This window comes from Pipistrellus kuhlii, unplaced genomic scaffold, assembly GCF_014108245.1.
Source record: "Pipistrellus kuhlii isolate mPipKuh1 unplaced genomic scaffold, mPipKuh1.p scaffold_m20_p_9, whole genome shotgun sequence".
NCBI lineage: Eukaryota > Metazoa > Chordata > Mammalia > Chiroptera > Vespertilionidae > Pipistrellus > Pipistrellus kuhlii.
Window position 1 is genome coordinate 12,358,376 of NW_023425595.1, and position 124,688 is coordinate 12,483,063.

At 41.5% G+C, this 124,688-nt stretch overlaps 6 protein-coding genes, 5 non-coding genes and 3 pseudogenes across 11 annotated transcripts; 8 read left to right on the forward strand and 6 right to left on the reverse strand.

Annotated features, from left to right (window-relative positions):
- Positions 1-14,360: 14,360 nt before the first annotated feature.
- LOC118713547 (olfactory receptor 1440-like) lies at positions 14,361-15,305 on the reverse strand. Its single transcript, XM_036428240.1, has one exon. The coding sequence runs from the start codon at positions 15,303-15,305 to the stop codon at positions 14,361-14,363; it is 945 nt and encodes a 314-aa protein (XP_036284133.1).
- Positions 15,306-24,764: 9,459 nt separating this feature from the next.
- Positions 24,765-25,718, reverse strand: LOC118713143 (annotated as a pseudogene).
- Positions 25,719-39,241: 13,523 nt separating this feature from the next.
- Positions 39,242-40,284, forward strand: LOC118713425 (olfactory receptor 5A1). The gene has a single exon (XM_036427929.1). It carries the CDS (start codon positions 39,252-39,254, stop codon positions 40,212-40,214), a length of 963 nt encoding a protein of 320 aa, XP_036283822.1. The 5' UTR covers positions 39,242-39,251; the 3' UTR covers positions 40,215-40,284.
- A 9,303-nt stretch (positions 40,285-49,587) lies between these two features.
- Positions 49,588-50,532, forward strand: LOC118713154 (olfactory receptor 4D6). The gene has a single exon (XM_036427546.1). It carries the CDS (start codon positions 49,588-49,590, stop codon positions 50,530-50,532), a length of 945 nt encoding a protein of 314 aa, XP_036283439.1.
- A 1,600-nt stretch (positions 50,533-52,132) lies between these two features.
- Positions 52,133-53,715, forward strand: LOC118713144 (annotated as a pseudogene).
- Positions 53,716-59,211: 5,496 nt separating this feature from the next.
- LOC118712694 (olfactory receptor 4D6-like) lies at positions 59,212-60,241 on the forward strand. The gene has a single exon (XM_036426678.1). The coding sequence runs from the start codon at positions 59,227-59,229 to the stop codon at positions 60,169-60,171; it is 945 nt and encodes a 314-aa protein (XP_036282571.1). The 5' UTR covers positions 59,212-59,226; the 3' UTR covers positions 60,172-60,241.
- Positions 60,242-61,907: 1,666 nt separating this feature from the next.
- Positions 61,908-62,607, forward strand: LOC118713145 (annotated as a pseudogene).
- A 4,000-nt stretch (positions 62,608-66,607) lies between these two features.
- Positions 66,608-67,549, forward strand: LOC118713146 (olfactory receptor 4D11). The gene has a single exon (XM_036427527.1). The coding sequence runs from the start codon at positions 66,608-66,610 to the stop codon at positions 67,547-67,549; it is 942 nt and encodes a 313-aa protein (XP_036283420.1).
- Positions 67,550-73,959: 6,410 nt separating this feature from the next.
- TRNAV-UAC lies at positions 73,960-74,032 on the reverse strand. Its single transcript has one exon. It is a non-coding gene; the product is annotated as a tRNA-Val (tRNA).
- Positions 74,033-74,316: 284 nt separating this feature from the next.
- Positions 74,317-74,403, forward strand: TRNAR-UCU. The gene is given in 2 exon segments: positions 74,317-74,353; positions 74,368-74,403. It is a non-coding gene; the product is annotated as a tRNA-Arg (tRNA).
- A 3,224-nt stretch (positions 74,404-77,627) lies between these two features.
- TRNAK-UUU lies at positions 77,628-77,700 on the forward strand. Its single transcript has one exon. It is a non-coding gene; the product is annotated as a tRNA-Lys (tRNA).
- A 413-nt stretch (positions 77,701-78,113) lies between these two features.
- TRNAF-GAA lies at positions 78,114-78,186 on the reverse strand. Its single transcript has one exon. It is a non-coding gene; the product is annotated as a tRNA-Phe (tRNA).
- Positions 78,187-79,717: 1,531 nt separating this feature from the next.
- TRNAF-GAA lies at positions 79,718-79,790 on the reverse strand. Its single transcript has one exon. It is a non-coding gene; the product is annotated as a tRNA-Phe (tRNA).
- A 4,774-nt stretch (positions 79,791-84,564) lies between these two features.
- LOC118712693 (oxysterol binding protein) lies at positions 84,565-119,434 on the reverse strand. Its single transcript, XM_036426677.2, has 14 exons — positions 118,593-119,434; positions 113,668-113,876; positions 111,455-111,705; positions 106,037-106,235; positions 105,693-105,795; positions 105,328-105,382; positions 104,991-105,122; positions 99,753-99,998; positions 99,396-99,516; positions 91,916-92,019; positions 90,038-90,133; positions 87,855-88,036; positions 86,882-87,102; positions 84,565-86,787 (listed from the first exon to the last, which is right to left on the reverse strand). Exons 1-14 carry the CDS (start codon positions 118,964-118,966, stop codon positions 86,645-86,647), a joined length of 2,436 nt encoding a protein of 811 aa, XP_036282570.1. The 5' UTR covers positions 118,967-119,434; the 3' UTR covers positions 84,565-86,644.
- Positions 119,435-124,688: the final 5,254 nt, after the last annotated feature.

The following is a 124,688-nucleotide window of genomic DNA, read 5'->3' on the forward strand; positions in this document are numbered from 1 at the left end:
ACTTGAACTAAATAAACCCCCTTTTTTTCAGTTACTCCAAGCATTGCAGTTGACTTGTGGAGACACTTCAATTTATCCTAGGTACTCTTTCTTCTAAAGAAAATAAATATGTCAATACATTAAGTGCCCAAAGAGGCAAAGCTGTGGTTTTTGTCATCATAGTTTGTTCTGTTTGGGGTTACTGTGTTCTTTGTTTTTAAGCAGTAGTGTGAAGCAGTTAGAGGTGTGAAAAAGCTGACATCCCCTTTAAAGATTAAAGAAAAGTGAAGAAGAAAAACAAAACAAAAAACCTCAACACTGTGAAATGCTAATGCTCATTTTGCACGAACATTATCCATGATAGAACACTTTGCACCATATATTTATAGAGCTAAATGAAGATGATATAGAAAGTAATAAAACATTACTATTAAGTTCAAGATGATCCTTACAATGCATGGGACAGACAGGAACAGATTGTTTACAGCAGCAGAATAGGGCACCTGGAACCCTGGACATAGCAGGTGGAGACCTCAGAGAGAAGACGTGTTGGAGGAGGATTCCAACGATGAGTAAGGCATTACTAGGAAGAAAATTTGGTGTAGGAGGGGTGGGGCAGGGTTGGTTCAGAGAGCTTTACAGCAAAGATGTAAGAAGCTCAGGAGAGTACAGTGTTTGTGGAGCCTTAAATATGTCAGCATGGCAGGAGCACAGGGTAAACAGTGTTAAGAGAAGAAAATAGAAGTCTAGTTTTAAGAGACAGTGGGAGGTGGAGAAATTGTGAAAGTAAAGATGGCATGGACATTTGTTTAATTGTTTAACATATATATAATATACATACTAGTTATGTATATTTAATTGTCATCTTGTATATTTAATTGCATATGTGTGTGCATGTTTACATTTAAATAGAGGCCCGGTGCACAATATTCGTGCACTGGAGGTACACAATATTCGTGCATTCCTCAGCCCAACCTGCACCCTAAGCTGGCAGTCAGACATCCTTAGTGCTGCCCCTGACGTGGGAGAGGTTCCCACCATCTCCATTGCACTCGCCATGAGCCCAGCTTCTGACTGAGTGGTACTCCCCCTATGGGAACGCACTGACCACCAGGGGCAGTTTCTGCATTGAGTGTCTGCCACCTGGTGGTCAGTGCACAACATAGTGACCAGTCATTCTGTTGTTGGGTCAATTTGCATATTAGCCTTTTATTATATAGGATTTCCACCTTCTCTCTACTTCTAGACTTTGTCTCCCCTTTACCATGCCTTACTCTTTTGGTAATACTTATTACCTTCTACCATAGCATATAATTGATTGGTTTGCTGGGTTTTTTAAAAAATATGTTTTTATTGCCAGGACTGGTTTGGCTCAATGGATAGAGCGTCGACTTGGGGACTGAAGGGTCCCAGGTTCGATTCCGGTCAGGGGCATGTATCTTGGTTGCAGGCATATACTCAGTAGGGGTGTGCAATAGGCGGCTGATTGATGACTCTCTCTCATCGATGTTTCTAACTATCTCTCTCCCTTCCTCTCTGTACAAAATCAATAAAAAAATATATTAATAAATAAATAAATAAATAAATAAATAAATAAATAAAATATATTTTTATTGATTTCAGAGAGAAAGGAAGACAGAGGCAGAAACATCAATGATGAGAGAGAATCATTGATGGGCTGCCTCCTGCATGCCCCCTACTGGGGATGGAACCTGCAACCGAGGTATGTGTCCTTGACCAGAATTGAATCTGGGATCCTTCAGTCTGCAGGCTGACACTCTATCTATTGAGCCAAACTGGCTAGGGCTGGTTTGTTGATTATTGATCTTTCTGATTTGTCTCCCTCCACTAGAATGTAAGCTTAATGAAAACCAGGTTTTTTATAGAAACAGAGGCATTGATAAATGGAACAGACTGACAGCTGTCAGAGGGAGAAAGTTTGGGGGACTGGATGAAAAGAGGTGAAGGAATTAGCCAAAAATATATAGACATAACGCAGATGACAGCGTGGTGATAGCCAGAGGAAAAAGGTGTATGAACAGAAAGAGGCTTTGCTGGATGGTGGGTGCACAATGCAGTTTGCAGATGGTGTTTTATTGAGTTATACACTTTAAACCTGCATGGTTTTGTGAACCAATGTCACCCCAATAAACTCAATTTAAAAAAAAAAAAAAAAAAAAAAAAAAAAAAAAAAAAGACTTTAAGGAATTTTTGTCTCTTTTGTTAATTTTTTAATGTTTTTTTCTTCTCTTTATTCAATTATGTTCTTCTTGTAGAGAAAGTCATGCTTCCCACCATTAACAATTGCTTTTTTACATTGAATAAAAAACAGCATGTCAAATAAATTAACATTAGCTATGACTAAGTTATATTTGAAAAACCTGCTCTGATGGTCATGTTTCATGTGAATTGAAAACCATTAATCTCCTTTGTTTATTAAAGTATCCCAACCTGGCACATAATAGGTGCTCAATGAACATATGTTGAATGTCATGTTAGAGAGTTTGACCTTTCTCCTATGGACAAGAGTGAAAACATGAAAGTTGTTTCTGTTTGTGTTTTTTATTTTACTTGCATTTTTGTAAACAGGAAAGTGGGTATCAACTATGAGTTTAACCATATAACGGAGAGCAATATGGAACTGTAGAAGCTGTGTGAAAGATAGACAGGAGTGCAAGAGACTGGACAGGAAGATTAGAAAGCTGCTTCCAAAGCCAGAAAGAAAGGCTTTGATGATTTGAATTGAGACAGGTCGATTTAAAAGCAAACACTACCCTGAGATGTAACAGCACTAGTCATTCAGAAGAGAAACTATGGTATCCGTGGCCAGACAATTACCCCATGCCCTCCCCGTATTTCTCACATTTAAAGTTATCATCAAAGGTATATTTTAGCAAGATCTATAATAATTCTTTTTTCTTTCAACTCCAAGAGTCTATTGTATCTAGTCTATTGCATTTTAAGGATGTGATAAAAACTGATTGCCTTTTTTAAAATATGATTATTGATAACTTGGTTATTTTTATCTAAATTACCTAGAAATATAGAAGTAGAAATATAGAGTATATGGCATACATTAAATTCATAAGAAAAATTTATTTCTGATAAATCATAGAGTTTATATATAGATATAGAGTATATAAGAATTACATAGAAAGAAATAGAGTATATGAATTCAATATGTGCTTGTGTTAATTTGCATAGTCTGAGACCCCTGCCACTTATTTTTACAGCGTTTGAGGTTATGCAGCATTTTCACATCCATTATCTTATTTGCGGTCATCCAAAGCAGGGCTTTGATGTCAGGGAGAGCTAGTCTCTAATCGTACATTGCTACTCACTAGCTGTGTGGCCTTGGTCAAGCTGACACATCACTCTTCAATTTTTTTTTTATTTCCCTCAACTGTAAAAACAGGCAATAGCCTGGTTGGTGTGGGTCAGTGGTTGATTATTGACCTATGAACCAAGAGGTCATGATTAAATTTCCAGTCAGGACACATGCCCGGGTTGCAGGCTTGATTCCCAGTGTGGAATCAATTATTCTGTCTCATCATTGTTGTTTCTCTCTCTCTCTCTCTCTCTCTCTCTCTCTCTCTCTCTCTCTCTCTCTCTCTCTCTCTCTCTCTCTCTCTCTCTATATATATATATATATATATATATATATAATATAGACACTGTAAATTTGCCCTAATTCTAAGATCACTGGACCTGTCCTATTTTAAATATTGCATGGATGTCCAGAAAATTCTTGGAATATACCTAAAATAATAAAATAATAGGATACCAGAGTTAGAAACCAGTTAATCTATACTTTCCTTTTTATGGTAGACAATGATACTAAAGATAAGAGAGAGAACAGATGTCTGTATAGTTGCTGGGACAAGAGGTGTAATTATGGCATTTATTCCATTCTCCAGGAGTAGCTCTTTCTGCTTTACCTTATTTACAACCTGGGGTCTCAGGAAACTAAATGATTTTTTAAATTGCATACATACTCTCACATGCACACATTCATGTGTCTATAATAGCATTAAAAGCACAAACTTGAAAGTTTTTAAAATTCTGATTTAATTCCTGTTCCTTCTATTTTTTTGCTCTGTGTCCTTGGGGGGAAAAATTTTGCATTTCTGAATCTTAATCTTCTCATCTCCTGTCTATACAATATATCAGCTTAGGTATTCTAGTCCACAATTCTTCTTTCTTTCCATTTGTAAATAGAAGATCATTTTTTAAAACAAGATCTTTTGCAGAATTCTAGAATATCAAGTCAAATCCAGATCCTCAGGTCAAAATCTAGCAGTAGGGAGAGAGGATATCAGCAGCTTGCCTGCTTCATCTTTCTCTCCTCCAAGGGTCTTTCTAACTCATCCATTCTATGATTCTAGAATTCACCAGTAACCATTCATAAGGAAGGGCAAAGAGAAGACTCACCTACAACACCTTAAACTCTGAGTTTCAGTCAGATGGTTAATCCCAGAATCTTGGATCAAAATGCAATCTCTGGAGCACTGGTCTTGGCCAAAGAAATACATAAAATTTGGATGTAGTGTCTAAATTGGCCACCAAGAAAAGGAGCTTATGGAGCTTTAAAAGAAGGCCAGTTCTCTCCTTGGTACCAATGGGCTTCTAGGTTATGGGGTGTGACATATTCCAGGAAGCACAGACTGGCAGGTTGGCTTAATGCCTGGACTCAGTGGTAGAAAGGATGCCAGTTTTGGCTGGGTGGAGTTGATTTCGACTGACCCTGCTTCCACTATATTCTTAGTCCTTGGTCTGGTTCCAATAAGATATCCCTAGAGACAGTAAAAGCCAAGAGTGGCTTTTGGCCTCAAACTATGTAACCATTTCATCAACAGTTACTTTTGTAAAGCACTGAATGCTTTACACAGAATCTCTTCAGTGTAAGAATATCTTTTGGATGAGTTGGAAGTAGGATTAAATAGGTAAAAGAGGGAAGGAGAGAGAAGGGAGGAGAAGGGAAGGGAAAAGGGAAAGGAGGGAGAGATTCTAGGAAAGCCATAGAACAGTCAAAAGATAGAATTAATTTTCTGGAAAGGAGTAAATTCTCCGTCACTGGAAGTAAGTTCAAGAGAGTACACTTGACAGTGATGATCTTACTTACTAGTATATGAGGAACTTTAAAAAAAAAAAAGCAAACTCATAGAAACTGAGAATAGATTGGTAGATGCCAGATGCCTTTAGGTGGAGGGTTGGGGAAATGGAGGAAGAGAATCAAAATTTGGAGTTATAAGATAAATAAGTCCTGTAATGTAATGTACAACATGCTGTCTATAGTTAATGATAATGTATTGTATTTTTTAAGGTTTCTAAGAGAGTAGAACTTAAAAATTCTCATCACAAGATAAGAATGTAACTGTGTGAGGTGTTGGATATTAGCTAGTCCTCCTGTGAGGATCATTTCACAGTATATACATATATCAAATTATTATGTCGCTGAAACTGGTTTGGCTCAGTGGCTAGAGCGTCAGCCTGTGGACTGAAAGGTCCCAGGTTCGATTCCGTCAAGGGCATGTACCTTGGTTGTTGGCACATCCCCAGTAGGGGATGTGCAAGAGGCAGCTGGTCGATGATTCTCTCTCATTGATGTTTCTAATTCTCTATCCCTCTCTCTTCCTCTCTGTAAAAAATCAAGAAAAAAAATTTTTTTTTAATTTATTATGTCATGCACCTTAAACTAATACAATGTTATATGCCATTTATAGCTCAATAAAACTGGGAAAAAATAAAACTAAATACACTATAAAAATAAATAAATAAATAAAAGAGTCTGCCAAAACCTGTTTGGCTCAGTGGATAGAGTGTCAGCCTGTGGACTGAAGGGTCCCGGGTTCGATTCAGGTCAAAGGGCATGTACCTTGGTTGCAAGCATATTCCCAGTAGGGGGTGTGCAAGAGGCAGCTGATCGATGACTCTCTCTCATCAATGTTTCTAACTCTCTATCTTCCTCTCTGTAAAAAAATCAATAAAATATATTTTTTTAAAAGAGAGAGTCTGAATTAGCTCACCTTACAGGTTCCTTAAAATTCTAAGATTCAATGGTTCTGTGAAATAAAGACAAAAAGAAAAGAAGCCAGACAGATACTACATTTTTGGTAGTGTGGATTGGGCCTTAATAAACATTATTTCATAATATTTCTCCCGAAAGAAAGCATCCCTAAACACATTTTCAGATTAAAAAATGGAATTTTGGAGATGTGTTTGTCAAAGGCCATACAGAAAGACTGTAGCAAAAATGGAATTTGTATTCAGGTCTTCAAGAAATCAAAGTCCCCTACACCCCACTGCCCCAATGAGGACATAAAAGAATGGATAACAATGGGGGCAGGGGCACGGGGATATCACTTGATAGACCTCATTTTTCAAAAGTACGATGTGCAGGGAGTTTAAAAGAAAATAACCATTTGCTGTTTGACTAGGGCCAGATTTCCCTAGCGTACATGATTTGTTTATGATTTATCAAATATTCAACTTGAAAAGACTTGAATTCTATTTGTGTGTCTTGGGAAGGGACATTCGAGGAGCAGGAGGAAGTAGGCATTGTACAAACCCACAGGACTCTGTGGCTTCTTTCAAAGATTTGAGAAAGATGGTGGTCACATCCTGTTGATGTTGGCAGCTCTTCAATTTGTATCCAGATGAGAAAAATCTGCAGTTTCTCTTATCCACTCCCACATCCCACCCGCTTCTCTTCTACCAGAGCCATAGCCTCCTACTGTGACACTAAACATTATATTCCTTCCCCGAATCCCCAGCTCTTGGCCTTACACCTACATCTTGAGTCTCTCTAAGGCTGACACTGGAGAAAGGGATCACCATGGCTAATGCAGTCATTTGTATGTAATTAATCTTTGCTAGATTGAAGAAATAACAGAAACAAACCACTTGTTTCTTACTCCTTATTGTAGGGTGAAGAATGTAAAGATAGGATGAGAAAGATTGTGATGTTTGTTTATTTTTATGGTTTTTTTTTTAATTATGTTTTTTATTGATTTCAGAGAGGAAGAAAGAGATAGGGAAAGATTGAAACATCAATGATGAGAATCATGGATCAGCTACCTCCTATACGCCCCCTACTGGGGATTGAGCCTGCATCCCAGGTATGTGCCCTGATCAAGAATCAAACCTTGACCTCCTGGTTCATAGGTCAATGCTCAAACACTGAGCCCACCCACCTGGCGAGATTGTGATGTGTTTTTAATTCCTGCTCCTCTCCTTCCCTCTCTCCCTTCCTCCCTTCTCCCCAAGGCAAATTTTCAGAAAGGACTCTCTTTTTCTTTCATATTTATAGAACATAAATATCATCCGAAGAATCAATGAGGCCTCTTGACATCTCCACCCCAACTTCTTTTTGTCAGGTAGTTTTAACCCCATTGTTCATGATCTTCCAAAAACTTCTAATTGATCTTTTTGCCTTCAGACTCTCTCCAGTTCAACCCTTCCTGTGCAGAGGGACCACCCTAAAGCACAGATCCGTTCTTGTTGTTCCTGGCTTGAGAATATTTGTTAGTTTGCTATTGTTCATTCATAATCTGATGACATTCAAACTCTTATCCTAGTCCTCAAAGCCCTCACCACCAGTAATGCTTGGAGAACATGGCATGGAAATCAAAGAGGGGCGGGGGGGAAACCACATGAATAAAAAGACCATTCAATGTGGCAAGAAGGAAGGAAAGTGTAACCTTCCCAGCACAGTTTCAATAGCCTGTTAATCCCAGATGGGGTATGTGGAGTGGTGCTCAGGGGGGACCGAAGAAAGCAAGATGCCAGTTTAGCAGTGAAAGAAGAGAAGGAAATGGAAACATGGGTACAGCATCTGGCAATGCCAGGGGAAAGAATTCTCAAGACTGGGAAACTGAAGCAGGTTTGGAGACTGAAGGTCATGGAGAGGGGTGCTCTGAAACAGAAGTTCTCAGGCATGCCTGCTCACCAGTCAATGGCAGAGCCAGAGTCCACTACAGTCACCAGAGTCCAAGGCAGGCTGCATGAGAACACAGAGGGAAGTGGTAATGGGAAAGGCAAAGAGCCCAGAATCAGGAAGAGAGGAGTTTAACACCAGAGGGAGTGGCACCAAGGACAACGTTATAGGACTTCATACTTTTGCTTAAAGCTGGTCTTTGCAAAGAGTTGTTTTTAGCTCATTGAAAAATAACATAAAAGTTTATTTATTTTCCTTGATCCAGGATAAATGAAGATGTTCTCTGAAATTCATTCTCAGTCTTAGAATCCTATATAATAAAAGGGTAATATGCAAACTTACCCTAACAGCAGATCGACCAGAACAACCACTGGACCAGTCACTATAAGGTGCACTGACCACCTCTTGGTTCCTTTCCCAGCCAGCAGGCTCCTATTGCCTGATGGCCACCCACAGCAGGGGCGGGGTCAACAAGTGGGCAGGAACAGATGACCTACCTCTCATCTCAGTCCCTTCCCCCAGCAGTCAGGCACTGATCACCCGATGGCAAACTGTGGGGGGATGAATGGGGAGGGGCTAGCTTCAGGCAACTGGAGAAGATGGCCTTGATTGCAGGCCAGGCTAGGAATCGTACCTATGCACAAATTTCATTTGCCAGGCCTCTAGTATATTTATAAACCAGCATGATAAAAACTAGGAAATAGTTGCCCTACCACATGTGTTGAGCAGATGTGGCCCTCCACACAGTGTCTATTGTTTATTCTTTTTTACTGTTTATTATTTAAAGAGATTCTGATCCTTCAGTCCTGTTTAGAACCTCTTCTAGAAAGCCTCATTGCTGTCCTGCTGAGAGAGCCCTCTCCTAGCCTCTCCCACAGAAGCCTTTCTGAGACTAAGAACACTGACAAGCCTGGAGCCACTGGGAATCACACATCTAATTAACTCCTGTGCATTGCAACACTGAGTTGTCTCTTAAAATAGACCTGTAAAGGATCAAGAACTGATGTAACTTGGAAAATGTGCAACTGCCCTGAACTTGCTTGATCTTAAAAGTAGCATTTTGTCAGCAGGACTCAATTTCAAGAAGAGGCAGCTGTGGTTGGAGGCAGGAAGTTAAGTTGATAAATATTCGCTGGCAAAGGCTATCCAGCTGGTTCCCAGATGGTAGAAAAGATCTTGTCTAGGAGAGGCCATAAAAAGCCAGATGTATAGTGGACACATCCTTCTATGTGGATGTTGATAGTGTGGGGAGGGAAGAGAGGAAGAAAGGAGAAGATAGCTATGGGTTATCCAGTGTCTGTTTATTTTACTGAATCGTTAATTCTTCTTGAAAAAATTTGATTAGTCTTGAAATTCTCTTTCATATTGTATGTGGTACATAGAAAGATGGGGGGAGCCAAAAGGTTTCCTCTGTGAACTACTCATATATATCTTTTATTAAGGTCTCAAGACAACATGCTTTTCAGGTTGGTCACCAATGGGTTTGGGCAATCAGCTTAAGAGAAACCACACATGGCCAGGAGTAGACCAGATTTTGAGCTCTTGAAATCTTTCTGGATGGACCTCGTCTCACTGTGATTATTTCATTCTTCTCTATGCTTCTCAAGTAAACATTTATTTAGTCTTGTATGTTTAAAGGCAACCAGAAAGATAAGTCAGATGATTTCAAAGTGAATGCCCTTCCAAATTTTCTAGCTGCACATAGTCTTGACCTCTATACTTCCACTGACTTCACACTCTGTGCCATCTCAGTTAGATGATTTGGCAGCCCCATCCCAGACCTCACCATAATTGGAAAATGCTTGATTTTAAAATCTTAAATTCTAAAATGTACCTTTATTGAAACATCCTGTTTTTTGGTGGGGTGCTGTTGTTGTTATTGTTGTTGTTGTTGTTGTTGTTGCTGCTGTGCGATTCACCACATCTATTCTTGATGACTTCCTGATCCTCAGGCCCTCCCAAGTTCATGAGTCCATCACCCTGGTTCCAAGTGTTTCCTACCTCCACCCCTCACTATTTTCTTCTTTTTCCAATAAAATTCCCAGACTTAGATTGGTGATGAGATCTGCTATTTAAATGTGGTCTCCAACCCCACAAAGTCATCTACTTCTTGAGCCTCATGATGATTCCCTATGATAGTTCTCACAGCCACCTCAAGATAACCTTTCTTGACACCATCATCTGGATATGATTTCTCCCTCTTCTGAACTCTCATAGCTTGTATTTATTATGACTTCATGGCTTCCATTGCTTTCTGGAAGTTGTCTGTCTAATTGTACTATTTCTCTTTGAAGTCTTTTAAGATGTTAATTTCTTGTTCATCTTTGTATCCAGTGCCTGACATCAAATAGAAGCTCAGTGACTATTTCTAAATCAAATAGGACACTCTTCTGCAAAGAAATTTTAAAAAATAAGAATAGCTTAATTGGATAGCAATTGCAAAAGTTCAGAAATGGATATTTTTATAGAGAAGCAAATTAAAATGTGCAATGAAAGTATTAGCTTCCTGTTGGTGCATAACAAATTAGCTCAAATTTAACAACATAAAGCAATAGACATACAGTGTATTATCTCATTTCTGTAGATTGGAAGTCTGAACACACATAACTGGGTTCTCTGCTTACTGTCTTCCTCCTAAACAGTGTAAGAAAGGATATTTGGGGGAGCCAACGGGTTTATGGCCCTTTTACAGATGAGAAGTAATAAGTTAAAGTTATTTGGAAAGAACTTGTTGCATAGTTCAAAGACGAATTTTCTTATTGCAAGGATTTTCTTATCTTTATCCAAAGATAAAAGGGATTGACAAAGAAGTTTCGAACCCTCCACTTGAAGTGATCTGTTAAAGAGAAGAATTCCTATCCCCTGGGCACAAAGTAAAGCTGGGTGTATTCAGCCTCTCTCAGATATGCCTGCCAAATATTTGAAGTGATAGTCCCAGCTGAAGTGGCAATTATTTAGGGAAAAGGAGTATCCTGTGTGGAGCACTATGGGAGAGATGTTAACATTGCCTCTTCTTGAATGGCACATTTGTTTGCCTTGACCCACATCTGCGGCCTGTTTGCTAGATCCCCTCAGCAAATGTGAGCTGAGGTCCTACTCTCTCATCTACCAGATGAGAGGCTTATAGCCAAGCTGTCATGACCCAATATTTGTGGTTATAAACTGAAAAGAGTTACACACACTGAAGTCAGTATCATCACTATCACTAGCCAGATCCATCTGCTGTCCGCCTTGTCTGTATTAACTTCTTAGTTATTATAGGCTTGTGATGGATCCTCCTCTACTGGTTAATAAAAGTCTATCAGAATTTCACATTTTGGTGTCTCATCATTTAAAAATGTACATATAAGATTGGACTAAAGTTGTACACCTATGGATAAGGACAATGATGGGGGGAGGTAAGGGCAAAGGGTGGGGTGGGAACCAGGTGGAATGGAGCTATGGGGGAAGGGGGGGAAGGAGAAACAATTGTAATAATCTGAGCAATAAAGATTTGTTAAATTTTAAATAAATAAATACAGACATATAGCCTATATAACTGGTGTGGCTCAGTGGTTGAGCACCGACCTATGAACCAGGGGGTCAGGGTTCGATTCCTAATCAGGGCACATGCCCAGGTTGCAGGTTCAATCCCCAGTGCAGGGCATGCAGGAGACAACCAATCAATGATTCTCTCCTATCATTGATGTTTCTCTCTTTTTCTCTCTCCCTTCCTCTCTGAAATCAATAAAAAAAATATATTAAACTAAATAAATAATATACATATATAAAACATTGTTCCAGCCCTAGCCAGTTTGGCTCAGAGGATAGAGCATTGGCCTGCAAACTGAAAGGTCCAAGGTTCAATTCCAGTTAAGGGCATGTGCCCAGGTTTGGGCTTCATCCCCAGTGGAGGATTTTTAGAAGGCAGCTGATCCAAATACATGATTCTCTCTCATTGTGGATGTTTCTGTCTCTTTCTCCCTCTTCCTTTTTCTCCAAAATCAATAAAAATATATTTTTTAAAAAACACACAAATGTATTATTTAAAAAAAACACACACACACACAAAAAAACAAACAACGTTATTCCATTTTACTTGCCACTTCATGTTAATTGGGTAATTTGATCATGTAATATAGTTCTGGCATTCCATATATAACTCTAATCAATACAAGTCAAGCCATACTGCAAATGCATAAAGAGAAATGGCTATTAAGAGAAATGTATGATGAATCTCTACATTTCTACTTCTGACCAAAAGGGGCTGCTGTCCTCTTCTCCTCCTGAACTCTGCACTTGGCACAGTCCTGTCCCAAGAATATCTACTTGTTCATTAAGTGTCCTGTTGGTGAGTGGTCTATTTGGACCATGCCACAGCACAAGGGATGAGGGAATTGCAAGAATCCTGGCAATATTGGTCAGTTCTAGCAGAACCTAAGGTCCGAGACTGTGCAGGGCTATGGAGTCAAACAAGGATGCAAGTTGACTAGGTTTGTTAGTTTAAGTGTATCTTTTTGTTGTTGATTTGGGGAAGGGAAGTTTGTTTTGTATATGATTACTTCACTCAGGAACAGAGATGGGTTAGTGTTTTACTTGATTTTTTTTATTTTCTAAGTAACTTTAAACTCCATGGCTCACTTCCTTTTTCTCTTTCATTATCAAATCATTAAGGAACATCCACAATAGACATGGTGCTTTGCCGTGAATGTCACCCTTGATCCCATACACCTGCCCAGCCTCTTTCCTTTTTTCCTTAAACAGTTTTATTGAGGTATATGCCACATATTATAAAACTTGCCCTTTCAGAGCATATGATCCAGTAACTTTTAGCATATTCAGAATTTTCCAATCATTTCCACAACCTAATTTTGGAATAGTTTCATCAAAAGAAGTTTCATACCTATTAGCAGTCACTCCCATTCCTCTCCATTCCCTCATCCCTAGGTAACCACTAATCTACTTTCTGTCTCTATAGATCTGCCTATTTGAAGGTTTAATTAAAATGGAATCATACAATAGGTGGTCCTTTGTGCCTGCCTCTTTCACTTAAGTTAACCTTCTTGAAGCTGCTCTTTCATAGGTGTAGCCATCCATCAATCCCCTCCCCTGTGTGTGTCTCAGTTTAAAAAACTAAGGAACCTTTCCAAAGTTCACTTTTATTTTCACTTTTAGACATCTACTTTCATTCACTGAAATAAAATATTAGGGCACTTATGCAAAATGGGATACACGTGTATATATAACATTATCTTCCACATTTAGAATATAAAATAATTGAGGTGTATAGCGATAAACAGTACAAACCATCAGCAATCAGTGCTGGTTAGGAGCTTTTAACGTATTCTCAGAATCCTATAAGCTACTAAACCCCATTCTCTTCTGCTACACAACAAAGAAAATACAACTTCTTCGAACTCCTTATATCAGAGCCTTTCCATTCTCATTCATGGTACTCAGTTTTGTTAGCAGCTGAGAAACCCAGAAAATATTCTATAATAGAATTAATAGATGCAGACCATTTTCCCCTAAGACAATACCACATAAAGTACTCTTGTGTCTTTGAAAAGATGACTAATGCAAAAATGTTAATCACATGTAGGTACAGAAGGGGAAACACACGGCTTTGTCCAAAGGTCTAATTACTGAGTCTCTATCATGACTAATTAATCTCTGATTCTTTGTCATTCATCATAAACTTCTACACAAGGATATGTGCCTTCCAGTGCCAGTTCCTAATTCCCTTTTCTAGTTACATAGTGAAGATAGAAGAACAAAGGTGACACTATAGCAATAGCAGATAAGGAATTGTCTATGGGTCCCTAATGAGCCATTTGGTCAACCAAATATTAAACCTGACAAACTGTAAGCATTCCTATTACAACAAATTTCTTTTTGTGTGAAGTTGAAAAATCTTTGATCTGGTATGGTTACTTTGCTTTGAACAAATTCACAAGTGAAGAAATTAATCCATAAATTCCAGCAATAAAAAATAGGTTAAATAGGAGAACTATAATAATAATTTAGGCAATTCTTTTTTTAAAAGATCTCTCTCTACCTATAAGGAGGCTGGTTGGTCTACTGGTAGCCTTAATCAGTACTGACATTTTACTTGCCACTTCATATTAATTGATGAGTACTGACATTTTACTTGCCGTGAATGATCATAGCCATGTAATATAGTTTGGGCAATACTTAAGGTAGCATATGTTAGGTAGGGATACACTATTGAGGGTTATGGAGCACACCAACTCTACTAACAGAAAAATACTTGTAGATTGCTTGGCCTATTGATGTATTAGGTCATAACTGATGAAGGATGGCATATTGCGCTTCCAGATACTATGCGTGTGGGTTTCCATTAGAAGAGTGAGGAAACTGTAACTCAGCCCTCAATTGGAAGAGTTGTAGGTCAATGTTTTAGTTAACATTTTTCTGCACTGTACACCTGAAATAAATTTCATCACTAGTTACACCAGGAGAAGATTCTCTTCTTCCTTCTGTTTAGGGCATCTTTGATTTCCTGGTTCCTCATGCTATAGATCAATGGATTTAGCATGGGGATTACAACAGTGTATAATACTGATGCCAACTTGTTTTGGCTCAGAGAATCATCAGAATTAGGATACAGATAAACAAAGATACCTGAGCCAAAGAAGAGGGTCACGGCAGTCAGGTGAGAAGCACAGGTATTGAAGGCTTTGGCCCTGCCTTCAGCTGAAGTGATCTTCAGAATGGTGGTAATGATATAACCATAGGATATCATAATAATGAGGGCCGATGAGAACCCAAAGATTATTGTGATCACAGACAGCAAGACTTGAAAAAAAAGTGTGTCAGAGCAGGATAGGATTAGCAGTTGGGGCAAGTCACAAAAGAAATGGTTGATGATGTTTGGCCCACAGAAATGCAACTGAAGTAAGGCACACAGTTGGATGAATGAGCCAAAGAACCCAGTTACACAAGATGCTGCCACCATCTGCACACAGAGGGTGGGGGACATGATGGCTGTGTAAAGCAGAGGGTTACAAATGGCAGCATACCTGTCATAAGCCATGGCTGTCAAGAGACAGCATTCAGTCAGACCCAGGCCAGAGAAGAAGAAGTATTGCATAGTGCACCCCATAAAGGATATGAATTTGTGCTCCTTGAAGAAGTCTGAAAGCATCTTGGGGGCAGTAGTAGAAACATAGCAGATGTCCAACAAGGACAGGTAACTGAGGAAAAAGTACATAGGTGTGCGCAAATTGGAGTCAGTCCTGATGAGAGTGATGAGGCCCACATTCCAGGACACTGTCATCAGGTAAATCCCTAGGAATACTGAAAAGAGGACAATGGTGAGCTTTGGAAATTCAGAGAATCCCAAGAGAATGAACTTCATAATCATTGTACTGTTCCTTCTCCCAGTCATTGCATTGATGATCCTAGAATCTGTAAGTAGAGAAAATAATAAATCTCTAAGTCAGTTGTTCAATTTCTATTCAAATAAACTACCTTCTACTCACACTGAACATAGAGTCAAGAGAAATATTAAGCCATTTTAGATGACATAACCCTGGTTAACTTTGCCTCTAAATAGCGATAATGGTTTTAGGAGTCAATTTTTCCACATATAAAAAAGGATAATTACACTTTTTATTATTAACCCACCACGCTCTTTAAACAAACATACACACACACACACAAACACACACACACAAAAGTATATTGACATTTTAAAAAAAACATTTAAAAAGGTGCTTTGGAAATTTTAGGATAATTAGTAATGGGGTTATAACTCCTATGGAAAGCTTAGTGACTAAGAGCATGACCTTAGATGTCATATGGCTGGTTTTGGGTTGTGGCTCTGCTATCTGTGAGCTTTTTTACTCTGAACAGATTATCTATGATCTTTCTGCCTGTTATTTTATCTGTAAAATAGGATGACAATAGCAATATGACCTATCTCAGAAGGCTCTTTGAGGTTAAATTAGTTCCATTATGTACAGTGCCTGCCATCCATATTGTGTTACATGAAATGATGTCAGTAAGGAATAGCTTTCTTTTTTAAATATATTTTTACTGTTGTTAGTATTACAGATATCTTCCATTCCCTCCATTTCCCCCCCTCCTAGAAATAGCTTTTTAATACAATTTTGAAGCACTCCTTTGGTCTGTGAAAAACTTAAAGTTTAAATATTAAAGGGTTGGTCTTAGAGATAACATTATCAGACTGTTGTTGGTTTACTGTTATAAACCAATAACAAAGTTATAATTAAGAAACATTATAATTGAAAACCAATTATATAACCAATTATATACTCATATGCTATTAAGAAGTTAAGTAATAAATTATAATAAAAATTATAAGACATTTGTAACTTAAATATATTGAGACATACTATTTATCAGATTTTGTGGATTTTTAATTGAAATATATTTGACATATACACATTATATAAGTTTAAAATGTACAATGTATTGATTTGATACATTTATATATAACAGTATGATTACCATCATAGCCTTAGCTAACACCTTATCATATCACATAATTATTATTTCTTTTTTTTGGTGAGAACACAACAAATCTTGGAGATTTAAATAAAAATGTATGTAGAGAGATACAATTGTCTTAACTGCATATAAAAGATTAAAGAAAACAAATAATTTGATCATTATACTTAGAGAGGGAAGACCAAAAAATTTTAAAATTAAGTGTAATTTCAAAATAATACAAGAAAATTAAAGTTGATTTTTGATAGATCTAATGACTCCAAGCCAAAACAAAAAATTTAAAACAATGAAAACAGGGATATAGTGCTAGATCCTGAAGATATTATAAAGGAAATACGAGAATATTTTAAGAAAAATTATATCAATAAATTTTAAAACTTAAATAAAATGTAAAAAATATAACTTGCCAAAACTGACTCAATAAGAATAGAAATTTTGAATATTCTATAAACACTAAAAAATTTGAATCAGTAGTAAAAGTCTTCCATTGAAGAAAAGTTGAGGCCAAAATGGTACTAAGAATTAAAAGAAAATAATAATCCTAATCATACAAAAAATTTTCTCTATGTGCCGAGACTGGTTTGGCTCAATGGAGAGAGCTTCAGCTTGGGGACTGAAGGGTCCCAGGTTGCGGGTTCGATTCTGGTCAAGGGCGTGTACGATGGTTGCGGGCATATCCCCAGTAGGGGGTGTGCAAGAGGCAGCTGATCGATGATTCTCTCTCATCGATGTTTCTAACTCTCTTTCTCTCTCCTTTCCTCTCTGTACAAAATAAATAAAAAATATGTTTTTTTAAAAAATTTCTCTATGTGCTTCATTTCTTCATCTGTAAGGGAAGAATGTTCATCACTTCATAAGGTTTTTGTGAAGACCTATTTTAGGATGGTATGTAAAGTATATAAGAGACTGCTGGTCACATAGTAAGCTATCAAAATGAGAATTACTATATTAATAATGAATAATAATGATTATATCACAAAGGTATTTTGCTAAATAAAAATATTTTATGGGGGGGAAATAGATTATTTGGTGGTTAAAATGTGGTGACCTTATCAGCAAATCTCCATGCCCTCCAATCCTCACTCCACCTCCTTACTAATGCCTGAAATCCCATGTTAGATGCTTTTCTTTTGGTTCAAACACCAGAGTTTTTGTTAAAATTCAAATAATCCCATTGGATAAAGGATAGGAAACATGGTTACTGTGAGAAAATGAAAAGTTAAAATGATCATCGAACCTGAATACATGAGCTCTCTAGTTTGAGGGCATAGAAGAACAGGATTGCAAGAGTGAAAGATAAGCCAAATTGAAGAAGTAAAGTTGTTTCTGTTTTACTCACCCAGGTATTCTTATAGATATTTCAACAGGTGTCTTGTAGAAATTTGGGAGGTGCTGCCCCCACAGCTGCCTTCTGCTAGACCTGAATGTTGACTGCACTCTAAATATCTAAGTGTGCACAGAGTTCTTCCAGGAATGAGAGACTTTATACATCATATGAGCATTCAGGATGAAGACATTTACTTCACCTAGGCTCTGGGCTTTTGGCCATGGTTCCTACTGGCCATTGCTGTGAGTGAGGTACTTCCAAATAAGGATTCTCTTAAATGTCTCCTTGGAGTCCAATGTGGAAAGAGAAGAGGCAATTAACAGAAAGAACCATTTTCAGTAAATTACTCTCTAGAGTGATGGATGGAGAAAATAAGAAATGCTCCCAGTTGATTCAATTTCTTCACACTTTCATGTGCCCTCATGACCTAATTGAAGCAAGTCCTGATTTTCCTTTATAGACTTTCAGTAGTATGACATCTGGAAGGAACTCCCAACACAGGCTGATCATACAATTCATTATCCAAGCTCAACAACTTTTTGGTCACAAAAAGGAGAGTTATTAACAACCATGTCAGGACAATAAGCAGAATTGTCCCAAGCAAACCAGGTTGTATAGTCATCCAAAATTTAATGTCGTTATCAGAATAATCATTCATTCTGGTTTTGATGATTATGTGCTCAGGCTCTGGACAGACCTATCTGGGTTGAATTCTAACTTAATTAGTTATAAGTTCGTTGACCTTGATCTTTTTTACTTAATCTCACTGTGCCTTGGTTATTTAGTAAAATGAAGGTGATAATAGCACCACTACCTAAAAGGGTTATGGTGAACTTAGATAAAATAATATCTGCCCAGTGCTTGCAGCACTTAATGCATGTTATAAATTTGTTATTACTAATAGTACCATTTTACTATTCATACTAGAGACTGGTGCACAAAATTCATGCACTTAGGGGGTCCCTCAGCCCAGCCTGCACCCTCTCCCAGTCCATGTGCCCTCAGGGAATGTCCGACTGATGGCTTAGGCCATCAGTCAGACATCCTTAGCACTGCTGCAGTGGCGGGACAGGCTCCCACCACTGCTGCTGCACTCACCAGCTGTGAGCCTGCTCTGACTGAGTGATGCTCCCCTGTGGGAGCACACTAACCAAAGCATTGAGCATCTGCCCCCTAGTGGTCAGTTCACATGATAGAAAACAGTCAGTCTGCCATTTGATTGATTTGTATATTACCCTTCTATTAATAGGATTTTTACCAAACTGGGATCATATTAGTATCTTCACCAATTGGGACTGAATCTTTGAGAGATTCCTAGCAGTCTCTTAATAATGTCTTATAGTTCTTCTTGGCTTGGGAACATGTGGACTAAATAAATTATATTTCCTCACATCCAATATACAATGCTTACAGGTTAACAGCAATAAACACACATCTTTAGAAAGTGAAAGTGTCCCAGACACATTTTATGAGATCAATATTACCCTGACACCAAAGAAAGAAAGGAAACTATAACCCTGACCGGTTTGGCTCAGTGGATAGAGCGTCAGCCTATAGACTCAAGGGTCCCATGTTCGATTCCAGTCAAGGGCATGTACCTTGGTTGTGGGCACATCCCCAGTCGGAGGTGTGCAAGAGGCAGCTGATCAATGTTTCCCTCCCATCGATGTTTCTAACTCTCTATCCCTCTCCCTTCCTCTCTGTAAAAGAAAATCAATAAAATATATATTTTAAAAAAGAAAGGAAACTACAAGCAATAAAACTATAGCTCAATATACCTCATGAATATAGATGCAAAAATTCTCAGCAAAATATAAGCAAATCAAATTCAACAATGCATTAAAAGTATTACACACCATTATCAACTGGGATTTATTCCTAGGATGCAAAAAGGGTTCAACAGCCTGGCCTGGGTGGCTCAGTGGTTGAATATTGACCTATGAACCAGGAAGTCATGGTTTGATTCCAAGTCAAATCACATGCCCAGATTTTGGGCTTGATTCTCAGTATAGGGCATGCAAGTGGCAGCCAATCAATGATTCTCTCTCATCATTGATATTTATATTTCCTTCTCCCTTCCTCTCTGAAATCAATAAAAATATTTTCAAATGGTTTAACATACACAAATAAATAAATGTGACAACTCATTAATAAATTACAGATAAAAATCATATGATCATCTCAATAGAGTAGAAAACCATTTGACAAAACACAACCTTCCTTCATGATAAAAACTGTCAGAAACTTGTGTATAAAAGAAACAAATCTCAACATAATAAAGGCAATATATGACAAACCCACTACTGACATCAAATTCAATGGGAAAAAACATAGACTGTTTCCTGCAAAATCAGAAACAAGATAAGAATAACCACTATCACCACACTTATTCAACACTAGAGGCCCAGTGTACAAAATTTGTACACAGGAGTCCCTCAGCCCAACCTGCACCCTCTTACAATCCAGGAGCTCTCAGAAGATGTCCTACTGATGGCTTAGGCTCATTCCCCATGGTTCTCTGCTCTCTGCAGGGCCTGGAGGTTTCTCTGCAGCCATGGAGATGAAGTCTCCATGCCCTGCTCTCTGCCTGCCTCTGCCATGTGCCATGCAAAGGAAGCCCCAATGCCCTGCAGTGTGCTCTGTCTGCCAGGCCTGGGGGCTTCGCCAACACTGACACACTAAGGAATCCCCAATGCCCTGTTGTCCTGGCTCTGCCTGTGGGCCTGGGGGTGTTCCTTCCCCCACCTTGCTAAAGAAGCCCCCAAGCCCTGCTGTCTGGGCTCTGTCTGCTGAACCTGGGAACTTCCTGGGGACTTCCACTGCCACACTAAGAAAGCTCCCAAGCCCTGCTGTCTGGGCTCTGTCTGCCATGTCTGGGGACTTCCCTCCCCACCACTGTAGCACTAAGAAAGCTCCCAAGCCCTGCTGTCCAGGCTCTGTCTGCCATGTCTGGGGACTTCCCCACCACTGCCACACTAAAAAAGCCCCCAAGCTCTGCTGTCCAGCTCTGTTTGATGGGCCTGGGTGTGCTCCCGTTGCTGCTGCACTAAGGAAGCTCCCATTCCCTATTGTCTGGGCTCTGTTTGCCAGGCCTAAGGCTTCCCCAGCCATCACCCTGTGAATGAAGCCTCCAAGCCCTGCTGTCTGGGTTCTGTTTTCTGGGCTTGGGGCTTCCCCGCTGCTGCCGCACTAAGAAAGCCACCATGTCCTGCTGTCCAGGCTCTGTCTGTCATGTCTGGAGGTGGACCAAGCATCACTGCTTGGTCCCCCTGAATCCCGGCATGGCTGATAGGCCCAGACACTGCAGCAGTGGTGAAACGGGGAGGCTGGATCCATCTCCTCCTGAGGTAGATCCAGCCTTGCTGCTCCTGTGGACAGGCCAGACAATTCCAGCAGCAGAGCTGAGGGGACTAGTGCTGCTATCTTGTGGCTATGGGGGCCGCCATTTTGTCATGGAGTGATGATTAATTTGCATATTACCCTATTATTAGATAGGATAGAACTAGAGCAATTAGGCAAGATAAGGAAATAAAAGGCATTCAAATTGGAGGTAAAAGAAGTTAAATTATGTATTTGCATGTGATGATTTTATATATATAAAATATCCTAAAAACTCCACCAAAGCTGTTAGAATTTGAAAGTAAATTTGGTAAAATTGCAAAATATAAAATCAACATAGAGAAATCAGTTGTGTTTCCAAACATTAACAACAAATACAATATATAAAGATATAAAGGAAACTATCCTATTCACAAGGTACCCATTGGTCTAAATGTTCTTCAGGGGAAATTTTGAATAACTGTGTTTTATTTTCCCCATTTTTTTTTCTTTAAAATAATATTTTAATGGCATTTATCATCAGTATCTCTAGCTAATTGTTCTCAACAGCAGCCCATGGAGACAGTTCCTAGAAGACAGCAGTTCTCAGAACCTCACCCATCCACAGCAGACCCAGAATGTTAATTTCTAATTACCATCAGCAGTTCCTATTTTCACCTCCCTGAGCTTATCTAAACCCATCAAGAGGTACATCTGCAAAAAATTATGGAACTATCCTGCACTAATATCTAACAAAGTTTGAATACTTCATGGCCCCCTGGGGACAAGCATCCCATACATTTTCACACATTTGCAATGCGTCAAAGAACACACCTATACCTGGATGGGGTGGTGAAGCAAACATCCTTTATTCATATTACAGTATCCTTGGCATGTATTAACCCAAATATTCTCTCTAAGAGGTTTAACAATTCCTCTTTTCTCTATCCTGTACTTATGGAAATTCATGGACAATTTAGCAAAAGCTTCAACTACTTTTTTAATTAAACAGAGTAATTCATGTGACTCATTAAAAAAATTGAAATCCCTAAAATATTGATTAAAAATCCAATGAGCTGAAACTGGTTTGACTCAGTGGATAGAGCATCAGCCTGTGAACTGAAAGGTCCCAAGTTCGATTCTGGTCAAGGGCACATACATTGGTTGTAGGTACATCCCCAGTGGGAGGTGTGCAGAAGATAGCTGATGTTTCTAGGTCTCTATCCCTCTCCCTTCCTCTCTATAAAAAATCAATAAAATATATATTTTTAAATAAAGTATTTAAAAATCCAATGAATTTCCAGTATCCTATCTAATAAAAGAGTAATATGCAAATTAACCATACCTCCACTACCCTCACAAGCCATGCCCGCCAAACAGGAGTGAGTATGCAAATTAACCCAACCAAGATGGCTGCAGCCACGGAGAGAGCAGGAGGCTTAGGTTTCCCCAGCAATGGAGAAAGCCAAGCTTTCCACCTGCCCTGCCCTGCCTTGGCCTCCGCTTAAGGCTACAAGCTTCAATTATAGAAGATAAATAAATCCCAACAAAAATGGTGGCAGCTATGGAGCTGGAGAGAGCAAGAGGCTTGAGTTGCCCCTGGCAATGAAGGAAGCCAAGTTTCCGCAGCCCTGGCCTGCCTTGGCCTCCGCTCAAGGCTACAGAGTTTTAATCATAGAAGATAAATAAGTCCTAGATACGAGGGCCTCCTCTTGGGTCTCTGGGGGGCATGGCCAGCCTGCAAACCACCACAGACCCCTCAACCAAGTTGCCCCATACCCCAAAGGAACCTCCACCCTGATCCAGGACACCTTCAGGGCAAACCAGGAGGCCCCCCACCCACATACCAGGCCTCTATCCTATTTAATCCTATTTAATAAAAGAATAATATGTAAAATGACCATCACTCCAACACAAGATGGCTGCCCCCATGTGGTCAAAGATGTGACTGCCCCAATGTGGACACAAGATGGCCACCACAAGATGGCCAGCAGGGGAGGGCAGTTGGGAGGAATCAGGCCTGCAAGGGAAGGCAGTTATGGGTGACCAGGCCTGCAGGGAAGGGCAGTTAAAGGAAAACAGGCTGGCAAGGGAGCAGTTAGGCATCAATCAAGCTTGCAGGGGAGTGGTTAGGGGGTGATCAGGCTGGCAGGCAGAAGCAGTTAGGGGCAATCAGGAAGGTAAGCAAGTGAGCAGTTGGGAGCCAACAGTCCTGGATTGTGAGAGGGATGTCCAACTGCCCATTTAGGCCTGTTCTGGGGCCTAAACAGGCAGTCAGACATCCCTCAAGGGTTCCCAGATTGGAGAGGGTGTAGGCTGGGCTGAGGAGAACCCCCATGCCCGTGCACGAATTTAGTGCACCAGGCTTCTAGTTATATTATGATAAATATAATAAAACCTACTTTATATCAGTTTGTTCAAGTCTGGACAATCTGTCAAATCTTGTTACACATATTGTTCCTCTTTTTAACCAGACCACTATGACCACAACCTTCATTTCCTCCTCAGATAGCAATAACTGGCCAGAGACAGGAACCCTACCTATACCACTATCTATTTCCTCTCATAACCATTGAGGTTTCTTGAAAAATATCAGCATTAAAATAACTCTAACCATTCTACTCCATCCATCATATCACTCCATACAACCACAAATCTTTAGGATATAAACCATTGAACACAATCTATAGAAAAGAATGTATGGCAGTTTTCCTTATTTGTTCTTAGTCTTTCCAATATTGAATATTCAGTTACTCTATTGTTACAATGAGTTCTCACACAAGTCTCCTCACATCAAACTGAACAAATGATTAAAGTGTCAGAAATAACTTGACAGTGTAATCCCACTGGCTATAAAACCAAGGATAAATTTCAAGATTTAATGGGGGAGAGAAAAAGAAGTTTGAGTCCCACACATCAGAAATTGCTATTGGCTGTGACATGGATTTTGAATATCCTCCCCCATTAGAAATTGGCACTGGACATTAGATGCAAGAAATTATATCTTTGGGCTCAAGTAAATGGAACTGAAGGAACCACATACTTCATTCCATTCCTCTTTATGATTCAAATCACCTCCTCCTTCTTAGACTATAGCTGGTTGAGACTAAGATGTGACCAAAAAAATATATTGGATTATTAGCACTAAAAGATGCTGTAGAGAAATGTTAACTGTCTCAGCCAGGTTTTTCCAGGAGGCACAACTGGAAAAACCAATTGTATAGATTTGTTTCTGTACAAAAATATATCCCCTCTTTCTATTCATTTCCATTATGATCAAAAACAGAACAACTGTTGGTCCCACCATGTCTGGACTATGCTGCATCAGAATATTTGGAAGACAAGATTTCTACATCCCTGGGGGCCTCTGCTGGGTATCTCTCCTTTAAGGTCAGAGGCCTCACATGGAACAGAGATTAATCTCAGAGTCAAAAAGAAGCAACAAGTATCTAAACCTTGATGTTTCACATATATTTGCAGGTAGATTAATAAGTGATGAGGTAACTGCTCATGTAGGGAGAAAGTAATGAATCCCAAGGACTTAACAATACTGTGTTTGTGTAGCCTCAAGTCAGCTGTGGTTCCATTTGGGCATTGTTATCTGTGCCAAATTAAGCCTTCTTTGTTCAAAGCTGGTATGAATTTCATTATACTTTATTAATGTGTATATTATTGTGGATTAAGGTTATCCTGATGAGATAACTCTCAAAAATCTCAAGATTGTTGATCTCAGTAATATCCTCTCTTCTTTTGCAACCTCTTCAAGGAATCTTTGATTTCCTTGTTCCTCATATGTAAATCAAGGGATTCAGTATGGGAATCACCACAGTGTAGAAGACCAATGCAAATCTGTTGAGCCTGGAGGAAACACCAGAGCTGGAACTCAAGTAGACAAACACACCTGAGGTATAAAAAAGGGTGATTGCCATCAAGTGAAAGGCACAGGTGGTGAAAGCCTTGGACCTGCCTTCATCTAAAGTGATCTTCATGATGGAGAAGATAATATAGACATAGGGTGTCGTGATAACTAGGGCATTTATTTTTCCAAAGATCAGTGTCAATATAGCCATCATGAGTTGTACAAAGCAAGTGTCAGTGCAGGACAGGACTACCAATTGAAATAGGTCACAGAAGAGGTGGTGGATAACATTAGGCCCAGAAGTGGAGCTGAAGTATGGCACACAATTAGGATATAGAAACAGAAAGTCCAGCCACATAGAACCCCAGCTGGCATCATTAAGCAGCACAATCCAAATATAGAGAGTAGGCAACATGATTGATGAATATAGAAGTGGGTTACAAATGGCAGCATATCAGTCATAAGCCATGTGCTGTCATGAAAAAAGACTCACTCAACTTCCATGGTTGAAAAGACAAAGTACTAAACAGCACAGCCCGCAAAGATTATTGTTTGCTGCTCCTAGGAGAAGTTGCACAGTATCTTGGGGGCTGTGGAAGTCACATAGCAGATATCTATGAAGACATATTACTTGGGAAGAAGTATATGGGCGTTTGGATGTGGGGGTTGATTCTTATTAGGATGATGAGACTCAGGCTCCAAGTCAGAGTTATGATGTACATCAACATGAATACAACATACAGCCAGGCTATGATTCTGGGAAAATCTGAGAATCCCAGAAGAATGAAATGGGTGATCTCTGTAATATTTCTTCCACATCTCATTGGCTTGTTGTTCCCAAAACCTGAAAGAGACAAGAGAATGCATTGCTGACTCAGGTGAAGTGATAACATTACAGTTCTCAAAGGTGCTATTTTTTTTCTTCCTCCAACAAGCACTGGAAACAAGGGGAAAAGTGTCACTGTCCTGGAGGGAAGATTCTCTACCTCCTGCTCACTCGTGATCTGGGAGGGAGAACTATCCAACCCTTGGCTCATTGCACCCCTACTTCCAATTTCCAGAATCTGTCAGTGAAAGTCTGGTAATTTTCTTTCTTTATGTGAGTGTATTGAAACTGTGCCTTTAATCAAAACAACCTAGGGGTTCTTACCTTTCTAAAGTGAGAGCTTGGATACTGAATGAGATACCTGTCAACCCCATGAGGATGAATTGTGCCTCTTCATTCAGTAGATCATAATCTGCATATTCTTAATATAATACACCACCTATCTGCCCCCAACACAGTATTCCCACACAAGGAAGCTAATTCACAGCCCCACCTATTGCTGAGTGTGTCCCCTGGCTCATCCAACCAGGAAGCCTGGCCAGAGCACCCACATAGCTCAGCAGCACTTGAGCCAAAGGCCCACCAGTGACTTTGGCATTCTACAGAGCTGACCGTTGGTCCTGTCTGTCCAGGGAGCTTGGTGCACAGTTTTGCCTGGTTTGGGACCCCAACAATGAGCCCTGCCAGCCTTGAAGGCTGTTTTCCCACCTTGCATAGGCAGGGAAGCTAACATATAGCCCTGTATACTGCAAAATGCTGCCCCAAACCCTGCTCAAGCAAGAAACCTGGCTGAAGTCATGGTTATCATGGAATTTTTGTCCCTGCTAATTTCATGCCTACTTTGCCATGTCCCCTTTGGAAGCATTAAAATGTTTTGCAATACATTTTATGTGTACCTGAGGGGAAGGGATATTTCAGCCTTTAGATGGTGGCCACTGCAAAGCTGGCATCAACAGATGTCCAAGAGATCAACTTGCCTCAGAAAACTCCACTGTACACAAAGAACTATGTGAAACTAGGGAAGCTGGTGTTAATCTCAGAGCATTTTTTTTTTTTTTTTGCCACATTGCTTTTCTCAACCAGTTCAGATTCTATCATTTCTAATTAAACCTTGTTTTCAGTTGCCTGTTATTTATCAAGGACTCCTCAGTGTTCTTCTTTTGTTTTGGGTGAAGTTTATCATGGCTCTCTTCTGTCAGCTTGTACTCATACCATTCTTTTTTCTTTTTTTAAAAAAGAAATATATTTTTATTGATTTCAGAGAGGAAGGGAGAGGGAGAGAGAGATAAAAACATCAATGATGAGAGAGAATCATTGATCGGCTGCCTCCTGCACACCCCCTACTGGGGATCGAGCCTGAACCCTTGACCCTAATTAAACCCAGGATCCTTCAGTCCATAGGCTGACGCTCTATCCACCAAGTCAAACCAGCTAGTACCCTCACCCCGCTAGTATCTGTGTTCATTAGTTGTGCTTATATGCATGCCTTCATGTCCTTTGGTTGATCTCTCTCCCTCCCCTCCACCCTCCTCTGCCTTCCCTCTGAGGTTTGCGGTCTGATCAATGTTTCTCTGTCTCTGGATCTGTTTTTGTTCATCAGTTTATGTTGTTCACTATATTCCACAAATGAGATCACGTGATATTTATCTTTCTCTGACTGACTTATTTAGCTTAGTATAATGTTCTCCAGGTCCATCCATGCTGTTGCAAATGGTAGAAGTTCCTTCCTTTTTATAGCAGCATAGTATTCCATTGCGTAGGTGTACCACAGTTTTTTAACCCACTCATCTGCTGATGGGCACTTATGTTGTTTGTTTACTTTTAGATGGGACTACTTAGTTTGAAGGATTAAAAGAGTGGGAGATGGAGGATGAGAGGAGAAAATAATTGTATGAAAAATGTAGAGAGACAAGGAGGAAAACAGGAAGAATAGAGCAAAGTATGTATGAAACTCTGAAAAAGTAAATACTATATTCAATCTCCCCAAACACACGTTAAGAAGAAACTTTTCCACCTCTCTGTACCCCATGTTGATATCTTCTTTTTCCAAATATACAAGAAGAGAAGCAATTTTTGTTTTGTAACCTGCCACTAAAGGACATTAAGCCTTTGGTCCTCTTAGTCTGTCTTTTCTTTCTCTAGACACTACATGGAAAGGACATGTTGACTTTGAAATCCATCTGATATCATGGCTCTATTTCAGAAGACCTTTGTTTTGAGACAAGAGATGAAACCTCTGTTCTTCCATAAGCTCTCCCTGGGTCCCAATTGCCTGTTTATTTCGAGAGTGTGGTTGTACCAAAATGTGTGTTTTGTCTGTCTTCCAACTACAGTAGATGGTGCCCATCATCTAGTCTACCAACACTAAAGAGAGATGCTGCCACACCCAGTTTATAACTGTTCCAAGCCATGTTTGTAAGAGCCTGCGATGGCAATGTTTTTACTTGTGGGAAAGATAGAGCTCTCTCATCTCTGCCAGACCCATTACCTGTATTGCACACAGGCTAGCATTAGAAGGGGAGAGGGAAGCATGGGAAGAGTGAGTATGAAATAAAAGCACAAAGGTCACAAACAGATATACAAACTGGTTTATTTTCCCCAGCTGTTTAGATGTTCAAGGAAGGTAGTAGTAAATCAAGTTGATAGGAGAATGGGGGGATACATGGTATATCTCTTTATATGCAAAACGGTCAGGCTCTTCCTGCTCAACTGTAGTTCAGAAAAATTTAAATCAGGTACCTAGACATAGGAACTCGAAACACAGGTGTTTCCTCATTTGTGTGAATGATAACAGAATAGGATAGTTCGAGGTTTGTCTTGGAGTAAGACTAGAAACATGAGATTATAATCTTCAGAAAAAAGTTTTAAATCTCATCAGAGCCCACTTAATGTACCAGTCACTAATTCATGAGTATGTAAATGAGTGAGTGTTTGTTTGTGTGTGTGTGTGTGTGTGTGTGTGTGTGTGTGTTGTGTGTAATCATATGTACCTATCCCAAAATTAGGGGAATGTGGGTGGTACTGACACTGTCGTAATTAGCTAATTATTAATAATAGGAAAAGAGCAAAGGAACGGCCAGATATTATAGGCATGTCATTTGGGCAGCTCCATCAGAAAGCTGCAACTTTACACTTCTCAGGGACCCACCAGCCTATTCCCTGCAAAACACTGGGAGAAGGGAACTGAACAAGGTAAGATCGATGTGTGCCCAGTAAAGCCAAGGAGACACAGGGAAGGCACTTGTCTATCAATCACAATTGGGGTCAGAGATGGTTGACCAGATGGTCAGCACCATTGCAAGTGCAAGAAAATTTGGGGATATATAACCTCCTAAACAAAGAAGTTCTCTCTCTTTTTGCTCTTGGCACACTGAGCTTGTGACTCTTGTGACTCTTGGCTTCCTTGCATTCACCCATGTGGTCCACAATGGACTGAGGGACTACAGCTAGCCTGATGCTGTGTTGGACCCTGCTTCAATACGGAATGGAAACTCTGGGTACTGGCTCTGGTTTTACCTCTGCCAAAACCCCAGCTACATTTCTTCTATGACTGGGCAAAGGCAAATGGGAATTTGGAAACCCAGGGTTGTGATTCCACAGACATAAAAATCACTCGTTCTTCCGTGCGAGTCTCAGAAAATTCCTTTTCTCAGGATATTGCAAGAAACCCACCCGATGAGCAACCAATAGAGATGGAGCCCGCTTCCCTCTGCTAACAGTACATATGGACAAGAACAAAATTTTTATGCACTCTAAAAATTAAACTACAAAATCAGAGCATAATAGAAAAATGAAATGTGTAACAGGCACTTTGGAGACAAACTATTTTTAAACCGAAAGAAGGAAAATCTGTCAATTCATCAATCTGCAAATAATACAGTGATCAGAGAGGAAAATCTTCACTTAAAAGACAATGAATGCCTGGGGAGAAAAAAAATGGTAGTGCCTGGCCTAGGCCCTCAAGTTGTATGAACCATGTGGCTGGCCACATCAGGCTCTGACACATATTATCTACTTTGCTTTGATTCCTTTCTCTCCAAATAGACTTTCAATTGTAATTTCTTTTCCATGTGGTTTCCTTAACAAGTCAGAGACTTGTGCCACGGGCATAAGTACAAGCTTGGCAGCTTTGTTCTTCACTGAAAACTAAAAATGGCATCCTGGCTTATGAAACTATTATTCTAAGCTTGGTAAACTTCAGCCATCTGGAAAAGGTTTTCAGAGGCTGCAAAGATGAGAACCACACCCTGGGTTGTGGTAATTTGACTAAAGTGAATTCATCTCTAGCTAGCTAGCCCCATCTGGAGACAGCTGTACCCTGTCCTGCTTCAAATAACTATAAAATACCCTATTCTTCTAGTGCCAAAAATATTCTGTTTAAATGCATATCTGTTTCTATACCTCATAATAAATGCACTTATTTGGGCGGTTTTATGTAAACACCAGATCATGTTTGCCTCATAACCAATTCCCATATTGTGTATTAGATTTAATTATTATTAATGAGTGTTACTTTCTCCTTGATAGTTGGGCACATTGCAAAAATATATTATATCTTCTTTTATTCCATTTATTTATTTTCATTAAATGTATTGGGGTGACATTAGTTATATAAGTTCCAAGTATAGATTGCTATAATACATGATCTGTATATTACATTGTGTGCCAAGCCTAAGGAATGCTTCCTATATGCAGAGGAAGTACAATAGCACAGGTGAGAGGTACAGGCATGTTTTTTACTAAGACTATTATGTCTCAATTTGAATAGACATTCCAAAACTCCTTAAATTGTCTCTTGCTAGTACATTTATCTGGATTTCTCTTTCTTTATATAAAATCTATAATGATAAAAATATAATATACTAACTAGACCAAATGACCTTCCAAATAAAGCCACAGTGGCAGGGACCAAGGCAGGGACCACAGCAAGGGCTGAGCCCCTTGCACGAATTCCAGCTAATAAGCTCTAGCTGGTTTGACTTAGTGGATAGAGCATCAGCCTGCGGAATGAAGGGTCCCAGGTTTGATTCTGATCAAGGGCACATGCTTGAATTTCAGCTTGATCCCCAGTGGGGGGTCTGCAAGAGGCAGCCAATCAATGACTCACTCTCAACGTTGATGTTTCTATCTCTCCCTCTTCCTTCTTCTCTGAAATCAATAAGAATATTTTTTAAATTGACTAATAATATTGACTAAAAATATGAGCTAACATATATTAAGCACTACTATATACCAGACAATAAGCTTTATAAGCCCTTTTCATGTATATTCTCACTTAATAGTTTGAATTCTATTAGCAGATTATTAGCCTCATTTTACAGGTGAGGAAAATGGAACTTGTAAGTAACATGCATAAGGCCACATGCCTGCAAAATAACAGCAATGAGATTAATAATCGTAGGTCTGATGACTTAAGAACACAACGAATTCTTAACCAGTCTTCATTTTAATCTGCACACCCACTTTCCATTGGATCAAAGCCATTACAAAGATCACATTTTCTACCAAACTAAGGAAATGTCTCCTTTTCCTTGGCTCAGATGGTGATATGTCATTATGCAAAAATTAATAATAATAATCACCTCTTGAGCATTTGCTATACACCAGGCACTATTCTAAATGTTGACATATATTGACTCATTTATTCACAATAAGCCTATAATATAATCATTTTTATTATTCCTATTTTACCGATAAAGTAAGGCTCTCAGAGCCCAAATAACTTGCCCAAGAACATATAGGCAGAGAAGTATTCACTAAACTAGAAGTCACAGAACCTGAGTTCCATTTCCAATTCTACTGTGGGAGATTAGTCTCTTAATCTTTCTCAGCCTCAGATTTTCACTCTTATACAAAAGAACTCAAGTAGAAGACCTCTAAGAACTCAAACAGCTAAGATAAATGTATTAACTTTTCAAAGGAGGACAGAAGGAAGGCCAAGAGACTCATGAAAACATGCTTAACGTCATTAATTATCTGAGAGAGATGCAAATCAAAACGGCCCGTGGGGTGGTGCTGCCACCTGGTGGAAGTATGCCTAAATTGTAGGGTTAGTTGTAAGAGGCGACCTTTACGAACTAAAATTCCCATGAAAATCCAGCATTGTCATAATAATTCATCATCCTCAAATACATTATATTTTCACAATACTCTAAGCACTGTACAATGTTCTCTTGAAGTATCTGAACTCAATACTATCATGAAATTCAATTCTGGGAGAGAAACTAGACCAAGATAATAGGCAACTTACTGAGCATTTTAAAACTGGTAAATTTAGATAAGAGTAATGTAGTTGAGAACAGGTAAGTCACAGGTAAAATTCATGGTACCATTTTTTAAACAAATCTACAACTTTTTCAAAATAAAAAGGTTATCTTAGAAAATCATGACATATAACTAAAAATAAAACACACCACCATTGTATAATGATTAAACAGCTTGTGCTCTATCCATACAATGGAATACTACTCAGAAATAAAAATGAATGGACTGCTTATGCACACAATAATATGAGTGCATCACAAATGCATGATAAGTATGAAAAGCCAGATTCAGACAGTATAAACCCTGCTGCCCCATACATTAGTTTTGTCCACTTAATCTCTGAAGATTTAGCACTGCCACTTGCCTTCACAATGAAATCAAGATAACATCTCAATGACAGCATCTTTCCCAGTCATCCTATCATGCCACTTTTCAAAGATGCCAGTTCTCTTCTCTCAGTTGTTCCTTGGTGCCTTGGTGCCTTGGTGCCTTGGTGCCTTGATGAAGGCTCTTCTCTCTGAGCCCTCTAGGTATGCAGATCAGACATGATAAACCTATACTAGCATTCCATTCCCCTAAGACTTTGTATTCTTTCCTATGAATTGAGCCAGGGAAGATCTACCATCTCAACCCATTGAATGCAGGCTACCTACTGTTTAATCTTATAAACAAAGTGCTATAGTCACTCCCTAATGATCAATTTGAGACAATAAATCCAAAATCCAGATTATATAAATAAATTTTACCCAATCTAATGCTAGCATATCTCAATCTTGCTAGTATTTTTAGAGCCCATTATAAATATATTAGGGGCCCAGTGCACGAATTTGTGCACCTTGAAAGGAACTGTAGGCTATGAGGCTGTGGCGGGCATAGGGGTGGGTCTTAGCCCATCTTCCTTACCCCCACCCAGCCCCTCCTGCCACAGCCTCTGGACTCTGCTGCTGCTCCCACATGCTGACAGTGCTGGCCCTTCTCGCATCCACTGATGGCACAGAGCAATTGGGGTCAGTGCCAGCAGTGGGTGTGAGCAGAGCTGGTGCCAGCAGCAGGTCCAAGTGCCGGGTAGGACGCAGCACACAGGAACAGAGAATTTCCAGTAACCACCAGAGGCTCACCCCAACGACAGTGAGCAGCACCTTGCCTTGGCCTATTATCTCCCTCCCCCTACCCCACCTCAACCGCTCCACCATCCCATTGTGGCTGACGCCTGCCATGTCCTATGCTTGCTCCCTGGTTGTCAGCACATGTCATAACAACTGGTTGTTCAATTATTCCTCTGTTCAGTGTGTTTGCATATTAGCCTTTTATTATATAGGATTCCCCCAGAAATAAATAAGTAAATAAATAAATTCCGCCAGTATTTTCTCAAATTAATTCAATAATATCTGTCAAGCTCTGCATGAATAATTTCTCTTCTCAAATGTCATTCTTTGTACCTGTGCCCCTGGAGCCTCCTGATAGTTGAGTCTAATTATGGTCTGGGAGCAATGAAGGATGGTTTGGTGGGTCTGAAGGTGAACAGGCATCCCCTTGAAAGACAATTGCTTCACATGAGTTTAAGAAGTAGTCACTGAGCAAGAAAAAGCTAGTCTCTTCAAACAGGTTAAGAAGCATCATTTTCAAGACTAGGAGTACTCAGGGTCATTTGGGAATTCAAGATTATCAGCTTCACTTGAATCCACTCAAATTTTCTCATTTGAGTTCTCATTAAAGTTTGATATCCTCATTTAAGAAACAGGTGAATCAAACCTTTTAGTTTTTTTTAACCTCCATCTCCAAACTCATGAATTAGTGGCTTCCTTTCTGTTGAGTATCTGACCCCAAATTATTTTTTATTTGCATGTGGTCCTTCATAGACTAATAGTCCTACATCTGTGTTCTACATAATGCTATTCCAGAGTAATTTGTTGTTGTCATTTTTAATTTATGGGAAAATGTCTCATATCCAATGTAGGTTACCATGATAGTAGGTTACCATGGGAAGAGAATGGATGATTTATGAATTGAGGAGTATGAGTGACCATATCAACACATTTATATGCAATGGAGATACAAATAAATGCATATACCTTGCATTAACCTACAGAGTTTGGAGTCATATTGTCATGGGTTCAAACATTGGATCAATCTCTTACTAGCTATAAAATTGTGAGCAACTTATTTAGCTTCTCTGAATTTGTTTCCTCCTCTGTAGTGTGTGTGTAAAGAGGAAGGGGTTGTTGATGGATTTTCCTGAGTTATCACACATAAAGCTATTGTACTAGTAAAGTATGTAGCATGTAGTAGGAGCTTTAAAAGGTTAAGTTTGCACACGTTTAACATACTTCAGATCAAAGAGGCTCTATGAAGGAATGGAAAAGGGTATTTTTATGCAATCTTGCTTCCTTCTGCAGATTAGAAGTCACCTTGTCCTATCGCTGTTATACTGACTTTGTTCATCATGTATACCAGAAGAGAGCTTGATTAGTCAGCCATTAAGATAGAGTTTAATAAGCATTGTCCTTGGAGCATTTTTAAAAAGTGTGTGCTCCCCACACTACCCCAGAGATCAATTAACTAAAAATCTGTAAAGTCTGGATGATACAATTTCTTTTTCTTTCACAGGAGACCTTCAAGGGCAAAATAAAACATCTCCAAGGGGAGAGAGAAAAAAAACTTTGAAACACCTCCAAAATTACCCCAAATTCAGATATTATTAGCAGATACCAAAAGACCTTCTTAAAGATTATATCCCTCCTCTTTTCTCTGTATACCTTCTCCTTCCACTCTTCTGCTCTCAAACCATATTAGCATTTGGGATACTGAAAGCAGTTACTGAAGACGGATTAAAATCCTTCCAAAGCAGAACTCAGACAGGTATCAGCTCAAGAACAGACAAAACAAGGAGAGAAGGTGAGTGCAGTCATTCAGATTTTACTTTTTGTCTTCATGCTGTATTCATCTCACCTCATAGAACACCCTAGATCTATGAATCCACATTAATAACTAAGGAGTGCTTTGGATTTCAGTTTTTTACCACATACCTTCTCTGTTCTATCAGTGTTGCCCCAAATTCAGCCCAATCTTACCTTAATATGCTCCTTTGATGGGCTTCCTGAACCATGTTTGATCCTTTGCAATGAGGGTGATAATAAAGAGGGAATTAAATTTGTGAAGAAACTGCTATGCCTTTGAACACAACCCCAGTAATTAGCAAACAATCTCAAAAAGCAATTTGGAAGGGCTGTAATCAGGGCATGTTGCCCAAGTACAGCAGAGACCTCTAAACCTCTCTTTTTTCTAACTGATGGTTTGAATTTTAACATCCGAATCTTAGGTCTCGGATTAAAGTCTTAGTATCTTTTGAATTCTCACTTTCTGTGGAAAGGGACTCTTTCTGTTTCATCAATCATTTGTACATTTGGATGAAAGACAAAGCTGGAAGAACAAGAAAGACCTTGCGGGCATCGGCTCCTGCAAAGGTGAGTGGAGGAGGCATCATGAAATGAAGAGCAGAGCCCAGATCAGGAATGATGGGGACAGACAGCCCACACCAACTCCAGAGTATGGTTAAGGTTCTTTCTGTCATTGTTCCTTTTTTTCCATCACCAACTGTATCTATTAAGCTCAGACTAAGCAGATTTGGTAGAATCTTGTAGATATTTGATTTTTTATGAACTGACTCATAAACCAGCTCTACAGGCTCTCACCAATCCCTGAGTGTTCTCTGTGTAAAGTACTGTGCTAGGTACGTAATTTAACCTAATTTTTATTACTTTGTCATCTAATTTCGTCATCATTTATCCCCCATATATTCTTCTCCACCTCCTTGCAGTATCTTCACCATGACCTTGAAGGCTAGTTATTCACAAACATGCAACTCCAGCATCTATAAACCTAATGAAGTCACTGAGCCTCTCAAACTCTCCTTCTGAAGCTCTGTAAAATCAGTGTGCTTAAAACATTATAAGATCACAGGGAGTCCAGACTCAGACTAAGCTGAGCTTCTCTGAGTTTACAGCAAGTTGAAGGAGATTTCAAGCACATATTCATGAGCTTCAGTACAGTGACATAAAATGCTTCATTCAACCCTTAAAATACCTTCAATTTAATGTTCTAGAATAGGGGTGTCGAACTCAATCAGAGAAGGGACCAAAATCTAAAATCCAGCCTAAATCGAGGGCCGAATGGTTTACTGAACAGTCATAAACTGTCATTGTGATGGAAACGCAGCGGAGTGCAGTGATGACAGCGCGGTGCGGGCCACATTGCAAGGCCTGGCGGGATGGATTTGGCCCGTGGGCCTTGTGTTTGACACATGTGTTCTAGAATAAGATTCAGGGCATCTACCTGTGGGATAAACCACTGGATATGTTTTTCCTCTCATTTCAATTTATCCAGCTTCACTTTCTATTTCTAGAGACGCAAAATTTTATCCTGAAATATGAAAGTTCCCCCTCCTAATGACAACATTCAAAGCAGACTTTCACATCTGCTGACACATCAACCCCCCAGATCATTAAATTTTTCAGTCTCACCCATGAACACTTCTTACAAACTTATGTGGCACATCAATTTCTCTCCCCTCCCCAAAAAAGGCTGGGTTCTATTCAATAGTCATTGCTGAGAGCAATCACATTTCCAATTTATTAAGAAAGCATCCTATTCAAGACTAATGAGCCTTTTCTGTGTAGCTCAGCTGTTGAGCGTTGATCCAGGAACCAAAAGGCCACTAGTTTGATTCCTGGTCAGGGCACATATTAGGTATGGGCTTGATCCCCTGCACATGCAGGAAGCAGCTGATTTTATGTATCTCTCTCATCAATGTTTCTATCTCTCTATCCCTCTCCCTTCCTCTCTCTCTCTAAAAAACAAAACAAAAAACAAAAAAAACCACTAAAATAAAAAAGACCAATGAGCCTTTCACATATTATCTTAAGCAATCCTCAAATAACCCTGTAAGTTAGTGTTTCCCAAAGTGTGGTACGCATACTCCCAGGGGTACAGGAAGAGTTTGGTGGGGGTACGCGTTGCACTGGAGTTTGGTGGGGATAGGCACTGCACCGTGCTTAGCTGCGCCTAATTCTGCGTTCTCATGAGTACGAGGGGTACTCAGAGTTACGAAAATTATAGAAGGGGTACACATATGTCAAAAGTTTGGGAAACACTGCTGTAAGTAATCACTGTTATCCCCATTTTGCAAATGGAGAACCGGAGACTCAGAAAGGCTCAATGAGTTACCTACAGCTGGCCAGGATTAGAACCAGCTTTGTCCTGAAACCTACCAAAATTATAACTATCACCTTATCCCTCTGCTAACCTGGACAGGTGCCACAAATGACCCTGAAACACATCATGGACTTCAGGTCCCTACCTTGCTAAATGGACTACTCTACACAGAATGGGTGAGGGTTCCAGCAGAGGTGTTTTCATTCAGCTTCCAGTTTCTCCATGTGGCTCAACATCTGCTCTACATTGTGCTAAACTTTGCTGAAGGTCCCTTTCCTTCTTCAAGGGGAAAGAATCCTCTCTTGATTCTGCAAAGTCTACATAACCTTTAACAAACAGGTGTATAACCTCTAAACACGGGATAAAACTTAAAAGCCTACTGATAAGACTGGGATTAGTGCAAGTAATGTCTGAATCTCTGCACAAACTGTGGCATGGTGACAGCTTCACATCCTCTCACTGTCCAAATTTGACAGCAGGTATTATCTTCTGGTCTGTGGTGATCAAGCCTTAGTGTGGATGTGTGAGGAAGTGTGGGAATTCTTACAGACATGGATTAGTGGAATCAAGTCCCCAATCCTAAAAGATGATTCATACACTGAAAATTCTAAGAATTTTATTGAGGATTTAGTAATTTAGATTTTCAACAACAACAACAAAAAAAAAACACAACAGAGAATGCTTACTATGGGCCAAGCATATTCTAAAGGAGTTAACAGATACATATACACATCCTAATAACAAAGTAAGTGCTATCATTATCTCTAATATTATAGAGAGTCATAGAGATTTCAAATGACCTGTCCAAGATTACACATATATTAAGTGATAAAGCTGAGAATTAAATCCCAGCAGTCTAAATCTAGAGTACTCATTCTTTTTTTAATGGATTATTAGACTTATAAAAAAAATGCATACTTTTATTGATTTCAGAGAGGAAGGGAGAGGGAAAGAGAGAGAGAAACATCAATGATGAGAGAGATCGTTGTTTGGCTGCCTTCTGCACACCCCACACCTGGTAACCAGCCCAAAACCAGCATATGCATATGCCCCAGGAATCCAACCATGACCTCCTGGTTCATAGGTTGATGCTCAACCATTGAACCATGCCAGCCAGGCTAGAGCCTACATTCTTAACAATTAAGTAGCTAAGGGAACTTATAGTGAAGACAAATTTGAAACTGGAACGGTATTACTATATTCAGAGTTATTATTTGACAAGAGCATTTCTACGGACAACTGGCCTAATCATTTAGAATAAAAACATTTTAAATGTCTGACTGCTTCACAACTGTGTAGCTGAACCTGGTCCCTCTGCTTGTTTCTCTGTTCCAATACTGAAATTCAAAAAAAGATTGATGAGGTGTTTCAAGAGATGATGTGAAACAGCAGACACACAAAACTGTCCAAATAACAACCTTCACTGAAGACTTACAATGTGTTAGGCATTTTATACCTTTCCTTGCCTAATTCTTAACACAAATATGTGAAATAGGTACTGTCACCTACTTTACAGATAAGGAAATGGAAGCTTAGGCAGGAATTAATCACATCAGTCTGGATCCAAAGTTCAAGCACATATTGACCACCTGCACTATATTAAAAAGCAAATATGCCCTAGCCAATTTGACTCTGTGGATAGAGCATCAGCCTGCAGACTGAAGGGTCCTGGGTTCAATTTCAGTCAAGGGCATGTACCTTGGTTGCAAGCTTGATCCCTAGCCCTGGAAGGGGCTCATGTGGGAGGCAACCCATCAATGTATCTCTCCCTCATTTATGTTTCTCTCTGTGTGTCTCTCCCCCTCGCTTCCACTCTCTCTAAAAACCAATAGGAAAATATCCTCAGATAAGTAGTAACAAGAAAAAAGAAAAGAAAAGAAAAGAAAAAGAAAATAGTTAAAGCAATGATTGCACTACCCTCTGAGAGAAACAGAATCTTTGCATAAAGTTGTAACTCTCTAATACTCTGGCCTCCCGCTCATGCGTTTTTTGTTAAGATCACCTGAAGTTTGGATTATCCTTATTGTCTTAGGTCTGCATCTTGTCCTTGTGATTCATGGGAAACATGTTCACAACTGAGGCCTGGAACAGCTCATCCGTGACCACATTCATCCTCCTGGGATTTGCGGACCATCCGGAGCTCCTGGCCCTCCTCTTCGTCACCTTCCTGGGCATCTATCTTGTGACCCTGGCCTGGAACCTGGCCCTTATCCTACTGATCAGAAATGACATCCGTCTGCACACACCCATGTACTTCTTCCTCAGCAACTTGTCCCTCGTTGACATCTGCTACTCCTCTGCAGTGGCCCCCAAGATGCTCATTGGCTTTTTCCAAGAGCAGAAGACCATATCATTCTTGGGCTGTGCTGTTCAGTTTTTTTTCTTCACTGGCTTGGGTCTAACTGAGTGCTTCCTCCTGACTGCTATGGCATATGACCGATATGCAGCCATCTCCAGGCCCCTGCTCTACACTGCCATCATGTCCCAGGGCCTCTGTAAACGCATGGTGGTTGGGGCATACATCGGTGGCTTCCTGAGCTCCCTCATCCAGGCCAGCTCTATATTTCGGCTCCAGTTTTGTGGCCCCAATATCATCAACCATTTTTTCTGCGACCTCCCACCAGTCCTGGCACTTTCTTGCTCTGACACCTTCCTCAGTCAACTGGTGAATTTCCTTGTGGTGGTCACTGCTGGGGGGACATCATTCCTCATCCTCCTTCTCTCCTACAGTTACATAGTGGCTGCTGTCTTGAAGATTCGCTCAGCGGAAGGCCGAAGGAAAGCCTTCAATACGTGTGCCTCGCACCTGATGGTGGTGACTCTGATGTTTGGGACGGCCCTTTTCATGTACCTGCGACCCAGCTCCAGCTACTCGCTTGGCAGGGACAAGGTGGTGTCTGTGTTCTATTCACTGGTGATCCCCATGCTGAATCCTCTCATCTACAGTTTGAGGAACAAAGAAATCAAAGATGCCTTGTGGAAGGTGTTGGAAAAGAAGAAAGTGTTTTCCTGTTCATAATGATAGAAATCGTATTTCTCCAAAACTACTGGAGAGATAAATGAGCCATAGCATCTACCTCCACCTCTGGCTTAGGCAAGGGAGACATGTACATGTTTGAAAATGTATGTTCCTTCCCGCTGATTCCTCTCCTCATACTTCATGGTCATGTGTCTACTGACCCCACCATGGATAGTCAGAAGGGGAAAGAAATTATTTCACCAAGAAAAAAATAATCTTTCCAGGGTAGCCAAATCTCAAATTGGTATTACAACAACCACCTTTTGTTGGGTGCTTAATATGTATCAAGCACAAAAGTTGTTGGATTAAATACTTATTATAGTGCTACAGTGTTCACTATCTCTGTTACAAATGGGGAAACCAAGTCCCCACAGGGAACACTGACTTACCAGGGTCACATGGGAAGTAAGGAACCGGACCCCATGCAGACCCAGGTCTTCCTTTCCAGAGCCCTTGCTCTGCCCAAATGGGGCCTTCCACATTAATCAGCAAACAGCTCTGAAGCTGTGCATCTGCAAAACTCTAATTACTTGCATCTGGCAGAATCCAAAAAGATACACTACTATTATGCATAGTCTATGTGAATTACAAAACAAGATGCCTACTCCACTAAACACTTTCTCTGAGATGTCTGTGTTGGACTCCCATGAGGACTATTCAATAATTTGCTAAGCAAATGCTGAAGGGCATTAGCCTTTGCTGCCATTTCTAGCCCAGCTACATAGGGGCCTAGAAAATTGTAGTTCAATGGTATCATATCAACACTTCCCAATAAGAGTCCCCTACACTGCCTACTCAGTCAGTATCTCTTTGATTTCAACGTCATTCCTTTACCAGTAAAGCACCTGAAACCATTTCACAGCTCGGTCACCGTTTTGATCAGCACACTCTGAGTTCCTCTTGCTCTCTCCCACCTGAACCCACTGCTCCTATAATATCTTTGTTTATTTACCTGAATGGATTAGCCCCTGCAGCCTCACAGTCACTGTTCTTTGTCATCATCTCAGGGAGGTCTATCCCAGGCTGTCACCTCCATGTTTCTGCTCCTCCACGGCGGGCCCTTATAGTGAAGTTGTCCCACATCATTGCAGCTAGTGAATCCCTCTCTCATTTCTTCGTGGCTCTGTCCTCTGCCCACACATTCAATTTCCCGTTAGTATAGGTCTACTGGATACGCAGGAGTGAGCCTCCCCTGAGGCTCCTTCAGCCTCCTTTCTAACCACAGATAAAAGGATAAAGAGACCACTGTTTCACAACACAAGTCCAGTTTTCACATACAAAACAAACAAAAAAACTCTCTGAAGATTAGCTTTCTCCCTCTCATCACAAAATCTTCCACTTCTGAAATTTAGCTCTCTCCCCTTAGAAATTAGAAGCCAACTTAAATTGGTGAAAGTATAAAGTGATCTTATAAAATATTTATAAACCCAACTTTATCAGAAACACTTTCTAGAACATATTTAAATAAAGTTTTTAAGCAAAGATAAAAAGTTTTCCACTTATTTATTTTTACTCTCTCTAGTTTCAAACTATTTTAGGATGGCTTCCAAATATACAAACACTGCACAAAATAAAGCGAGTTGCAAATAAGTGAAGAGTTGTATGTTCTTTACATGATCATTAGAAAAATATAGGCAGATATATATGAATCCTTGGAATAGAAAAGACCTTTCTACACTTAATGCTAAAAACAAAATTATAAAGAAAAGAACAGGTCTGACTATAATAGTGTTAAACCTCTATGGCAAACAAAACATTAAAAAAATTAAAGGACAGATGTTTAACCAGGGAAAATATGCATGTGACATGTTAATGAAGTGAATTAAAATGTTTATATTTATGTTAAATTAAAAATTATACTAAATTAATTTTAATTTAGATTAATTTACTATTTATATATAAAATATTAATGGTATGTTTCATGACTTTACCATCCTCTCTTGATTTTTATACACATATGGTTCCTCCATAGAAAACATATTCTCCACTCCTGTCCTAAATAGTGCTACATACCTGCACATCTTATATAGTAAAGCCCTAATAAGCACATCGACTGACTGGCAGAACAATCAGTCGCTATGATGCGCAATGACCACCAGGGGTCAGAGACCAGGAGGCAGTGAGCACCAAAAGCCAGGCTCATGGCTGTCTGGCGAGGACAGCAGCAGTGGCGGTGTTGGATCATAAATCAGCAAATGAGATACAAGACGCCTTAATGGGCCAATTAATTAGGAGTCATTTGTTGCACTCGGCCCAGAGGAAGATGACTCTTCCAAATCTCTGAGCACCAGTATAAGTCTCCCGTATTTACACTTTTCGAGCCTCTTTGTTTGCAGATATTACAAAGGGCTCTGTGTGAGTTATTGTTACAGACAGTTATAACCTTGAATACATAATGAGTTTGTACTTGGCATAAGAATATGGGGATTGTTATCAGTATTAGTTTATTGTAGTCTATTACATTGGATGGCTAGCTTGCAAGGTCAGACAGTTAGGTTTATCTTTTTCTATTATTTGAACTAAAAAAAAAAAGTCATTTTGTAGAATAAGAGACTGTCTTAAAGTGACAGAGTTTACAGTCTAGGGACTATCTAACAATAGCAGAGAATTTCAAACAGCAGTTTCATATACAAGATGGAAGTTATTATGCTTCAGTGCAAGCCTCTCCTGCCTCCATGGCAGGTAGGCGGTAAGGAGTAAAGGATGCCGGACTGCGAAAGGGCACAGGTTGGGCTAAGGGACCCCACCACCACCATCACCACCAGTGTATGAATTTCATGTACCTGGCCTTTTTAGTTTTTAATGAAACAAAACCAAAATATTCTAGGAAAAGCTTGTATACTTTGTGCTCCCTCCCCTGAGGGAGAAGTTGCAAGGTGTAGTGTGAAGAGAGTGTGGGCTCATGAGGTGAGGACAGTGGTACAAAGTGAGTTATGCATGTTACTCCCTCACAAATCCTCTATCAATGGGTCATTTGGAGGATTTAATATGTTAATCTATGCAAAATGCCCAGCGTACACCAGGCAGACAATAGAAACTCAATAATTATGAGTCTCTCTCTTTGGATGGGTCATTTGGAGGTGAAGAGGGCAGGCAGACTTTAAGATGATCAAGTGTTTATCCTGTTCTGTGTATTATAGACCCTCATGGACCACACAGGAAAATGCTGAACTGAATCTACCCTGGGGAATCTCAAGGTCTGACCACTGTGGATTATCTGCCACAGGAAAATTTAAATGAGGAGGGTGTGTCCTTTACACCCCACAGAGTGATTAGTTTATAAAGCTGGGGAATTTGGATTTTGTAAATCCTTCCTTCACAGATGCTCAAGTGATTCCTCGACAGGGCTATAGAGAACCATCCCACCCCACCCCACCCCACCCCATCCCAAATGCACTGCTAATCACGGACTTTGAAAGCACCTTCTCTACTCTCCAAAGCAACAGATTCCAACAGGCACTAGAAACGAGTTTCTTAGAGGTTACACTGTCTCCAATCTCCTTTTATCTTCTCATCCTAAGTGTCTGCTCACAAACACACACTTGCAGTTTATTCCCTCAATCTCATTAGACAGCAACTTGAAGACTGAAAGGGGCTATATGTGCCTGAATAGACTGTATCCAAAGCAGAATAAGTTTTAAAAATACAGTAGAAGACATACTACAGAGATAGAGAAAGAGAGAGAGAAGACAGTTGGCCAGCTTTTTTCCTTATGTTTGTACCTTCCAGTCTTCTTTAAGAGCCTTGGGAAATCAGACTCTGCCAGGTGACAGATTAGTCTTTCTGCCTTTCTATAAATTTAACCCAAATTCTTCCCTTTCTCTTCTATTCCTCTGATGGGCATCCTAACCAATCTTAGAAGTTTTGCTCCCAGGAGGAGAAATTAGAACAAAAACAACAGCAAGTTCCTGAGGAGGTTGCTTGCTCTTAACTCCTATCCAAAGAAACAGGAAGTGCCATAAATGCTAGGCACACGGGAGGTCCATAACCTTCAAATTTTCCCTTATTTTTATGCCGATGCCTGGAATTCTACCATCTGGACTCATCTATTAGTTTAAGGCTGGTCCTCTTTGAAAATACCAAATGTTCCCTTTTAAAAGAGGTTATTTTTTAAGTTTCATAGTCGTTTGAACAGTAAGGATCTAGAAAGAAAGCCAGAAGGCTTAAGGGAGAAGGGGATGTTGAGGACAAGTTCCAGACCAGAAGAAGGTGCCCTCACAGAAAACTTCAGGTCCCTCACAGTCTGACTCAGGTCTGGCTACTAACATTGATACACATTTATGCATTTACAGAGAAAGTCACATTGACCGAGTGCCTGCCGTTCATGGAGTACTGTGCCAGATAATTTACAGTTGCTATTTGATGCCATTAACAAAGATATTTCTCAGATGATCAAGGTTCTAATTCCAGATCCAGAAGTTGCTGAGTCTGACAATTTATGGATGTCACTTATGCTCCTCCATCCTCATTCTCTAAATCTACCGAAGGGATACAAGTTATTTAAAATTGATTGACAGGAGAAACCAAGATGACGGTATAGATAAATACCTGAACTTGCTGCCTTGCACAACCACTTCAAAACTACAACTAAAAGAGAAAACGGATATCATCCAGAACCACGGGAAGGCTGGCTGAGTGGAAATTATACAACTAGAAGGAAAGAGAAAAGTACACTGAGACTCGGAGGCGGTGCTCAGGTGCGGAAAGGAAGTGCAGAAGTAAGAAAGCATGTGGAGAAAGGGGCTGGCAACTAAGTATGCCGTTGTCTTTTTCAATCGGGAGGGTGATACAAGCTCCCGACTGCTCTGAACTCCAGTTCCAGGCGAGACTCTGGGTACCCAGACTCATACAGGAGAAACTGGACTGTCTGGCATTGGGCCAGAATACGAGGGTGGTTTTCGCTCAGAGGTGCTTGCAGAGATCATTGTTCCTTCACAGTGCTGCAGGACACAGAGACCTGGGGACCTCTTTGGGGCAGGGCTGATGGTCAGCCATTGCTATTTGCTCCACCCTGGTGAATCCCTAAGACCCTGCCCCACTCAATTTACAACCCCACCAGAGCTGTGCCCAGAGGCTTTTGCATATGAATGGCCTGGCCCTTTGCAATCTAAAACCTAACATACTGCAGCTAGGTCAGAGAGCCCCAGAGTTTCCAAAAGAAGGCCCAAGGCTCCACAGTAACTTGCATTGCTTCACAGGTGGGCCTCATCTGGGCACCTCTAAACCCCAAACAAAAAGAAGGAATCCGTAGATCTCTCTGTAGCTCCTGCTGGGTGGCCTCAGGCAGTAGCTGACTTTGCTCCTCCTTGGAGATCCAAGAGCCAGTGTACCAGTAGTCAGAATGAGACCATCCAGATTACAATTCTTTAGGTCCATAAAAGATACACTCAGGGGGCAGACTCATGAGCACGAAAGCCCCATTGAAGCAAGTCTTATCTCATAAGGGTGTCTCCAGCACAGTTCTCCCAACATAGACACAGCTGATCCTCACAGCCAATTGGCCTGGAGGTCAATTCCTCCCAGTGATACCAATAACAATCAAGGATTAACTACAACAAGATTGTGCACACAGCCCACAAAGGGGTGCACCAAGAGTGTCCACCTCAGGTAATTAGGGAGGCTGAGCCACTGGGCCCTATAGGATACCTAGCACACAAAGCCACTCTATCAACACAGGGAAGCAGCCAAAATGTGGAGACAAAGAAACAGGTCACAAATGGGGGGGGGGGGGGGGGGAAATGGAGGAAAGCAAATGATTGGGTATAGACTTCAAAACCACATTTATAAGGTTACTCAAGAGTCTTCTAGAAACCTCCAAGAAATTTAGTGAGACCCTCAAGGATATAAAAAAGTACCAAGTAGAAATTAAGCATATACTAACTGAAATAAAGAATAATATACAGAGATCCAACAACAGACTAGAGAATCTTAAGAATCAACTCAAAGATTTGAAATAAAATAAAATAAAAAACACCCCACTGAAGAAGCAAAAAGAAAAAAATATGAAGATAGTGTAAGGAGCCTCTGGGACAACTTCAAGCTTACCAACATCCAAATTATAGGGGTGCCAGAAGAAAAGAGAGTGCAAGATATTGAAAACCTATTTGAAGAAATGATGACAGAAAACTTCCCCCACCTGGTGAAAGAAATAGACTTACAAGTCCAGGAAGCACACAGAACCCCAAACAAAAGGAATCCAAAGAGAACCACACCAAGACACATCATAATTAAAATGCCAAAGACAAAAGACAAAGAGAGAATATTAAAAGCAGCAAAAGAAAAACAGTTAGTTACCTACAAGGGTGTACCTGTACAACTCTCAGCTGATTTCTCAACAGAAACTATGCAGGCCAGAAGGGAGTGGCAATAAATATTCAAAGTGATGAATAGCAAGAACCTACAACCAAGATTACTCTACCCAGCAAAACTGTCATTTAGAATTGAAGGTCAAATAAAGAGCTTCACAGACAAGAAAAAGCTAAAGGAGTTCATCACGGCCAAACCAGTATTATATGAAATGCTGAAGGGTATTCTTTAAGAAGAGGAAGAAGAAGAAAAAGGTAAAGATAAAAATTATGAACAACAAAGTGACAACAAATACATATCTATCAACAAGTGAATCTAAAAATGAAGTGAATTAAAAATCTGAGGCACAGAATAAACTGGTGAATATAATAGAATCGGGGGGCAAAGAAAGGGGAGTAGACTGACAATTCTCAGGGGGAAAGGGGTATGGAGTCTGTGGGAAGAGACTGGAAAAAAATCACACACCTATGGATGAGGACAGTGGGAAGGAGGGTAAAGGCAGAGGGAGGTTAGAAACTGGGTGGAGGGGAGTTATGAGGGGAAAAAAGAGGTACAACTATAATAATTTGAACAATAAATATTTATTTAAAAATAAAATAAAATGGATTGACATTTAATTTTCATATCTATTTTGCAAAATAGGTGCAGAAATTAAATTACATACATATATCTAATTACTGTAATTTATGTCTCAAGGAGAAAATCCCCTCTTCTAAATTCAGGAAATCTCTATACTTTTCACAATAACTGTTGAGGGATTTCAATTATGTCAAAATCCCTGATGATAAATCATTCAGATATGTTTCTAAGTAACATTAAGAATAGCATATCCCTGTTTCTTTTCTTCTGGTGTCAACTTATCTAGTAGAAAATGGAATTTATGGTGCTAAGAAAGCTTATCCTTAAATTTTGAATGTTCTTCTCAAGGTTATTCTCTAAACTAAATTTTTAAGGGCAAAATAAAAGAATGATGAAATAGAGTCCCATGATTGACTTTTCAAGCCTCCTGATCATGCAAATAATCTAAACACATCAATTAAATTCAGGGACTACAAAGTGGGTTGTGGTGTGTTTTTTTAAAGATCCAACTATATATTGGGTCTCCTTAAAGAACAAGAAACCCACTCTAAATATAAAAATATACAGAGATTAAAAGTAATGCAATGGAGAAAGAAAAGCCAAAAGAATAAAAAGCTGCAGTAGATATGGTAATTTGAGGTAAAGCAAACTTCATAACAAAGAAAATCATCAGAGATAAACAGAGGGTCTTTGTAATGATAATAATAAAAGGGTTAGTTCTCTGAGATTACATAATAATCCTTAATATGTGTGCACTTAAGAGCAGAGTGTCAAAATAAGCAGGCAGAAACTGAGAGAAATACAAGGAGAAATAGACAAAAATTATTATAGTTGGAGACTTTGACCTCCTCAATCAGTAATCGACAGATCCAATAGGCAGAAAATCAGTAAGGATGCATTGAGTTGAATAGCAGCCATGATCAATTGGATCTAATTGATATTTATAAGTTACTTTTCTCCAACAAAAGCAGACTTCACGTTCTTCTCAAGCTCACAGGGAACTTTCACTAAGATGGACCACATTCTGGGCCATAAAACACACTTTCACAAATTACCCAAAGTATGCTCTCAGACCACAGTGAAATAGAGAGCAATAACAGAATGATAGATGGGAAAATCCCTATATTTACACATGTTGCTTAGCAACTTTTTAATAACTCCCATGACATCAGCAACTGCCATCTTCTTCTTTGAAAATTATTTTTCCTACAAATATCTGACACTATTCCCCATGCTGATTATTATATTCTTAGACTTCCAGCTCAGTGTCTAAGTGAGCAGTGGATAGTGCATGTGTTTGGGTGAAGACAAACAAAGCCATGAAGATTGGAAAACACTGCAGGCTCACCTTTCTAACCTAAAGGTAAGTGAAGGCATCCTGAAGACACAATTGCAGGCAACTTTAGCTTAGCACACATTTAATTTTCTAATACCTATAGTGTTCAGTCTTCCATCTCTGAAAGGTAAAATATCCATGTATGATTATTGATATGTATGTCAATCAGAACTAAAAATCTTAGGCTGCCGAAACCGGTTTGGCTCAGTGGTAGAGCGTCGGTCTGAGGACTGAAAGGCCCCAGGTTCGATTCTGGGCAAGGGCATGTACATTGCTTGCGGGCACATCCTCGCTAGTGGGTGTGCAAGAGGCAGCTGGTCCATGTTTCTCTCTCATTGATGTTTCTAGCTCTCTATCTCTCACCCTTCCTCTCGGTAAAAAATCAATAAAATATATTAAAATAAATAAATAAATGAATAAATAAAATGTTCAATCTTTAAAACAATATTAATAATTAAAAAATGAAAATCTTGGGCTGATTAAAATCCCCAGCCTCTCCTGTAAAATATTAGGCTCTAAGCTCCATTTCCCTATAACCACTTTCTAGATGCCACAGACATTATAAGAATCAAAATAAAGATGAAATGCTGCAGTAAAATAGACAGCTTTGCCTACATGTGAGGAAGTTACTCTTGCAAGACATAAGATAAGCTAGAGTCAAATGACCATTGTCCTCTCATCTCCCTCTGGTTAGAGTAAGGACATAGAAGTGTGATAGTTCGCTGAAACCCATTTGGCTCAGTGGTAGAGCATCAGTCTGTGGACTGAAAGGTCCCAGGTTTGATTCTGGTCTGTCAGGTGCATGTACATTGGTTGCGAGCACATCCCCGGTAAGGGATGTGCAAGAGGCAGCTGGTCGGTGTTTCTAACTCTCTCTCTCTCTTCCTTCCTCTCTGTAAAAAACAATAAAAATATATTTTTTAAAAAAATAGTGTGATGGTTCTTCCTGTAAACACTTTGTATTCGCAGTAGGAAAGAAAAGCCATCAGGATAAAGACTCTCAAAACCAGTTTTCTGAGTAGTCACGAATATTTGGATGCTTAAAGAGCCTTATAACAATATATGATAAATGATGTTGCTGCCTCATGATACCGTACTCCTAACCCTAACCTGTCTTCTCCCAACATAGACCCTGCAGAAGGTGATCCCATCATGCGCCAGAGTAACCACACCACTGTGAGGGAATTTGTCTTCCTAGAATTCACTCGCTTCCGGGAACTGGAGTTTTTCTTGTTTGTGTTCTTCCTTGCTGTGTATGTGACAACTGTGCTGGGCAATGCCCTCATTGTGGTGAGCATCACCTGTGACTCCCACCTGCACACTCCCATGTACTTTCTCCTAAGGAACAAATCAGTCCTGGACATTGTTTTTTCATCGGTCACTGTTCCCAAGTTGCTGGTAGATCTTTTGTCAGACAGGAAAACCATCTCTTACAATGGCTGCATGGCACAGATCTTTTTCTTCCACTTTACTGGTGGGGCAGATATTTTTTTCCTCTCTGTGATGGCCTATGACAGGTACCTTGCAATCTCCAAGCCCTTGCATTATGTGACCATTATGAGGAGAGAGGTGTGGGTGGCCTTAGTGGTGGCTTCCTGGGTGGGTGGTGGTTTGCACTCAATCGTCCAGATAATTCTGATGCTTCCACTCCCCTTCTGTGGCCCCAACACCTTGGATGCCTTCTACTGCGATGTGCCCCAGGTGGTTAAGCTGGCCTGCACTGACACCTTTGCCCTGGAGCTTCTCATGATCTCTAACAATGGGCTGGTGACCTTGTTGTGGTTCCTCCTGCTGCTGGGGTCCTATACTGTCATTCTGGTGATGCTCAGATCTCGCTCTGGGGAGGGCCGGAAAAAGGCCCTCTCCACCTGCACCTCCCACATCGTGGTGGTGACTCTTCACTTTCTGCCTTGTGTTTACATCTACTGCCGGCCCTTCACTACGCTGCCCATGGACACAGCCGTGTCCATCAATAACACGGTCATCACTCCCATGCTGAACCCTATGATCTACACCCTGAGGAACCAGGAGATGAAGTCAGCCATGAAGAGACTGAAGAGGAGACTTGGACCTTCCAAGGGTAGTAAACTGGGGTGAGCAGTCAGACTGAGGCTGGAAATCTAATTCTGATTTCGTTTTCTTCAAGCTGCTAGCCTTAGGGTAAGAGAGACAACTATCTCTTTCTCCAGTCATTTATGAACGTTCTCATAGCCCTTCAACTCTAATAGAAGAAATGTAAGAACAAAAGGAAGAGATTAGATTCAACAACGTAACTATAGACTTGTGGAGATCATGTTTTGATTCCCAGCCAGGACAGATGCCTGGGTTTAAGCTTGATTTCCAGTAGGGTGTGTGCAAGAGGTAGTCAATCAATAATTCTCATCATTAATGTTTCTATCTCTCCCCCTTCCCTTCATCTCTAAAATCAATATATATTTTTAAAGGCATTATTCTAGTGATACCAGTGTCTTTCCCTGTTGTTTGATCCCTTAACACTTCTGATTTTGACCCACAAAGGGAAAGAGGAAGAAGAGAGCATGATGACATAGTACGGATCACCTTTCAGAAGTAGACCACTATCTTTATTCCCCTCCCACATTCAAGCAAGGATCACATCAGTTGTATAAGAGCAGTAAAGTCTTATAGGTCTGCTGTATAACAGTGGCTATAGTTAACAATATGATATCATGCACTTAAAATCTGTTATGAGGGTAGCTTTCATATTTAAGTGTTTTAACCATAAAAAATACTGATACACTTTGAGATTTGGATTTATACATTGTTTCTATCTGTTTCCCAATAGTAAACTATAAATATTTTTAAATTCAGCAAATAATCTAATCAGGATAGAGTAATCACAATGACCAGTTACACAGAATAAGAGGCTGCAATTTTAAGAAACTCGGCATTAAACAACCAGGAGCTAGGAAACTGATTCACACCACAGCAATATTGCAACAGGAAACAGAATTATATCCCTTCTTTTTTTTTTTTTTTTTGCAAGACAAGACACTGTTGAAGTCAACAGAATATTCACTAATATAAGTATTAAACTTATAGACTATAAGTTTATAATAGTTGGAACCACAGCTTACTTTCTTTGTATTTAATGCTTCAGAGAGTCCCTGACATTCAATAAATATGTCTGGAATAAAAATAAAAATGAAATTTTAAAACTAAAATAAGTTAATTAAAACAGGCTATGGAAATATCATTACTTAACATAAAAGCTTATCCTCTCCAAAAACAGTTTTGTAGAAAAAGAATTATTGAATGACTTCGCATGTGGTCATTTTACTTGATCACCAAGCTGATTGAAATCTTGGAAATTTGGGCAACTCAAAAAATTACAAATGGCACAGCCATGTGGGCAGCAGTCTGAATTGCATTCTTAGAGCTTAGGAAGAAAACCAAATAAATAGACAAGGACTTTTTCATATGACGTATCTTGAAACAAAAGAGAGAAAAAAAAGATGACTCCATAGAGCTGAAAAGTGGCACAAGGGTAAAAGAATTTATTTTCCTTGGCCTCACTCAGAAACAGGAACTGAGTTGGGTCTGATTTCTTTTCCTACTTTTGGTGTATGTGACAACTCTGCTGGGAAACCTCCTCAACATGGTTGTGGTGAGTTTTGCCTTTAGAGACCCTTCCCCCTCCCTCGCTCCCTTCCCTCTCCCTCCTCCTTCCAATACCCCCATGACCCCCACCCACACACCCACCATGTACTTTTTGCTCCGTAATTTGTCTCTCAATGATATCTGCTTCTCCTTCATCACAGCTCCCAAAGTTCTGGTGGACCCGTTACAGAGGAAGACCATTGCCTTCAGTGGCTGCTTGACCTAGATGTTTTTCTTCCACCTTGTTGGAGGGGCAGATGTAGTTTCTTTGTTGGTGGTGGCATTAGATCGGTATCTGGCCATCGCCAAGCCCCTGCACTATGTGATCCTCATGAGGACGGGGTATTGCACTGCCCTCATTGCAGCCTCTTGGGCAGGGGGCTTTGTCCACTCCATCGTCCAGATTTCCCTATTGCTCCCACTTCCCTTCTGTGGACACAATATTATTGATACTTTCTACTACCAGGGGTCCTCAAACTTTTTAAAGTGGGGGCCAGATCACGGTCCCTCAGAGAGCTGGAGGGCCGGACTATATGAACTACAGTGGTGCCTCACACAACGAACTTAATTCGTTCCAGGAGCAAGTTTGTTATGCGAAAAGTTGCTTTATGTGAAACGCGTTTTCCCATAACAATACATGTTAAAAAAAATAATTCGTTCTGTAGCATAAAATATGCTAAGATGACATAAAAAAAGATAATTTTTTTGTTATTATTTTTATTTAGATACATCATGATATAAAAAAAATATTGAGTTTAACTTAAAAGGACGACTGCCGTGATACGTGCGTGATTTAATTCGTAATGAAGAACGATTGCCGCGATACGTGCTTAAGTTAAGCGCAGTGACTAACGACTGCCTGCAGTGCCTGCGCGGAAGGATGCAATACATCGGCAGCGATCGTGGAAGCTCGGGCAAAGCGGTCGTGGAAGCTCGGGCGACTTCGTTGTGTGAAACGAAGTTCGTTGTATGAATCATGAAATGAAGTTCGTTGTGTGCAGCGTTCGCTGTGCGAGGCGTTCTTTATGCGAGGCACCACTGTACTAATTCCTACTGTAACACCTCGGCTGCGCTCACTGCCCAAAAAACCTGGCGGGCCGGATCAGACTCCTCTGCGGGCCGCATGTGGCCCGCGGGCCGTAGTTTGAAGACGCCTGTAACTACACTGTCCCCCAGATCCTCAACCTCGCCTGCACAGACATTTTTATGCTGGAGCTGCTGATTTCCAATAAAGGATTACTAACCACACTGTGCTTCTTCTTCCTCCTGTGTCCTATATGGTCATATTATTAGTAGTGCAGTAAGGTCTCAGGCAGGGGAGGGCAGGAGGAAAGCCATCTCCACCTGTACAGCCCACATCACTGTGGTGACTGAATTTTGTGCCCTGCATCTATGTCAAAACCTGGCCCTTCACTGCCCTCCCCACAGATAAGGCCATGGCTGTCACCTTCACTGTATCTGGCCATCGCCAAATACTCCCCTCTGCTAAACCCCTTGATTTACACTTTGAGGAACCAGGAGATGAAGTCAGCCTCAAGGAGCCTGAAGAGAAGATTCATGCTTTCTGACAAGGAACAGACCAGTAGCTCACTCCTTCTTACCACCTTTAAAAATGATTGTCCATCAAATAAACTGTATTCACTAAAAATTTTTCTACAATAGTTAATTTTTATATTTCTACTAAGGTTCACAGGACTTTCAAAGATTCTGATTAGCATGAAATAATACTGTAGAAAAATGGCTTTTATGTTATAAAAGAAAGTAAAGAAATCAAATTGTTAGCCAGAGAGGTAACTAGTCTACATTACAAGCATCTTATTGAACTAGGATAAGTGGCAAATTTAACATAACAAAAAAGTATAAAGTTAAAACAAGTGAAAAATAAAATCAGACCTTCAAAAAAAAAGTTAAAGAATGATACAATGGCCGAAACCAATTTGGCTAGTGGATAGAGCGTCAGCATGTGGACTGAAGGGTCCCGGGTTCTATTCTGGTCAAGGGCATGTACCTTGGTTGCAGGCACATCCCCAGTAGGGGATGTGCAAGAGGCAGCTGATCGATGATTCTCTCTCATTGATGTTTCTAACTCTCCCTCTCCCTTCCTCTCTGTAAAAAATCAACAAAATATATTTTTTTAAAAAAGAATGATACAATGAGCACCTAAGTAACCTTTTTTAGATTTTCCAAAAAATAAAAATTTTATAGCAATGACTTTCTTTCCTATGTCTTTCTGTGCCTTCATGTTTACATCCTTTTTTTCCAGCCAAACTCACCACTTATAAGCAACTGTTATATTCAAGTGGGCCCCTAAATCTAGAGCTCCCATTCTCTGCATTCCTGTGTGCCCTGAACATAAAGGTCACCCTCTTTGTGCAGGTTTCTCGGAGCCTCTTATAGAGAAACCATTCCCCTCTCTCACACAGCTCATCTGTCTTCAGATGGTTCCCACCACTTCCATATTACTATTAGATTTAAATTCTTTTCCCACTGGTTTTAGATTCAATTCCTTTTTCTCAAATAACCTAGAACTCTGCCAATACTCCATCAATATTTATTAAATTATTAGATGGATTGAAAATAGCAGAAAGATGGCACAGAAGCTGGTGGATATTCTCTGAATTACCAAAGGTACGTTGTGAATTTGGGACCTATTTCTTTCTAACAAGGAGGTCTGAGTTGGAGTCTGAGGTACCTTCTATTGTTCTGTGTAACCAGAGTCTGTTATTTACATGGGGTCGCTGTGAGAGGCTTTCATAACTAGTTTGGGCCCTGACTGGTTTGGCTCAGTGGATAGAGCTTTGCCCCAAGGACTTGAAGGGTCTCAGTTCAATTCATTCTGGTTGAGGGAACGTACCTCGATTGCAGATTGCATCCCCTGCCCTGGTTAGGGAAGCCCTAATAGGGGCATGTGTGGGAGGCAACCAAATGATGTGTCCCTCTCACATCAATGTTTCTCTCCCTCTGTCTCTCTCCCTGCCTTCCACTCTCTCTAAAAATCAATGGACTGGAGGTCAATTCCTCCCAGTGATACCAACACCAATCAAGACTTAACTACAACAAGGTTGTACACCCAGTCCACAAAGGGGAGCACAAGAGTGTCTACCTCAAGTAACTGTGTAGGCTGACCCATGGGACATATAGGACACCAAACACACAAAGCCATCCTACCAACTCTGGAAGCAGCAAAAATGCTGAAACAAGGAAATAGATATCAAACAAAAGAGATGGGGGAGAACAAAAGACTGGATATAGAGTTCAAAACCATGGTTATAAGGTTTTTCAAGAATTTCCTAGAAAAGGCCAATAAATTTATTGAGACCCCCAAGGATATGAAAAAGAACCAACTAGAAATTAAATATACACTGACTGAAATAAAAATATTATTCAGAGACCCAAGAGCAGACTGGAGGAACACAAGAATCAAAACAAAGATTTGGAACACAAAGAGACAAGGACACTCCTCTGGAAAAGCAAGAAGAAAAGAGAATCCAGAAAGTTGAAGATAGTGTAAGGAGCCTCTGGGACAACTTCAAGCTTACCAACATCCAAATTATGGGGGTGCCAGAAGATGAGAGAGTGCAAGATACTGAAAATCTATTTGAAGAAATAATGTCAGAAAACTTCCCCAACCTGGTGAAAGAAATAGACATACAACTACATGAAGTGCACAGAACTCCAAACAAGAGGAATCCAAAGAGAACCACACCAAGACACATCATGATTAAAATGCCACTGGCAAAAGACAAAGAGAGAATCTCACAAGCAACGAGAGAGAAAATAATTAGTTACCTATAAGGGAGCACCCATACGACTATCAGCTGATTTCTCAACAGAAACTATGCAGGCCAGAAGGAAGTGGCAATAAATATTCAAAGTGATGAATAGCGAGAACCTACAACCAAGATTAGTCTACCTAGCAAAACTGTCATTTAGAACTGAAGGTCAAATAAAGAGCTTCACAGACAAGAAAAAGCTAAAGGAGTTCATCACCACCATCATCACCACCTCTTTAAGAAGAGGAAGAAGAAAAAGATAAAAATTATGATCAACAAATGCATATCGATAAATAAATGAATCTAAAAATCAAGTGAATTAAAAATCTGAGGCACAGAATAAACTGGTGAATATAATAGAATCAGGGGCAAAGAAAGGGGAGTAGACTGACAATTCTCAGGGGGAAGGGGGTATGGAGGGTGTGGGAAGAGACTGGACAAAAATCACACACCTGCCGAGACCGGTTTGGCTCAATGAATAGAGCTTCGGCTTGGGGACTGAAGGGTCCCGGGTTCGATTCTGGTCAAGGGCATGTACCTTGGTTGCGGGCATATCCCCAGTAGGGGGTGTGCAAGAGGCAGCTGGTCAATGACTCTCTCTCATCGATGTTTCTAACTCTCTATCTCTCTCCCTTCCTCTCTGTACAAAAAATCAATAAAATATATATTTTTTTAAAAATCACACACCTATGGAATAGGACAGTAAGGAGGAGGGTAAAGGCAGAGGGAGGTTAGAAACTGGGTGGAGGGGAGCTATGGGGGGAAAAAAGAGGAACAACTATAATAATGTGAACAATAAATATTTATTTAAAAATAAAATGGATTGATATTTAATTTTCATATCTATTTTGCAAAATAGGTGCAGAAATTAAATTACATGCATATATCTAATTACTGTAATTTATGTCTCAAGGAGAAAATCCCCTCTTCTAAATTCAGGAAATCTCTATACTTTTCACAATAATAGTTGAGGGATTTCAATTATGTCAAAATCCCTGGTGATAAGTCATTCTGATATGTTTCTAAAGTAGCATTAAGAATAGCATATCCCTTGCCAAAACCGGTTTGGCTCAGTGGTAGAGCGTCGGTCTGCGGACTGAAAGGTCACAGGTTTGATTCCGGTCAGGGGCATGTATGTTGGTTGCGGGCACATCCCCGGTAGGGGGTGTGCAAGAGGCGGCTGGTCGGTGTTTCTCTCTCATCAACGTTTCTAGCTCTCTATCTCTCTCCCTTCCTCTCTGTAAAAAATCAATAAAATATATTTTTTTTAAAAAAAGAATAGCATAACCCTTTTTCTTTTCTTCTAGTGTCAACTTATCTAGTAGAAAATGGAATTTATGGTGCTAAGAAAGCTTACCATTAAATTTTGAATGTTCTTCTCAAGGTTATTCTCTAAACTAAATTTTTAAGGACAAAATAAAAGAATGATGAAATAGAGTCCCATGATTGACTTTTCAAGCCTCCTGATCATGCAAATAATCTAAACACATCAATTAAATTCAGGGACTACAAAGTGGGTTGTGGTGGGGGTTTTTTTAAAGACCCAACTATATGTTGGATCTCGTTATAGAACAAGAAACCCACTCTAAATATAAAAATACACAGAGATTAAAAGTAATGCAATGGAGAAAGAAAAGCCAAAAGAATAAAAAGCTGCAGTAGATATGGTAATTTGAGGTAAAGCAAACTTCATAACAAAGAAAATCATCAGAGATAAACAGAGGGTCTTTGTAATGATAATAATAAAAGGGTTAGTTCTCTGAGATTACATAATGATCCTTAATATGTGTGCACTTAAGAGCAGAGTGTCAAAATAAGCAGGCAGAAACTGAGAGAAATACAAGGAGAAATAGACAAAAATTATTATAGTTGGAGACTTTGACCTCCTCAATCAGTAATCGACAGATCCAATAGGCAGAAAATCAGTAAGGATGCATTGAGTTGAATAGCAGCCATGATCAATTGGATCTAATTGATATTTATAAGTTACTTTTCTCCAACAAAAGCAGACTTCATGTTCTTCTCAAGCTCACAGGGAATTTTCACTAAGATGGACCACATTCTGGGCCATAAAACACACTTTCACAAATTACCCAAAGTATGCTCTCAGATCACAGTGGAATAGAGAGCAATAACAGAATGATAGATGGGGAAATCCCTATATTTACACATGTTGCTTAGCAACTTTTTAATAACTCCCATGACATCAGCAACTGCCATCTTCTTCTTTGAAAATTATTTTTCCTATAAATATCTGACACTATTCCCCATGCTGATTATTATATTCTTAGACTTCCAGCTCAGTGTCTAAGTGAGCAGTGGATAGTGCATGTGTTTGGGTGAAGACAAACAGAGCCATGAAGATGGGAAAACACTGCAGGCTCACCTTTCTAACCTAAAGGTAAGTGAAGGCATCCTGAAGACACAATTGCAGGCAACTTTAGCTTAGCACACATTTAATTTTCTAATACCTATAGTGTTCAGTCTTCCATCTCTGAAAGGTAAAATATCCATGCGTGATTATTGATATGTATGTCAACCAGAACTAAAAATCTTAGGCTGATTAAAATCCCCAGCCTCTCCTGTAAAATATTAGGCTCTAAGCTCCATTTCCCTATAACCACTCTCTAGATGCCACAGACATTATAAGATTCAAAATAAAGATGAAATGCTGCAGTAAAATAGACAGCTTTGCCTACATGTGAGGAAGTTACTCTTGCAAGACATAAGATAAGCTAGAGTCAAATGACCATTGTCCTCTCATCTCCCTCTGGTTAGAGTAAGGACATAGAAGTGTGATGGTTCGCTGGAACCCATTTGGCTCAGTGGTAGAGCATCAGTCTGTGGACTGAAAGGACCCAGGTTTGATTCCGGTCTGCCAGGTGCATGTACATTGGTTGCGGGCACATCCCCGGTAAGGGATGTGCAAGAGGCAGCTGGTTGGTGTTTCTAGCTCTCTCTCTCTCTTCCTTCCTCTCTGTAAAAAACAATAAAAATATATTTTTAAAAAAATAGTGTGATGGTTCTTCCTGTAAACACTTTGTATTCACAGTAGGAAAGAAAAGCCATCAGGATAAAGACTCTCAAAACCAGTTTTCTGAGTAGTCACGAATATTTGGATGCTTGTAGTTCGCGCTGAAGGCCTGTTTCCTAGGCTACACACGGAGGACCCGGTTCCTCATTTGCGCCTAGGGGAAAGTCCCCGGACCGAGGGCAGAGAGTGCCACGTGCGCACGCACGCAGACCTCCCCGCTTCTCGCTGTGAATCCGCCAAGAATATTTGGATGCTTAAAGAGCCTTATAACAATATATGATAAATGATGTTACCGCCTCAAGATACCGTACTCCTAACCCTAACCTGTCTTCTCCCAACATAGACCCTGCAGAAGGTGATCCCATCATGCGCCAGAGTAACCACACCACTGTGAGGGAATTTGTCTTCCTAGAATTCACTCGCTTCCGGGAACTGGAGTTTTTCTTGTTTGTGTTCTTCCTTGCTGTGTATGTGACAACTGTGCTGGGCAATGCCCTCATTGTGGTGAGCATCACCTGTGACTCCCACCTGCACACTCCCATGTACTTTCTCCTAAGGAACAAATCAGTCCTGGACATTGTTTTTTCATCGGTCACTGTTCCCAAGTTGCTGGTAGATCTTTTGTCAGACAGGAAAACCATCTCTTACAATGGCTGCATGGCACAGATCTTTTTCTTCCACTTTACTGGTGGGGCAGATATTTTTTTCCTCTCTGTGATGGCCTATGACAGGTACCTTGCAATCTCCAAGCCCTTGCATTATGTGACCATTATGAGGAGAGAGGTGTGGGTGGCCTTAGTGGTGGCTTCCTGGGTGGGTGGTGGTTTGCACTCAATCGTCCAGATAATTCTGATGCTTCCTCTCCCCTTCTGTGGCCCCAACACCTTGGATGCCTTCTACTGCGATGTGCCCCAGGTGGTTAAGCTGGCCTGCACTGACACCTTTGCCCTGGAGCTTCTCATGATCTCTAACAATGGGCTGGTGACCTTGTTGTGGTTCCTCCTGCTGCTGGGGTCCTATACTGTCATTCTGGTGATGCTCAGATCTCGCTCTGGGGAGGGCCGGAAAAAGGCCCTCCTCACCTGCACTTCCCACATCTTGGTGGTGACTCTTCACTTTGTGCCTTCTGTTTATATCTACTGCCGGCCCTTCACTACGCTGCCCATGGACACAGCCGTGTCCATCAATAACACGGTCATCACTCCCATGCTGAACCCTTTGATCTACACCCTGAGAAACCAGGAGATGAAGTCAGCCATGAAGAGACTGAAGAGGAGACTTGGACCTTCCAAGGGTAGTAAACTGGGGTGAGCAGTCATACTGAGGCTGGAAATCTAATTCTGATTTCGTTTTCTTCAAGTTGCTAGCCTTAGGGTAAGAGACTGTCTTTCTTCAGTCATTTCTAAACATTCTCATAGCCCTTCAGCTCTAGTAAAAGGAATATAATGACAAAAGGAAGAGATGAGATTGAACAACATAACTATTGACTTGTGGACTCGGAAAAAGTATGGAGTATAAGATTAAAATCAACAAACTAAATGCTATTTTTTGTGTAATCTGTGAGTCTTTTTTAAAATATATTTTTATTGATTTTAGAAAGAAAGGGAGAGAAAGAGAAAGACAGAAACATCAATGATGAGAAAGAGTCATTGATTAGCTGCCTCCTGCATGGCCCCTACTGGGGGTTGAGCCCTAAACCCAGGAATGTGCCCTTAACCAGAATCAAACCCGGGACTCTTCAGTCTACAAGCTGACTCTCTATCCACTAAGCCAAACCAGCTAGGGTGAGTCTGTGACTCCTAAGTCAACATATTTTACCTCACTTTCACCATCTGTAATAGATAAATAAACTGTCTACTAAGAAGGTTTTCATGAAAATAAAATTTGATAAATGTTGAGAGCATGATAGTTGCAATGGAGAGCACCACTTCTAGCATTAATCAGGCATACAATCAATATTACCTTTTATTACCTATCCTGCTATCCCTAAATAGCACATGGACAGAATACAGAGGTACTTATTTCATACATACTTTTTCTGGTGAAAGTTATTTCCAGTTGACTTTTAAAACAACTTCTAGCTGAAACCGGTTTGGCTCAGTGTCGGCCTGCAGACTCAAAGGTCCCAGGTTAGATTCTTGTACTTTGGTTGTGGGCACATCCCCAGTAGTGGGTGTGCAAGAGCAGATGATTGATGATTCACTCTCATCGATGTTTCTAACTCTCTATTCCTCTCTCTTCCTCGCTGTAAAACAAATCAATAAAATATATTTTTAAATAAATAAAATAACTTCTATATTTTATACTTTGAATACAGAATTTTCAATATATTTCACCAATTAATGATAGTAAAAATTAAATAAAACAACTTTTTATACTTCTTTTCTTTAACTTTGTTCTTATAGTTGACACTATTACAGATGTCCCCATCCCCCCTCCTTTGCCCAACTCCACCCAGCCCCCACTTCCCCTTCCTTCTGGCCATTACCACATTGTTGTCTGTGTAAATAGACAAAAAAAATAGTAGCTTTTGTTATTGCTAGAAATCGGGATATTTCCTATGAACTCCTATTCCACCCAAATCTACCTCTACTTCTCTTGTGACACACCATTTTGCCATGCATTATGTTCATCAATTTACACAAGCCATCTGCTTTTTTCTTTATTGATTTCAGAGAGGAAGGGAGAATGAGAGAGATATCGATATAAAAACATCAATGATGAGAATCATTGATTGGTTGCCTCCTGCATGTCCCCTACTGCCTGCAACCCAGGCATGTGCCCTTGGCCAGAATTGAACTTGAGACACCTCAGTCTGCAGGCTGATGCTTTATCCAGAGCTAAGCTGGCTAGAGGACAAACCATCCACTTTTGACCAGCTGTAAGCACTTTTATAATGGGGTCCAGTTTATCCACATACATTTGGAGATTGCTATACTCTCTTGATGCCCAGCTAGTGTAACTCAGTGGTTGAGCACCAACCAATGAATCAGGAGCTCATGTTTTGATTCCCAGTCAGGACATATGCCTGGGTTTGAGCTTGATCTCCCAAGGTTCTGGTAGACCTGTTACAGAGGAAGACCATTGCCTTCAGTGGCTGCTTGACCTAGATGTATTTCTTTCAACTTGTTGGAGGGGCAGATGTAGTTTCTTTGTTGGTGATGACATTAGATCGGTACGTGCCTATCTCCAAGCCCCTGCACTATGTGATCCTCATGAGGACGGGGTATTGCACTGCCCTCATTGCAGCCTCTTGGGCAGGGGGCTTTGTCCACTCCATCGTCCAGATTTCCCTGTTGCTCCCACTTCCCTTCTGTGGACACAATGTTATTGATATTTTCTACTACACTGTCCCCCAGATCCTCAACCTCGCCTGCACAGACATTTTTATGCTGGAGCTGCTGATTTCCAATAAAGAATTACTAACCACACTGTGCTTCTTCTTTCTCTTGTGACCTATATGGTCATATTATTAGTAGTGCAGTAAGGTCTCAGGCAGGGGAGGGCAGGAGGAAAGCCATCTCCACCTGTACAGCCCACATCGCTATGCTGACTTTGCATTTTGTGTCCTGCATCTATGTCTACACCAGGCACTTCACTGCCCTCCCCACAGATAAGGCCATGGCTGTCACCTTCACTGTCATCTCCCCTCTACTGAACTCCTTGATTTACACTTTGAGGAACCAGGAGATGAAATCAGCCACAAGGAGACTGAAGAGGAGACTCGTGCTTTATAACAGGATATAGACTTACTCCTCCTTACCACCTTTAAAAATGTTTGTCAATCAAATAAACTGTATTCACTAAAAAAAAAATTTTAATTAATTTTTATATTTCTACTAAGGTTCCAGGACTTTCAAAGATTCTGATTAGCATGAAATAATACTGTAGAAAAATGGCTTTTATGTTATAAAAGAAAGTAGAGAAATCAAATTGTTAGCCAGAGAGGTAACTATTCTACATAAAAGCATCTTATTGAATTAGGATAAGTGGCAAAATTAACAAAACAAAAAAATATATTGTCCCAGTTCTATATTTACCTTTTATTTAACATATCTACTTTACTTATAGATAGTGCAAAAGTGAAAAGGAGATTATTTGCTCAGAACTTGGCATCCATACTTATAATTTTCCCCTCATCCCCTTGTTGGTTGCCTGGTTCTTAGAACCAGCAGTCCCTCAATTTCAGCCTCACAGAGTATTTAGTATCAAACCAGTATTGCTGAATGATTCTTTAGAAATTAACCCAGACCCAAATCAAACACAAGATGCATTTAATATTTTAAAAGTTTTGTTATTGAAGCCATAGTGTTAATACCTTTCATATGAGAATAAGAACATAAGGGATGCTCCATATATAAATGAATAACTGAATTTCAGGAAAACCCATGTTACATATATGACCTTGAATTCACACTATTATGAAAGCCAGGAGAACTGTGTTCATTACAATTATGTATAATGGAAATGAATCACCACTCTGGGAAAGCTCTTTGAAACAAAAATGAAACTTCTTTAATTCCTTCTCCCCCCAAAAAAATAATAATAATAATAATAAATAAAGCAAAGCAAACAAAAATAATAACTATTGCCTCTCACTCATTTCTGCTTTTCAAATCATTGGCTAATATCATTAACACACACACACACACACACACACACACACTTGAGTTATTTGTATTCTCTGATAGCATGACTCTCTAAAAATGGCAGAAACCTCTGAAAATGCTTCAGACTATACATTCAAAAAGGTTAGAATGAAGCAGAAAACATTATTCTATATATCAACTTGGCTTTTATTTGTTTACTTATTATGATATTTACAGCTGCTGAGAGCTTCTCCCTCTCCCTCCCCTCTACCCCCACCACCCATTTCTGGAGTTAGATCCTAGATCTAAATTTTTGAAACTTATATATATATATATATATATATATATATATATATATATATATATATATATATATATATATATATATATGTCCTGGTATAAGTCTCAGTCTACAAATCAGACACGCAGAAGCCCTGAGCTGGGGATGTGCCCAGTGTGTCCAAGAGACAATTAGAGGGGGCTTTATAACTAGAAGAAAAGCAGCAAAGAGAAGAGAGGTAGTTGTTGAGGTCAAAGAGATAATGGGGCCATGGGACGAGGTCATTAGAACCTTTTTGATCATTGTAATGATTTTGACTTTCACATTAAGTAAGAAGGGGTGTATATTTAGAGGACTTTAAAGGACAGAATTAATGGTGCAAGTTTTCACAGAAATTCAGGGGCTGCTGTTATAAATATACTGAAGAGAGGTATAGACAAAACTAGAAAGACCAATTAAGAGGCTACCGACATAGTTATGAAAGAAGTAATGAGGACATGACTTAGGTAGTATTGGTGGAGGTGGTGAGAATTTTTTTAAACTGTGAAGGTTGAGCAAATGGGATTTGCTGATGGATCTAGGGTGGATTTCCTGGCTACGTGGGCACCTCCTCAGAACTCCATCACCCACGTTGTGCATCAGCCATTGAGAGGGAGCTCCTTCACTCTGGCCTACATACACCCCTCAGGTCAAGGGCTCCTTCCACTACTTGTGTGTCACACTTCAGAAATCACCCCACATGGGCTAAACTGCCTAAGGAACTTGTTCAGAATCCCTAAGAACAGACCTTTGTTTCCCAAGAAGAGTATTACTAAGAGGAAACATCAAGGAGGGTTCTGACTAAACTGACCTAACAGGATTTCTGCTGAAGATAGGCCAGGGTGATCGAATATCTCTTGGAAATGGTGGAGGATGAGGAATCTGTGGAACGTTAAGCATTCTGGCTAAACGGACTTAGCAGAATTTTTACTAAAATTGGGTGATGCAGAGATAAACATGGAGGTCCAAAAGTTGAGGTCCAATTGAAAAGTTCAGAGGAGCCTGAGTAGAGTATGTTGCTGTTAGGGAAAAAAAAAAAAAAAAAAAAAAAAAAGTGTGTGTTCCCTAGCATACCTGCCCAAGTAGCATCTTAATTACCCCCACTGAAACAAGCTCACCATCAGGAGGATTTTTCCACAGCCAAATCCAACTCTATTCCCTCTGTTAATTCTCAGACTGTCCTGGGGCTAGGGAGTTGGTAAATATGACAAAGTACAGTGCATCAGCATGGAGGAGTCAAGAAAATGCTACTCTTGAGTCTGTCTTTTTCCACAAAAGGACAGAAGAGAAGCCTCTGCAATCACTACTTCACAGAGTTTTCTGACACTGAATGATTCCCAAGGTCCCTCTGAACATTAATTAAGATGTTCTTGAAAGAAGGTTGGAGATTTTAGGTAAGAAACGTTACTCTACATGAGTGTGTGTGCTTGTGGGGTCTGGTGTCCATGTATAAGAGTAAGGAAAGAAAAGTGGGTTAAAAAAAATCCAGATAGAATCATTAATATTCATAAATATATTTTGAATAGACATAATGTAATAAGTACACAACATGCTGCATTCCAGGGCGAACCTTCAGTGACAGACAGCACAGCTAAGAGATATCAACAAAGAGGATATTGTGGACCTACGCCGGAAGGAGGTAACCAATCAATGTGCTTCTGTCTCTCCCTTTCCCTTCCACTCTCTTTCTAAAAAATCAGTAGGGGGAAAAAATATCCTTGGTGAGGATTAAAATAATAATAATAAAAAGAGGAGATTGTGAAATGACAGGCGTTAGTTTTATTTGGAATAGAAGAAAAGACAATTTGTTTCCTGGTACCTCTTTACTAGTAATATACAAAGAGGGATTTTTCTCAGGTTTATTTCCTGCAGACAGAGCTCCTCAAACTGGTCGAAAAAAAATATTTCTTATGCTAAAGTTAAAACAAGTGAGAAATGAAATCAGACCTTCAAAAAAGAAGTTAAAGAATGATACAATGAGCACCTAAGTACCCTTTCTTAGATTTAAAAAAAAAAAAAATGTTATAGCAATGACTTTTTTTTCCTGTGTCTTTATGTGCCTTCATGTTTATATCTTTTTCTTTCCAGCCAAACTTACCATTTATAAGCAACTTTTATATTCAAGCGGGCCCCTAAAGCTAGAGCTCTGGTTCTCTCCATTCCTCTGTGCCCCGAACATAAAGGTCACCTTCTCTGTGCAGGTTTCTCTGAGCCTCTTAGGGAGAAACCATCCCCCTCTCTCACACAGCTCATCTGTCTTCAGATGGCTCCCACCACTTCCATATTACTACTAGATAGCCATTCCACTCCTAGGCACTTACCCAAGAAAAATGAAAACACATGTTCACACAATGCACTGTACATGAATATTCATAGCAGCTTTATGTGTAATAGCTAAAAAGAAGAAGAAAAAAATCCAAATGTTCATCAACAAGTAAGTAAATAAGCAAACTGTGGTATATGCATACAATAAAAAGGCATGAAATACGGGTATACACAAAAACATGTTTGAATTTTGTGTGTGAAAGAAGCCAAGTAAAAAGAAATTGCATATTGTGGGATTCCATTTCTTGAATATTCTAGAAAATATAAACTAATAGACAGTGACAAGAAGCAGATCAGTGGTTTCCTGAAGAAGGGGGGTGGGCAGAGGGCACAGATTACAAAGGACACATTGGCAATAACTTCAGGACAGCTATTCAGGTGGTGATAACTCTCACTGGTTTTCAGACCTATTCCTGCCTCTATAAACCTGAATCTATTAAGGGGGAGTAAACACTTTCTGAAATAACACTTTTCATTTTTTCCAAGCTACATGAGGAAGAGGAAACATGACTCAATGGAGTTGGGAAATGGCACCAGGGTGAGAGAATTTATATTTCTGGGACTTACTCAGTCCCACGACCTGAGTTTGGTCTTATTTCTTTTTCTGTGTCTTGTGTACATATCAACTCTGCTGGGAAACTTCCTCATCATGGTCACCGTGACCTGTGAGTCTCGCCTTCACACCCCCATGTACTTTCTGCTCCGCAATCTTGCCATCCTTGACATCTGCTTCTCCTCCATCACTGCTCCGAAGGTCCTAGTAGACCTTCTGTCGAAGATAAAGACCATATCCTATGCAAGCTGCATGACCCAGATGTTTTTCTTTCACCTCCTCGGTGGAGCAGACGTTTTCTCTCTGTCGGTGATGGCCTTTGATCGCTACATAGCCATCTCCAAGCCCCTGCACTATCTGACCATCATGAGAAGGGGGCGTTGCACTGCCCTCATTGCAGCCTCCTGGGCCGGGGGCTTTGTCCACTCCATCATCCAGATTTCCCTGTTGCTCCCACTCCCCTTCTGTGGACCCAATGTTCTTGACACATTCTACTGCGATGTGTCCCAGGTCCTAAACCTCGCCTGCACAGAGACCTTTGCCCTTGAGCTTCTGATGATCTCCAACAATGGCTTAGTCGCTACCATGTGGTTTTTCTTCCTCCTGGTATCCTACACGGTCATCCTGATGATGCTGAGGTCTCAGGCAGGGGAGGGCAGGAGGAAAGCCATCTCCACCTGCACGGCCCACATCACTGTGGTGACTCTGCATTTTGTGCCCTGCATCTATGTCTATGCCCGGCCCTTCACTGCCCTCCCCACAGATAAGGCCATTGGTGTCACCTTCACTGTCATCTCCCCTCTGCTGAACCCCTTGATCTACACTCTGAGGAACCAGGAAATGAAGTCAGCCATGAGAAGACTGAAGAGGAGACTGGTGCTTTTCTGTGGTGGAAGAGAGTAAGCATCTCCCACCTCTTCTTCACCAACAACTCCTTTCATAATTTTTCCCATAGAGTCATACTTCTGTACTCAAATATATTGTGAATAAGCCAACTATATTTACTAGGTAACATTTTCTTTTCCTGTTTAAGTAATAGATTACTAATAACCCACGCTTCTGGTAAGCATGAAATAACTAGTATTATAGGATTAAGCTAATTGATATATTTCCACTTAAGGACAATTATATGGCAGTGAAGAAATTCACTGAATCCAACCCCCTTTTCAAGAGCTAAGCCTAGGAATAGAGTGATTTGCTCAAGAGTGTGTATAAATTCAATTGCTGAGTTGTCTTCAGCTACTCAATCGATTGCTGTTACACCATGTGAATGTAATTTATTACATTACTAGATCTGTCTATGCCAAATCCTATTCTAGAAAAATCTCATGATCAGTGCCTCTGAAATACACCTACATGGGTATATATAGCTTATCACAGATTAAGACATTTTCTCCATTGCCCTAACTGGTTTGGCTCAGTGGATAGAGTGTTGGCCTGCAGATTGAGGGTCCGAGGTTCAATTCTGGTCTAGGGCACATACCTGGATTGCAGGCTTGATCCCCAGTAAGAAGTGTGCAGAAGGCAGCTGATCAGTGTTTCTCTCTCATCATTGATATTTCTGTCTCTCTCTCCCTCTCCCTTCTTTTCTGAAATCAATAAAAATATATTTTTTTTAATTTCTTCATTTAGTTAAACTCCATATGGTCTTATGACCTAAAAGGTACATAATGTCTGTCCTCCTGCATTCTCACCAGGAAAGAAAAAGCTTGAGAGGATTACCTATAGTGGACTAACAGAATGTATCTTATGCAGTAGTAGACATGTCAGATTCACAGTCTTGTGGAATGCTTAGACCAAGGCAGAACCTCAGGATCCCACACCAAGAGCAACCCATTCTCACTATGCAAGAACTGATTTCTGCAGTTGCTGCCTTACCAGGGCCAACCTCAAATGGGCTTCACTATTGAGCATCTACACATTCTTCTTACCAGAGAGAGAGGGGACATGTTAAGTAAGATAAAACTCTAGCCAGTCTATCTTCCAATCTGCTGGTGTTTGTGAAAAGGCAGTCTAAGCTAGCACTTTCAACTGAGGAAGCACGATAAAAGTAAAGTAAAAAAGGAAAGCATTGCTGAAACAGGTTTGGCTCAGAGGTAGAGCGTCGGCCTGCGGACTGAAAGGTCCTGGGTTCGATTCCGGTCAAGGGCATGTACCTTGGTTGCGGACACATCCCCGGTGGGGGTGTGTAAGAGGCAGCTGGTCGATGTTTCTCTCTCATCGACGTTTCTAGCTCTCTATCTCTCTCCCTTCCTCTCTGTAAAAAATCAATAAAATATTTTTTTTTAAAGGAAAGCATTAATAGCTGAAAGCTCTGGGATCTGAGTTAAACAGACCTGGCTCCAGATCCTACCTCTGCCATCCACCAGCTGTGAGCAAAGTATTGTATCTCTTCACAGTCATAGTTCACCTATATAAAGGTACTTGTAATACTCATCTCCTGGAGTTATTATGAAGAATAAAATGAGATGATACATGTAAAACATATGATGCCTGGCAAATGATAAATGCTCAGTTAAAGACTAGTATCATTACTAACATCATCCTTTTTTTTAAAATATATTTTATTGATTTTTACAGAGAGGAAGAGAGAGAGATAGAGAGTTAGAAACATCGATGAGAAAGAGTCATCAATCAGCTGCCTCTTGCACACCCCCTACTGGGGATATGCCCGCAACCAAAGTACATGCCCTTGACCGGAATCGAACCCGGGACCTTTCAGTCCCCCAGCCAATGCTCTATCCATCGAGCCAAACCAGTTTCAGCACTACTATCATCCTTATTGCAGTGTTATACTCTTCTCCTACATTGTTCTCATTATTTAAAAAACAAACAAACAACCTGATGGGTCCTGGCTGGTTTGGTTCAGTGGATAGAGTATGGGCCTGTAAGGGCTCGATCCTCAGTAGGGGCCCTCAGGAAGCAACCAATCAATGATTTTTCTCTCATCATTGATATTTCTCTCTCTCTCTCCCTCTCCCTTCTTCTTTGAAATCAATAAAAATATATTTTTTAAAAACTGGTGGGGATAGAAAGCATGGGAATGTATATTGAATTCAAAGCATCTACCATCTTAAAATGTCTGGTTTTCTGTCATTAAAACATGACAATAAGTTTGCTTGTTATTTATATAGCTTAGAGAGTTGCTCTAAAGCTGATGAGATAGAGCATTGGAAAGATTCATATCTAAGAATTTAATGGGTCCAAGATAAATCCTGGATTTGAGAGTAGGAAAAGGACAGCAGACCAAGATGTGAGACCTAGGAGACAGGAAAGAGCTGAATGAGAGTTAATCAGAGAAAAGTGAATGCTGAAGACAAACTTCACTGATGTCCCTCCTGGGATCTGGACTGGTCCGACAAGCGTTCATAAACTAACTGGCTCAGTTGTTCGCCATTCCCTGTCTCCTGATCTATTAATTCTAACTCTTTACAATATTAACTTACTTCCCCTAATATGCAAAATCTAAGAATAATTCTTACTTTTCATCAGGTAGCTCTGGTCTCAAGAGTCCCCAGGCTTCTCTTTTTGAAATTGCTATGAAAAATGCGTAACACAGGCCACCTTATAGTCCATTCCATGAAATGTGTCCTTTCCATGCCTTCCTATCTCTTGTGACTCACTCAGACCAGATTTTTGTTGCTATGTCAGAACTGGGTGGCACCAAAGACTTATGGGGTCTCAATCACTGTACCTCAGAAGCACAATTCCTGTCACAGCACTCTCCATGAGGCTTCCTAAAACCCTATGTAAACACACAACATAACTTGATCCAATGATTCAGGGGAAGGGGAAAGCAATTGCATTGGATTACAACATATATCATTTGTCTGAATGGACATAAAATCACAAGCTGGGCTGCATTCCTCCCCACTGAAATCAATTTTTGTCAGTTGTTTAGAGCGCCATCCCCATGCACCACGTTTGCAGGTTTGATCCCTGGTCAGGGCACATTCTACAAGAATCAACCAATGCATGCTTAAATAAGTGGAACAACAAACTGATGCCTCTCTCTCTTTCTCTCTCTCAAAAAAGAAAAAAGTCAACAAATGCAACAAAAAAAAAAGATATCAGTTTTATTTCTTAAGCTTTGCTGCTAAGAGCCATTGAAAAGTCAACACATTCTGGGCACACACATGGCTTTTAAACTGCCTTTTCCTGCCTTGCTTCCTGAATCAAACATGTTAGCAGAAAACATTTCTGGCTGCCCATATAACCTAATTCTGAAGAAATTAAATTGATGAACATCAAGATCTTGTCACTATGCTACCTCTAAGTGAGCTGTGGATCTCAGAGATACAGACTAACATAACTGCATGGGGCAATGTACCCATCACGTGAACTGAAATTGCATGTATAAATCTACACTGTCCAGGCATTGAAAGCTGCCCTGAGGGGCGCCACAGAGCTTTAATTTTCCCGTTGCAGCCTTTTGTTGAAGTTTCATTTCTCGGCAGGTGGCAGCCAACCTGCAGAAAACAATGTAGGTGCCCAGGGCATCATCACACTCTGAGCAGCACTGCTCCAGGTCAGAGTTTTCAAGCTGCAGATCCTGAACTTCTAAGGGGTGTGATGCCATTAGTAGGTCTGAACATGTATTTTTTTTTTTTTTTTTTTTTTACGTAAATGAAATAGAATAGTCTAGGGCAGAATAGCAAAATCACAGGATTAATCAGATATATTTTTGTGAGGAGAAATCTTGCATCCTTGGTGTGGTTAAACATAGCCCTTTCCTCCTAAGCAAAGGGATAATGTACTACTGTCTCATGTCCTTTGTCTAGATTAGGGGTGTCGAACTCAATCAGAGAAGGGGCCAAAATCTAAAATCCAGCCTAAATCTCGGGCCGAATGGTTTACTGAACAGTCATAAACTGTCATTGTGATGGAAACGCAGTGGAGTGCAGTGATGACAGCGCGGTGCGGGCCACATTGCAAGGCCTGGCGGGACGGATTTGGCCCACGGGCCTTGTGTTTGACACATGTGGTCTAGATTAACAGATATGTTCTCTACATATACACATGAGATGGGACAGAGAGAAGATGAGGAGGAGAAAGAGGACTCATGACATTTTAATGACTCCCACAGAAACACCATTGAGTTGACCAATCAACTTCCACATTCATACCCAACCATATTCTATGTGCTCATTCCTTCATTGGGCTTCTCAGATTGGCCAAAAATATATTTGTTGGTGTGCAGCAGAATTTTAATAATGGTTTATGGGTGCTATGAGATGGAAAGGCTAAACATCGCTGACCTGGAGATTTAATAAAAATACAAAGTTCCAGGCGCCATTTCCAGTAGATTCAATAGTTCTCTTATGGATACCAGGAACCTGCACTTCCAACCAGAACCCCCAATTAGTCTGATGTAGGTGCCCTGGGCGTCACCACACTCTGAGCAGCACTGCTCCAGGTTAGAGTTTTCAAGATGCAGGTCCTGAAACTCTACGGGGTGTGATATGCCATTAGTAAGTCTGAACATGCATTTTCTTTAATGAAATAGAATAGTTCAGGGTAGGATAGAAAAATCACAGAATTAATCAAATATATTTTTATAAATTGCTCCTTGAAACCTTTATTTCAGACATACGCACTGTGGTCTTGATGTAAATAAAGTGCATTTATTGGCGTGTGTTTCAGTGGAAAAGGTTTGAAAGTCACTGGGCTAGGATGTCCTGTCTTGTTCCCATGCCCGCAGTCCCCTTAAATATGCAGCAGCATACTTCACACTCCGCTCCAGCCCCCATGCTAGATCCGTCCAATGTCAACATTCAGGGAATGTGTAACAGCCACTAAAAGGAGCCACGTCCTGGATCCTGAAGGTCAGCGAGCCTCTATGACTGACTAAACCAGACGATTCATCCAGTCTAAGAAAGTAGGGGTGGGGGGAGGCCCCCAAGGACTTCAGCACCATCAGAACCAACTTCCTGGGCCTGAGAAGTCACACCATAAAGCCATGTGACTTTCAGAAACACAGTGAAGTTGTTTCCAGGTCTTCTGATATTGAGGCTGAAGGCCAGAGAGTATGATAGACATTGTATCCAAACTGTCATGGGCCGGCACTTGATGTTCTTTAAAGATGATAATAGGAAAAGGGGAAAGTCTTTTTAATTTAAATAAAGTATTATAATTTAAATAAAGCTGTGGGCTTGGAGTCAATCCACAAAGGAGGGAGGTGGCTTTTGGGATATCCCTCAACACAGTGGTAGCCCAAAGCACGGTTTAGGGGGAAGAAGGCGGAGGGCCCAGCACACCCACCTGGGTTTGCTCGCTGGCTCTAACCCCTGGGTAAGACTGATCATTGATCATCTGTGCTGAAAAGTTGCAGGACAATTTAACATGTTTATTCCTGATATAAAAGAACAATCCTGTACAGAGGGGGAAATACCTCATTCACTTATCCCATCCTACTATTTACTCATTTACTAGTAAAATCTCTAATCCGACTCGCCCACCATGAAAAGAAAAGAAACTGGTTCCAGTGCTTTTGTGAGGTCCACAGTGGTGAAGGTGTGAGAACTCCCAGTACTCGGTCCTCTTGATGACTTTCATGTGGCTCCAGAATTTCCGCTGACCAAAGATGAAGACTGGACCTTCCCGCCCAGGCTGAGAGACAGGCGTCCTGAGTTCAAGTGTTGGCTGCAACCAACAGTAAGTTTGCTCAGCAGCCTTCCGTGTTCCCAGATGGGCGCTTTGAGCGGGGTTAGGGTCCTCTTAGGGACACGGCTCTGGGCTGCTGGAAGCGATGCTCGCGTTACCCTTTGTTTCAGTCCCTCTGGGCCAGGGTTGATGGGCGTAGCTGAGAGGGGCGCTTGCTCGGAGGAGCCAGGCTAGAGTTTGGTCAAGGAGAAACCCTTTGTCGGAGAGATACCATGAAAAACCTGCGGGGCTGTTTGAACTCTGCCACGAGCATTTAGTTTTTCAAGAAGTATTTTTAATTTAGGTATCAGTGGACTTGGAGTTCATCAACAAAGGCGGGAGGGAGCCGTCGGGATATCCAGCTGAATGGTGGGTGGCATCTGGCAAGGTTTAGAAGCGAGCAGGAGGAGGGCCCAGGAATGCCGCTCTGACACCTGCAGGCAATCGCGCCTGCGCAGCGGGGCGCCTGCACCTCCCCAAAGTTGCCACACGGGGGCAGCCTAGTCCGCTAATCTTCCGAGGCGCCCAGGCTAACGGAGATGGTGTGGTGTGTGTGACAAAGCGTGGCGCCCGGGACGAAACCGCAGTGTCTCCTGCTTCTTTCTTCCCGGAGCAAAAAGCAGTATCAGGCTTACAGAAGGAAACCCTACTCTAAGGTTTAGCAAAAGGACTGGCTCCACTGGGGCTCGAACCCAGGACCTTCTGCGTGTAAAGCAGACGTGCTAACCGCTACACTATGGAACCGCACGTGTGTCTCCTGCTCGCCAAAATAGGATAACTCCACACAAAGACCTTTTGCTTTCCGCTGTGGAATGAGGCTGAAAAGTGTTTTCAGGCAATCTTTGTAAAAGAAAACATTCAAAAGAGTTTCAGGCTCTCAAGCACAGCTCCGACTCACGCTTCTCCTTGGCACAGACGACACGATTTCTTGGAGAAAAAAAATCGTCCCCTGTCCCGCCAGCGAGCAATCCCTGGTGGACGCCACTCCTGCAATGATGTAAATATCGCAGGAAACCTTTGAGTTGGTAGGCTCTGTGGCGCAATGGATAGCGCATTGGACTTCTAGACAGGTTAGAGGCATTCAAAGGTTGTGGGTTCGAGTCCCACCAGAGTCGCTTTTCTTTTGATACTCGGGGGGAGGGAAACTAGAAGTAAAAAGAAAAAAAACATTACTCATTTACTAGTAAAATCTCTGATCCGACTTGCCCACCGTGAAAAGAAAAGAAACTGGTTCCAGTGCTTTTGTGAGGTCCTCAGGGGTGAAGGTGTGAGAAATCCCAGTACTCAGTCCTCTTGATGACTTTCATGTGGCTCCAGGATTCCCGTTGACTGAAGATGAAGAAAATAGCAGGATGGGATAAAGTTAATGAGATATTTTTCCCCTCTGTATAGGATTGTTCTTTTACATCAGGAATAAAAATTTTAAATTGTCCTGCAACTTTTCAGCACAGATTATCAATTGATAAGAACAAGCCAACTACATCTGTGAGTGGTATGGTGGATATAGCCTTGCCTTCAAGGTTTAGTGGGTTTTGTATCTTTTGGGGTTCAAACCCCATCTCTGCTTGAAGCTATTCTGCTTTTCCAAGCAGAAACAGAATTTTTTTTTTTCCCCCCAAACTCCCAAAGATTTAACCATGGTGAACTATTTGTGTGTCTGGTGAGCAATCCTAGAGTTTTCTCCATGTGACAGTAGCCAAGACAGTTAAGTGACGATGCTATTCCAATCTGAACGTTAGTGACTTTTTGCCAGACATGGTCTGAAAAATAGAAAACGATGTGCGTGAAACTATACTACATTGTGGGGGGAGCACACTCACTGTGCCATGAAAACATTCACTCTTTGAAATTAATTCTTTCTTAAGATCCTGCTCTGTGCCAAGTACTGTTCTAAATCCTGGGACTGTGAGAATGCAGAAATAAAAAATGCAAAACTAAACAAAAAATAACAGTAACAAAAAAAAAAAAAAAAAAAAAAGACAGGGTCCCAACCAACAAGGTTACTGCCTGGAGGCATTTTTTATGACAGAGTGACAGAGGGGAGAGATGGTTTATAAAGAAATAAGTAGAGTTTCAAATGGCAATAAACACTGCTATAAAAAAAATAAAACGGGTGGCATAGAACTTTCTCAGAACAAATTTGTTTCCATTTGATGATGGAATCATTCACCTTGACAGGCATGTTCTCCCCTTCTCTCTATCAAACAAAAACTCCCAAAGACCAATTCTACCCCTCATCCTATAATACACCAAAAGCCTTCCCTGACCATTGGCCCTCATCCAACTATCTATTCATTCATTCAGCATCGGTTTTTGAGAGCTTGCTTTGTGCCAGCCACTGACCCAGGCATTGGGGACATTCAGGGTGTTTCTGTCCTCACGGCAGAAACATTCTAGAGGAGAGACAGACCCATCAAACAGGTGTCCCAGGTCGGTTGTGATGGATGCAGCAACACTGACGGGCTCAGAGCCTCCAGTACCTGGTTCCACCTGGCGATCAAGCAGGTATCTCTGATCCCTGCCTCTCTTTACAGATGGGATGGAACTTCTAAAACAAAGGTGGGAAGAGAATGGCAGGCATTTCAAGTGGGAGGAAAGGGAGGGGTGACATTTAAAAAAAAAAAGGGGGGGGGGAGACTGTGGTGTGTTAAAGGAAATACAAAGAGCTCCAGTTAACTGTCCCTGTGCTAAGCAGTAACAAGCTACTGACATATTGTACTCAGTGTTTGTTGCCTGTCAATCTAGTCTGTCCTGGGAGAACAGGAAACAGGTCATCATGCTTCCTGCATTCAAAGCTGTACTCAGCAGCCATTGTGAGCGCAGTACTGTTGTGAGAAGCTGAGCCAAAGGCTCACGAACTCCCCCCAGCATTGACCCGGCGGACCCGGAGGCTCTCTTGAGGGGGAGGGGAAGGAATTAAGTATACTTGGTTGAGCCCAGACTTGTCATATGATTCTTATAGCTCCATATCTTTATTTGAGGGAACTGTACCTAATTCATTTGTGATTTTTCAACACCAGCAACTCTACAGAACCTTGAGGCCTGGAGGGATTTCCTGCTAGGAAGGAAATACTGGCTTTTAACATTTCTCTGCTGGGATCTGGGATGCTTGATCTGAAAAGCTGTCTATGTGATCCCAGAAGGTGGAATCATTTTAAAGATGACTTTTTGTTGTTGTTGTTGTTGTTGTTGTTCATTTAATTTATTACAAGAAATACATGCTTGCTTTTTAAAATCCAATAATACAGGTGTGCCTGAAGAAAAAGGTGAAAAAACCCTCTATTTTTAAACATCACATATATATACACACATATATGCCAAATATATTATTAGATATAGTTTAAGGATTCAGATACATATCTTTTTTTTTTCTTTCATAACTATGATACCGTACACGTTGTTTAGCACCTTGTGTTGTTTTTGCTTAACATGGATATCTTTCCGTGCGGATCACCTTTTCAGCGTCGCTCATAGTTCCCGGCACAGTACATTTCTGCTTGAAAGAATGCACATCTCGGGGTTCGCCCAAGTGAGGGTGTCCCTGAACTCCCAGGAGGACTGAAATGCCCGTGAGGCTCCGCCCCGCCCCGCAGGGCTCCTTTCCAGAGTCCTCACCCAAAGCCTGCAGAAATGGTGTGGCAAGGAGGAGCCGGACGAATGAAAAAACACAAAACATTGACTCATTAATCATGTCTGAGACACAGCGGCCCAGGGTAACAGGACTCCCCCCAACTATACATTTCAGCCTGCTGCTTGTCTGATCAAAACCTTCCCAATGAAAGCGGCAGGAAAGGGTCCGGGCCCTGGCGCACGTGCCCTCCCGTGAGCTCGGATTCTCTCTCCTCTCCGAGCCTTCGGGGCGCAGCCGCCACGCTCAGTCCTGAGGCCACCCCAGCCCCGGGGGACGGGGCGGCTCCTTCTTTCTGGCCTCGGCCGAGTCCTCCGGGATCCGCAAGGGCGGGCTCCCTCCCACCAAAGCTGGGACCCGGCGCTTCTGTCCTTCCCGACTTCCGCCCCAGTGAGGCCCTGGGGCCTGGTCTTTGCAGCTTTGCAAACTTGCTCGGGCCCCGGAGCGCGGCATGCCCTCCGTGAATGTCTGTCCGATAAACTGTGGGAAGCCTCATCCATTACTCATAATGCTCCACCCACAAGACGCGCCGGATCTGCAAAGATTGGAATTAGACCAATATCGGGCTCCTTTTCTCCAAACGCCCGCTCAGTTTGATTTTGAACTTTCACTTCTCCGAGAATCGGCCAAAACATTCAGAATTTTAATTCCATGGGAACAGAATGCGACCACTTCACTGCAGATTAGTGTGAAGCAGGGGTTCCCAGCAGGGCCCGGATAGCTCAGTCGGTAGAGCATCAGACTTTTAATCTGAGGGTCCAGGGTTCAAGTCCCTGTTCGGGCGGAACTGTTTTTATACACACACCCCACGCTCTCGCTCTCTTGGCGGTGGATGAGAAAAACCTGCCAGCCCTCCCAGCTGGTTGCTCTGAAAACCAAACCCAACACCTCTCACCTGCAACCCAGACGTTTTAGCCTCCACATTACCAATACCCAATAGTCCGATTGGAGTGGGAGTTACTAAGGGACTGGGTGGAGATCGTTACGAGGCTTATGATTTCTTTTTTCTTTCTCTCTCTTTCATTTTTTTTTTCTTTACTTTCTCTGGTTCATGGTTTTTTTTTTTGTTTGTTTTTCTTTAAACAGGTTCAAGCTATTAGTTTCCGCATTGCTGTACTAAATACGGTAGTCTTTAGTTGTTTTCATGTGCCTGCTAGGATCCTAGGAAGACACGAAAGACGGGTCTGCAAAAGGATCTGCCGAAACCCGGGATCGAACCAGGGACCTTTAGATCTTCAGTCTAACGCTCTCCCAACTGAGCTATTTCGGCGAGCTTGGAGGCACCTCTGATGCTGGTCGGGACACTTTTTTTTTTTTTTTTTTTTGAGCTTAAAGCTGGGGACAGTGAATATTTCACTAGGTCGCCCTAGAATAAAAGACCCGATAGGAGAGAGCCTGCTTGGGCTCACTGAGAAATAAAAGTCAAAGAAGTGAGCCAAGGAGGGGCTGCTACTACCCGCTCAGGGAGAGTCAGAGAAAAGGGGGCCTTGGAGGCAGATTCAGGGGGTTTAGCCTGGAAGGAGCTGCTGCTGCCATGGCTCCCCTGGTTGCAAATCTCCTGGGATCCCTTGGAGTTTAGGAGATGCAGGTCTGAGAGGGAAGAGAGGCGTGGGCCTGCTCCCGGAGGGAAAACAAGCTGTTTAGGAATTGAAAGGGGGGCGGGGGGGGAGAGAGAGAAAGTCCATCATCTTCCTTTCCATTTCTAATTTCGCCTTCCAAATTTAGCTCTGAGGTTTTGAACGCTGTGGATAAGAAAATATGCCTTGTAATGGTGAAAATTAATCCAACGTTTCTCCCCCACCCCCCTCTCTATTTCCCCATACCAGCAATTTTCCATAGAAACTACAAAGAGATAAAAGCGCAACCTCTAGAGATGAGTGGGGTCTCTCTTCCAGTGAATAAACGCCGTCTGCGGGGTTGGCTTTCCTTCGCCCCACTGTCGTCTTTAGCAAAATGCTTTCTTCCACCCAAGAACCCAGTGGTTTGAAGGATGAAGCCCCTCATCAGCTAGCATCTTGGCAAAGATTACATTTAACGTGCCCAAAGCACTACTTTTCAATTTTGCCCTTTTCACCAAACGCGGTTTTGTAGGAGGTGAGGGAGGGCTGGACCTCACTCCTCTCGCCTGCGAGGAGGCGGAGAAAGCATTCCTTAAGCGCGTGTTCCGTCGCCTTTGCCTTGAAGCCAGGGGCTCATCATCTTAAGAAAGTTTTTTTTTTGTTTGTTTGTTGTTGTTTTTTAATTAGGATCCAGTCCAGAGCCTCCAAATTTCCCTCTCTCCTATCACCATCCCAAGCTAGTGGGGGCCACCCTGGGAGCCTGGGGACCGTGGAGAAGAGGAACTAACGGCCCCCCTGAGAAAGCCGCTCAGACCAGAGTTTCTGAGTGTCTTTGCCCCGGGTGCAGGCGTGGGTAGGCTAAGAGGTGCGCGCCCCGTTCGAAGCGGAGCGAGGATACGATGTGCAGGAGTGGCTTGCGACTCAGTTTAATAAAAGTAGTTACATTTGCATTTCAGGGAAACAACGAATAGGTATATACTTTGTGATCTCAATATTTGTGAATGCTTATGCTAATAAAAATGCTTGCCAGCCTAGGGGGGGCTTCCGATCCCCAACCTCACCGACCCCCCACTAAAATCTGCCCCAAAGGAAAGAAGAAGAAAAAAACCACACCAAACGTCATTCGCCCTGTGTCAACCCGAGCATGTGTGAGTGGGACCGTCCACAGGGTGGCGACCTATGATTTTGTCATAAAAAGTTGAGTACTGTCGGAAAGCCGTTGGTGGTGGCTCCTAAAAGCGCTGCCGAAACCCGGGATCGAACCAGGGACCTTTAGATCTTCAGTCTAACGCTCTCCCAACTGAGCTATTTCGGCGGCTCCTGGGCGGGGCTACTCCTCCGTGTGTGTAGTAAACATTTGTTTCATTGTAACAAACTAGATCTGCATAATACAGAGGTCTGACTGGAGTTAAGCATTCGATAAAAATCGCAGAGGTGAGAAGACAGGGCTCTTGTTATAAGCTAGAAGTAATAATTAATTTTTCTTTTAGCAGTTTTTTTTATTAACTGCTCTGTGATCTGCTTTTCTCCTTTAAAAAATAAATCGTGGACTTCTTTTCATGCCAGTTGTGTAGACTATTTCATTCTTTTTAACCCATACACAGTATTGAATTGTATGCATATAACACAATCCAGTTAAATTCCTAATGATGGACATTTTTACTCCCCTGCAGTTTTCATTATTAAAAACAATATTTCAATGATTATTATTTTGTATTTATTTGATATTCTTCTGAGAAGGCAGATTTCCCAAGGTCAAAATATAGGAACATTTTGAATTTTTCACTTATTGTCAAATTGGACTCTGGAAATGTATGGAAGAGGACAATAAGGCAATGAGTAAAGTCTTCAAATGTGGACTTACAGTGTTACCACCAGGTGCGGTATACATAGTCATTGTATCTCTTTGTTAAAAGCATTGATTTGCTAAACTTAAATATTTAAAATATACCTCAAATTTTGTAATTCCACGTTGGCATTTAATTTTTTTTCTTTTTTTAATATATAGACATTTGCCTAACTGGTTTGGTGGATAGAACGTTGACCTGTGGACTGAAGGGTCCCAGGTTTGATTCTAGTCAAGGGGATGTACCTTTGTGTGGGCACATCCTCAGGAGTTGTGCAGGAGGCAGCTCTCTCATTGATGTTTCTAACTCTCTATCCCTCTCCCTTCCTCTCTGTAAAAAAAAATAATAATAAAATAAAAAATCAAATATATATATATACACACACACACAAACACACAGTTAAAGAGTGGAATTGGGTCAGACTTCTCTTAAACTTCTGGAAGCAAGCGTGGTTTAATAATATCCCCTAATATGCTAGTTGTATTCCATCTCCTCCCATTTCATAATTTTGCATCCTTTGTGTTTGTATAACCAAGTGGGGCAAAAGTGGGCTTACAGTGCTTCGTATGGAAAATAACACAATAATTAATGAATAATAATATCAGAATAAACTGTTTTATGCACTCACAATTATAAACCTACTTCTGCCTCTCCCTGTATATATAATTGAACTAGCCTTGGCCCTGCTGATGGGGCTCAGGTCTATATATGTCTAAGCTGACCAGATGGTTTTAATGTGCAGCCTCCCTCAGCATCCCCTGCCTCAGTTCTCACACAAAAATGTAGTGGTTACACATAAACCCATGTTTCAATCGCTTGCTCAACCTCTCCACAGGTACCTCAATATGTCCAAGAATGAACCCATCTTTCCCTCTAAACATATTTATCTTACAACCACCTTCCATCTAAGTTTTCCAAGCCAGAGAAATACAAAGTCCTTCCTCCCTCGTTCTGCTCGTCACCCATAATTGTATCCAAGTGCCGGTCATTTCAGTTCAATATTTCTGGAATCCCTCTACTTTTTCTCATTCTCAAATCTTTTCCAACCTCTTCATTGATTCTCCTACTACAAATTTGTTTCCTGGTATCCCTCATCCAGCTTAAAAATTTCCCACTGGCTCCCTTGCTGAAAAGAAAAACCAAGGCTTCTTTACATGGTATATCAAGACTTCCCTAAGGGGCTTTCCCGCTCTTCAGCATCACGTCTGTGCTCTCCCTTCACTCTAAACTCTCAGCATCCATACAGCCATCCGCATTCAGGATGCATTCCTTGACTTGGCTCGTCATCTTTGTCCGCGCAGCATTTTTGCCATTCCCCTTCTACTAACCTCCATGAAAACTGCAACTCTACTAGAAAATGCTGATACCATCTCTTAACAAGAATTAAGAAACAGCCGAAACCAATTTGGCTCAATGGATAGAGCGTCTGCTTGGGGACTGAAAGGTCCCGGGTTCGATTCTGGTCAAGGGCATGTACCTTGGTTGCGGGCACATCCCCAGTAGGGGGTGTGCAAGAGGCAGCTGATTGATGACTCTCTCTCATTGATGTTTCTAACTCTGTATCTCTCTCCCTTCCTCTCTGTACAAAATCAATAAAGATATTAAAAAAAAAAAGAATTAAACATTCTGAGGGCATGTACAATATCTATCCCCTCACACCACTCAAACTGGATTGTAATTCTTGGTTTACCTGAGCTCCTTCTTGCCATTTGTATCCCTAAAATATATTACATAACAGACTGGAGTAAATGTTCAATGAATGAGGACATTCCCAGCCATATCTCAAGGCCAAGTGGTTTTTTACTAACTTCTAAAATCACGTGGTTGCCTGCAGGTGTGGCCCAGCATGGACCTATGAACCAGGAAGTCAGGGTTTGATTCCAGTCAGGGGCCAGTGGGGGGCAAGCAGAAGGCAGGCGATCAATGATTCTCTCATTATTGATGTTTCTGTCTCCCTTCATCCCTGAAATCAATAGGAAACATATTTAAAAATAAAATCACCTGGTCAGACGCAGGAGATGTGACCTTGGCAATGCTGTATATTTTGAGTTCTTTAGTTCTTGCCTTTAAGGATGCCTCATCTGGCCACCCTAGCTCCTTCCCCTGAGAGATTGCTGTGAACTAAAAGAGGGGCACTCTACTTGAAAAGAGTAGAAGGGAGAATCTGAGGAAAATACAACCAGATTATTTTGTGAATTTTGGAAGAGAAAGCCATAAGAGGCTTGGAATGCTTCCCTCAGGGCAGGGCAGACTATTGGGCAAAAGCTTTACAAACTTTTAGAAGCCAGCTCTAAATTTTAATGACAATCTTAGATTTCATAAGGTATACTGTTAATGTGAGTAAGTTCCGAAGACTTTTTTTTATGCCACCTTGTAGGACTACACGTTGGTTTTCACTCATCTTGCTGGAAGTCAAGCAGACCTTGAAATGTATGGGTTTAACATTTTTGTGGGACTTCAGAGGTCCCTCACAAGCATAGCAACTTGTAATTTTGCTGAGTCATCAATTTTGAATCCTGAATGTGATCGGACCTCTCAGGATCCATATCCCATCCCATCCCAATGTCACAGTAGTCCATTAAAGGACTAAAGGAGAGAGTATTAAAATGTTTACGGTACATTTGACTGCTGCTAGTGGAGGAAATTATATACCGCAGTGGTATTCAAGATTGCAGGACACAGCTCTAACAAATGTTTACTAGGATGATTTTTAGCTCCCTCCAAAAAACATTGCTGAAACTTAACATCTAGTCCAGCATTGGGAATCAGGCAAATGACTTAAACAGCTAAATGGCCTCCCCAGAACTAGGCTAGAAAAACATCCCTGACAACGTAGCTGTTGTTGTGGGCACTAGAGCCATGAGACTTGAAGGAGCCCGAGGCCAGACTTCAAGAATGCTCCTTCCTATAGGTGGACCCCTTCTTCCCCATATCCCCCGCAATGGCACTGTCCACATTAATACGTCCCTGGAGCCGAAACAGGTTTGGCTCAGTGGTAGAGCGTTGGTCTGTGGACTGAAAGGTCCCTGGTTAGATTCCAGTCAAGGACATGAACCTTGGTTGTGGGCACATCCCCAGTAGGGGGTGTGCAAGAGGCAGCTGGTCTATGTTTCTCTTTCATCGACGTTTCTAGCTCTCTATCTCTCTCCCTTCCTCTCTGTAAAAAAATCAATAAAATATATTAAAAAATAATAATACTGCGCGATGTGATCTAACCCAGGAGGAAAGGAAACAACTATCAGCGGCTTTCCAACCCAGTTTCTCCCAGAACACAAGGTTGAAGGGATCACAAACTCCAGGGTTAAACAAACCAGCTTTGAATTCCAACAATGTGACTAACAAGTCAGCTGTGTGACCTTGAGTGCATTTGTAGGTTAGCCGTTTCAGTGCCTCTCTTCCTATTCAGCATGGTGATTGTAACATGAACCTCTTCAGATTGTTTACGTGTAAACCAATGCTGAGTCCCTCGCAGTGCCCCAACACACACACAAACACACGCATTGCTCCGTAGATGTGCAGGCCTCCCACATCCACAGGGCAGGACCTGTGCTTGCTCCCTAGGAGGCCTCTCCAGGCCCCTTTGATTCCTCTGCCCTGCTCCTCCCCTCCCTGAACTCTACAGAGAAAACCTAAACGGGCATTTTCACGGTTCCTTCTCCCCATGGTCTTTAAATCAATACCTGTTTACGTTTCAAAACATAGATTTGAATCCCTATATGAAACAGCTCAGAATTTAAGAACCTAAACAGAAAGAGAAATGAAATTCTTATTTTTGAGGTGAAACAGGCCTGGAATGAATAACCAAGGTGGGACACTATGATTACAGTACACTGCGGCAGGGGGGCTCCAGAGTGCTGCTCAGCACCTGAAACGCCTGGAGTTCATCCCAGCTGGGAAGGGAGGAAGGGCAGGTGGGGAAGGACCAGGAGTACCAGTTTCCCCGTATAAATGGTACGAATGAATCCAGCTTCCCGAAGGGCTGGCTTCCTCTGGAATGACAGTGGCCCCTGGGACCCACACTGGCTGAGGCTGAGCCGTTTTTCCTTTGGTTTGTAAAGATCATCATCCCAGATTCCCGAGTACAGATCGCCCCTGGGCCCACTCTCCCCACCACTTCCTACCTATTGTAGTAGAAGTGAACCAGACACACAATATGACTTTTTAAAAATTATTTAATTTAGTTTTCTTGGAAAAAAAAAACACAAAAAAACAAGAAAGCAAAACAACCAAAAATATATATAGTTTTGTTTTGTTTTCATGTGACTTTATTTCACCTGAAGGACTGGAAGCTTCTTCCATTGGCAGGAATCTGACTGGGGACCAGGCTGGAAGTGTGGTGCAGACGGTGGAGGGAGAAGGGGGGGCAGGAAGAGGGTTCATTTAGTCGGGGATTCCTGCTGTCTAAAGCCTGATTCATCATGTCTTTGCTTTTGTAGGCCTCCCTGAAAGAAGCCCAGGACAACCCCTTGTTTATGCTGGGCTCTTCGTAGGAAAATCCCCAGCAGTTGCCCCTCTCAAGTTCGCCCCAGCTGGGAAGGGAGGAAGGGCAGGTGGGGAAGGATCAGGAGTACCAGTTTCCCCGTATGAATGGTATAAACCCAGCTTCCCAGAGGGCTGGCTTCCTCTGGAATGACAGTGGCCCCTGGGACCCACACTGGCTGAGGCTCAGCAGTTAAGGAACTGAAATAAAAAACACAAACAAAAGGCATACAAAGAAGGCACCTCAATTTGTGATCCTCAACCAAGGGTGGGTGGCAGGGGGTGAGATTTCAGAACAAGAAAACTCAAACAAATACAGAACAAAAAATGGAGGAAGCCAGGGCCCACTAGGGGTTCTCTCACCCACCCCATATGATGCTGCTTCCAGCCCCCTGTCCTTTGAAGGAAGTTCTTTTGGGAGTCAGCTGTGTGTGCTGTGATTTGGACAGAGGCAGAATTAAGTGGGAAATTACCCTCCTGACTGTCGACCCATATCTTCCTGACAAGATGGAAAAAAGGCAGGAAAGAAGTTAGGATTTCATTTTCAAGAGTCAGGTAATTAGGACAGGTTTCAGTAGTGGGCACCCCATGACACAAGCCATGGATAATGTCCCTGTTCGGTAGCTGCCAAGCATGGCCCTGCTCGGGTTCTGCCTGTCTGCCCTTACAGGATGGTAAGCGGAGGAGGGTCTGACCCATGCCCCATGTCCAAGAGACAGTCCCGGGGAGACCAGAGATATCAAAAAACAAGATTCTTAATGGGAATAAGGAAAATCAAACAAGAAAATTAGATTTTTCTCTACATATATATAATATACAGTTATTTAACACATTATTCCATAGGTGGCTCCAGTCCATGGGGCTTGAGAGATGGTGACAACTTTTATTCCAGATGAACTGCTTCTCTCAAGTTCTGCAGAGCAGAACGGGACAGGTAATGTTTTGCTCCACTCTGGAGGCACAGACCCAAACTGGTCCTGTGCTGAGAGAGAAGAGAAGTGAGCAAGGCAATGAAGGATGGGGTGAGGAGGAAGTGGGAAAGCAAAGGTGGCGGCAGTCCTCTTCCGTCTGCCTGTGTTCTCAGAAGTTCTCCGCCTGAGCAAGTCCATAAAACCCCTCGTGAGGACACTGCAACCCTCCGACAACCACCGAAGTGACCTCCGGTTGATGACAAAGAAGATGGAGAACAGCAGAGGGTGTTTTATGGGAGTGAAGATAGAAACTTCCAAGAATGTAACTCAGTGTTCCAACCTTACAGAACAATCCCCCGGCGAGTGTTCCGAGATGCAGTTATCTGCGCACCGACACCCGGGAGAGGGGCCCCCGGCGAACGTTCGTATCGTCATGCCTAAGCTCCACCGCGGCCATGCACGATGCCTCTGCTGGTGAGTCTCCTGTGTTTCTCTTCAAAGGAACTTCTTAAACCAGCTCTTGCTCTGAGCAGCACCAAAATGCCCCTGCGTCATAATCGTGTGTAGATCTTGGCTGAGCAGGACACGACAGGGGGAGGCTGGATGGCGCCACCTTACACAGGGGCAGAGGGAGAAGGAAGAGCCAAGAATACCTGACTTTGCAGACGTGGAATAACACTACCTTTCAGCCACTGAGCCTCTCCCTTACAAACATGGGCATCTAGTATGTTGATTTCAGTTTCAGTCAGCTAAGGCAACCAGCCAATCACCACCACTGGTGTCTGCTTCTGGTGATTGATTTGGAAAAAATGATTGGTTAAGACAGACAAACTCGAGGAAAGCCCTGGGTAAGAGGGTCCCAACAGCCAGCTTTCCCGCACATCCTCTGTCCTCTTGGCCTTTGACTGCTCTTCCTTTTCATTACTGTCAGTTCAGAAGATGTCCGGGCATGCGGTCCACTCCTGCTTTTCTTTACACTCCCAGTATCCTCCCCTGTAAATATGGGTTAACTCCTTGGTAACGGGGTCCTTCTCTCGCTTAAACCACAGTGCCTTGTAGGGATCGTATGGTGTGCCTAAATGGGAGAGTGAAGAAAAACAGAATTAGAGTCGCAGACACATCTGCAGTCTCCCCATATCAAGAAACGGAGAAGAAGGTAGATTTGTTACCATCCTCTGTGGCTTTCACAGCTTCTGCTTCTCTCTTCTTTCTGGCGAGTCTCTGCTTTTCTTCCAGGCGCTGCTTCTCAGCATTGGCTTCATCCCAGCGCCCATTTTCCATCAGCCTCTGGTCGGGCCGCAATCGACTGTCTGTGGGGGCGGTGCCAGCTTCCCAGGCATTGAGAGTTAGAGCAAGCTCTGAGAAGTAGTACATGTTTTCTGCATTCTTCCTAAAAGTAAAGAGCGAGGAAGAAAAAGGGTCAGGCAGAAGCTGAGACCCCAGCCAGATGAAGACAACAACTCCCAGCTGATGTGCTAAGGGGCAGACTGGAGCACCATGGCACCCTCCCCGAATTGAGACACCCAAACTGAACCATCCCTCAGGTTCCCCAGCACCACTCATTCCAGTTTTCTGGGCTTGTGTTGTGCTCAGCTGAAAGTAGAGAGAAATTCATCAGGAACAAGGAAACATTCTATTAAATGAAAATTCTTATTTCTTCTGCTTTCTTTTTACCCTCTTTCGGGGATAATCTTGACTCTTACTATGGACTGAACATATTAAATCTGACGGGGAAACGGCTTTCATCTTAATTTATTTCCAAAGTCCAGAACAATATCTCAGGAAGCTTTCCATTGCTGCTGGACCTTTAGGCTAAATTATAAGCAGGTAGTAGGCACCTCTCTCCTCTAGCCACTTCTGAAAAGTTTTGCTCTAAATTATAGAATAATGTCCTTCTGAACCACATTCCAAAGGACCTATAGAAAGCACTAAATATGGTTGGCAGATTTGGTTTGGTTAGTTTGAACTTCCTTGGGGTAAGGCATGCTATAACTCCAGCCACCCAGTGCCCACCTTCTGGTGATATCTCCAAAGGTTCTGACTTCTTTCGCTCAGCCCCTCACATAACGCAGAAATGTCATCAATATCACCCCAAGGTTGAGGTGGCAGAGGTATCTGGGCAGCATGCACACTGATACTCACGGCAAGGGGTTCCTTTTCCACAGCATGACCCTGCTCTCCTCTGCTTCACAGCTTCTCTGTCGAGCATCACCCCCATTTTCCCCAACGACAGGCTGAACTTTAAAACAATCCATTTTCTCATCCCAAGTCCCCAGCAGGACAAAGTGAACCTTCCCTGATGGATCTGTCACTTCCCCTGTCACCTGCAAGGATGGAGAGCAGGGCTTTAGAGTACAGACCACACTCACTGTGGGTTAGCTTACCTGCTCTTCTGGAAACCAAAGTCCTAGGGCAAATAGTGGTTAAATCCTATTAAGACAAATACCATGGAGTCATCCAAATTATTTTGTTAAAAATTTTAAAGCTGCTTAAAATAAGCAAGGCATGAGTTAAAGGAATTTTTTTTTTACAACAATACTATGTAGGAAAAAGACCTGACTGTTACTCAGAATTATGGTGTTTTCTTCTCTCCAGAATACAGAGCGTGCCACAAATTTAAATCCGTAACTATTTTTCACTCTCCCTTTTTCTACTGAAGAATAAACACACCGCCGAAACCGGTTTGGCTCAGTGTATAGAGTGTCAGTCTGTGAACTGAAAGGTCCCGGATTCGATTCCAGTCAAGGGCATGTACCTGGGTTGCGGGCACATCCCCAGTAGGGGGTGTGCAAGAGGCAGCTGATAGATGATTCTCTCGCATCAATGTTTCTAACTCTCTATCCCTCTCCTTTCATCTCTGTAAAAAAATCAATAAAAAAAAAAGAACAAACACATCTCTCTTGCTCAGACTCATTCTCATGGTCAAAGTGCCTGTGTCTTCTTCCTGTAATCCTTTCATTAGTCCTTCCTCTAGTTTCCCATGTTGTCTCTCATTGCTCTTGAGTTTTACCTTTTTTTTTTTTTAAATATATTTTTATTGATTTTTCACAAAGAGGAAGAGGGAGAGTTAGAAACATCGATGAGAGAGAAACATCAACCAGCTGCCTCCTACACCCCTCCCCCCCACTGAGAACGTGCTCGCAACCAAGGTACATGCTCTTGACCATAATTGAACCTGGGACCCTTCAGTCTGCAGGCCAACGCTCCATCCACAGAGCCAAACCAGTTTCGGCTTGAGTTTTACTTTTTTACTTGTAGTCTTTCCCAGAAAAGAGAAGGATTTGGTTTCGTAATGCAATGCAGTCTCCTTTCTTGCTGACTTTCTCCTTTACTTCTTTTTTTTATTTAATCATCATCTATATATATAAAACCCTAATATGCAAATAGACTGAACATCGGAACAACTGGTCACTATGATATGCACTGACCACCAGGGAGCGTGCATGGAACATGGCAGGTATCTGCAGAATGCAGAACATGGTGGGCACTGGCCTCGGAGGGATGATGGAGCAGGTGAGCAGGGGCATCAGACCAAGGAGGGGCGCCGGTCGCTGTCATTAGGGAGAGCCTCTGGTGGTTACCGAAAATTTGCTCCCATGCACGGGGTGCTCACACCTGCTGCCTGTGCCAGCCCCACTCACACCATTGCCAGTGCTGGAGTCAGCCAGGAGCTGCCACTCTTATCTGCTGCCGGTGATCTCTTGGCACTGTCAACAGGTGCAAGCGGCATCTGCCGGCCCGGATCACCACTCAGGGCTTCTCCACCTCCCTCTGCTCCTGAGGGGTGCTCAGAGCAGTAGCCGCCGCTCGCACCCACTGACAGAACCAGTCCCAATCACTCCGTGCCATCAGCAGATGGGAGCAGGGTTGGCGTTGTCAGCACATGGGAGTGGTGGTGGTGGGAGCGGAACTGCCAGAAAACAGGGGACCAGAAGCCGCAGCAGAAAGGGCCAGGTGGGGGTGTGGAGGATGGGGCGAGACCTGGCCATGTGCCCTCTGCACCCTCGCTGCCCACAAGTCCTTCCAAAGTGCATGAATTCGTGCACTGGGATGGACACACACACACACACACACACACACACACACACTGAGTGGCCAGGTTATTAGGGGTTCGGAGACCATAATAATCTGGCCACTCAGTGTATATGTTATATATGTGTGTTTTGGAGATACATATATTTAGACACTCTCTGTCTCTTTCTCCCTCCCTCCCACCCCCTTTCCCTTCCCATCCACTCATCCAACCATTAATCCCAGCCCCAAAGGAGTAGCCTTTCTAAGGGATATACACTAAATGAAAAAATTTAAATTCCAACTTCTCTTACCTTTCTTGCTACATCCCGAGAAAAATAGCTATAAGGAACAAATTTAAGATTGCACTTGTCTCCTGTCTTGTGATTTATAATATCAATTTCACCAGACTATAAAATGAAAAGAAACAAGGATTAGTTTTATTAAGACTGGATGATTTGAATATATGCAACTCCATGCCTCATAATTTTTTTAAAAAATAAATCTTTATTGCTCAGATTATTACAATTGTTTCTCCTTTTTCTCCTATAGTTCCCTTCCTCCTGGTTCCCCCCACCCTCTGCCCTTACATCCCCCCTGCCATTGTCCTCATCCATAGGTGTACGATTTTAATCCAGTCTCTTCCTGCACCCCCCACACCCCTTTCCTCTGATAATTATCAATCACTCCCCCCCCTTTTTAAAATATATTTTATTGATTTTGTACAGAGAGGAAGGGAGAGAGATAAAGAGTTAGAAACGTCAATAGAGAGAGTCATCGATCAGCTGCCAGCTGCACACCCCCTACTGGGGTTATGCCCACATCCAAGGTACATGCCTTTGATTGGAATCGAACCTGGGTCCCTTCAGTCCCCAAGCCGACGCTCTATCCATTGAGCCAAACCGGTTTCGGCTACTCCCTTTCTTTCATGCCTCATAATTCTTATTTACTATCTTACATTCCAGCACTCCCTTGCTTTAGATTCAGGTCTCAGCCAACTTTGAGATGCTATGAAATTCCTTTGTAATCTTGGTTTGCCAGCCTGGGATGAAGACCAACTGACCTTTGCTTTGTTTTTCTTTAAGTTGTGTGTCACGTTAGGTGCCATGATTTGACCTTCAGTACATATACTGATATTCATGTCATAATTTACTTTTCCAAACCAATCCTCAGTCGAACTCTGTGCTTAAATCAAAGGATTCCAGTCCTGGCTGGGTGACTTAAGTTGGTTGGAGGGACATCCCATACACCAAAAGGTTGCAGGTTTGATTCCTGGCTGGGGCACATGCCTAGGTTTTGGGATCAGTCCCTAACTGAGGAGTGTATGGAGGCAACTGATTAATATTTCTCTCACATCAATGTTTCTCTCTCTAAAAATCAATAAAAATGTATCCTTGGGTGAGATAAAAAAAATATATATATATATTAGACTCACAATTTCAAGGTTATGTGTTGTAGGCCTTTCTACATTTTATTCCCCATATCTGCCATGAAGCTTTTCCTGACAGTTAAGATAACATTCCCTCTCTTTTCTGAATTTATCACAAAATCATTGTCTTAAGCACATATCAACAGTTAAACAGATACATTAGTACACCTCTTCCCATAGAGTATTTTGTTAGACTTTCCACCTAAACAAATTAGTCACATATGCAATGAAACAATAACTCTTTGAAAAACAACGTTTCATCTGACTTTGTATCCTTAGGCCCCGATAGTAAACTCTGCCCGATAGTAAACGTCTAAAGAATAATGAAAGAATAAAGTGGGAGTTGTGTTTTATTATTTTATTTTTATTGATTTCAAAGAGGAAGGGAGAGGGAGAAACATCATCAATAAGAGAATCATGGATCGGCCGCCTCCTGCACACTCCCTAGTGGGGATTGAGCCCGCTACCCAGGCATGTGCCCCTGACTGGAATCAAACACAGAACCCTTCAGTCTGCAGGCTGATGCTCTATCCACTCAGCAAAACCAGCCAGGGCTATTATTTTCTTTTATTCTTCACAGTGCCCACAGTTCTAGTGGTCACTGAATGTTATAAGTTGGTCATTTATAAATAATAATGTGTGGTATAGAAACTCTCGGGGAGGTTAGGAAGGGGTTACTGCCTAAGAGAAATTCCTCAGGAGAAACTGATAAGCCAGTAACAACAGTCTGGGCTTCAGGAACATGTTAGGCATGCTCACTCACCTGATCGATCCACAACTTGCCCACGATAATGTTGTGCACTGTTGTGGTAACTTTCTTCCAAGTGTAGTGGTGACCACTTTCCTTGAAAATACAGTGGATGGTACCTGGAAGCAGGGAGAGATATACAAATTAAGCCCAACAATTAGAAAAAAATAGCACCATGATAGCTAGAAAAACAACAGATTTTCTTCTTTCAGTATTTCTTACTTTTAAAAGGAAAATAATAAGTTAAAAAGTAATTTATAGCCTTAACGGGTTTGGCTCAGTGGATAGAGTATTGGCCTGTGGATTCAAGGGTCCCAGGTTCGATTCTGGTCAAGGGCATGCATCTTAGTTGCAGGCACATCCCCAGTAAGGGGTATGCAGGAGGTAGCTGATCAATGTTTCAAAATTCTCTCTCTCCCTTCCTCTCTGTAAGAAATAAAATATATTTTAAAAAAAAAGTAATTTATAATATTTTTTTGTTGTTAATCCTCATCTATTTTTTTGCATTGATTTTTAGAGAGTAGAGAGTAGAGGAAGGGAGGAAGGTAAGGAGGGAGGGAGGGAGGGAGGGAGGGAGAGAGAGAGAGGGAGAGAGAAAGAGAGAGAGGGAGGGAGAGAGAGAGAGAAAGGGAAACATTGATGTGAGAGAGACATAACAATTGTTTGTCTTTTGAATTTGCTCCATCTGAGGACCAGGGATTGAATCTGCAACAGAGATATGTGTCCTTGACTAGAATCAAACCTGCCAACTCTTCAGTCTGCAGGCCGACACTCTAACCACTGAACAAAACAGGCTAGGGCAGAATTTATAATTGTCTTAAAAGATGGAAGCACTGACTTATTTTTTTCACTTGATTTTAAAATTTGTGAATAAAACATAACTAAATGATGACAAACACTGACAACTTAGCTAGGAAGCAAGAGCGCACAAGTGTAGAAATAAAAATGAAAGCAAAACCCCCAATCTTTTCTCCACCTGTGACCACCATACCAGCTGCAAAATTTCTAGAAACATGAAAAAACAAAACTGCATGGTGGAAAATAGCATGCATTGGTAGTTAGTACTGGGGCCAGATCCTAATTTTTGGTAACTAGCTGTGTGACTTTCAGCAAATCACTTACCTAAGGGCTTTAACAATAAAAAAGGAGTAGCAGATAGAGCTGTAGCTTTGAAATCAGATAGAACTGGATTAAGTCCTGGCTCCGCTACTCAGTAGATTTGTGACCCTGTATTGTGTAATAAAGAATTTGTCTGCTTTTTGTCCATGGTTCCTGGGAAGAAACCTCTACATCCTTGGAATTTATCAAGTGATGGTAACGTTTTGTTATTCATGGGGATCCTGAAAGTTTATGTCAAAGAGTCATAGCAGTAGGGACCTAGATAGCTTATGCTAACAAGATGGTTCAAAATGAGTGCAGGCCAGAAAGACTAACGATGACTCAGAAAGTTACCTGATAAAGGCTAGATCTCCTGACCTCTTGGAAATGATATTCCCTTCCCTCCAGGAGGGAAGGAGGCCTGGACATTGAGTTCAATCACCAGGCCCATGATTCAATCAACCACACCTACATAAATGAAACCTCTGGACAGTGAAACTTAGAGGCACTTCCTGGTGTGTAAACATCAACATGCCAAGAGGATCATGCTCCCTGATTCCACAGGGAGAGGGCATGAAAGCTCCATGTTCAGGACCATCCCAGACCTCACCCTACATGTGTCTTCATTTGGCTGGTTCTGATTTGTATGCTTTGTAATAAGACTGTCATAATGAGTATAACATTTTCCTGAGTCCTGTAAGCCATTCTAGCAAATTATTGAACCTGAAGGAGTCGTGGGAACCCCGAAATTGATAGTCAGTTAGTCGTATGTGCAGGTGGCCTAGGGATCTACAAACTTCTGGCTGACATGTAAAGTGGGGGCTGACTTATTGGAGACTGTACCCTTATCTTATGTGGTTGGTATTTACCAAGGCGGGTAGTGTCAGAACTGCATTACGTTCTACACCCTGGGAATTTCTTAGGCCTCAGTTTCATCCACCTGTAAATCTGGTGTAATCATATCTTGTGCAGTAAATGTTTATTTACTCAGTAACATGCTTGACACCTAATAAGCACTCAGTGGATATAGTCTCCTCCTGTTCCTATGAGTTAATCTCCAATGAATACCAAATAAAAATCAGTTAGTTGTTTGAAAAGAGGTGACTGAAGATTCAAAATAAAAAAATTTAAAGATTTTTTTAAAATTATTTTGACACACACACACACACACACACAAAATAACAGTCAATTCCCTCTGTAACCACTAGTGAAAAGGACACATGTGGCTTAGGTGTGCCTTTCTTGCACAAAAGATTAAAGTATCCCTGGTAGCTACAGCAGATAATGATGATGACATGACACTGACAATAATATTAGCAACTCTGTGAGAGCACCACTGTGAACCACACACTGTGCTAGGTTCTCCTCATATCTCATCTAACTTCATCTTCGTAACCATCTTAAAAATATATCCAAATTTCTTGCTCAACACCTCTCCCACCACCACTGCAGTCTAAACCACCATCACCTCTTGCCAGAACCTCTTCTGGCAAGTAACAACTTCTTTTTGGTCTCCCAGTTTCCACTTTTGCTCCCTTAAAGTCTCTAGTCAAAATTATGTATTTAAAACATGGCATATCAACTTAACACTGCGAAAAATCTCTCAATGACTTTCCACTATAATTAGAACAAACCCTCTCAACTCATCCATCATTTTCCTCCTTGCTCACTCTGAACTACCTACTGTGGCCCTGTTCTCAAACTGGCTGTGCTTGCCCCCAACTCAGGACCTTTATCTTTCAGGGTCACTCTGCCTGGAATGCTCTCCCCCAAATCATCTTTTGGTTGATATAATCTTTTCAGGGAGAATTTCCTTGACCACCTTATCCAAGAAACCACACACACACACACACACACACTTCTTATTAACCCCTATCTCCACTTTATTTTATCCATATATAAAGTTATTCATGTCTTTACTTTTTTGTCTACTTAAGAAAAGAATGCAAGCTAAATGAGAGCAAAATAGTTTTTGTTCACCACTGCACCCTTAGCACCTAGAATATTTCTTGGCATATACTGACACTCAGGTAACTATTGCTATAAACACTATTATCCCCCATATTTATTTCATGTGGTTGCTGCAACCAATTGACACAACTTAATGGCTTAAAACAACACAATTTATGCTTTTACAGGGTAGGAGCGGGCTAGAAGGGATCAATAGGGGAAAAGCAGGGGCATATGTAATAGTTCCAACAACAAAGATTTAATTTAAAAATATAATAAAAATACATAAACAGCCGAAACCGGTTTGGCTCAGTGGATAGAGTGTCAGTCTGCGGACTCAAGGGTCCCGGGTTCAATTCGGTCAAGGGCATGTACCTTGGTTGCAAGCATAACCCCAGAAGGGGGTGTGAAAGAGGCAGCTGATCAATGATTCTCATCGATGTTTCTAACTCTCTATCCCTCTCTCTTCCTCTCTGTAAAAAATCAATAAAATATATTTTTAAAAAATATATAAACAAACACAGAGCCACTTCAAATGTAGAAAGGGGAAGCCACTTCTAGAATGGTGGAGTAAGGACTTCCATATGTCTACTCAACAAAATCAACAAGAATTCTAGCAAAGACTATCAGAATCAAGCATTTTAGATCTCTGGAAATTAAACAAAGGCTTACAATAATTCAAGCAGCATTTATTCAAGACAAATGGCTGAATCAGAGTAAGAAAAATGAGCTATGTGGCAGGCATTTTAACTTGCTCTCCTCCCGCCCTCCTCTCACCAGCGTGGCAGCAGCCTTAATTTCAGCCTAGGAAAACATTTCTGGGGAGCCTCAAACTTCACAAGTATGAAGCTCCCTAAAAGCCCCATCTTCAAAACACTGTCATTACCTGACCATTGTGGTGGTTCCTGGTAAACTCCCACTCACAGGGCTTATCTTTATTTGACCTGACTCAGCACCTGGTTGACCTTGAATAGCCTTTTCCCTGGGGTGATTATCAAAACCATCAGTGGCAGTGATGCTTTAACACAAGAGCTGCCTGAAATGGTGATAAGAGTTGGAGTAGTTGAAGAAATATAGGCCAGAAATTCCCCAAAATTGACAAACACCTTAATCTACACTGCAAAGAAGCTCAAGGAACTCCATGTAAGATAAACTCAAAGAGCACCACACCGAAGTCTATCATAATCAAACTATTAAAAGACAAGGACAAGCTCTAGTTGGTTTGGCTCAGAGGACAGAGTATCAGCCTATGGACTGAAAGGTCCCAGATTCGATTCCAGTCAAGGGCACATGCACAGGTTGCAGGCTCAATCCCAAGTGTGGAGCGAGCAGGAGAAGGCAATAGGATGACACATTATGACACATTCAAAAGGTTGAAGGTAAAAAATTGTCAAACCAAAAATTCTATATCCAGCAAATACATTCTTATTAAATAAAGGAAAATATAAGACATTCCCGGTTAAACAAAACCTGAAAGAATGCCTAGCTAGCTGGTCTGCCCTTCAAGAAATATTAGTCCTTCAGGCTGAAATGAAAGGACACTAGACAGTAAATTAAATCTACATTGAGAAATAAAGAGATCAGTAAAGAAAACTACAGTTAAGCTATATAAAAGATAGTACAAATGTATTTTTTGCTTGCAACTTTTTTTCTTCCATATGAGTTAAAACACAACTGTATAAAGCAACAGTTATAAAACTATGTTAATGGAATTATAATGTAAAAAAAAATACAGTTTGTATGGAAATAAAAGCACAAAGCAGGGGAAAGGTAATGGATCCATACAGGTGGCAACGTTTTTGTACAGTATTGAAACTAAATTTCAATTTCTTCAAGTATTAACCTGCACTAGATTATTAGAAGTTAATGTAATATGCAGGATACCCACTATGAAAATACCTTTAAAAATATAGTAAAAGGGGACTCTTTCCCCCTCCTCATATGGGAGTCTGTATTTGTTCTTTAATAAATTTCACCTTTATTATACAAAAATAAAATAAAATAAAATACAGTAAATAACAAGGGAACTAAAATGATAAATTTTAAAAATATCTACTTAATACAAAAAGGTACTAATGGAGGAATAGAGAAACAAAAAAGACATAGAATGTACAAAAAATATATCAAATAGTGGGTGTAAGCCATACCTGATCAGTACTTATAATAAATTTAAGTTGACTGAACACTCTAATAAAAAACAAAACACTTAGAAATTGGGAGAATGGATAAAAGGGAAAAGAAGGGGATTTTTTATAGATATTTTTATTGATTTCAGAGAGAAAAGAAGAGGGCAAGAGAGAGAAACATCATTGATGAGAATCATTGATAAGCTGCCTCCTATATACCCCACTGGGGATCCAGCCCCAACCCAGGTATGTGCCCTGACCAGGAATTAAATAGTGACCCTCTGGTTCATGGGTCGATGCTCAATCACTCAGCCATGCCAGCCGGGCTATTCCTATTTTTTAAATGTACACATGACCCTCCTTAAAAATTAAATATAATACGTTTGGAGATCCTCAAGGGGCCTTGCTGGTGAAAAGTCCTATTACAATATGACCCTTGTCCTGAAAATTAGGTGTGAATATCCCAGGTATTTACTACTCTTAATGCTTCTAAAATTATTAGCTTCAAAGATAATTAAGCAATTGGAACCTTTTTAAAGGTCCTCAGTAAAGATCAAGACCAAAAGTGCTTAGTCTCCTTTTCATCTACGAGCCTTTTGCATATTAAGCATGAAATAACACAATTAACACTCCAGTTTCTTTTCTCCTTTTGTAATTATAAACATTCCTGTTTTTTTTTCCTGGCTAATTTCTAGTTTTCACTATATCTGCCATATTTACTGTTTCTGGGAGAAAAGGAACTCATTAAAAAGACGATTGCTGCCCCATCTGATTTGGCTCAGTGGATAGAGCCTCCACCTGCGGACTGAAAAGTCTCAGGTTCAATTCCAGTCTAAGGCATGTACTTCGGTTGCAGGCTCAATCCCCAGTAGGGGGTATGCAGGAGGCAGCCAATCAATGATTCTCTCTTATCATTGATGTTTTTCTCTCTCTCTCCCTTCCTCTCTGAAATAAGAAATATATATATATATATATATATATATATATATATTTATGTTTTAAAGATAATTGCAGTGCACTAATCAAACACTGCAGCCAGGCTTCCTGGAATATGAAACCAGGACACAGAAAGCCATAGGAGCTCAGGCAGGTACTGTCAACTGACTCCAGAGAGCTATTTGGTTTCTTTCTGCCTGCTTTGTGCTTCTTTTTATGCAGATTAGCATTTGCTCTTCAGTACACACATAGCCAAACGTGGGCTGCTCAGTTCAGCAGCATATCGAGAAATTTTGCTTCATTTCCCCTAAAAATCCTAACACTGTATATCAGGATTCCTATTCCCAGGCGTGATCTTTTTTATCTTGGTGCAAAATTAACTTGTAATCCAATAGGATCTTTCATGTTTTGTGTGTGTGTGTGTGTGTGTGTGTGTTTTTAATCTTCACTCAAGGATATTTTTCCATTGATTTTTAGAGTCGAAGGGTGGGTAAGAGACAGAAAGAAATATGGATGTGAAAGAAACACATCGGCTGGTTGCCTCCTGCATGAGCCCCGATCAAGGCCCAGGCTGAGAAGGAGCCTGCAATGGAGGTATGTGCCCTTGACGGGAATCTACTAGGACCCTTTGGTCCGTAGGCCGGCATTCTATCCACTGAGCCAAACTGGCTAGATTATGGATCTTTTAAAATAAAATTTCCTGCCTTAGTCAGTTTGGCTCAGTGAATAGAGCAAAGGCCCAAGAACTGCAGTGTCCCAGGTTCAATACCAGTCAAGGGCATGTACTGTGGTTGCAAGCTTAATCCCCGGCCCTGGTCTAGGTGCATGCAGAAATGCAACCAATTGTTGAGTCTCTCTCACATCAATGTCTCTCTGACTTTCCCCCTCCTTTCCACTCTCTGAAAATCAATGGAAAAATATCCTTGGATGAGAATTAAAAAAAATAGAAAGAAAGAAAGTTTCCTCTTACCTGGAAGTCTGCCTTTATATAAATGATACCTAACCCATCCGATAGAGGAAAAGAAGGTAGAAAGGAGAAGAGAGGAGGAGAAGGGGGAGGGATAGCTGAGAAACCTAACCATGTAGTCACAATATTTTTTATTTATAGAGAGAACTCAATTGTTAGGTAATAAGAGAAAACACCAGTTAAGAGACTTTTTGTATGTTTAGAATTTATATTCTAAAAGAATACTTAAAGCTGCATTAAATATAGCTAAGACGACAAAAAATGTATAATTGGATAGATCCTTAAAGCCTCATGCCTCCTCACTCAATCAACAGCTGAGAAGTTAAATGATTTGCGTAGGAATAGCAATGAGGTTCAGGACCCAAATCAGACTCTACCATGCTAGGAGCACTAGTTATTACAAAAATGGTAGCCTTACCAAGGGGCATAATGGAGAGATATTTGCCTCGAAACTTGCTGGTGATTTTGATTTCCTGACGCAACGTCCAGCCATTTTTGGACTCAGCATGGTGTGCAGCAGCCGGGGGATGATGACTCACCTTGAAGAAATCAGTGATTCAAATTAAAGAAGAAAGGAGGAGAAGACATTGCCTAGTAACTGGTGGTGAACACCTGAAATTCATACTTGCCATTTTTACACCCATACCAGCGTAGAAGCCTGAGGAAAAGAAGGCAGTGTGGGATGACAGGGACTCAAATTTCTGCCAACACACCAACCAACAAAGCATGACTTTCTTAAAAAAGAAAACGTGTCACCGCCCTGAAGCACCTTTACCTGCTCACAGAGGGACTGGTACCCATTCTCTTCTAATCGGTCTAGTTCAAAAGTCTCCCCAAGGAGTGGGTTGAATGGCTTGCTAGTACGGAAGACAGTAGTGGAGTAGGAAGACACGGTGAAAGCTGCAACATAACAGAGCTGTTCTAGAGAGTTTTCACATTTTGCAGCTCGATCTAACAGCTCGTGGTATTCCAGATCTTCAGTAAGGCGCTGAAGCATGGATAAGGGCTCATTAAAGTTTACCTGTCAGGAGAGAACATATATAAAAACTTTGCCCACACATCTATCGAAGACAGATTAATTTTCTGCAGGTGGAGAAACATACTGAGTTGTCATGGTGATAAGCAAATCACTAGGAAGGGAAGAGGCCTTTGCTCGGTAGAGCAGCTCTAGGATCTAACCTGGAAGCAATCCATTCTCCCTAGTCAACTGTTCATGTCAGTGAGTGATATACACCACCTTTTCATTTACTATCAACTCTTTGAAATGGGAACCATGCCTCCTCTGTTCATCCCTGCATATGCAGTTACCAGTGCCTCACACAGAAGACTATCATCAAATAGGTGATGAATGAATAAAAGAGAAAATGTATTATATTTTAGCACCAGAGAGGAAATTGGGTATTTAACATTGTTGAGGAAGGAAAGAAAGGATAGTAATTTTCAAGAACAGGCATGTCTTGGCTAGTGAAATGAAAACATTACTCAAGTTAGCTTTTAATCCTGGACCAGATGATCGCTAAGTATTGGTTCAGTTCTTCATCAGGCCAGGCTTCTGACTTCTTAGCCCTGAGGCTGGACAGTTGGTTTTTTGGACCTGGAATGGGTCCAAAAATGAGGCTAAGAGTAGGCCATGTTTCTACCTTTCCAAAACTCAGGGCACTCAACCACTGAGTATCTATGTATTTCTGTTGGGGAGAAGACAGATGTTCATTCACCGAAGCATTCACTTACTCATTCCACAAGTATTTATGGAGCTCTCATGTGTGTCAGACCTCTCTACACTGGGTGTAGAGAAGGGAACAAAAGAGACAGTCTTCCCACTCTCCCCCTTAAAAATAGCATTACTGTCTAAATTGACTGGGATTTAAGATTACAGTTATTTTTTAAAATGCTATCTACACACACACACACACACACACACACACAAAACAGTTTCAGCTTCTAGGCTAGCCCATAAAGTTTACTTAATCTGCAATACAGCTGAATAGGCCTGGATATCACTAGCTGGAGTTCCGAGTCCAGGGAACAGAGGAAGGAATAAAAATTCCTTTCTAGTGACTGGAGCTGGCGTACAGCAACATTTCTGTTAAATCAAAACACTTTTTTTCCAACAGTCCATCTCTTTTTCATGTTTGTCCAGCCTCCTACCTGCCAATCCCTGAGCCAGACTCCCCTATTTACTGTCCTCCCAATTATAAAACACCTTGTAATTTTAAAATTACATATGAAGCCCTAGCTAGTTTGGCTCAGTGGGTAGAGAGTTGGCCTATGGACTGAAAGGTCCTGGGTTTGATTCCGGGCAAGGGCACATACCCAGGTTGTGGGCTCAATTCCTAGTAGGGGGCATGTAGGAGGCAGCCCATTAATAATTCTCTCCTATCACTGATATTTCTCTCTCTCCCTCTCCCTTCCTCTCTGAAATGAAAATGTATTTTTTTGAAAATTACATAAGGAAAAAAATTTACCTGAAATGCCATCAGCCAATGATAACCATTATTTAATAACCATTAATAGTTTTATATTGTTTCTATGTATTTGTACATGTCTAGGTAGTATACTAGAACCTGCTTTTTCTCAGAGGAATATACCAAGCATTTCTCTGTGAAAATTTCCCAATGAAGACAGAGCCCTGGGACCAACATTAGAACACTGCTCTTACAGGAAGTAGAATCTATCCTCTCTCAACAAAATAGCACCACTCTCCAAAACCACTCTGTCGGCCCTGACAGAAGAGCACCGTGACAAGAAACATGCACACCAACCAAGAGGAGTGACATACTGACAGAACTTGCATCTTAGAGGCTTTTTCGTTTTCTTTCTTTCTTTCTTTCTTTCTTTCTTTCTTTCTTTCTTTCTTTCTTTCTTTCTTTCTTTCTTTCTTTCTTTCTTTCTTTCTTCTTTCTTTCTTTCTTCTTCCTTCCTTCCTTCCTTCCTTCCTTCCTTCCTTCCTTCCTTCATTCCTTCCTTCCTTTTTTACAGAGGGTGCTGGTTAACTATGCCAATGAAATTCCTCATTAGCAGAATTTCGGGTGACACTAAGTAATATTCAGAACTGGGGGTGGGTGGTGTCCTCTCCAAGTGGTTAAAAGACAACTGAAGGGTGCCTGGGACTAGAATATTGCATCCTTAAGCTATCACTGCTTTTCAACTGTTCTTAGAACCATAGTGTCCCTTTTTATATTGGTCATTTTATCCCTTGGAGGCCTAATAGAAAAACAAACAAATCTGTGAATTTTATTTTTATTTTTTAAAATATATATTTTATTGATTTTTCACAGAGAGGAAGGGAGAGAGATAGAGAGCTAGTAACATCCATGAGAGAGAAACATCAACCAGTTGCCTCCTGCACGCCCCCTACCGGGGATGTGCCCGCAACCAATGTACATGCCCTTGACCGGAATCGAACCTGGGACCTTCCAGTCCCCAGACCGACACTCTATCCACTAAGCCAAACCGGTTTCGGCCAAATCTGTGAATTTTAAGTGGAAGGAAGCAGAGAACTGGTTATATAGCTGATGGAGAGTTGGGAATCCCAAAAAGACAATCTGGAGCTGAGTAACAGCAGGGACAGAGAAAAGCAGTGGTGTTACTGTGGCCAGAGCCCAAGGCATCGGCAGAAGCTAAGACCTCTGTAAGTATCTTGGAGTTTTTCCCTTTCTCCCTACTCCAAACTCCTCCTGGTGCCTGGCACTGGTGGAGCTTCCGTGCCACAGACACGGAAGCCTGAGCAACATCCTAAAGGGATCAGCTTTTCTGTGACACAGCACAGGGCAGGGCAGGGCAGGGCAGGGCAAGGACTAGACCTGAAGGCAAACAGGTATAGGACTGCACATTCCTAGTGCCAAAGTCAACGAGGAACTAATGGTAAAGGAGGACGGGAGGTCACCTGCACTCGGAAGTGGTTTCTAAGCACGGTCTGTGTTTCCAAGGCTGTGGAACCTGCCTTTTCAGCGCACCTTCCCAAGGCGCTTCCTTCAAGGCACCAGCCCCCAGGGAACCAGTTATTTTGTTTCTTCAGGGTGCTTACTCAAGGACTTTTCTGGAGGTCCATATATATATATATATATATATATATATATATATATATATTTTTTTTTTTTTTTTAATAGAGAGGAAGGGAGAGGGAGAGTTAGAAAAGTCAATAAGAGAGAAACATCAATCAGCTGCCTCCTGCACACCCCCTATTGGGGTTGTGCCCACAACCAAGGTACATGCCCTTGACTAGAATCGAACCTGGGACCCTTGAGTCCACAGGCCGATGCTCTATCCACTGAGGGAAACCGGTTAGGGCAAGTCCACATTTTTCCTAACAGAAATTCTACACACATATAAATTTGTTTTCCAAGACCCAGTTAACTATCCACTTCAACATTTGCTAAACGGTGTATGTGCTAGGTACTGGAGAAGCATCAAGGTTACAAAGACAATAAGACACAGTCTCTGCCCATGAGGAACGCAGTCCATGGTCACTGGTCCATAAGCCCCACGAGGGGAGGAGAATGCTTTCTGTATTTCTGCATGATATGTGCCTGGATATGGGTAGAACCTGCAGCCACTCTCCGCTACAAGTGATGTCACAAAAATAAATAGTCTTCACTGCCAGCCTCTTCCCCAACTAGCTGTGGCCACATAACTAAGTTCTGGCCAAAGAGATTGAAGTGCAAGTGTTTATGCAATTTTCAGGAGGAGGGCCTTCTTTTCTTCCCTTCCTGCTGGCTGGAATGAGATCCTGAAGGCCCACACTAGAGCAGTCACTTAGGACCTAGAAACAGAGGCCATAAGTGGCAGAGCAAGAGTACTGAAAGAGCCTGGTCTGGACACTGCAGAGCACAGTACCAGCCCTGAGCCACCCACTTCTGGACTTTCACATGACAATGAATTAAGCTAATATTTGTTTAAGGCAGGGTTGGCCAGGCTCTTTCTGTAAAAGGTGAAATAATAAATATTTAGGCTTTGAGAGCCATATGGCCTCTGTCACAATCATTCAACTCTGTTCTTGTAGGGCAAAAGCAGCCACAAGAAGCAATCGAATGAGTTCCTATAAAACTTTATGAACATTAACATCTAAATTAATTACGTTATAAAAAATTATCCTTTTGATTTTTTCAATCATTTAAAAACATAAAAACTGAAATTTATATAATCTTATATGTCATTCTAATAAATTTAAACAAGCAAGTGATATCCACTGCCCAGACATAAATGATGGAACCTAAAGCACAGGAGAGGTAACATCTCATCCTAAACAGATATATAGATGAAGCTGTGCTAAATCCTGAAGAAAGGGGTATTTAGGAAAAAAAAAGTGGCAAAGGTGGGTGGGAAGCTGCTGAAATTTCAAGCAGAAAGAGCAGTGTGTGCAAATGCCCCACGGGAAAAGACAAGATGTCTCTGAGTACCTGAAGGGAATGCCCAATGACCAGAATACCTGATGTGTGGGCACAGCCCGTCCTCAGGGCAGGGAGGAAGTAGCAAGCCCACCAAGGAATCTGGTCTACTCTCAAAGCCATAGAGATTTAGTGAAGGATTTTCAGCTAAAAAGTGTCATGACCAAATAGTCAACAAAAAGATCACGTTGACAACAGTGTGGACAGACTGGAACAGGCTGTGACTGGAGGCAGGGAGATCAGCCCAAACACCATGGCAATGGTCCTCATCTGCTTGGTTGAACTGCTTTTGTTTCTATGCTCCCCAAACATTCGTATTCACAGTACTTGAAACAACACTATCATAGAAAATATCTTCATGTTTGTCTCCCTTAAGCCACGTACATTTTGAAAATAGAGACTATTATCTTTGCATGGCTAGCACAGGAATCTGCTCTTAAAGAAACTACTGACCCAATGTATCTGATTCTAGGTGATCTGGAACACACCAGATCCACAGCCCACACTGAAGCAGATCACAATAAGGGACAAAGGGCAATAACAAAGACCATGCACAGACGGCCACAGCTATGGGAGGGGCCGTCACAGCAGCTCCCTTCCCCTGAAGCCTGGGATGAGAGCCTCACCGGCATGGGGATCTTAGAGAGTTCTTTTCCAATGCAGTTCTTCATGATGCTCCACAGATTGAGGCTATAGTTGGGTTTGTATGGTATTTTAGTTCTCTTTTCCTTCTTGGTCTCTTCCAGCTGATGCTTGTACTAAGAACAAAACAAAGCCATTCAATCTCCCACAAAGAACAGAAACCCAGTATTATAACCTTCCCTTCCCCCATGCTAAAAAGTATTTCTAAAAAAAACACACAACAATCAGTACTTTTTCTGTTTCTCTTGGTGCTTTACAAGCAAATCCTTGAGAATCACACCTCAAGTCCCTCACTTCAGATAACTCCCAAATAAGAGTTACCTGTTCATCAAGGCTGATGTCACTGCTGGCTCCACTGATGTTGCTGCCAGTACGTCTACACGGATGGGAAATGTATGAGAATTAGAACAAAGACCAGAACTAGAGTTTGGTCCTCGTCATGTCTTTACAAAGCAGAATGCTAAGCATGCTGCACAAACTTATTAATGGGTGATCGAATGACACGTAGAATAAAATATGTATGAATTTAAACATCTCTGGACAACCTGGTCAGGTAAAAAAGCTAACAGTTTTCCACTTACTCAAAGAAAGGGTCCTAGATCTCAGTATGATACTCCCCTTGAAGCATTTCTAACCTGTGGATGGTCAGATACGTTCATTCTTGTCAGGATCAAAGATAAACTTACTTGTGGCCCAAATTTTCAGGCATGGTGATGATCTCAGGAGCATCAAAAAATTCATTCTCATCATCCTCATCACTCATGTCTCCTTTGCCAGAGCAGCACTGATCTGTAAGGAGAAAAGTCTTGTTTAATTACTTTGGTCAAAACTTGGTGCAGCAGGATTTCAAATACAGGTCACAACCAAAGCAATAAATGGTAGAAAGCAGTGGAAAAGACAGAAGAAATCCATGGCACCAATTGCATTTCACATGAGTCACTGATTCCGGAGAATTTGGAGTTCTTCTACCAATTTCAGAAAATACCCTGGCTCCGCTCAGAACAAGCCACCCAGAGGCCCAGAGTCTTACCTTTTCCTGGACCCGCACTGCCAGAAGGGTGTGCCGGCAGCACCGTGGCTCCTCGGAAAGCCCTCTCCAGGTGGTTATGTTGCTTTGCCAGCTGCTCCAAGGTCTCCTCCAGCCGGATCCGCTGGTCTCGCTCATACTGTAGTGATTTCTGCCATTTTTTACTATGGGTCTGGGCTAACATAAGAAAATCTCTGCAAGCCTGTAGGGGAAAAGAGTTAATAAGTATCACTCAACTGAGATACCCCTCGGGCCCTGTGAACCCATTCTGGGAACTTCACAGGAAGATTACAAGAGACTTTCCCTGTTATTCCCCAGTAGCAGGGACAGCCAGCTCCATGAGGCAATGAAGGTCGACTCCAGAAAACAAAATGAGCATGGTTGTCACGGTTCTTTCATATTTTCCTGGTCATGAGGACCAACCAAATGCCAAGGGAGCAGTAAACCTAGACAAAGTATTTGTGGCAACATCACAGAGGGCAACTATGTGAACTACATCAAAAAAAAAGTTTATCGACTGAAAGAGAAGGAAAAGCATAGGACTGTTTTTAATAAATTCTTCATTACACCCAAGTCACCTAAAGCTGAAGAATTCAGACAATGAGAGTAGAGAATCTGCACTGAATTGACCAAATATGGGGAAACTGACTCTGTTTTTATTTTGATCACTAAGAGAAACAACTGACCATAAAATTAGACGCCTACCCGAGGAATCAAAGGAAGGCTCTAGAGATAAAACACAAATCTGATCAGATCATTGGCTCCCTGCTGGTACTGGGACCAAATCGAAACCACTGGTTATGAATGTAAAGGACCCTTTATAGTAGGGCTACCACCTGCATTTTATATCCTCTTCGCCAGACTCCTGCATCCTCCGTGGAATCACTATTTCCTGGAGCAACATATTTCTTTCAGGCCTGCCTACCTATCATAGCATATGCTATTCGCTGTGCTTAGAATGCCTTCTCCTACCCCCTTTCTCTACCTGACCAAGACCCCTTCATTGTTTCAGATTTACGACCAACGTTTTTCTTCTGTGACCCTCCCTCACCCCTAGTCACTTAAGCAGCCAGTATCTTCAGTACATTTCCACAGCACTTGGCATACACCTCTATTCTTCACTAGCCACAGCAGCCGCATGACTGATGTGCAATGTCTCCAGATGGATCATACACAACTTGAAGACATAATTTACGGTTAATACATATACTTATCTTCAGCTCCTTAGTAGCTTTGTACATAGTAGGAGTCTAGTTTGCTTAGTAAATAAATAAAGCAATGTATTCTTAAAACGAAATGCCCTGTTCTAGAAAAACTATAAGGTAAATAAAATTTCTCCACCCATGGTTTTGATTATTGCCTCTAGGCTCAATGACTGTGAAATCAGTAATTTCAGCTCTGTGCTCATGGAGCTTTCAGACAAGAATATCCAGTTGCCTATTCAGTGGCTCAAAGTAATCTCAAAATCTGTGGGTCCCAAAGCGAACTCACTATGTTACCTTTATGACTCTGCTTCTCCCTTGGTGTGTCCCAAGGCACAATAGTTCCAGGGCCCTTCCACGTACCCAAGCCAGAAAACCAAAATGTATACGTACTTGATTTTGAATTTTTAGTCCCTCCCATATCCAATTATCTAGTCCTATCGATTCTTCTTTAATGTTTCTAGAATTTCACACTTCTTTCCGTCCTCCATACTCAGAGGCAGTACATACACTAGAGTTGGGTGGTTGGGACTCTAATCACAGCTCCATCTCACTATCTAGCTATGGAATTCTGGGCAAGTAATTTAACCTCTCTGTGCTTCATCTTCCTCATCTGTAAATAGAGAGTAACAACAGTAACTACCTTAATTATTTGTATGCCTTAAGCATCTAGACGCAAGCAGCAGACCTTTTTTAATTAAATTCAAAATATCATGGCAGTTCAGTGGTTAAAGAGTTATAGCTTTATATATAAAGCATTTAGAATCTTATGGATCACAGTAAGCATTCAATAAGGTGTTAGCTATTATACTAAGCCTGCACTAAAATTGATCTTACTCTCTTTTAATGCACTACTACCAAAACCATTTAGTATAATCTGCACCCTATCTCTTCTCCACACTCAATTCCTTTCCAGCCTCATCTCTAGCTGCAACTTGCTCCACTAACAGTCAATTACCAGCAGTTCCCAGACTTTGAGAGAGAAGGAGGGATCTGCTTATGCCACATCTCTACCTGAATCAACTGTTCTCTTTCACTTCCCTTTAAAGATATTGATCACAACTAAAATCTAGTGAGACACAATTATATCAGACATTTGCTGAACACTTTATATCAACATATATATATGACCCTAATATGCAATTAGACCGAACAGCAGAACCACTGAACAACCAGTCGCTATGATGTGCGCTGACCACCAGGGAATGCACACAGAACATGGAAGGCATCATCAGCAGGTAACAGAGTGCAGAACATGGCAGGGTTTGGCTGTGGGGGGATGGTGCAAGTGAGCAGGGGCACCAGACCAAGGGGGGGCACTGGTTGCTGTCACTGGGGTGAGCCTTTGGTAGTTACTAAAAATTCTTTGCTCCCATGCTCCCGACGGGCGCTCGCACCTGCTGCCAACACCTGCAACTGCTGCAGGCAGATGGCCCAGTACCACAGCAGGAGGGACCCAAAGGATGGGTCAAGACCCACCCATGCCCACTGCAGCCTTGCAGCCCACAGTTCCTTTCAAGGTGCACTAATTTGAGCACTGGGCCCCTAGTTATCTGATAAAGGCCTTTCAACAACCTTGTGAGCAGTTTCCTAGTACAGTCATCAGTTATAAAAAAGGAATTGAGGTTACAGAGGAAGTAGGTTACCCAGGCTATATAGTTAACCAAGGAAGCTGGATTTAATTGCCTTTTTTCTTTTTCTTTTTTTAAAATATATTTTATTGACTTTAGAGAGGGAGGGAGAGGGAGAGAGAGAAACATCAGTGATGAGAGAGAATCACTAATAGGATGCCTCCTGCATGTCCCCTACTGGAGAAAGAGCCCACAACCTGGGCATGTGCCCCAACCAGGGATCAAACCATGACCTCCTGATTCATAGGTCACTGCTCATGTTGGCCAGGCTAATTGCCTTTTTTCACAGGCAGGCACTCTTTGGTCTTCCAGAATTCAGCTGAACTTTAAATTCTATGTGCTATATCAGCAGCCTGTGCTCACTTCTGTCATTCCTTGGCATAGTCCTACTGATCTGGTAACTTCTCTGTCCCCTCATCAGAAAGTAATATTCCTTAGGACAGGTACCACACCCACATCTGTGTTTTATTTTTTTATTGTCTAAAGTTTTACATATTCCCACATCTGTTTTATCCTTAGCATAGTGCCTAGAAGACAGACGATACAAAATACATGTCCACTGAATTAGCAAATGGATATACTAACAGTGTCAAACTTACTCCCCTGCTTAGATTCACTTTGGTAGGAAAAAAAAAAAAAGCTACAGTCTACAAAATTGAGTAAAATGTATTCTTCCTTTGGAACAAAAGACCTTTAGGGATGTAATGTGCTAGGACTATAATTTCCAACAATCACATTACACTATAGGCCTTGCCACCATCACCTAAAAAGTATAAAGGAAATAAGATGGGGGGGCGGGGGGGGGGAGACGGGGGACACATTTTAAGCAATAACCTGCTATGAGAGGGGTACAGGCAGCGCAGTAGGAGAGAACAGAATAAGACACAACTTCCCTCTGACTCCCAAGCAATCACAACTTAGGGAAGAACTGCCCTGCGGAACAAAGATGAGCATGGTTTCAAGAGTGATGTCCAAGCTAAATTTTCAGTTTTATGAGAAATTATCAATCAAGAGATGTTTTATTTAGCAAATTTTTCACATCTAGAGTAGAAAAAAATTATTATGGAGTAGGATGTTCACCTGATAAGGATAAGAGGTGACATTCACTACCAGGAGACTTGAGTCCTGAGCTGTTCTATTACTGATTCACTATTAATTGGCCTGGAGGACTTATGAGGACCAAAAGAGCAGGCAGTCATTAAGAAATGCCACAGTCTTCATGTACATTGGTTGCGGGCACATCCCCAGTGGGGGGTGGGCAAGAGGCAGCTTGTCGATGTTTCTCTCTCATCGACGTTTCTAACTCTCTATCCCTCTCAATTCCTCTCTGTGTAAAATCAATAAAAAATATATATATAAAAAAAAAAAAGAAAAAAAAGAAAGAAATGCCACAGTCTGGAGAATGAGCACACAACTATGCATGAGAAACACAGCATTAGTGCTGATGAGCAGAGTCCTGGAGACAACTGACCTTCCTGCAGTGGACAAAACAACTGTCCTTTCTACCTTCTGTGAGTCAGAGCTCTGAAGATGAGAAAAATTAAACTTCCCCTTTGTCACAGGGAAGACCTTTGATCTCTAGGAGCCACAATAGTTCTAATAAGTCTTATTATCACTCCCCCAACAAGGGAAAATCTGGCCCTAGTGAAGTAATTCCATCCTATTTAATAAGGTAAGAAAAAACAAAACAAACAAACAAAAAAAAACAAGCCTGCATAAGCCTTTTCTCACAAAGTCCCCTTCTCACTTACATTATGAAATGTCTGTTAGGGTTTGTTTTCAAGTTGAAACTGCTAGAACAACCTGCCAGGTGAGAATCAGTTACCAGTAGAGGAAAAACAGCACTGTTTAAACCAAGTATTCATTTCATACCGATTCCCCAGGATCTGAAATAATATCACTAATTCCCATGAGGCTTTGGCTTTATCTAGAGCCTTGCAGCCAAGCAGCAGAAGTACCCCAAACCAGCAACAGCCACCAAGACAGAAGTCATGAGAAAGCAGAGCGGTAGGCCCTTCTTTTTAAACCAAAGTGCCCAAAGCTGAGTGTTATTGTATTACCAACTAAAATCAAGGAGTAAAGATGGAATAACCAGAATTATAAAACTCTCACTTGATCAACTCCCATTTACCACATCGTGGGTCAGAATACATTAGCAACATAGGGATCAGACTCCAACTTAAAGCTCAAAGAACTTGATAGTGGAAGGGCCCATGAGATGTTTTAGTTGCAACAGATAGAACTAGCTCAAAATAAATAAAACCACAATCCAGAGATTAAAGGATGCAATTAACATCACCATCAGATGTCCTGCTGGTGCCAGAAGCAGGGATGGAACTATGGACTCCTAGCTAACTCCCAGGCTGGAGCAGTGTCCTCCTGACCATTTGAGCAGAGCAGGAAAGTCATCCCATCTGTGCACCCTGTTCTATTTCATACAACAAACAATTTAACTTAAATCCCTGAGCAGCAAAGCAGGACCTAATGTCCTGTGCTTTATCAATTACAATTTCCTGGCATTTTGGAAGAATTACATTTTGAAAGAGGGAAAGAATAAAAAAGCTACACAGGATACCATCTGTACTTACATTGATCATGGCATTGGATGTGATCCTGAAGAGTGTGGCCCGTTCGTTGACCTGCTTGATCTTTTCGTTGCTCTCAGCAGGCAGCCTCAGGGACTCCAGCTCACTGAGGGAGCGCTGCAGCGCGGTGCCATGCTTGGCTATCAGGTCATTGCATGTGCTCAGGTCCTCAACTTTGCTGGACAATGTCCGAAGGGTATTCTGCAGCTCTGTCTTGTCAGTTTGTGAGACAGACTCTTCATCTCCTGACTCATCTGCAGAAGCAAAAGGTAAACTTACATGATTCCAGGCCCAGGAGTGAGAGCCTGAACACTGCCAACTCTGCCCACAACCAAAACGGACACTCCTCCCATTGTGGGTTCTGACCACTCGGCAGCACCAGACTTCTCTACAGTGTGTTCCACAGCCCACTTGCATCACAAACACCTGGAGTTCTTACAGCTGTACTCCACTGGCTCCACCCCCAAGGACTCTGATTTGGCTAGTGGGAGGTAAGGTCCAGAAACTTGCACTTCGAATAAGCGCCCCAGGTAATTCTGATGCACACTGAAGTCTCAAAACCTAGAGGTCAGGATGGAAAAGCTAACTGGCTCCTGGAGTTAGGTATGAATTACTGAGCCTTTATACTTTAACACGAGGGTCCCAATCCAGCCCCAGCTAATTATTACTGCAAATCCACTATCACTTGTTAGGTGTTCAGTAGGCCCTGTATGACATGGGTTAAGAATCACAGTCTAGCTCCTTATAAACAAAAGATTCAACAATTTATTTGTCTTTCCTGAAGAGGAGAAGATTAAAAAATTATCTTTTCTGACATTATAGCCACATTGCACTGAAATCAACGCAAGGTCTTTTGTTCAATGACTCTCCAATAATAAGTCAAGCAGACAGCTATGTTGTACCTCTTGCTACCAGCTCTGTACTTAACACTTTTGTAACTGCAAAGTGTTTCTCCAGCAGTAGCACCTCTTTTGGGCAGGGGGCCAAATATCAGCATTAAAATCAAAACGAGCTGGGACCGGTTTGGCTCAGTGGATAGAGCATCGGTCTGCGGACTGAAGGGTCCCAGGTTCGATTCCGGTCAAGGGCATGTGCCTTGGTTGCAGGCACATCCCCAGTGGGGGGTGTGCAGGAGGCAGCTGGTCGATGTTTCTCTCTCATCGATGTTTCTAACTCTCTGTCCCTCTCAATTCTTCTCTGTGTAAAGTCAATAAAATATATTTTAAAAAAAAATTTTTTTTAAAATAAAAAATAAAAATAAAATCAAAACGAAAGAAGTGAGAAAAGACCTGACGCAACTGCTAGGCAGAGAGGCAGGGCCAGATGAAAACATAGCCTGTTACCAGAATGTTTACAAAGCAGTGAACTTTCCTTTCACTGCCTCGTAGATAATAAATATGGTATGGGAAATGATAGGGGATAAGAAAAACAACAGATGAACACAAGTCAGCAGATGACCATCTTGGTCAGCTCCAAGTGACAGGCTCAGTATGCTTAAACTGCCAACATCTATGGGGGAAATCCTACCATTTTCCTTGAAGAAAAAATACGAACACAATCAGATTGCTCTTTTTCAGTGAAACTAAGGTAGCAAAATGAAGATGTTTCATAGAAAGTATCACATAAAATGATTTTTGGCAGTCTATGAAGCTTGTTTCAACTCCACTAACAAATAGTTAAATAGTTAACTAAGGAGATGTCAGGAGAAAATAAAAAGTAAGGTAAATACAAATTGTGAGTTGTAATAATCCTAAGACTGATCTAGCAATAAAATAATCATTTCTCATAATTGTAAGGTAGTCAATTGGCATTAAAAGCAAAAGAATAACTGTTTATGCCTGTAGGTCATAAACCTCAACCTCAGCAATACTGACATTTTGGCCAGATAACTAACTCTTTGTTGTGGGTGGCTGTCCTCTGCATTGCAGGGGCTTTAGCGGCCTTCCTGGCCTCTACTCACAACAGGCCAATAGCCACCACACCTCTCATCTGGACGAGAAAATGGCTCCAGGCATTGCCGAGTGACCCCTGTAAGGCAGAACTGGCCTCACTTGAAAACCATCTCTCCAGGAGAAACACTGCATGATGTACCTGAGACATGTGTGTTAGTTCAAGGTGATAGTTGATAATTAAATGACAATGAGGGATAAAATAAAGTTTGTGCGTAAGACAGACAAATGAACAGTTTCCCTGACACAGTGTCCTTTGCTCCCCACCTGATTCTGCCAGCATCTTCACAGCCTTGGCCTTGGCCAGTTCCAGGGCTGTCACCCAGCGCTGCCGCTCCACTTCCGAGCTGGCCTTCAGATGGTAGGTCTGAGCACCTCCATTGGAGATGATGAAGTTGCAGGAGTCCTCCACAGTGATGTTGGCTGTGGCCAGGTTGATGGTACCACGGCAGGTATGTCTCATTTCTGCCTTTGACCTGCAATAACGAGGCGAAGACATGCTAAGTAAAAAGCTGTGGGTGGTTTGTCCTTGATCAATTCTATTTCTTCTCATAACTTTTGAAAATAGTCCCAAAAGGAGCAAATTCTAATATTTCCCTTAAATGGATCCCTGAAATTCAAGAAACAGTCAGTAGGGATTTCCTTTCAGAGCCCAAGTATTGTTTCTGAGTCAGATTGTATTGCTCTGCAGTTCCTCTCACCGTTAGCTGGTTTAAAAAGAGGCTTCACTGTAATTCAAGGACAAACTATAAATTCAGCAATTTTAACTATATGATTCAGTGAGTTTTGACAATGTACATAACTGTGTAAGCACCTCCACAACCAAAATGTAAAATATTTCCATCTCCCCAAGAAGTTCCCTCATGCCCTTTTCCAAGTAGGAATTACTTTTTATTTAGAAAGTTGTAATTATAATTCATGCATTTTACATGCACTGAATAATCCCCCCTCCCCTCAAACTGTAGCTCAGCCTAAATGAGACCTGTCACACTGCTTAGAAATGTACTGCAGAAGTGTAAGGCACACGTACATGATTAGAGTATTAAATATTGACTCCAGCTCAAATGATATAAAGTAGGAATAAATAGTTTTCTGTGGAAGAAAAGACAAAATAATCATAAAAGAATCACCAGGTGGTCTAATCTTCCTCTGCTAAGTTCTTTCCTAAGGCCCACTGACCTCTACTGGTGGAAACTCCTAAGCCACCCTATTAATAGCTAGGAAAGATTCAGCAAATCTGCTCTCAAAGAGAGCTGGGTGTAAAATTTTTCCCCATCTCTACTGACAGTTCTATTCATAGACTAACTTTTGAACTTTACAGCACTGCTTGCTGACGACAAGCTACAAGAGACTTCACATGAGCTATCAAGCTGCTACACAACTGGGTGTACAGCGTGGACTGTGCCAATTTCCCCATCACCTGCTGGCTATGCCCAGGGACCTGCCTGTTGAGACCGCGGTTTTCCCTGACCAACTTGGAGCATAAAGAGGTCAAAGTCCTTTGCCAACTGCCACAGTGCAATGCGGAGCCATTTCCCTTTCACCGGAGCCAAGCGGCCACACACACCTGGCACATCCAGAATCTCTTGCAAGCCAAAAACGACACACACCCATCCCCAGAAACTGATTACTAGGTGTGTTTGAGAAAGTTGTTTCCCTGTCCTTAGGAATATAGATTCCCTATTGTTCAGTGTGTCACATGAAACTGGTTTTTCATCCTCAAATGCACAAATGCTGTATGGGATGGGCCGGGGGGGGGGGGGGGGGTCCTCAACGGACTGGGCCACTTTACATCCTCTGCACCTGCCACACTGTAACATGAATCCCTGTTTTTTCTATTTTTCCCTCCCCTCCCCCTCCCCCAAGCTTCAGTTACATTATGAATAATGCAGGCCAAATTACAGACCCACAGCTGACAGTCCGCTCACCCTTGCTTTCTACTTGTAAGGTGCTACTTGGACCTTCTACCTCATTCCTCACAATGTGTTGGTACTTTTCACAAGTCACTTCCTAGAATCTCTGCCTGTTCATCTTCATGAACTAAAGAAATTTCTCGTCCTAGCAGGTTTGGCTCAGTGGATAGAGCATCGGCCTGCCGACTGAAAGGTTCCGGGTCTGATTCTGGTCAAGGGCACATGCCCAGGTTGCAGGCTCGATCCCCAGTGGGGGGCGTGCAGGAGGCAGCCAATCAATGACTCTCATCATTAATGCTTTTGTTTCTCTCTCCCTTACCTTCCTCTCTGAAATCAATTATATATATATACATACAAAGTTTCTCGAATTATATAAAGTCTGTAGCAGTTTCAAAAATACAAAGAAATCTTGGGAGTAAGGTAGCCTTTACCTCAGGGCTCTTGAGTTTGGAAAAATAGACCAATGGTCATACATGATTATCAAAGCTGAAAAAAAAATTACTTGCAGGGTACTACAGGTACTACAATATTAGGTGATATTTTCTAGCTAGAAAGTTCTTCCCTGAAAAGGCCAGTTGAAACAGTAACTCCATCTGTAGAAGCTAGCCAGGAAAACTAATACCATGGGCCTGTCATGATGTGTCTGGGAGAGCTGAGACTCTACATTTGGTTTTAAATAACTGGCCATCTGTGTAACTAAGTATGTAAGGAAGGACAGGATACATAAAAAGAGGCAAGTAGTGTTACCAAAGCCTCTTAGGACAGTTCATCAGAGGACAGGTCTAGGAAGAACAGGATCGCAGTTAAAAACAGTCTCTCTTAAAAGGCACATATGGGAAATGACAGGTTTTGGAGGCAAGAAAAGTAAGAGGAATGACAACTTAGCCAAACAACTCTAGGAAGATGGGGACTGGAAGGACTCTATTAGGTAGAATAGACTACCAACATAGTTGGCCGGAAGTATTTCAATGTGATTTTGAGGGTAATGCATAGACTTGATAACTCTGGATCCTGTTGCTTGGTTGATTTGTGGGTGGGACTATCTTACTGGCAAGGACAGGCCCATGGCATAGTTCCCAACATGTGGTTTAGTATGTTTTGGAACGAGTTTTATCTTTGCTCTGACAGGTACCACTAGCTCTTGTAAGAGAGAAGTTAAAAGTGGTTACAAGTAAATGAAGAGAACACACTGAGTTATTAATGTTCAAATCAAGATCAATATTGATCAAAACTGGTTCTGATCAAAGAATCAACTGGCTGGGAAAGTGGATCTGGTAAGAACTTGGATGAGGAAAAATGATCATACACTAAGACCCTCGGCTGGTACACAACTTTTGAAAATGGGGAATCAGTGTTAACAGTGACTTACAAGCCAAATTAGGATTTGAACCAATTGAACATTAAAATGATGGTCAGTTTACTTTTTTAAATATGTTTTCATCCATTTTAGAGAGAAATGAAAGGAGAGAGAGAGAGAGAGAGAGAGAGAGAGAGAGAGAGAGAGAGAGAGAGAGAGAGAGATATTGATTGACTAGTTGCCTCCTGCACAGTCCCACCCCAACCAGGGATGGAGCCCACAACCTGGGTATGTGCCCTGACCGGAAATCCAACCAGTGACCCCTCAGTGCATGGGACAACATTCAACCAACTGAGCCACACTGGCCAGGGCTAATAATCAGCTTAATAGATAAACATGAATTTGAGTAGGGGAAAAGCTTTGGAGCAAACCAAATTTTTTATTTTTTACCTAACCTTAAAGTCCTAGATACGTAATTAGAAGAGGTTAAAATTAAAATTAATGCTGAATATAATAATGCAAATAATATAAACAACTGGTTACAATTAATGTCGCTTAAGCAGTGAGGAGGCACTAAGGCATTTTCCAGTTTCTAACTCCAACTAACCCTCCAACTCCCACATTCGATTTCCCCTAAAAATTCTCTAAGGGCCAATACAATAGAGTTAATGGAAGAGATTCACCCTAACTCTCCTGGTGGCAGAGTGTCTACTGGCGGAGGAAAAGAAACAGAGTGAGCTGCTCTTAACAGCAGCGTTCTGTGTCCCAAATAAGATGGTATTCATAAAAGTATTTCAGTTAGAAATGCCATTACACTAAGCAGAGTCTCCCTTAAAGGAGACTTCTATACATTTTGAATAAAGTAAACATAGTAACCATGAGCTATAAACTTAGTTTCTATTGATACTTAATTATCTCTGTATCTGATTCATGTAATACTAACCTGGGTTTTGGGTTACTGTTGGTGTGAACAGAACTAGTTTCAAATCCTGACTCCTCAAGACTTTGGGAAGGTTGCTCAAGCTACACAAGTCTGTTTCCTCATCAGGAAGATGGAAATATCTCCTAATTCCCAGGTTGTTGGGAGCCAATGAAATACTGTACATAAAACGCCTATCCAAACTGTCTAGCCCTCAGAAAATGTTTATGCCCTGTCCCCAAATCCGGTATCTTAACCCCTCTATCTATAGTAACATGAGTAGCCAAAAACATGCTAGGTTATGGCAAGACTGTGACCATAAATATATACAATGTACATTGTTGAACATAAGTAACCATACCAAAGACATTCTTTAAATAAATAAATAAATAAATAAATAAATAAATAAATAAATAAATAAATGAGCTGAAACCAAACTAGCCAGAGACCCCAGAAATATTACTGGATGGAAAACTTAATCATTCTCACGGGAGGAGGTGGGGCAAGCAAAAATAAAAGGAGTACTGGAGTGCACTTCATTCTGCGCGGTCTGTCTAGAAGGAGAAAACAAAGCCTTGGAGAGATAAGGAAGACAGGGATGGAGGCCACCCTGTCTGTCCTTGTGCCTGAATGTGGAGAGAGCAACGGCGGGTACATCAAGGGCTGCTAATAACCTTGAAATCTGGAGACTGGGCATAGACAGCTAAAGCTAAACCCTGGGACTTTTACGCTAAGTTCCTTGTGAGCGGTGCCCCTTGGCTCCTACAACAGCATCTTCGTGCAGAATTAATCATTGCACCCACGTGCTGGTGGAAACATAATGGAAAGACCAGGGGCCGGGGGGGGGGGGGGGGTGTAATGGCACGGAGGCTGGGCGATCCAGGTAGAGGGGTAAGCTGTGGGGCATGCACTCTCCGTGACGGTGGGCTCAGGTCGCTGACTGTCAATGCGCGCAGGTGACTGAAAGGGGCCTGGGGCGACCTTGGCCGCGGGGCCAGCGGGAGAGGGCGGCGGCGAGGGAAGGTGGGCTGCAGCAGGGGGACAGCGCCCCGGAAGCAGTTACCTGTAGTAGCTCAGCAGCCCGTTGCTCAGCACGAACCAACGCCGCTGGTAGCCTTTGATATAATTGGTCCATTTGAAGAGCCAGCCTTCTCGAGCCGAGCCCGAACTCCCAGCGCCGGAGCTAACCGAGCCCCCCGAGCCCCCGGCCGGAGGTACTGGGGCTGGGCCTGCCGCCGCCACTGCCCCGGCGGCCCCGGGGCCCGGGCCGCTCGCAGACGACGTGGCGACAGTGCCCGGCGCGGCCCCAGAGCCTGGCGCCGAGTCTCCGCGGCCGCCTCCGCTTCCCACCACCGGGGGACCGGTGCCGCCGCCGCCCGGAGCTGCAATGGCTGCCGGGCCCGGGCCCACCACTCCTCTCAGCTCCGTCGCCGCCATGAGCTGCCACCGCCCCGAGACACACAACCGGAACCGCCTCCGAGAGCCGCCGTCGCCGCCGGAGCGCCGCACACCTAGCGCATCAGCCGCCGCCGCGTAGCGTCACCGCCCCGCCAGGCCGGCCGGGGAGGAGGGACCGGCTGCCGGGAAGGAGGGAGTCAATTGGTGCCTACTAGTGTCACTTGCGGAAGATTCCCTAGGACATTGGCATTTTCCTGGGGCCTGTCATTCCCTACAACCCACCGAGAGTCCCGGATGGGACTGTCCGCCAGCGACGTCATTGATTGGTTCCTGTGAAGGCCAATCAGACTTACGTAAAGCTCATTGGTGCTTTCCCGAAGTCTCCAGCATTTAAGGAGGACTCGAGAATTCAGAGCGCCCGGCCAACTTGATCGTGGATTGGCTAGTGTCCCCGCCACTCATTTCATTTTATGTTCCCGTCACTGCCACGTCACCCCCTCCCATCATTCTTCCAAGCGTCCCTCTTCCGCCCTTATGGATTGGTGGTTGATATCAGCTGCTCAACCTCTTCTACCATTGACTGCACCAGTTGAGGTAAAGGGGCGGTGTCTCGTCGCAGCCTTATTTTCATTTCTTATTGGCTGTTACAAACGTCACTCACCTTCTGGCCAATGAAAGAAACGTATTGTAAGAGGGGCAAGCCTGGGCAGTCAGTAAAATCTGGGATGAACTCCCGGGGGGCGTGTCCGCCTGCTTCTTGCTTTTAGAGGAATTGGTGGGAGTAAAAGCAAATCAGTCTCACTAAAGCGCTAAGTACTACGTTAGAGTCCCTCTTGCTGAGTTAAGACCTCCGTAGTTTTTTGCTAGGAAGAATGATTCTGAGCAGTCAGGCTCTGCCTGAATCACTGGACCAGTCAGTCTCCCCCTTTAAAGCCCTCTTCCAGCAGCTGGCTCGGATCTGGAGGCCTGGATTTCCGGGGAGCCCAGAAATAGCTTTCCTCCTGGATCCACGATCCTCCTAATGACTTCCCCTGGTTTTCTTATTGCACCATATCCTTTATCTCTTGCTTCTAATCCTTTTTCATATATATATATATATATATATATATATATATATATATATATATATATATATATGAAAATATATATATATATATGAAAAAGGATTAGAAGCAAGATATATATATAGCTTCACAGATATATATATATGTGAAAAAGGATTAGATATATATATGAAATTTCTAAGAGGAAGGGAGGCAGAAACATCTATGATGAGAATCACTGATTGGCTGCCTCCTGCACGCCCCCCACCGGACCACACAACCAGGGCATGTGCCCTGACCAGGGATGGAACCTTGACCTCCTGGTTCATAGATGCTCAACCGCTGATCCATGCGGCTGGGCTCTCTTGCTTCTAATTCTGTCCCATGAATTGCCCACGTAAATGAGAAGAAAATAGACTCGCAAGGACCTGACTATAAAAGTACTTCACAGTGGTATCCCTTCCAGACTTTGTTGATTTTAGCAAAAGCGCATTCGTGTGTGCATAACTTCGCACCAATTTTTAAAAATAAATTTACTTTGTTCATACATTTATTAAAGTAACATATTTAGTACTTCATTTAACATTTAGATGTTGTAAGCTACTGTTAAAATGGAGCTTTGGGGAACCTGTTATATTTTGCTAGTTTAGATAGGCAATAGAAATGGCTGTTAGACACTGTAAAACAAATTGCTTTTCCTTCCTTGGTAACATGCTTCCCGGTAGCAAGAAAGTAAAGACAAATGTTTTCCATAAGGAGAGACTTATTGAAATCAGGAGAGAGAATACACTATGAAAATCTGCAGGTAGAAGTAGGCTCTTTGGGATTAAAAAAAGTTTTTAACTGAACTAAAATGAACCCATTTATGCTTCAGTCCTGCCTTTGCTACTCACTGGCTCTAGGACTTAGGAAAGGCATTTATTTAAGCACTCCAAGACTCAATTTTCATTTCTGTTAAATAGAAATAAAACCCACAGGGATGCTGTTGTGAATTTGAAAATGTTTGATACACTGTAAACAACTACACAAATGTGCAGTGTGTTGTCAAATACACCTCTCAGATTACTTGCCAATCGGAAAGAAGACATACTTTTGCAATGGAGAAATCTGGCTGCCCCACCTTAATTCAATTATTCAATGGAGCATTATTAACCTTGAATTATTCAAATTTTTATGCGGTCTCTGGTGTGCTGCTGCATTAAGTGTACAGTATCACTTAATGAAGGTTTTGTTTAAAATGTTCAACCTGAATCCAATCAAGCCTTTATATCTAATCTTCCCTTTACAGGGGCTAGAGCAGTGTTTCCCAACCTTCTCTCATGATGAGAATCACCTGGTGGAGTTGTTAAAACACAGATTCCTGAGTCCAAACTAAGAAGTGCTAAACTAGAATTTTTGGGAACATATAGGTAAAATTGTATACTTAACTAGTGCTCTAAGACAGATTTTATATACAGAGCACTAAGTTAGGTATGCAATTTTACCTATATGTTCCCAAAAATTCTAGTTTAGCACTTCTTAGTTGGGATTCAGGAATCTGTGTTTTAACAACTCCACCAGGTGATTCTCATCATGTGAGAAGGTTGGGAAACACTGGGCTAGAGGAACCAGTTAGACACCCTCAAAGAAACAAGGGAAAACAATCAGATACATAAAGAATGCTAGGCATTCTATAAGACAACCAATTTTATAGAAGATAAAATCACAAAGATTTGCCGAAACCGGTTTGGCTCAGTGGATAGAGCATCGGTCTGCGGACTGAAAGGTCCCAGGTTCGATTCCGGTCAAGGGCATGTACATTGGTTGCAGGCACATCCCCAGTGGGGGTGTGCAAGAGGCGACTGGTCGATGTTTCTCTCTCATCGATGTTTCTAGCTCTCTATCCCTCTCCCTTCCTCTCTGTAAAAAAAAATCAATAAAATATATATTAAAAAAATAAAAAATAAATAAAATCACAAAGATTAGAGAAAATTGATGGCATAAAAAAGGGTCAGGATAGGGTGACCAAATGGGGTTTTGAAAGGACCTATTCTCATTGCATGGGAAGCTTTTGCAGAGTTTTTAAAGAAAAAGTGCAAAACAACATATACTCTGATTTATGAGCTCTACAAACACAGGAACTGTCTTATTCACAGCTGTACCCAAGACCTAGCAGCCATCAAACAAATACTTTCCAAAAACTTAAAAAACAACCAAATGCTTGAATGGATTCTGGTTCTGGAAAAATAAACAGCTTTTTAGACATAGTTGGGATATTTGGGTATATTTGAAAATTGGCTGGTATTAGATGTTAGGCAATTATCACATTTGTTCAATGTAATATTGGTATAGTAGGGCTGCCATAATTAAATACCACAAAAGGGGTGACTTAGACAATGGAAATTAATTTTATTACAATTCTGGGGGCTAGAAGTCTGAGATCAAGCTGTGGCAGGGTTGGCTTTCAGGACTCTGAACTTTAAGATGACTGTTTTACTATCTTTGTCTTCACATGGTCTCCTCTCTGTGCCTGTGTCCTAATCTTATAAGGACACCAATCCTATGGATTAGAGCCCACCCACACTAATGACCTTATTTTAAGTTAATACATCTTTAAAGGCCCATTCTCAAAAAACAATCACATTCTGAGGTTCTGGGGGCTAGGGCTTCAACATTAGTTGTTGTTTTTTTAAATATATTTTATTGATTTTGTACAGAGAGGAAGGGAGAGAGATAGAGAGCTAGAAACATCGATGAGAGAGAGTCATCCATCAGCTGCCTCTTGCACATCCCCTACTGGGGATGTGCCCACAACCAAGGTACATACCCTTGACCGGAACCGAACCCGGGTCCCTTCAGTTCCCAAGCCAATGCTCTATCCATTGAGCCAAACCGGTTTCGGCCAACACTAGTTTTGAAGGACACAATTTAATCCATAACATCCATAGAAGGCATATGATACAGTATATGAAAGTCATAAAACACAATAGTAAAGGTAATACCCATTAATCCACCATTCAACATAATACAAACTAATCAATTTCCTACATCTTTGTGCCAATCCCATTCCCCTAAACACTCCCAAAGCTAACCACTATCTTGTCTATTTTCAAAAAATTTATTCTCAAATCACTGCCTTTTAAAGGTTCAGTCTCCTCATTCTGTAGACCAGGAACAGCGTTGTGAGGCTCTCTACTAAGTGTCCCCTTCTCTTGTCTATTTTCATCTCCATAGGGCAAAGCGGTTTTTAAAAGTATTTGTTTGATGCCTGCTAGGTCTTGGGTACAGCTGTGAATAAGACAGTTCCTGTGTTTGTAGAGCTCATAAATCAGAGTATATGTTGTTTTGCACTTTTTCTTTAAAAACTCTGCAAAAGCTTCCCATGCAATGAGAATAGGGCCCTTCAAGACCCCATATCCTATTCCCTTCACTCCTGAAACATTGACCTGCCATGGCCCCTTCAACTCCTCACTCATTCTCATTTCAGGGTCTTCGCCATCTTCATTTTGCTTGAGCTCTTCTGAGACCTTTGCATGGCAGTCTTCTTCTCATTACTCATATGCCTGCTTAAATGTCAAATGCACAAGGTATTTCCTGACCACATTGTCTGAAGTACACATCCTACTACCACTGAATTCCTCTTTTGTTCTCTTTTTAGCTCTTATCACTAAAAGTACTGCCCTTAGGACGTAAATTTTGTCTTTGTCATCACTGTACCTGGAGTAACACTGGATACAAGGGCTTTCCTTAAATTATCAAATTGGTCCTGACCTAGGGTTGTTTCGATAAAACAATAACATGTATTTTGAAATGGGCTTTGCACTCACAGGCTAATTTATTATATTAAGGTCTGTCCTCTGAATAATCCTAAGCTGTTTCTTCATAGCATAACTATTTAATGAACAGGCATTTGTTTGATGCCTGCTAGGTGTTGTCTCTGTGATGGGTCTTGGTTACAGCTGTGAATAAGACAGTTCCTGTGTTTGTAAGAGCTCATGTAGTAATGCAATGAATGAATGAACCACTAACCTATAACTGAATATATCTAATATACAATGCATTTTAGAATACTGGAATAGAGACGGAAGGGTGAAAGCAAGGAGTCTTATTTTTTCTCCTTTTCAAAAATGCGTAAACCAAAAGGACCAGATGCCTCACAAGGGCCTTCCTCTAACCCTGATCCTGACACACTGCAATTGGACTTGATCATTATAACCTGAATTGCTCCTTTTTGGATGTTTCTTGGAGGCAATTGCTTAATTAGTCCACTGAAAATGAAGGCATTAAAGTCCAATCAGAAGTAGAGGCTGGCAGAAACCGGTTTGGCTTAGTGGATAGAGCGTCAGCCTGCGGACTGAAAGGTCCTGGGTTCGATTCCAGTCAAGGGCATGTACCTTGGTTGTGGGCAAATCCCCAGTAGGGGATGTGCAAGAGGCAGCTGATTGATGATTCGCTCTCATCGATGTTTCTAACTCTTTATCCCTCTCTCTTCCTCTCTGTAAAAAATCAATAAAATATATTTAAAAAAAAAAAAAAAGAAGAAGAAGTAGAGGCTAGTGACTGTGACACAAGTGTGTGCCATCTTATATTCAATTCCTTAGATTTACCTTGGCCTTACTCTAGTGTCTCCTCTTGGAGTTGTACCAGATTTTATTACCAGTTTTCAGCTGAATCCATTGGGGAATGGGATGATTCTGCTTTTGTTTGTCAGTAAGAATTGCTTGACCCTGAAAGTCTTG

Excerpts from the sequence above, each read along its gene's own strand:
- LOC118712694 (XM_036426678.1), top strand. The coding sequence starts at position 59,227 with ATGCGCCAGAGTAACCACACCACTGTGAGGGAATTTGTCTTCCTAGAA.
- LOC118713146 (XM_036427527.1), top strand. The coding sequence starts at position 66,608 with ATGGAGTTGGGAAATGGCACCAGGGTGAGAGAATTTATATTTCTGGGA.
- LOC118713154 (XM_036427546.1), top strand. The coding sequence starts at position 49,588 with ATGCGCCAGAGTAACCACACCACTGTGAGGGAATTTGTCTTCCTAGAA.
- LOC118713547 (XM_036428240.1), bottom strand. The coding sequence starts at position 15,305 with ATGACTGGGAGAAGGAACAGTACAATGATTATGAAGTTCATTCTCTTG.
- LOC118713425 (XM_036427929.1), top strand. The coding sequence starts at position 39,252 with ATGGGAAACATGTTCACAACTGAGGCCTGGAACAGCTCATCCGTGACC.
- LOC118712693 (XM_036426677.2), bottom strand. The coding sequence starts at position 118,966 with ATGGCGGCGACGGAGCTGAGAGGAGTGGTGGGCCCGGGCCCGGCAGCC. Across the intron at positions 113,877-118,592 it reads GGGCTGCTGAGCTACTACAG|GTCAAAGGCAGAAATGAGAC; the intron begins GTAACTGCTTCC and ends TCGTTATTGCAG. Across the intron at positions 106,236-111,454 it reads CATCCAATGCCATGATCAAT|GCTTGCAGAGATTTTCTTAT; the intron begins GTAAGTACAGAT and ends TTTCCCCTACAG.